We start from the raw sequence: 144,179 nt of genomic DNA, 5'->3' as shown, positions 1-144,179 counted from the left end.
GTAATATGCCAGTGTGCATATGCACCAGAATTTCCTTATCTATTCATCTACTGATGGATATCTAGGTTGCTTCCATGTCCTGGCTATTGTAAACAGTGCTGCAATGAACATTAGGGTACATGTGTCTTTTTCAATTAGGGTTTCCTCAGGGTATATGCCTAGTAGTGTGATTTCTGGGTCATATGGTTTTATTCCTAGGTTTTTAAGGAATCTCCATACTATTCTCCACAGTGATTGTATCAGTTTGCATTCCAACTGTACTTTTCACAGAACTAGGACAAATCATTTTCACAATTTGTATGCAAACCCAAAAAAAAACAAAGAGCCAAAGCAATCTTGAGAAAGAAGAATGGAACTAGAGGAATCAACCTTCCTGATTTCAGATTATACTACAAAGCTATAGTCATCAAGACAGTATGGTGCTGGCACAAATACAGAAATATAGACCAATGGAACAAGATAGAAAGCCGGGAGATAAATCCACACACCTATGGACACCTTATTTTTGACAAAGGAAACAAAAACATATAACAGAGAAAAGGCAGTCTCTTAAACAAGTGGTGCTGGGAAAATTGGTCAACTACATGTAAAAGAATGAAATTGGAACACTTCCTAACACCATACACAAAAATAAAGTCAAGATGGATTAAAGACCTAAACGTAAGACCAGAAACTATAAAACTCTTAGAGAAAAACACACTCAGAACACTGTCTGACATAAATCACAGCAAGATCCTCTGTGATCCACCTCCCAGTATGATGTAAACAAAAACAAAAGTAAACAAATGGGACCTAATTAAACTTGAAATCTTTTGCGCAATGAAAGAAACTATTTGGAAGGTGAAAAGATAACCCTCAGGATGGGAGAAAATAATAACAAATGGAACAACTGACAAAGAATTAATCTCCAAACTATACAAGCAGTTCATGCAGCTCAATACCAGAAAAACAAACAACCCAATCAAATAGTAGGCAGAAGACCTAAGAGACATTTCTCCAGAGAAGACATACAGGTGGTTAGTAAACAGATGAAAAGATACTCAACAGCACTCATTATTAAAGAAATGCAAATCAAAACTACACTGAGGTATCAGCTTATAATGACTATCATCAAAAAGTCCACAAACAGTAAGTGCTGGAGAGGCTGTAGAGAAAAGGGAACCCTCATACACTGTTGGTGGGAATGCAAACCAAAAAACTTCTTGAACTACTATCACCATCTCAGCATCCACCTTGTGGAGGAAATAACTGATTTACCCTATAAAATATCCAGCCAAGATCTCACCAGTAAGGAAGAAGTATGAAAGATCAGTGGGCTTCCCTGGTAGCTCAGCTGGTAAAGAATCCACCTGCAATGCAGGAGACCCCAGTTCGATTCCTGGGTGGGGAAGCTCCCCTGGAGAAAGGATAAGCTACCCACTCCAATATTCTTGGGCTTCCCTGGTAGCTCAGATAGTAAAGAATTTGCCTGCAGTGTGAAAGACCTGGGTTCGATCCCTGAGTTGGGAAGATCCCCTGGAGGAGGGCCTGGCAACCCACTTCAGTATTCTTGCCTAGAGAATCCCCATGGACAGAGGAACCTGGCGGGCTACAGACAATGAGGTCTCAAAGAGTAGAACACAACTGAGCCACTAAGCACAGCACAGCACATGAAAGTTCAGTAACAAAAGTCTGCCAGGAAGATGCTGAGCACAAAACGTCCAGCTCACCGAGTGCGGAGGGGGATCAGGGCTGCAACATCTCACTGCAGCGCTAAAGCAGTGTCCTCACGTCCCTTCGCCTCCCAGATGACAAAGCTTTCCTCTTTGCTGGAGTACTGATTTTAACGTTATGCTAGTACACTTGCTTTCCTTTTGTCATTTCAACGCCAATAAGAGGAGGAAATCTGACAATTGCAGAATATGGACATTTTGGCAGATAGGAACCCTTCCTACTCCCCCAGCGTTACAACACTGGTGTCCCTTTACAACTCCACAACTGAGCTGACTTCTCCCCACTAAAAGGCAGGCATTCTGCCTTTTCAAAAGGTCCCTAATCTTTTATGTTCAGTCTAAATTAGATGTGAAAAGAAAAAAGTGAAAGTGTTAGTCGCTCAGTCCTATCTGACTCTTTGTGACCCCATGGACTGTGGCCTGCCAGGCTCCACTGTCCATAGAATTCTCCAGGCAAGAATAGTGGAGTGGATAGCCATTCCCTTCTCCAGGGATTCATCCTGACCCAGAGATCAAATCCAGGTCTCCTGCAGTACAGGCAGATTCTTTACCATCTGAACCACCAGGGAAGTCCAAATTAGATGTAATTTTAGTAAAAATTACAAAATAACACTGTGGGCTTCAACAGTATGTGAACCAAGGACTTGCAGATGTTCAAGCTGGATTAAGGCAGAGGAACCAGAGATCAAATTGCCAACCTCTGTAGGATCATTGAAAAAGCAAGAGAGTTCCAGAAAAACATATACTTCTGCTTCATTGACTATACTAAAGCCTTTGACTGTGTGGATCACAACAAACTGTGGAAAAAGCCTTAAAGAAATGGGAATGCCAGACTACCTTACCTGCCACCTGAGAAATCTGTATGCAAGTCAAGAAACAACGGCTAGAACCGGACATGGAGCAACGGACAGGTTCCAAATTGGAAAAGTGGTAGGTCAAAGTTGTATATCATCACCCTGCTTATTTAACTTCTATGCAAAGTACATCATGTAATATGAAGGGCTGGATGAAGCACAAGCTAGAATCATCGATAACCTCAATATGCAAATTACACCACCCTATGGGAGAAAGCAGAGGAACTAAAGAACCTCTTGATGAAAGTGAAAGAGAAGAGTGGAAAGCTAGCTTAAAACTCAACATTCAAAACATGAAGATCATAGCATCTGGTCCCATCACTTCATGGCAAACAGATGGGAAACAATGGAAACAGTGAGAGACTTTTTTTGGGGGCTTCAAAATCACTGCAGATGGTGACTGCAGCCATGAAATTAAAAGACACTTGCTCCTTGGAAGAAAACCTATGACCAACCTAGAGAGCATATTGAAAAGAAAAGACATTACTTTGCTGACAAAGGTTCATCTAGTCAAAGCTATTGTTTTCCCAGTGGCCATGTATGGATGTGAGACTTGGACCATAAAGAAAGGTGAGTGCCAAAGATGTTTTTAAACTGTGGTGTTGGAGAAGACTCTTGAGAGTCCCTTGAACTGCCAGGAGATCAAACCAGTCCATCCTAAAGGAAATCAGTCCTGAATATTCATTGGAAGGACTGATGCTGAAGCTGAAGCCCCAATACTTTGGCCACCTGATGCAAAGAACTGACTCATTGGAAAAGACCCTGATTTTTGAGCATGCTCCAGGAGCTGGTAATGGACAGCGAAGCCTGATGTGCTGCAGTCCATGGTGTCGCGAAGAATCAGACACGACTGAGAGACTGAACTGAAGTGAACTAAATGCCGTGGGAATGAGAGGAAGATGGAAACATGTTCAGATTTCTCTACCATGGATTCAGACTCCTGGAAATAAAGCTAGCACATTATGACAAAAATTTAAGGGCAAGGGATTACTTATAATATTTTTAAATTGTATGACTAAGGATTAAAGAAACCTTTAGGGAACGATGTTGTAGAAGTATTTGTACAGTAGATAGGCACATCACTATGTACAATGGTAATACTCATTCAGTTCAGTTCAGTCACTCAGTCATGTCCGACTCTTTGTGACCCCATGAATTGTACCACGCCAGGCCTCCCTGTCCATCACCAACTCCCAGAGTTCACTCTGACTCACGTCCATCGAGTCAGTGATGCCATCCAGCCATCTCATCCTCTGCCGTCCCCTTCTCCTCCTGCCCCGAATCCCTTCCAGCATCAGAGTCTTTTCCAATGAGTCAACTCTTGGCATGAGGTGGCCAAAGTACTGGCCTTTCAGCTTTAGCATCATTCCTTCCAAAGAAATCCTAGGGCCGATCTCCTTCAGAATGGACTGGTTGGATCTCCTTGCAGTCCAAGGGACTCTCAAGAGTCTTCTCCAACACCACAGTTCAAAAGCATCAATTCTTCAGCGCTCAGCCTTCTTCACAGTCCAACTCTCACATCCATTCATGACCACTGGAAAAACCATAGCCTTGACTAGACGGACCTTTGTTGGCAAAGTAATGTCTCTGCTTTTGAATATGCTATCTAGGTCGGTCACAACTTTCCTTCCAAGGAGTAAGTGTCTTTTAATTTCATGGCTGCAGTCACCATCTGCAGTGATTTTGGAGCCCCCAAAAATGAAGTCTGACACTGTTTCCACTGTTTCCCCATCTATTTCTCATGAAGTGATGGGACCAGATGCCATGATCTTCGTTTTCTGAATGTTGAGCTTTAAGCCAACTTTTTCACTCTCCACTTTCACTTTCATCAAGAGGCTTTTTAGTTCCTCTTCACTTTCTGCCATAAGGGTGGTATCATCTGCATATCTGAGGTTATTGATATTTCTCCTGGCAATCTTGATTCCAGCTTGTACTTCTTCCAGCCCAGCGTTTCTCATGATGTACTCTGCATATAAATTAAATAAGCTGGGTGACAATATACAGCCTTGACGTACTCCTTTTCCTATTTGGAACCAGTCTGTTGTTCCATGTCCAGTTCTAACTGTTGCTTCCTGACCTGCATATAGGTTTCTCAAGAGGCAGGTCAGGTGGTCTGGTATGCCCATCTCTTTCAGAATTTTCCCCAGTTTATTGTGATCCACACAGTCAAAGGCTTTGGCAAAGTCAATAAAGCAGAAATAGATGTTTTTCTGGAACTCTCTTGCTTTTTCCATGATCCAGCAGATGCTGGCAATTTGATCTCTGGTTCCTCTTCCTTTTCTAAAACTAGCTTGAACATCAGGAAGTTCACGGTTCACATATTGCTGAAGCCTGGCTTGGAGAATTTTGAGCATTACTTTACTATTAGCGTCCTTTAATTGTAAGCAATAGATAGTGACTCTGCTAGCTTAAACCAAAGACAAGTACTAGGAGGTTTATAGAAAGAATGCTTCCTTGCTAAGTTTGCTAAGTTTGCTTTGCAGTCATGTCCAACTCTGTGCGACCCCATAGACAGCAGCCCACCAGGCTCCCCCATCCCTGGGATTCTCCAGGCAAGAACACTGGGGTGGGTTGCCATTTCCTTCTCCAATATCACTTTTAGGTGGGATCTAAAAAAATGGTACTAATGAACTTATTTACAAACAGAAACAGACTCACAGACACAGAAAACAAACTTATGGTTAACACAGGGGAAAGGGGAGGAGGGATAAATTAGGAGTTTGGGATGAACATGTCACTCAAATGTATGTTCCTCGGTTCTTTGTCTCATCACAACAAAGATTTGGAGCAACAGACATTAAAGCCCTCGGCGCGTCACAGCTCTCGGGTCTTGGCCAAACCGTATTATAGCTTTTAGGCAAATCAGTGTTACAGCTCTATTTTATTTAGAAGATAGCAGGAGAGAGAGAGAGAGAGTGAGAGAGAGAGAGAGAGCACACACACGCGGGAGAGAGAGAGTCCGTGAGAAAGCACTTTGGCTCCTCCTTTTATATGTTTTTTCCTCCACCTGGGCCTGCCCTATGCAAATTGGGCTTAGCCAAGAGTGGTGTTTGTTCTGCCTGAAGTCTTCACTCTGGTCCTCAGACCTTCCTTTGACCTTCCTTGTCTTTTAGCCACCGCCATTTTGGACTCCTTTTCCCTATTCTACCTACCTAACATTCCCCCCTCAAGAGATGGGAGGCCTAATTCTTTGGGAATAGGGGCGTTGAGGTCTTTCTGGCTACTTCCTGCTGAACTGGGATGGCGAGGGGTATTGGGCCTCCCCCTCTTGCTAGTCTCAATCCTCAGAGTCCTTATAGCGGTGTCCAAGGGTATGTGATATTTTCCGTGGTCAGCTGTAGTTTTATATCTTTGTTGAACTGGCACTGCATGTTGTAGCTGGTTGACAGGTGTATGGAGTGTCCTCTTCTGTTTTCTTCCACAGCTTGACTCGTGAGTAGTGAATCCAGGAGTCATGTCCTGGTACCTTGACTGCTTAACCGGAGGTCTTCTGGAATCTGAGACTGGGCCACGTGAGTTTTCTGCTGAGTTCATTTTTCGTTTTTTGCTGTCCCGGTTTCCAGCACAATGGGCCTTCCCCTGCGCTGGGTTTCTTCACCTTCCACTTCTAGCGTGGGAGCTTCGCTGAGTTGGGCTCCTGCTGTGCTTGGCCTCTTCCAAAAGAATGGAAAGCTAGAAAGCAGGAATTACAATGAAACCACATATGAAGAATAGTATGATCAAGGAACTTGGCTACGTGAGATGGAAATCCAACTATTCATACTTTGAGAATCATTGTCCTCCTGTTTAAAATTCAATTTAAATTCAAAATTCCATGGAGAGGACCTCAGATTGGCCTAGCTTGCATCAGTATCCAGTCCTTGGGAAGAAGTAAAGAGGACTCCTGATTACAATTTCAAAAGACAACATCCATTGCTTTTTGTTTAGTGGCTGAGTCATGTCTGACACTTTGCAATCCCATGGACTACAGGATGCCAGACTGTCCTTCACTGTCTCCCAGAGTTTGCTCAGATTCATGTCCACTGAGTTGGTGATGCTATTTAACCATCTCATTCTCTGTCACCCTTTCTCCTTTTGCCTTCCATCTTTCCCAAGAGATAATTTGTAAAAAGGAAATCAGGTGGGAAAGAAAGAAATGGAGGGAGGAAAAAAGGAAGAGGAAGAGAAAGAGAGAGGGAGAGAGGGAGGGAGGGAGAGAATGTTGAATAGCCAAATAACTTCAACTGTTTAATAGATTATGTCAAACTTCCAAATTAGTACTGGTGAACAAATTCAGTAAGATGAAGATGATTTCTGTCTGCCCCTCTTAAAGCTAAACAGCCTTCAGTGGAAGACATAAAACATGAACAAGGATAAGTTCTCTGAGAGAGATATAGATAAATCAGAGTATCTTTTACAGGGGGATAGGATGGTGAAAGAGCTATCCTAATAAAACCAGGTAACAAAACTCATGTGAAGAAATGTTGAAGGAACTAGGAATATTAGTCAGGAGGAAAAGGTCTCAGGAAGGGTAGGTTAGCTGCCATCACATATTTGTCATGTGTTGATGATTTTAGAGTCACTATCTTCCCAAGGATTAGATTTAGAACAAATGTTGTTGTTGTAAATGTTGTTCAGTCCCTCAGTCGTGTCCAGCTCTTTGCAAACCCATAGACTGCAGCACGCCAGACTTCCCCGTCCTTTACCATTTCCTGGAGTCTGCTCCAGCTCCACTGAGTTTGAGCAAATGTCCATTGAGTCGCTGATATCATCCAACTATCTCATCTTCTGTCGTCCCCTTCTCCTCCTGCCCTCAATCCCTCCCAAGATCAGGGTCTATTCCAGTGAGTCGATTCTTCGCATAAGATGGTCAAAGTATTAGAGCTTCAGCTTCAGCATTAGTTCTTCCAGTGAATATTCAGGGTTGATTTCCTTTAGGATTGACTGGTTGGATCTCCTTGCAGTCCAAGGGACTCTTAAGAGTCTTCTCCAGCACCATAGTTCAAAGGTGTCTTCAGCGCCCAGCCTTTTTTATCACCCGGCTCTCACATTCGTACATGACTACTGGAGTAACCATAACTTTGACTATATGGACCTTTGTAGCAAAATAATGAATCTGCTTTTTAATACTCTATCTAGGTTTGTCATAGCTTTTCTTCCAAGGAGCAAGCGTCTTTTAATTTCATGGCTGCAGACACCATCCACAGTGATAATGAAGTCCAAGAAAATAAAGTCTGTCACTGTTTGCATTGTTTCCCCATCTATTTGCCATGAAGTGATGGAACCAAAATGTTGAGTTTTAAGCCAACTTTTTCACTCTCCCCTTTCATGTTCATCAAGAGACTCTAGTTTCTCTTTGCTTTCTGCCATACAGGTGGTGTTATCTGCATATCTGAAGTTATTGATATGTCTCCCAGCAGTCTTGATTCCAGCTTGTGCTTCATTCAGTCTGGCATTTTGCATGATGTACTCTGTATACAAGTAAAAGTGAAAATAAGATGTACTCTGCATATAAGTAAAAGTAAAAATAGGCAAGATGAAAATATACAGCCTTGAAATACTCCTTTCCCAATTTTCAACCAATGCATTGTTCCATGTCCACTTCTAACTGTTGCTTCTTGACCTGCATACCGATTTCTGAGGAGGCAGATAAGGTCATCTGGTATTCCCATCTCTTTAAGAATTTTACAGTTTGTTATGATCCACAGAGTCAAAGGATTTAGCATGGTCAATGAAGCAGAAGTAGATGTTTTTCTGGAATTCTCTTGCTTTCTCTATGATCCAACAAATGTTGGCAATTTGATCTCTGGTTCCTCTGCCTTTTCTAAATTCAGCTTGAACATTTGGAAGTTCTCAGTTCACATACTGTTGAAACCTGACTTGAAAGATTTGAGCATTACCTTGCTAGCATGTGAAATGAGTGCAAATGTGTGGTAGTTTGAGCATTCTTTGACATTGCCCTTCTTTGGGATTGAAATGTAAACTGACCTTTTCCAGTCCTGAAGCCACTGCTGAGTTTTCCAAATTTGTTGGCATATGGAGTGCAGCACTTTCACAGCATCATTTTTTAGGATTTGAAACAGCTCAGCTGGAATTCCATCACCTCCACTAGTTTTGCTTGTAGTGATGCTTCCTAAGACCCACTTGACTTCGAATTCCAGGATGTCTGGATCTAGGTGAGTGATCATACCATCGTGGTTATCTGGGTCATTAAGATATTTTTTGTGTGGTTATTCTGTGTATTCTTGCCACCTCTTCTCTGTATCTTCTGCTTCAGTTAGGTCCATACCATTTTTGTCCTTTATTGTGCCTATTTTTCCATGAAATGTTCCCTTAATATTTCTGATTTTCTTGAAGAGATCTCTAGTCTTTCCAATTCTATTGTTTTCCTCTATTTCTTTGCATTGTTCACTTAAAAAGGCTTTCTTATCTCTCCTTTGAACCAGTAGGGTTTGGAATCAAGGGATGGATTCAGAATAAGTGAAAGTAAGTTGGGTCTGCTTTCACTGGGAGTGAAATCCTGAAGCAATTCCCGTTATAAAGAAATGAAACAATAAGGAAAAAGTTGGAGCTGGGATTAGAAAATTACATTAAAGAGAATTGAGCTTGATATAATATTAACAAAAATGGCTATTTTTTGGCATACACTGTATACAAGGATATACCCCTTAAATATCACTGCATCTCAAAACTTTGAACCCCTTTTATGACAGGGAAAAAAAAGCGAATGCTTACCTCCAGACCACAGGGGGCAAAGCAAAAGGATTCATAATTGTTAGGGGTTCTCAGCTTTTCCTTAAATTCTTGGGATTCATGTTGTATGTTAAAAATAAGACATAAGTGTTAAAAACAATTTTTTCTGAATACCAACAATTTAATTTGAAACACTGTCCTCTATTTTATGGCTTGTTTCGGGGCCTCTTGGTACATTAATGCCTAACTTTGTGGGTATGCATGCTCCAGTTTCTGAAGAATGAATATTTTAAAGTAAGGTGTTTTAAAAAATATTTAGAACTGTCTGAGAATGTAATGTACTATCTAAGGAAACTTGTACCTAAGTAATCTAATCTCTAAGCTACCAAGTCAAAGTTAGTCAGTCATGTCAACTCTTTGCGATCCCATGAATTCTCCAGGTCAGACTACTGGAGTAGGTAGCCTTTTTCATCTCTAGGGGATCTTCCCAACCCAGGGATCAAATCCAGGTCTCCTGCATTGCAAGTGGATTCTTTACCAGCTGAGCCACCAAGCTACCAAGGATGAATTCAAAACCAACCTCAGAAACAAAAGTAGTCCTTCAATTCACCTCTTCAGTTCATCCATCAGAGACACTCTAATCAAATCCTTCTGACTTATCCTAACACCTGAAGCTCCAAGCCCAGTGACTAGTATAGGGAAAAGCAGTCAAAAGTCAAAGATCCACAGATGTTTTCAAGAGGTTAAGTTATAGACAACCCAATATTTAGGGGGCAAAATCACTATTTTGCTACAGAATAAAATCTTCTGTAAGTCCTATCTCTCCCATTCTTATGGTGAACAACATGTTTGATATATTTTTGCCAGTGAACCGGCAAAAATATTACACATTAAATAATTCAGAGAGTTTTCAAACTGGAAGATATCTTCAGATTAATTTTGTCTAGGCTTCCTACCATTAGAAAGCTGAATTTCTATGAACTGAAGTGGCTTGCCCACATAGTGTTAGAGGCAGTACTGGGCCTTTTTATTCTCAAATGAATATTCTTTTTAGAAAAACAAGGTGTGCTCTAAAAATTTTAAAATGGAACACTCGGGCACAGCCAGTTACCTAGCCTATGGCAACCTGGGCAAGTTGCTTATCTTTTCTGAGCCCATTTCCTCTCTGTAAGGTGGGAATAAAACCCACCTCAGAGGCTCTTCCAAGGATTTAAAGTGGGAATGATCTCAAAGCAATTAGCATAGTTGTCAGCACATGGAGGTTGCCTCCCAAAATACTTTTGTCCTCCAATTCCTAGCCTTTCTTATTTTGTTGTTTCCCAAGTCTTCCTGTTGGTTGTACCCCTATAAATTTAACAAGAAGAATGGAGTTTCCCCTTCTTTTTTCAAATCACATGGCTGAGAGACAAACACAGAGAGACAGAGATGGGGCCAGTGCAGCAAAATATTACTGATGGTAGAGGTGAGAGGGAATCTCTGAGTTCTTTGTACTTGACTTGCAAGTTTTATGTTTAAGTTTGAAATCATTTCAAAATACACTTTAATGGAAAGTTAAAACCTGTACCACCACACATTATTTTTCTTCCATTCCAAAGCTCATTTGCACAGCAACCGAACTAAGGTTAACTTCACGCATGTCTCAAACTCCACTAATGTAGGTGCTCCTTCCCAGCCCCTCTCCAGAGAAAGTTGTCTGTGATTCCCCTTTTACTTGTTGAACTTACAACACAAAGAGGAACTGTGTCAGGCCTGGGGCACAGTTTGAAACTCAAAACTACCTAGGTTGAATGATAAATGTATGATCACCCTATGTTAACCACTGATTAAGACAAGGTCATGTGCTAAACTGAAAAGTCCCAGCAGAGGGGAAAGTGATCAAGAGTTTTTTGTATCCAAAATAGCAAAAATAGTTTCCAGCTGAGAAGAAACCCAAGTTTGTTTCCCTTTCACAGTGATGCTGTAGGTTTTTTGGTTTTGTTTTTTTTTTAATGATTTAGAAGACATCTCCACCACTACCTGAACAGATATACATTCTTCTTCATCTGATAAAACATCAAGATCCTGGTCAACTATAGGTTTGATAATCAGAGATGGTCTGTGCATGAATTATTTTATAACTTTATGAAAAGCCTTCCAGTATTTTGGCATTTAAATAATCTGTGGACAATTTCTACAAGGGAAAGTGGGAACAATAATGACATTATGCTAACAAGGATCTTTTCAGATGAGCATTAACATATAAAGTAGAAATGCCAGGATAAATCCAAAGCAACTTCTCCTCCCCCTTCAAACTTCAGCATATAATTCATTCATCCACTCACTTATTTAATAAGTATTTTTTGTGTTCCTCAACTACCAGTCATCATGCTAGAAGCTAGGCGTGCTGTGGCGAATAAACTAGGTGAGCTCCCGCTGTCACTGAATTCAAACCTGGTGGAAAGACAAGCATCATCGAATGATTATAATAAATGCAGTAACTTCTCTGGCAGAGTACTGTGTGAAAACACAGCACTCAGCTCAGCCTAAAGGGGACAGGGGCTTCCCAAGGGAAGTTACATCTAGGCTGAGACCTGACATTCAGACCAGAATTAACAAAGCCAGTCGACTGGGATGTTTTCCAGGCAGAAGAAACAGCAACACATGAAATTATCTGCAAGTTAGGAATTCCAAATACCAGCAGCGTAGAGCCAGGAAGGTTGGGATGAGGAAGAACCAATGAAGCTACAAGGCACACTCAAATGCCAGAGGCCACACAAGCAGAACAACACAAGCTCACCATCCTCCAAGGGCTCAGGTGAAGGGGAGAAAGCCTTTTGCAACATGGTTCACAGGACTGCTTTCCTTGGCTTTTTTCTGATGCACAGTATTTCTTCTCAGGATAAGACTGCCTGGATAAAACTGGCTTTGGGCAAAGCTCTTTTGTAGGCCTGATTTTTCTTTGGGGCCTTCTTTGTCCACTAGTCAAGCCATTTTGTTGATTCTGATATAATGCCAGAAATAAATAATATTTATGAAATACTGCACATATGCCTGGCACTCTCACAAGTGCCTTACAGATATTGTTTAACCCATTCTGAAATATAACCCTAAGAGGTATTATTGTTATTATTATCCCTATTCTATAAATAAGGAAAGTTGGACTTCTATACATTAGTTGGCTAACTTTCAAGGTCAGTACAAATAAATGCAGAGTTGGCTTTAGAACCTAGTTCTAGCTAAGTCCAAAGCTAGTCATCCTGGTAGCACTCCTCCTCAAGGTGCCTGGTTGTATCCCATTTCTTGTAGAACCTTTCTTTCAGCTATCACTCAGCCAGTGCAGTGAAAGAGGACATTATGGGGGACTTCCCTGGTGGTCCAGTGGCCAGGACTCTGCACTCCTAATGCAGGTGGCCCAGTTTCGATCCCTGGTCAGGGAACTAGATCCCACATGCCATGACTAAAGATCCCGCATGCCACAAGGACCTGCGCAGCCAAAATAAATAAATATTTTTAAAAAGAAAAAAGAGGACATTATGGGCCTAGCACATAGGAGATATTCAAAGTGCTAATGGCTAACTAAAGTATTAGCTGATAAAGTTAGGTACATTAACTGTGATTTTATATAGAGAACCCTTTGACTACAAACGCCTTCAAGGCCTAATGAAGCTGTTCCTATAGAAAGATCACTGGCATTGATATATGAAGTGGTAACCACAGGACCCCCTGGAATCACACCATGGAAACAATTAACTACCTTCCTGCTTGTTGCTACACTACTTCCTCTTGGATGATGCTTCTGAGGTCTTAACAGAAACCCACAGCACCACCACCACTTTCTTCCCTTACGTCTCATGAGTCAGGGTGTTTTACAGAGGGGCAAAACTAGACCCTTTGCCAAACTGCAGCTATAATAGCAATCAAAGAGGTAGGAATTTCCAAACCCAGTCAGAAGGGAAATTTAGAATCCTCTCATGACTTAAGTGCTCTGCCCACTCTGTAATCTGTGCAGCTTGTCTATTTTTGTTTTTAAACAAACATAACTAGAGATGTGATCTTGGGGCAGTGGAGGCAGAGGAAATTCTTCACTTGTTGGGACCTAATTTTCTTCTTCTATTAGAAAAAAAAAAATAGGCTCAACAAAAATTGTCTCTAAAGATCACTCCAGGTCAATAACTCTAAGAAATGTGCCACATTTAAGACTTTTCTTAAAAATCTGAGCATTTGTATCTAGATATAGTTTCAGATTGAAAGGAACCTGGAGGATCTTCCAATTTAACCCTTACTTGTGCTGTTCTTGCCCCTAGTATTAAAAAAAAATACATAAATGTTCACTGCTATTGAGCCAACTTAATCTTGATTTATGAATCCTCTCTGATTTATCTCCGGCACATGGCCTTTGGCAAAGCCAAGAAGCTCCCTACTTCTGGTACCTATAACTGTTATTGGCCTGCCTTTCTACTGCACCAAAATCCACTCCACATAATTGCACGCACCAGAGAAAACACTTTAGATCACAGGAGAGGTGTTAGGCAAAAGACAAGGCAACGTGGATTTAACAAGCCATAGAATGACGGGCCACTTAAAAGTCTTCTTTGAGCTTCCTTTCTATCAGATATGTAGAAATATTCTATGTGGGGAGAGAAGACAAAAATACTGACCTAGTGAACAAAAGGAAATAGAGTGCCAGGGAAGCTGGCCTCCCTGTGAAAAGGGAGAATGTTCATGCTTCTTTATAAATAAAGGACAACAGGGGCCAAGGTCCAAACCATAAATGACCCAAGGGCTCTTTCAGTAATGAAAGAGAGAATGTGAAAAACTCCAATGAATCTCTGCCTTGACTTAGGCTACAAGGCAGCCATGACAGTGAAAAATGTGTCCCAGGAGGAAAGGTCATGCCTGTTAAGACAAGTGTAAAGTCATTCCAAACACAGCGCCCCTGTGCTCTGATGAAAGGCTTTGCTGGTCATTCACTGCCTGCTGCCCTGGCAGAAGGCGCAGAGGCCATGTCTGAAAAGACAGGCTGTAAGGAAAGCACAGTATAGCATGGCCACCTGCCAAGGGTCGAGGGGTGGACTTAGGGGCTTTATCTTATTGGCCTCTTTTTGCCCTGTGAGACCATAAAATAGCTTTCATCACACATAAGAAATACAGGTTTGTGGAAGGAAGAGAGAGCTGCTGCTTCTTCAGCTGGTTGCAAAATCAAGCAAGTCTCTAAACTTTTTAGTTTAACGTGTCTGTCTCTGACAAAAAGTGGGAGAATGCAATACAAGCATACTGCTGGGGGCTTGCGTTTATTCATATCATTTTCTCTATCATGGATGTTCTGCTCATAAAATTCTGAGAAGCAAATATGTAACCTTCCCTTTCCAAATTATTTCCCTTAGCAAATGGCCTTGGTAATGGGCAACACTAAGGATCATATGGGAATTCCACATTTCTGCAGTTCCCCACTTAAGGTCTTTTATGGTCCTGAGCTAAAATCTGATCCAGAGCTACCAAGTTAGCAAGCTGGTTCCAGAGATTGTGAGTCACCCAGGAGACCTATTACCTGCTAGCTCTTCCAGGACGCTTGAGGCTTCTTAAACAAGTCTGAAGCCATGGCCAATTTTTCCATATCTTGGGGTGAACTTACCCAAGGTCTACACTGAACCTGACATGACCACCTAAAATGAGTCTCCAGGGTCCCTGAAACCAAAGAATAGATCAGTGTAGCATGGGGTATAAAAACAACCACCAAACAAGTCACTTAGGTCATTGGTGTCAGAGAATGGCAGATACTTGTTTAGCTAACTATCTTAAATCTCAGATCTATTATATTTTTTGCACTTCATAAGTAAATTTTTGTCTTTATTTCTAAAATATATTTGGACTTCTTGATTTAAAAAAAAGAGTGGTAATTAAAAATTTTCAGCAATACACTAATCTTCATCTTTGATTTGAGTTGACTGCGGTAAATACAGTTAACATATGATATCCTCATGCATGTGTGCTAAGTCCCGTAGACATGTCTGACTCTGTGACCCCATGGACTGTATAGCCCGCCAGGCTCCTCTGTCCGCGGAATTCTCCAGGCAGGAATACTGGAGGGGGCTGCCATTCTCTTCTCCAGGGGATCTTCCTGACCCAGGGATCAAACCTGCGTCTCCTGTGGCTCCTGAATTGCAGGTTCTTTACCACTGAGCCACGGGGGAAGCTGTATCTCCTTCACAAATAAGTGTACATTAGTGTTATTGACTGCAGATACAATGCTGCACATCACATCTCTGGAACTTGACATCCTGCTTAACTGAAACTAAGTCACATTCACTAATTAGCAAGTCCCCATTTCCCCCTCCCCTCAGCCTCTGGCAAGCACCACTCCACTCTTTCCTTTTAAGAATTTCACTGTTTGGAGCCTCATATAAGTGGGATCATGCTTATTTCACTTAGTATAATGTCCTCAACTTTTATCCACTTTGTTACGTATTACAGACTTTTCTTCATTTTATGGCCAAATAGTATTCCATCGCTTGCATGTGCCTCATTTTCTTTATCCGTTAATCTGTCAATGGACATTTAGGTTGTTGTCACACCTTGGTTATTGTGAACAGTGCTTCAATGAACAAGGGAGTGCTAGTATTTCCTGAAGATCCTGACTTCAATGTTTGGTTTTTTGTTTTGTTGGTTTGCTTTTTTTTTTTTTTTTTGCATAAATACCTAGCTGTGGGATTGCTGGACATATGACAGAATGGATACATGGGTGTTCCTCTGTCACTAAAAATTGACTGAGTTCTTAAGTAAAGATTTTAGCTTTTATAGATCCATTTTGAGCGTCATCAAATCTTACCAACTATTTTAGTTCTTATGATTTGCATTTAGAACCAGAGGAAGTGGACAAATTGTACTCATAAGATAATTTCCAACTTTTTATTCTATAATTTTGTGAATGTGACTATATAGTAAGTGAAAATAATAGTCTCCCTGCAATGCGACAACCTAGAAAAAAAAAAAAACAACTCCATTGCTTTCTGCATTTTGTTATTCACATTTAGTTTCAGAATATTATACGGTCCATAGTTTGTATATTATTGCATATATACAATATATTATTGTATATTATTTCATTATTAGTATAAACATGAAAACTCACTGATTACCCTGAGTGCACACATGTTAGTAAGCTATTAATTGAAGAAAAAAGTCTTCCTTGTGACTTCCAAGAATAAAACAAATTATGTATTATATAATTATTCTGATTTTCCAAATAAATTCAACCATGTGCTATACCACCAAAGTTAATTAGTAATATATTAAGTTAATTCCATCAAAGGCATTGCTATTCATCATTCCCAACCAAGTATTGCAAAGGCCATAAATTATTTCAAGGTATACCCAAAAAAGAGATATTACTTTTTCCAGTTTAGCATTTAATTTTTCCACTTATCTACACTTCACCTACTTTTTTCTAGCTACATTTACACTCATTCTCTCTTCTCTGGTAGATGTTCTGTATTGTGTTTTCTGTCCCTTTCCAACAATCTTTTCTTTGTTTCTGATGGTTTCAACTCCCCTCCATTCACCAACTCCAATCCATTCATCAATATTTCTTATTCTTCCTTGCTTCTGCCACCATGGTTTCCTTTGTGTTCTCTGACTTCAATGCACCACTTTCTCTCCATTTTCCTCCCTCCCTCACTATCCTCTCTTCCTGCAAGCTTCTTGAGTTTCTTTATCTTTTGTACTGTTGATCAGAGCTGCATGGGCTGTGAGGAGCTGGCATTCCGGGTGGCTGCAAATGAACTAACAGCTCTTTAAGCTGCAGGCAGCTTGCAACATTCAAGCAAGAAAGAGAAGCACAGAGAAAATATCCTGCCACAAGCTTTTGGGTAATGTCAGTGTCCTAGAAACATAAAAGTCTTAGTGTTCAAATTGGCTTGATTCATCAACAAATAGCTCTTGTGGTCAGGCTGCCAGAGAGGATGCCAAAGCCCTTTTCCCTTCTAATGGAGTTTGGTTTGGGATTTATTTATATTGTGGTGTTTTGTTTCTATCTGTTTTCCAAGAAAGCAATTTTACTTCTTTGTGCTTTGTTTTGCCCACCTGCCTTGCTGGGATATTTTCTGATGCTTATTTAACTTGTCATAGTGGAGGCAATGGTTTATCCCTGCCTGGGGGCATCATTCTGGAAGGAAGATGCCAGGAGACGTGGGGATCACAAACACAGCAGTGCAAACAGGCCTGATGGGGCCTTTCTCCACAACCTCCTCTCAGCATGGACTTCTGAGCAATTAAGAGTTCTCTGCTGGATTTTGAAGATGGTACAGGGATTTGCTAGGCATGTTTACTGCCCTCCAGGAGGCAGCAATGTAGGTGTGACAACAAGACTAAAGCAAACAAAAAATAAAGTAACCAAGCAAGGCCACGCTGTAAGAGCAGCTGGAGATGAGATAAAACCAAGCTAGGGTTGACTGGGAAAAACAGAGCCTCTGGCTTTGAGCTGGACTAAGAAGAAGGTAGCTTTAGATAAGGTCAGGAGAATTCTAGGCCACAGTTTGGACCTTATCCCACTACATGTTGAAATATCTGTCCTTGGACTTTTTTTCTCCTTCATCTTCATTCTTTACCCTGGCTTTAATTACCATCTGCTGCTAAGTCGCTTCAGTCGTGTCCGACTCGGTGCGACCCCATAGACAGCAGCCCACCAGGCTCCCCCGTCCCTGGGATTCTCCAGGCAAGAACGCTGGAGTGGGTTGCCATTTCCTTCTCCAATGCATGAAAGTGAAAAGTGAAAATGAAGTCGCTCAGTCGTGTCTGACTCTTTGCGACCCCATGGACTGCAGCCTACCAGGCTCCTCCGTCCATGGGATTTTCCAGGCAAGAGTGCTGGAGTGGGGTGCCATTGCTTTCTCCAAATCACCATCTAATGACTCTCAAATTTATGACTGAGATCTTCCTGTCCCAGACTTGTATTTCTGTTATTTATATGCTATCTCCAATTGGTTGTCTAATAAGCATTTCCAATTTAACACGACCACAGCAGAAATTTGTTTTTTGTTTTCCAAAATCCACTCTCCCGCTGTCTTTCCTATCTAATTACATGGCACCACCAGTCACCAGTTGTTTAAGCCAAGAATCTGGGTCACTCTTAGTTCTTCTCCTTCGCTTGCACTCATATCCAGGTAGTAAGTTCTGATATTCATCTATAAAGCCTATCACCTGTCCTTCCAGTCCCCACTATCTTTGTTGTGGAACTCTAGTCAAAACGCCTTCACCTCTCCTAAGGTAATAATTGGGACATGCGTTCTCTGGTGGAAAGTCTTCAAACGACTTTCCGTTTCAATAGAATAAAATCCATCTCCTCGCTGAAACCATGTAACTCAGATAGGGACTTGAACCCACACAGCTGGGACTCGAACCCAGCCAAAACCCTGACTGGGACTCGAACTCATCGTCTTTTAATTATTATCACTCACCTGGTGTCTGGACTTGCTGAGGTTCAGGTTTTTTGTGTCTTGGTGCAGAAAGAATTCAGTGAGAGACAAAGTGGTAGGTAAGAAATGGATTTATTTAGAGAAAAACACATTCCACAAACAAAGTGTCCTCAAAATACGGCCTGGTGTCCAGAATTAGAAGATGGACATCTTCTGATGGACTGTTTTTCAACCTGCCAGAGCCTCAGGAGAAGATAGCCCTTTGGGGAGTCAGTCAAAGTGTGGTTATCCCATTCTTCATTCTTTTCCTCTCTCTTCTTAAATCTTATTAACACTCGCTCTTCTTCTATATCCAACTGGAAATGAGTCTCTCTCTCTTTTTCTCTCTATATGTAGACTCAAAGGTGTATGCTGGTCCTTAGTTCTGCTCTGTCCATCCAGGAGTCACCTATAAAACAATGTTCAGAATACCCATCTCCCTACAGATATTAGCAACTCAGTTTCCTCAGTCTTTTTCCTTTTACCTCTCTGCCACTTTGTTTCTCTTTGTGTTTCACAATACCTAAAAAGGATCTTTGTTCCCACTGATTCTTCCTGTCCACAAACTTCTCTCTTTTTGACTATACATATGCTATCTTCATGCTTCAACTTTATTATACTTAAGCCCTTTCCTTTTCTTTTCTACCTGGGAAATATTTGCTCTGAAGTAAATCTCAGACTGTGTCTTCTTCATAGCTGACAGTCCTCCTTGATAAAGACAGGCAATACTAGACTTCAACAGAAACAAGAATGTGATTCCCAGAAAAGATCCCATTTCATTCTAGACCTGTGCTGTTTTCTGCAGGACAGTTTAACCTTGCCTTTCTGAAACTTGCAGGGTTCATCAGATCGCAATGGATTCCACAGTCTTTTCTTCTACTTGAGATCGCAAAAGACCCTATTTAACAGCAATATTTCTTTCTGTGTTCATGGCAGGTGGTAATTCATCTGTAAATGTTCATTTGGCCTTGACCGTCTTTCACAGTATTCTTGCTATGATCAAAGGAAATAGAGTGCAGTGCAGAGACACCTACCAGCAAGCCAGAAAACAATTACATCCTTATTCTGGGCATCCTTTCCAAGAAATTTCACACCAGGTGTTTTTTAAAAATCCTTTGCTTTCCAATTTCCCAGAGAAGTAGCTGAGTGTCCTCACATTTTACCGGGGAACAAGATGGAACTTGATATTAACTATAACAATCAAGGCACTAAATTACAGGAAATTTTTTTTTAGTTCTATTCATTTATATTAACTGAAATCCTCCCTGTCATGTCAAATAAACCCTATTTTTTTATTAACTCCTTATCAAGCCAATATCAGTCCTGTGTGATTCTCTGCTGTAGACTTAAGTTATTTAGAAACTTGAAAAATAGAATAGGTAGATAATTAAATTTCCTAGCCCAGCAAAAGAAAATAATTTTTATTTCTAATATTTATTATTAAACTTCTTTTGGAAATATGAGTCTACTTGGCAGTCTTGATAAGCATGGAACAGTGGTCAGGATTTAGTTTATTTCTACATGACTAAGGACCTTACAATATTGTGGGGTAAATGTTCTGAAGAGTAGTTATAACTATTAGCAAAGGTTCTTAATCTGGGTTTCATAATTGAGCATCACAGTTTATGAGCTGTCAGAAATTAAATACAAAACATTGCACAACTTTCCTGTCATAAAATTGGCCGTCACTTTCATTACATTTTCAAAGCAGCTGAAAATAAAGTGATGAAAATAGACCAGTCTTTAGAATGTGCAGTGTATGTGGAGCATGATGCTATCTACACAAAATTTTTTTAACTAATAAAGAGATATGTAGTTATTGTTCACATAAATGTAGTAAAAGTATAAATCCTGCCTGGAATTGCTAAACACCAACTTCAGAACAGTGTTTAACCTCTCTGTTATTCTGCTCAGCTGCTATAACAAAATGCCATAAACTAGGCAGCTTGCTGCTACTGCTGCTGCTAAGTCACTTCAGTCGTGTCCAACTCTGTGCAACCCCATAGACAGCAGCCCACCAGGCTCCTCTGTCCCTGGGATTCTCCAGGCAAGAACACTGGAGTGGGTTGCCATTTCCTTCTCCAATGCATGAAAGTGAAAAATGAAAGTGAAGTCATTCATTCGTGTCCGACTCTTGGAGACCCCATGGACTGTAGCCTACCAGGCTCCTCTGTCGATGGGATTTTCCAGGCGACAGTATTGGGGTAGGTTGCCATTACCTTCTCCACTAGGCAGCTTAAATAACAGAAATTTCTCTTCTCATAGTTCTGGGTGCTGGGAAGTCCAAGATCAAAGTTCTGGTTGGTGAAGACCCTGTTCCTGGTTTTTAGACAGTCATCTCCTCTCTGTGTCTTCATATGGTAGAGACAGAGAGAGCTCTGTGCTTCTTTCTCTTTACTTAAGGCACCTAGTGCATCAGGACCCCACCCTTATGACTTTGACCTTATAGGTTCCTTCTCCAAACACAATCACATTGGGAGTTAGGGTTTCAATATATGAATTTTGAGGAGACACAATTCAGTCCATAGCACTCTGGGAAGGAGAGGCTACATGGAGAGTTTTAACTAGTATGCAATATTTTTCCTTAAAAAAAAAGAAAAGCTAAACAAGTGTGGCAAACTGTTCAGATCTGACTAAACAGCAGGGAATATATGAGTTTTGTTAATAATTCTTTATGCTTAAAGATTTTTGAAAAGAAGAAACAAGCAAACAAAAACTTATATAGATTTCTCTAGAATGTTATCTCCATATGGGAAGGGATTTTGTTCACCTTGCTCTATGCTATATCTCCAATACTTAAGATAGTGTCTGGTCTAGAGTTGGCATTCAATAAATATCTGTTGAATTGAGTAAAAGGAAATGGATAGGTAATTAATTCATATCTTTCCTGAATCTGAAGTATTCAACAACCTTAAAAATTGTTAATAATGTGTTCGTTTTCTGGAATTACTTTGCATTAGATGAATATTATAAATCACATGCATATCTGTAAATAAAGTCAAAAATGTCAAAGTAAGCCTGGGTGTGAGATGAGGTATCTTACTTATAAAATTGATGAGTCAAGAGGTTTGGGGGCTAAATCTGGCTTTTGAAAACAACTCCTGCCAATTGCGTTCCTGTAGTCCTGCTAAGGGACAGCAGCCATGTTTTCTAACGCAGAACCTTATCACTCACTGACTCTGATTGTATCAGCATGAGAGTTCATCTTGGGGTACCTTGTCTATGGGCTGGCCAAAATCTGTAGCTGGGTGAATTGTTTCAGAACCATGAGTGGAGCCAGTCAGGTTCCTTTCAGATACAAGGAATCAAGTGGAAGCCAACAGTCTGAAAAGCTGACAATGAAGGCACAAACTGAAAATTAAGAGCTGTCATAAAGTAATGGATACATGTATGTGTATGGCTGAAACTAACACAACATTGTTAATTGGCTATACTCCAATACAAAATAAAAAGTTTTTAAAAAAAAGAACTGTCATAAAGTAGAGAGAGGTGGGATCTTCATAGTAGACCAGGTAGAGGACAAGAAGGTAAATGGTAGAGAGATGAGCATAGAACAGATCTACAGAAAAAAGAGATACTGAGAGAGAAGGAAAGAGACAGGATCCCTGAGGGCATTTCTAAAGCCAAAAGCAACCCAACGAAAAGCATCTAGTCAATCTTGTTTTATTTATAACTGGAAAACCAATGAGTTTAGTAATTTGCCCAAAGTTAACAGTGAAGAGGAAAGGGCACTTGGCTGTTTTTGCCTTCCTTCAGTGCTCTTAGAATGTAGTAATCCCATGGAGGAGGGGAATAAACAACTCACAGGGTCCAAAGGCAAACATGAGGCAGCTAATCCTCAGTGCAAAACTTCTCTATTTTCGATTTACTTCAGAATTGTGGCCAACGTTGCAGCTGATTTCATAGTGTCTCCGTTTTAATACACAATGGTATTTAAATTGACAATATAGGAAAGTGTGTCCGATTGGCTCCCGCACTTGTGTGCTTGCACAGCTTGTCCTCCCAATTTGAGAACTCTTCACCTTAGTCCAGGATTTTCTTCATTCCCAGAGCACATCCAGCATTCTCAGATGGACTCTTTGGAATGGTGAACTCCTCCCTCTGACCATTTAAAAGATACTTGTTTGGACCAGATCAGAGGAAGGGGCTTTGGGAGGACTGTTACATTTGTATGTATCACCTGCACCTTGGAGTCCCTGAAGCTTCCAGACTTCTGGGATCAACCTCCCCTTTTACAGTGTGTTTCAGCAGCATGGCCTGTCATCCCATATATTGTGAAAAGGCCAGTGACCCTCACCCCAGCCATATTTTCTGGGGTTGCATGTGACACCTTTCTCCTTAGTGGGTTGTTTCCATTGCATTTTCTAACTGCCTGAGCTAGGCAAACACTAATTGCACCCTCAAACAGGATAGCTGCATCACTGCAAGTTGCAAAACACAACTTCCACTTGAGTGTGAAACATCTTCTTAAATGGTCCTGGATCACCTCTCGACCTTATTCACATCTTATCTCTGCTGCTCACCTTTGCTCCCAGAGCCCTCATCCCTCTGCTGGGGAGCCGCCTGTGCAAACTTTGGAGGCAGAGCAACTCAGATCTCTTTTGGTTCTGCCCTTCCTCTCAGGCCCACGTCCTATGGGGATCAGCTTGCATCACTGAATGTCCATTTATGCACATTTCCAAAGGAAAAAAAACAGATGGTCAACGTCAGCAAAGATCAGAGTGGGCCTCACTAAAGATGTGAGATCTCAGCAGAGACTCTAAGGGTGTGGGGCAGCTGGCCAAGAGGTTCTGTGGAGGAAGGGCATTGCTGGGAGGAAGCACAGGAGCCCTCCAGTAGGAGGGGCCTGGTGTGCACACAGAGTTGGGTGGGCAAGAAGACAGCGGAAGGAGAGGGGTGGGCGAGGCCAGGGCCTGTCCCTGACTGTGTCACAGCTCAGAACTTGTGGCAAATTTTGACTTTTACTCTGAGTGAACTAGAGTTCTTTTAGGGCTTTGAGTCAAATAAGTGATATGATCTGACTTTGGTTTTCAAAAGACTCTGTCCAAACAGGCTAGTAAAGTGTCTGTGGCAGGGGCAGCCAAGCACAGGGATGGCAGAGCCCAAGCAAGGAAATGAGAGTAATTCTAGGCAGAGCAGCCTGGGGACCAGTATCAGAGGAGGACGACTGTGGGGGTAAGGAGTTTCCACAAAAAAGAACCAGCATTCCTTGGGAAAATGCCTGATTCCAAGGCTCAAGCAAGGAAGATATGAGTCTGGAGTGTCTGATGCCAAAAAAATAAGAAAATGTTCAAAGAATGATAAGAACATGGCGAAAGAATAGAGAAGCCAGTGTGAAAGAGCTCCTGCTAACCTAATTAAGGACAAGATGAGCATCAGAATAAAAAATGATAGTAATATGTAAAATAAAATAGTAAAGTGATTTAAATTATACAAAATTAAAGTAAGTCAAAAATTTTTTAAAAATAGGAAACTATGAGTCTATAAAGATTAAAAAATTCATAGATAAATTGTTTGATGTGGCATGGGATATATACAAGGAATTTGTTGCAAATTACTTATCATTTACAAAGGAAGAAATGTTAAGAAAGTGGAGAAAACTGGCAGACACTAAATGGGCTAATTGAACCTCATCAGTAATAGAAAAATTGAAACTCTGTACCACCACCAAGTGATACGTTACCCCAAGGAAAACGCAACTCGCTCTGTGGCGTTCCTGTCAGAGCAGCATAATTCAAATCTATTTATGAGGAAACATGAGACAACCTCATATGGGAAAACATGTTACAAAATAACTTGGCCAGTTATCTTCAAAAATATAAACATCTTGAAAGTCAGGGGAAGCTTGAGGAACTGTTTTAAACTGAAGTTATTTAAAGAGACATGATAACTAAGTACAACATGGGAAGTAGAGTCAGATCCCTTTATTAGATAAGTTATTAAATTCTGGGACCATACACTAATGATCCTACAGTCAGGGCAGCAAAGGAGACACAAAGATAAAGAACAGACTTCTGGAATTAGCTTTGAAATATATATATACATTATCATATGTAAAATAGATAGTCAGTGGAGTTTCATATATGATGCAGGGCACCCAAAGCCCACACTCTGTGACACCTGGAGGGTTGGAATAGGGAGGGAGGTTGGGAAGGGAGTTTCAGGATGGAGGGGACACATGTATGCCTATGGCCAATTTATACTAATGTATGGCAAAAAAAAAAAAAATCACAATATTGTAATTATCCTCCCATTAAAATATATAAATTTTTAAAAATATATTGGGACCATATTGGTGAAACTTGAATGTGGTCTGAGGATTCAGTAATAGATTAAAATGTATCATTGTTACTTTGCTGATTTTCAGTGCAATTGTGTTGTTCTGTGGAACAAAGTCCTCATTATAGGTAATACACGCTAAGGTATTCAGGGGGAAGGGAGTAATGTATCAGGTCAGCAGTTATGTTCACATGGCTCAGCAAATAGAAGTCCTTTGTACTGAATTTGCAACTTTTCTGTAATTCTGTGGCTCTTAGAGAGTTTTCACGGCAGTGAAACTACTCTGTATGATACTTGATTGGTAGATGCATCATGATTTACCTATTCGAGTTTACAGAATGCAGAACACCAAGAGTGAACCTAATATCAACTATGGACTCTGGGTGATGGTGCTGTGTCAGTGCAGATTCGCCAGTTGCAACAAATGTACCCTTCCGGTGAGAGAGGTTGATAATGGGGAAGGCCCTTAGTGTGTGGGCTGAGGGAGTAAATGGGAACTCTCTGCACTTTCTGCTCAATTTTGTTGTGAACCTGAAACTGCTCTTAAAAAAGAGAAAGAGTGACTATTATTAATGTAAGAGAAATATTCTGTCTCATTTACCACATCAAAATTTTAGTTCTGATAAAATGGACATTATTCTGCAGAGAATATCTGTCTCCTAAAGATATACAGAGAAAAAGAGTTTGATTATGCTGAATATAAAATTTGCTTTAAAATTATTTGGCAAAACTAATACAATATTGTAAAGTTTAAAAATAAAATAAAATTTTAAAAATAAATAAATAAATAAAATTAAATGCCTCATCTTTTAAAAATGTCCCTTATTTATATAAAACTTGTGTCTTGTATTGGCCTAAACTCTCCTGGATTTTACCTGATTGTCCCAGGTGGCTTTCTGTCTTGGATTCTAACCCGGATCATGTTTCATGGACCCTGCCAAAAGCTACCTAATTCTAGGACATAAATGTCAATCTTATGATTGGGAATCTGAAGTCAAAAATTGAGGAAAAGGAAGTGAATATTTTGATAGATTTTCACAGTGTAGACAATAGTAGGCATAACAGAAAATAGTAAACATGTCAACAATATTTCTTAAGAGAGCATAGATTGAAAGAACAAATGGGTATTAATTTGTAAAGACATTGAGATGCTCAGTTTATAGTCAGTGCTTCTATTATTAAATTTTGGTCTTGGAGATTGTACCCTTCTTGGTTCATTTAATTTCCTGTCTAAGATGACATTTTGCCTCCAATATTAATACAACATGTAAATATCTTAAACATTTTAAACCTATCTTTCCCATGTCCCCATTATTGTAAAGAACATTATTGTTCCATTCATATGTCATGGTATACGTACAGCGCCACATTTCCTGACAGTGTAGCAAAGAGTTTAACTTTGAGTTGAACTCCAGAGACTCTTGAGCCAAGGAGGACAAAGTCACAGCCTTAGCCAATAAAGTCCTTATTCCCAAAGCAGTTCAGTCTGTGATTTGAGTCCCAAGACATTAGTTAGACTGTAGGATTCTAGAACCTTTGAGGGAGAGGATGCTTGCTTTCAGAAAGAAGTCTTTTCATGTTGATGTATGGCAGAAACTAACACAACATTGTTAAGCAATTATCCTTCAATTAAAAGTTATATATTTTTTTAAGAAAAAGCTAAAGAAAAGAAATCTTAGGGCAGAGACAAGATGGTAGGGTAGAAGGATGTGAACTCACCTCTTCTTATGAAAATACCAAAATCACAGCTGGGCATTCATTGACAAAAGAATAACGGAATCTGCCAGAAAAGATATCCTACATCCAAAGAAAGAAGAAACCTACAACCAAGAAAACTCTGTCCAGTAAGGCTCTCATTCGGATCTGACAGAGAAACAAACTTTTACAGACAAACAAAAGCTAAGAGAATTTAGCACCACCAAACCAGCTTTACAACAAATCCTAAAGGAATTTCTTGAGGCCGGAAAGAAAAGGCCACAACTAGAATCAAGAAAATTATGAAAGGGAAAGCTCACCAGTGGCAGCAAACATAGAGTAAAGGTAGGAAATCACCCACACAAAAATATGCCATCAAAACCAGCAATCCTGAGAAGAGGAAAGTACAAACGCAGGATATTGGAAATGTATTTGAAATTAAAAGAACAGCAACGTCAAAAACCTCTTGGTAAGTACAAACAGAAAATCTACAAGAGATACACAGTAAAAAAGAAAAAAGAATCTAAACACAACACTTAAATTCATCAGCAAATCACAAGAGAACAAAACAGGAATGGAAGTAAAAAGACCCACAAAAGCAAATTCAAGACAATGAAAATGGCAATAAGAACACACATATGGAAAATTATCTTAAACATGAATGCTCCAACCAAAAACCATAGGCTGGCTGACTGTATACAAAACAAGGATTAAATCCAAGAAGAAGATATAACAGTTGTGAATATATTCACACCCAACATAGGAGCATCTCAAATGCTAACATCCATAAATAGAGAAATCAACAGTAACACAGAAGTGTGTTTTAACACCCCATTTACACCCATGGACGAATCATCCAGACAGAAAATCAGTAAAGAAACACAGACCTTAAATGATACATTAGACCAAAAGAAGTTCTAAGAGGGGAGTTTATAGCAATAATATCTTACCTCAAAAAACAAGAAAAATCTTAATAAATAATCTAACCTTACACCTACAGCAACTAGAGAAAGAAAAACAAACAAAACCCCAAGTTAGTAGAAGGAAAGAAATAATAAAGAATAGAGTAGAAATAAAAGAAATAGAAATGAAGAAAACAATAGAAAATATTAAGGAAATTAAAAGCTGGTTCCTTGTAAAGATAAACAAAAGTGGTAAACCTTTAGCCAAACTCATCAAGAAAAAAAGGAAGACAGCTCAAATAAATAAAACGAAAAAGGAGAAGTTAGAACTGACACCATAAAAATACAAAGGTCATAAGAGACTATTACAAGCAACTACATGCCACTAAAATGGACACCTAGAAGAAATGGACAAATTCTTAGAAAGATTCTTAGATTCTTAAAAATCTCTGAAGACTGAACCAGGAAGAAAAAAAAAAATATGAACAGACAAATCACAAGTACTAAAGTTGAAATTGTGCTGTAAAAATTCCCAGCAAGCAAAAGTCCAGGATTATTGTCTTCATAGATGAATTTATCAAACATTTAGAGAAGAGTTAACATCTATCCTTCTGAAACTATACACAAAAAAAAAAAAATGCAGAGGAAAGAACACTCCTAAACCCATTCTATGAAGCCACCATCACTCTGATACCAAAACCAAACAAAGATATCACAAAAAAAAAAAAATTACAGGCTAATATCACTGATGAACATTGGTTCAGTCACTCAGTCGTGTCCAACTATTTGTGACCCCATGGACCACAGCACACCAGGCCTCCCTGTCCATCACCAACTCCCAGAGTTTGCTCAAACTCATGTCCATTGAATCAGTGATGTCATCCAACCATCTCATCCTCTGTCATCCCCTTCTCCTGCCTTCTCTCTTTTCCGGCATCAAGGTTTTTTGCAATGAGTCAATTCTTTGAATCAGGTGGCCAAAGTATTGGAGCTTCAGCTTCAGCTTCAGCATCAGTCCTTCCAATGGATATTCAGGATTGATTTCCTTTAGGATTTACTGGTTTGATCTCCTTGCTGTCCAAGGGACATAGGTACAAAAATTTTGAACATAGGTACAAAAACTCTCAACAAATATTAGCAAAACAAATCCAATAATACATTAAAAGGATCATCCACCATGATCCAGTGGGATTAACCCCCAGATGGAAGGATTTTTCAATATACACGGGTCAATGAATGTGATACACCACATCAACAAATTGAAGAATAAAAACCATATGATCATTTCAATACTTGCAGGAAAAGCTTTTGAAAAAATTCAACACCCATTTGTGATTAAAAAAAACTCTCCAGAAAGTGAGTATAGAAGGCCCCTATCTCAACATAATGAAGGCCATATATGACAAACATACAGCTAACATTATACTCAAGACTTAAAAGCTGAAAGCATTTCCTCTAAGATCAGAAAGAACACAAGGATGTCCATTTTAGCCACTATTATTCAACATAGTCACAGAAGTCCTAACCATAGCAGAGAAGAAAAAGAAATAAAAGGAATCCAAAATGGAAAAGAAGTAAAATTGTCACTGTTTGCAGACAACATAACATTATACATAGACAACACTAAAGTAGAAAAACTACTGAAGTTCATAAAGATTTCAGTAAAGTTGCAGGGTACAAAATTAATACACAGAAATCTCTTGCATTCCTATACACTAACAATGAAAGAACAGAAAGAAAAATTAAGGAAACAATCCCATTTACCATTGCAAAAGAATAAAATGTCTAGGAATAAACTTACTTAAGGAGGCAAAAGAAAACTATATACTCAGAAAACTATAAGAAACTGATGAAAGAAATCAAAGATGACACAAAAAGATGGAGAAATATACCATGTTATTGGATTGGAAGAATCAATATTGTGAAAATGACTATACTACTAGAAGCAATATACAAATTCAGTGTAATTCCTATCAAATTACTGATAGTATTCTTCACAGAATTAGAATAAAAAATTTCGCAATTTAATAGAAACACAAAAAACTCTGAATAGCCAAAGTAATCTTGAGAAAGAAAAAAATGGAGCTGGAGGAATCAGCTCCCTGACTTCAAACTATACTATAAAGCTACAGTATTCAAGATAGTATGGGATTGGCAAAAAAACAGATATAGACCAAGGGGACAGGATAGAAAACTCAGACATAAATCCACAAACCTATGATCACCTATGACAAAGAAGCAAGAATATGCACTGGAGAAAAGACCGCCTTTTCAATAAGTGGTTCGGGGAAATCTGAACAGTTACATGTAAAAGAATGAAATTAGAACACTCCCTAACACCATGCACAAAATAAACTCAAAATGGATTAAATCTACATGTAAGACTGGACACTATAAAACTCAGAGGAAAACATATTTAAAAACACTCTCTGACATAAGTTACAGCAAAATCTTTTCTGAGCTACCTTCTGTAACAATGAAAATAGAAGCAAAAGTAAACAAATGAGACCTAATTAAACTTAAAATTCTTTGTACCACAAAGGAAACCACTCAGTTCATATCAGTTCAGTTCAGTTGGTCAGTCATGTCTGACTCTGTGCGACTCCATAGACTGCAGCTCGCCAGGCTTCCCTGTCCATCACCAACTCCCCAAATGTACCATCCAACCATCTCATCCTCTATCATCCCCTTCTCTTCCCACCTTCAATCTTTCCCAGCATCAAGGTCATTTCAAACGAGTCAGTTCTTCACATCAGGTGGCCAAAGTTCTGGAGTTCCAGTTTCAACATCAGTCCTTCCGATGAATATTCAGGACTGATTTCCTTTAGAATGGACTGGTTGGATCTCCTTGCAGTCCAAGGGACTCTCAAGAGTTTTCTCTAACACCACAGTTCAAAAGCATCAGTTCTTTGGTGCTCAGCTTTCTTTATAGTCCAACTCTCATATCCACACATGACTACTGGAAAAACCATAACTTTGACTAGATGGACTTTTGTTAGCAAAGTAATGTCTCTGCTTTTTAATAAGCTGTCTAGGCTGGTCATAGCTTTTCTTCCAAGGAGCAAGCATCTTTTAATTTCATGGTTGCAGTCACCATCGGCAGTGATTTTGGAGTCTGAAAAAATAAAGTCTCTCACGGTTTCTGTCATTTCCCCATCTATTTGCCATGAAGGGATGGGACTGGATACCATGGTCTTAGTTTTCTGAATGTTGAGTTTTAATCCAGCTTTTTCACTGTCTTCTTTCACTTTCATCAAGAGGCTCTTTAGTTCTTCTTCACTTTCTACCATAAGAGTGGTATCATATGCATATCTGAGGTTATTGATATTTCTCCTGGCAATCTTGATTCCAGGTTGTGCTTCCTCCAGCCCAGCATTTCTCATGATGTACTCTGCATATAAGTTAAATAAGCAGGGTGACAATAAACAGCCTTGACGTACTCCTTTTCCTATTTGGAACCAGTCTGTTGTTCCAAGTCCAGTTCTAACTGTTGTTTCCTGACCTGCATCCAGATTTCTCAGGAGGCAGGTAAGGTGGTCTGATATTCCCATCTCTTTTATGAATTTTCCACAGTTTCTTGTGATCCACAAACTCTTTGGTGCAGTCAATAAAACAGAAGTAGATGTTTTTCTGGAACTCTCTTGCTTTTTTAATGATCCAATGGATGTTGGCAATTTGATCTCTGGTTCCTCTGCCTTCTAAATATTCATCCTGAACATCTAGAAGTTCATGGTTCACGTATTGTTGAAGCCTGGCTTGGAGAATTTTGAGCATTACTTTCCCAGCATGTGAGATGTGTGCAATTGTGCGGTAGTTTGAACATACTTTCGCATTGCCTTTCTTTGGAATTGGAATGAAAACTGATCTTTTCCAGTCCCGTGGCCCCTGCTGAGTTTTTCAAATTTGCTGGCATATTGAGTGCAGCACTTTCACAGCATCATCTTTTAGGATTTGAAATAGTGCAACTGGAATCCATCACCTCCACTAGTTTTGTGAGTAGTGGTGCTAAGGCCCACCTGACTTTGCATTCCAGGATGTCTGGCTCTAGGTGAGTGATCACACCATGGTGATTATTTGGGTCATGAAGACCTTTTTGGTATAGTTCTGTGTTTTCTTGCCACCTCTTCTTAATATCTTCTGTTTCTATTAGGTCCATACCACTTCTGTCCTTTATTATGCCCATTTTTGCATGAACTGTTCCCTTGGTATCTCTGATTTTCTTGAAGAGATCTCTAGTCTTTCCTATTCTATCATTTTGCTCTATTTCTTTGCATTGATCACTGAGGCAGGCTTTCTTCTCTCTCCTTGCTGTTCTTTGGAACTCTGCATTCATATGGGTATATCTCTCCTTTTCTCCTTTGCCTTTACCTTCTCTTATTTTCTCAGCTATCTGTAAGGCTTCCTCAGACAACCATTTTGCCTTTTTGCATTTCTTTTTCTTGGGAGTGGTCTTGATCATTGCCTCCTGTACAATGTCATGAACCTCCATCCATAGTTCTTCAGGCATTCTGTCTATCAGATGTAACCCCTTGACTCTATTTGTTACTTACACTGTATAATCATAAGGAATTTGATTTAGGTCATACCTGAATGGTCCAGTAGTTTTCCCTACTTTCTTCAATTTAAGTCTGAATTTGGCAATAAGAAGTTCATAGTCTGAGCCACAAGCTCCCAGTCTTGGTTTTGCTGACTTCTCCATCTTTGGCTGCAAAGAATATAATCAATCTGATTTTGGTATTGACCATCTGGTGATGTCCATGTGTACAGTCTTCTCTTGTGTTGTTGGAAGAAGGTGTTTGCTATGACCAGTGCGTTCTCTTGGCAAAACTGTTAGTCTTTGCCCTGCTTCATTTTGTACTCCAAACCCAAACTTTCCTCTTACTCCAGTATCTCTTGACTTTCTGCTTTTGCATTCCAGTCCCCTATAGTGAAAAGGACATCTTTTTTGGGTGTTAGTTCTATAAGGTATTGAAGGTCTTCATAGAATCGTTCAATTTCAGTTTCTTCAGCATTACTGCTTGGGGCATAGATTTGTTTTACTCTGATATTGAATGGTTTGCCTTGGAAACGAACTGAGATCATTCTGACATTTTTGAGATTGCATTCAAGTACTGCATTTCAGGCTTTTTTGCTGACTATGAAGGCTACTCCATTTCTTCTAAAGGATTCTTGCCTACAGTAGTAGATATAACCGTCATCTGAGTTAAATTCACCCATTCTGGTCCCTTTTAGTTCACTGATTTCTAAAATGGGAAACAATATTTGCAAATGAAGCAACAGACAAGGATTACTCTCCAAAATATACAAATAGCTCATGTAGCTCAATATCAAGAAGACAAGCAATCCAATCTAAAAATGTGTGGAAGACGTAAATAGACATCTCTCCAAAGAAGATATACAAGTGTTCAAGAAGCACATGAAAAGATGCTCAACATTGCTAATTATTAGAGAAATGCAAACCGAAGCTTCAATGAGGTATCACTTCACATTGGTCAGAATAGCCATCATCAAAATATCTGCAAACAATAAATGCTGAAGAGGGTGTGGAGAGAAGGAAACCCTCTTGTACTGTTAGTGGGAATGTAAATTGAAACAGTCACTCTCAAGAACAATAGTGGAAATTCCTTAAAAATCTAAACATAGAGTTACTATATGACCTGGCAATCCCACTACAGGACAAATACCTGAGAAAATTATAATTCAGAAGGACACATGTACCCTACTGTTCATTGCAGCACTATTTACAATAGCCAGGATGTGTAAACAATCTAAATGTCCATCAACAGATGAATGGATAAAGAAGATGTGGTACATTACTCAGTCGTGAAAAGGAATGAAAAAGTCCATTTGTAGAGACATGGATGGACCTAGAGTCTGTCATACAGAGTGAAGTAAGTCATAAAGAAAAACAAATATCATATGTTGACACATATATGTGGAACCTAGAAAAATGGTACAGATGAACTTATTTCCAAGGTAGGAATAGAACAGACGTGGTGGACACAGGCAGAAAGAGGGAACAGGATGGTGGGATGAACTGGGAGACTGGGATTGACATATATACACCACCATGTGTGAAATAGATAACTAGCAGGAAGCTGCTATAAAGCACAGGAAGCTCAGCTCCATGTTCTGTGTTGACCCAAAGGGGTGGCTTAGGGGTGTGGTGAGAGGAAGGTCCATGAGAGAGGGGATAAAAGGGATACATGCACCCCAAGTTTCACTGCAGTGCTGCTTACATCATCAACAGATGAATGGATAAAGAAGATGTGGTACATATACACAATGGAATGATACTCAGCCATTAAAAAGAATGAAATAATGCCATTTGCAACATCACGGATGGACCTGAAGATTATCGTGCTAAGTGGAAAATATCATATAATATTGCTTATATGTGGAATCTTAAAAAAAAATGATAAAACAGAAACAGACTCACAGAGTAAGAAAACAAAGGGGAAGGGCTACCAAAGGGGAAAGGTGGTGGACAGTGACAAATTGGGAGTTTGGGTTTGACATGCACATACTATTTAAAATAAATAACCAATAAGGACCTACTATATAGCACGGGAAACTTTGCTCAGTATTGTCTAACAACCTAAATGGGAAAAGAATTTAAAAAAGAATAGATAAATGTATATGTATAACTGAATCACTTTGCTGTACATGTAAAATTAGCACAATATTGTTAATCAACTATACTCCAAAATAAAATAATTTTAAGAAAAGAAAAAAAAAAAAGAAATCTTGGTAATTCTTCCTGACTTCAGTCTGTCCTCTGTTCCTTTATTTCTTCAGCATCTCCACTCTGGCCAGCCCCAACACCTCCCTGCTCCTTTGCGGCTGCTACAGTCTCTGTACCATACTTTGCCCGCTCATTCTTCTCCATTGGTTTGGAAGCAAATAAAGTGGAATCCAACGTAAAATGCACTGACCCAACGTAACGAGACATTTCATACTAATAAAGAGAATCTCCAAATTTTAAAATTCTTAGAAGAAAACATAGGCAAAAAGCATTGGAGATTACTTCATGTATGTGACACCAAAAGCACTGGAAACAAAAGAAAAAGATTGAACTTTATCAAAATTAAAAATTTGCATGCATCAAAAGACATTATTGACTGTGAGAAGGTAATTCTTACTCTAGAATGGTAGAATAATATTTATAAATCATATCTAATAAAGGATTAATATCCAAAATATACAAAAAACTTCTACAACTAAACAATAGAAACAAAAATAAATCTGATTTTTAAATGGGCAAACGACTTGAATAGACTTTTCTCCAAATGTTATACAAATGACAATAACTTCATGAAAAGATGTTTGGCATTTTTAGTCTTCAGGGAACTGAAGTCAAAGTCACAATGAAATACCACTTCATACCCACTAGGATGCCTGTTATTTAAAAAAAAAAAAATAGAAAAGAAAGTGTATTGGCAAGTCTATGTAGAACTTTCTTTATCATGTACACACACTAATTTAAGATGCACAAATCTTGTGTTCAGTTCACAGTTTTGACAATTGTGTTTACCCATTTAAGCACAATCCAAAGTAAAAATGTGCCTGCAATGAACTGCAGGAGACAAGGGTTCGATCCCTAGATTGGAAAGATCCCCTGGGGAAGGGAATGGCTCAGTTCAGTTCAATTCAGTCGCTCAGTTGTATCCGACTCTTTGCAGCCCCATGAACCGCAGCACGCCAGGCCTCCCTGTCCATCACCAACTCCCGAAGTCCACCCAAACCCGTGTCCATCGAGTCGGTGATGCCATCCAGCCATCTCATCCTCTGTTGTCCCCTTCTCCTCCTGCCCTCAATCTTTCCCAGCATCAGGGTCTTTTCCAATGAGTCAGCTTTTCGCATCAGGTAGCCAAAGTGTTGGAGTTTCAGCTTCCACATCAGTCCTTCCAAAGAACACCCAGGACTGATCTCCTTTAGAATGGATTCGTTGGATCTCCTTGCAGTCCAAAGGACTCTCAAGAGTCTTCTCCAACACCACTAAACGCTCTAGTATATTCTTGCCTAGAGAATTCCATGGACAGAGAAGCCTGGCGGGCTACAGTCCATGGGGTCACAAAGAGTAGGACACGACTGAGTGCGACTAACAAAGTAAAATCTAAGACTGTGGCCTCATACCCCTTTCCAGTCAATTCCTCTCCTCAGAGGCAATTGCTTTCTGACTGTATCACTGTTGGTTAGCTTTGCCTGTTCTTGGACTCCATTTAAATGGAAACACCCTGTATATATTCTGTTGTGTCTGGGTTTTGTCACTCAATATCATTTCATATCTGTGAGACTTACATACGTTGTTGATTGTGATGGTGGCTGTTCCTTTTTATTTCTGGGTAATATTCCACTATGTAAATAAACCACAATTTGATTATCTGGTCTTTTGTAAATGGACATTCAAGATGATTTCCAGTATTTGGCCACTATAAAAAGAGTTTCCTTAAGTATTCTTACAAAGGGATTATTTATTTATTTGGTGAAAATATGTTTTACTTCCCTTCGGCAAATGCCCAGGAGTGGAATTACTAGTTCATAGGTAAACATCTGATTACCTTTATACCTAACTTCTGAAGTATTCTCCAAAGTGGTTGTACCACTGCATATACCCACCAACAATGTATGAAGGTTCTGGTTGCTCCTGATCCTAGCCAATATTTGGTGTAGTCAGTCTTTTATTAATCCATTCTAATGTGGATGAGATGCCATCCCATTGGGGTTTAGCATACCCCTGATGACACTGGGCACTTTTTCATGGACTTATTCCTCACCCTTATTTTCTTTCATTAAGTTATTGTTTAAATCTTTAACCTCTTTTAATTTTTTAATTGATTTAAGGGGATTTTTTATATTTTGTGTACAAATATATTCTATCATATATTGATACTGTAAATATATTTCCCTCTCATCTATGGCTTACCTATTTTTTGTATTGCTATCTTTGGGAGAATAAAAATTTTAAATTTTGATGAAATCCAATTTATTTATATTTTATTAATGCTTTTTCTGTCCCTTTCAAGAAATGTTGGCTTACTCTTAAGGTCACAAAGATATTTTCCTATGTTTTCTTCAAGAACTTTTGTATTAATTTTTGCACACAGAGTGAGATGAAATTAAGATTCAGTTTTTCCCATAAAAATATTCTATTGTTCCAGAAGCATTTGTTTAAAAGTCTTTTTTTAACCCATTGAATTGACTTTGTGCCTTGGTCAAAAATCAATTGAGCGCAGAAATAAGGATCTATCTCTGAACTTTCTATTCTGTTCTTTCAATTTATTTGTCTTTTATTACCCTCATACCACACTATCTTGATAATTGTGGCTTTATAGTAAATTTTAAAATAAGGAATAATTTTTCAATTTGGCTATTTAAGTTCCTTTGCATTTAGCTATAAATATTAGAATGACATTGTTAGTTTCTATAAAAATCTGATGTACATTTTAATAGAGATGGTATCAGATCTATTGCTTCCCACGTGAGTTGGTGATAAGGCATCTGCCTCTTAATGCAAGAGACTCAACATGGGGGTTCAATCCCTGGATCAGGAAGTTCCACTGGTATATGAAATGACAACCCATGCCTGTATTCTATTCTATTCAGTCACTAAGTCATGTACTACTCTTTGCAACTCCAGGGACAGGAAGTTCCACTGTGCATGAAATGACAACCCATGCCTGTATTCTATTCTATTCAGTCACTAAGTCATGTACTACTCTTTGCAACTCCATGGACTGCAGCATGCCAGGCTTCCCTGTCCTTCACTATCTCCCAGAGTTTGCTCAAACTCTTGTCCATTGAGTTGGTGATGCCATCCAACCATCTCATCCTCTGTCGCCCCCTTCTCCTCTTGCCCTCAATCTTTCCCAGCATCAGGATCTTTTCCAATGAGTCAGCTCTTCTCATCAGGTGTCATGTTAAAAAATTGCTTTATGAAGTACACACACTAATCCTAAGATGTTCAAATTTTGTGTTCATTTCATTGAGTTTTGACAATTGCATTTACCCATTCAACCAACACAAAGTAAGGTCTGAGACAGTGACCTCAGAAAATTCCTTCATATCTCTTTCCAACCAATTCCTCTCCTCAATTAATCCATATTCAATTTAATTCTGGATAAAACTTCAACAAGAATATTATGAATCCTTAGCTGATTCTAAGTTTCATATGACAAAGAAAATATGAGTTAATAGCAAAGATTTTTTAAAAAAATATTATGAGGAAAGCACTCTCCCAGATGTTCTTTAAAATATTTTGAAGCTATAGTAGTTAGATTAATATGACATAGATGTAGAAACACAGAGATAAATGAAACAGAATACAAAGTCCAGAAACACACTTATAAGTAAATAGGACTTCAGTACATTCCATGAAGGTGACATCACAGTCAGTTAGGAAATTACATTCATTGAACAAATAATATTAGAATATATGACTATTTGGAAAAAATAAAACCAGACCTTTACTTCAACTTACATATATACAAAACAATAATGGCAAATGTAATAGAGAGTTCAGTTCAGTTCAGTCGCTCATTCGTGTCTGACTCTTTGCGACCCTATGAATTGCAGCACGCCAGGCCTCCCTGTCCATCACCAACTCCCGGAGTTCACTCAGACTCACGTCCATCGAGTCAGTGATGCCATCCAGCCATCTCATCCTCTGTCATTCCCTTCTCCTCCTGCCCCCAATCCCTCCCAGCATCAGAGTCTTTTCCAATGAATCAACTCTTTGCATGTGGTGGCCAAAGTACTAGAGTTTCAGCTTTAGCATCATTCCTTCCAAAGAACACCCAGGACTGATCTCCTTTAGAATGGATTCGTTGGATCTCCTTGCAGTCCAAGGGACTCTCAAGAGTCTTCTCCAACACCACAGTTCAAAAGCATCAATTCTTCGGCACTCAGCTTTCTTCACAGTCCAACTCTCACATCCATACATGACCACTGGAAAAACCATAGCTTTGACTAGACGGACCTTTGTTGGCAAAGTAATGTGTCTGCTTTTGAATATGCTATCTAGGTTGGTCATAACTTTCCTTCCAAGGAGTAAGCATCTTTTAATTTCATGGCTGCAATGAAAAATATATAAAAATTATAATAAAATACAAAAGATAATTTTGAAATCTTAAAATTGATCTTTCTTGAACTCTGTGTGTGCGTGTGTGTGTTAGTTGCTTAGTCATGTCTGACTCTTTGCAACCCCATTGACTGTAGCCCACCTGGCCCCTCCATCCATGGGATTCTCCAGGCAAGAACACTGGAGTGGGTTGCCATTTCCTTCTCCAAAAGGAACTATAGAAAGAAAGAAAGTGAAGTCACTCAGTCCTGTCGGACTCTTTGTGACCCCATGGACTGTAGTCTACCAGGCTCCTCCATCCATGGAATTTTCCAGGCATGAGTACTGGAGCAGGTTGCCATTTCCTTCTCCTCTTGAACTGTAAAGCTCCAGAATTCAAAATGGGAAACATTGGTGGATTTAATTAAATAAAACTAAAAATTTCTTAATGATGAGATTTGCCATAAAGGTAAAAGACAATACCAATAAGAAATAGTAGAACAAATAGAGAATCAATATTCAATCCATACTTTACTGTATGAGCCACCAGGGAAGCCCAAGAATACTGGAGTGGATAGCCTACCTCTTCTCCAGAGGATCTTCCCGACCCAGGAATCAAACCAGGGTCTCCTACATTACAGGAGCTACCAGCTGAGTTACCATGGAAGCAATATTCAATCCACATATAAATCAAAGGTTGTAAAAGATAATCGGTAGAAGAAATACAAATGGCCAATAAAAACCTATCAAAAAGTGTCTGACCTCACTAGTAATCAAGGAAATACATTTCAATATAATATTTTTAAAGATAATATTATATTTCCCCCATCAGATTAATTAGAATTTAAAAGATTTATAATACCTAGTAAACGCAAGGATATGGGAAAATAGTTACTGCTAGTAGATAAACTGGCAAACTCTTTTGGGAAGTGAATTTGGCAGGACTTAATGAAACTTTAGATGCATATGCCTCTGATTCATCTCTTTCATTTCTAGAAATTTAATGTATAAAAATTTTATTTAAAAATATGCATTAGGATCTCCATTTAGTATCATTCAAGACATTTAAAAATATAGCTACATGTTAAAAAAGAAATTAATAGCAAATACTGAGGTTAAATAAACCATGAAACAGTCATACGGAATGTATTACTATTACTAGGATGAGGCAATCTGGATTTTCTGACATGCAAAAATTTCACATGCATAGTGCAATTTGTAAAGCAATGCATATATAACAAACCCCCTTATGCATTTTAAATTATATATATCTATATCATGTAAATATTCAGAAAAAGACTTGAAGGGTACACTTCCAGAAGTTATAGAGGTTACTTCTGGGAAGAGAATTGTAAAAATTAAGAATAGACAGTTTCTTACATTTTATTCTGTGTATTTTCTATTGTTTGAATCTTTTACTAAGTTATACTTCTTTTATTAGATTGCCTATTTGAAATTTTGACCTACAAAAAAATAAACTTCATAAGTGAAGTGAAGTCACTCAGGCGTGTCTGACTGTTTGCAACCCTGTGGACGGGAACCTAACAAGCTCCTCCATCCATAGGATTTTCCAGGCAAGAGCACTGGAGTGGGTTGCCATTTTCCTTCTCCAGGGGATCTTCCCAATCCAGGGATCAAACCCGGGTCTCTCACATTATAGGCAGACGCTTTACCATCTGAGCCACCAGGGAAGTCTAAACTTCATAAGACCCAGTTTAATAGAATAAGAATATTTTGTGTATTGCCTTTGTAACTTAAACAAATGCATAAGAAAAGAAAAGAGAAACTAGAATATGTATACACTCCCTCCCAGACAGAGTTAAATGAGGAGCATCAACCAAGACCCTAAGGATTTACAAGAAGCTGAGCAAGAGGAGGACTACCTCAGTCATTTTTCACATAAAATAGGTGCTTATTCATCATGTTGTTCTTCCTGCTGTTTGTCCAGGAGTTGTATAACTTTTTCAGCTTTGGAGAGATAGGACCTCTTGTCTTCTCCCTGACCCTGGGGCCCTGCCTATGGAGTGTGAGAGTGGTTCCAGAACAACGTGTTCCTCTTTGAACACATCTTGACATTTTTATGTGCTAGAAATGAAAATTCCACATTTTACAAAGCATTGAGAAATGTGATAGCCACTATTTCTACATCTCCATTAGTAATTTTCTAGAGTAATCCTGAGTTCAGTGGTGTGTTACTGTAAAAACAATGACCCAGACATCTTTTTCTTTTTTTCACATTACCGAAAACCCTGTTAGCAATCTTATTCAAATAGACTGAGCCTTTTTCTGTAACCACTACAAGCAATTTTAAATCAATCCATCTTTTTTCTTAGCTGAACATAGAGTTGTTAACAGTTTCATTTGTTTTTTTAAACCTTGCTTTCTGAATGATCGCTGCGCTGATTTACAGAGAATATATCATCTTAGTTAAGAAAAGAATCTCTCCTAGTCTGTTGAAAGATGACAGGTATAATAACCCACTTTTAAAATTTTTACCAAAGTCAATTTGAATAAGGTCTGTAGGTTAGATAATAATACTAGATTGATGTTAATTTTCTGATTTTAAAAATTGCTCTGTGGTTATATAAGAGCATGCTCTTGTTTTTAAGAAATACACAGTGAAGTATTTAGAGGTAAAGGAGTCAGTGTATTTCAACTTATTCTAAAACATATGAGAAAAAATTATATACACACTGACAGAGAGTACTACAAAATAAATAATAAAGCACACGTGGTAGATGTAAAAATCCAGGTAACTATGGGTGAAAGGTAAACAGGAATTTTTGCACTATTTTGCATATCTTTAAAGTCTGAAATGATTTTAGAATAAAGATTTTTTAATCTATATTTTCTCCCAAAGTGACCCATGGACTCACTAGTAATAACAATTTCTAATGCCCCTCAGTATCTCTTTGTGCCAGATATTGGTTCAGGCTTTTACAATTCCAATCCCTGGGAAGTAACACTGCTATCCTCACGCTCCTGAGCTTGTGAGGGCCTTGGCCAGGATTTCAGCAGTATTCTCCAGGGCCTGTGGCTGGAGGCCCTGACCTATGGCTTTAGGGGCTGTTCTAAGCCTGCACCGCTCTGTTGAAGCCCTCTTCCCCTATCACTCCCCTAACATCCTCCACCGCCCTAAGCCCACTAATTCATTTCTTTGTTCTTTATGCAATTATTTCTTTTCTCTTCTGTGTGTTCTGAACCTCCTCCTCTCAGCTGAGCCCCTCAGGCCATACAAACACAGTAAAGTTACTCTCATCCTATTTAAAAAGTCCACCCTTAACTCGATGTGCTTCTCTGGCTTCCAGCCTCTGTCTTCATTCGCAACCAGGCTTTTGAAAAGAATAACCCATATCTCCAATTGAAAGAGGATTCAATTGAATCCTCATCCAATCCACTTCATTCAAGACAGTAGAGAGAGAATCTATATCCTACACTGTGATTGATTTTTGTCACTTTTTTGGTATGGGTGTCTAATAAACAGGGAAATTTTTAATTTAGAAAAAGATAGTGATGGTGCCTTCAGGAAGGAAAAGGCAGACTTTCTCCTTGGTATGCAAAATACACAATGAAGGGAACAAATAGTTCCTGGGTATCTCTTTACAAAGCACTCTGTGAGGGATTCGTTGCTGGATGTTTAAGAATCTTGTTCACAATTTATTTCTGGTTGTAAACATAAATCTCATGACCAGAAACAAAACAAAAGCTAAAGACAAAGATTCTTAAAGTAGTGGGAGGCTATCAAACAAATCCCAGCTTTTTAGGTCAAATGTGATACTGGCAACCAAGGACAAGAACAAAATCTACACTCAGTTGAATCTGAATCTTCTATTACCAGAAGACAGTCAAGTAACATTCTCACTTAAAGAAGGCTTAAAATCCAGGACAGTTTGGGGCTTTGCCTGTTCCTTTTGGTTCACACTATCCAGTAGATACCAATCTTGAGTTAAATGAGCCCCTCCCAGTTGCCTTCTTCCTCCAGTAGGGGGTTGTAGGACATTTCCTCACCATTCCCTGAAGACAAGGCTCCATTGTCTGCATCTGGACATTTAGCACTAAGCAAAGACAACTTTGGAGAAGGCGGTGGCACCCCACTCCAGTACTCTTGCCTGGAAAACCCCACAGAAAGAGGAGCCTGGTAGGCTGCAGTCCATGGGGTCGCGAAGAGTCGGAAAGGACTGAGCGACTTCACTTTCACTTTTCACTTTCACTTTTCACTTTCATGCATTGGAGAAGGAAGTGGCAACCCACTCCAGTGTTCTTGCCTGGAGAATCCCATGGACGGCGGAGCCTGGTGGGCTGCCGTCTATGGGGTTACACAGAGTTGGAAACAACTGAAGCGACTTAGCAGCAAAGACAACTTGGAACAGGGAACAGGGGGCATCATGCAGCATTGTTAACTGAAAGGATGAATGAGTGAACTGTATCTCTAGTACCCAGCACAGAGATGAAATTTTAGGAATATTTCTTGAATGAGTAAGTAAACTCAGCCCAGTAGATGAAAGTCAGGGCAGAATTTCTAGCCTTGTGGTTATAATTCCAGTTTCCTCACTGCCCTCCCCCATCCCCAAGCTCACCCCTCTCCTGGAAATATCTGAGGAATTAGATGAGGCGGAAGACCATCAACTGATTATGTTTTACCGAGGATCTTTTCTGAGCTTACAGCAGGTAAAAGCAAATAACTTGCAGAGCCAGCTCAGTGGTGTGGATGGATGGGTAGCTCAGTGCCATGAGTCAGCACTGCACAATTTTTCTTAGTTTCTTTGTTTCATTTATCCATTCATTCAACAACTAGCTATTTAAAGTTTTTTGTAGGGCTACCCAGGTGGTCCGGTGGTTAAGAATCTGCCTGCTAAAGCAGGAGACATGGGTTGGATCCCTAGTCCAGGAAGATCTCACATGCTTCTAAGCAACTAAGCCCGTGCACCCCAACTACTGAAATCCAGGTGCCTGGAGCCTGTGCTCCACACGAGAGAAGCCATGGCAATGAGGAGCCCTTGCATCGCAACTACAGAGTAGCCCCCACTCACCGCAACTAGAGAAAGCCAGCGCAAACCAACAAAAGACCCAGCACAGCCAAAAATAAATAATCTTTAAAAAAAAATAAGATAATAAAAATTATTGTGAGCCAGTTTTCTAGACCCTTGAGGCAAAGCAATGGACAAGCCAACAGTGTTCTCTCATGGAGTTTACCAGTGGATATACATTCCTTGCCTCCATGAAGTTTACATACCAATAGATGAAAACCAGAAAAGAACAAATACTGACATATTGGAAAGTAATAAATCCCAGGGGTTTACAGGTACTGAAACAGGAAAGGAGATGGAATGTGGATAGAATGTGCAATAAGGTGGTCAAAATAGGACTCACTGAGAAAGTGATACTGGAGCAAAGTCTTACAGGAGGATAGGGAGCCAGATGTCCAGGGAAAAGCATCCTAGGAAGAAGAAAGCAAATGTAAAGAGTTGGGAACACTCTTGGCTTGTTCAAGAAACAGCAAAGAGCCCAATTTGATTGAAGTAAAGTAAATAAGGAAGAAAAATGAGATGAAGCTGGGGCAGAAGGAATTGTGTTGAGCCTTGTTGGCCACTTTATAGATATTTCCCTTTCCTCTGAGATAGGAAGCCATCAGATGATTCCTAGTAGAGGAATAATGTAGTGTGACTCAGGTTTCAGCAGGATTACTCTGGCTGCTGAGCTAAGAACAGGCTGTAGTGTGGCAGGGACACGCTGTGATACCTGCAGGGTTTTGTAAGCTGATGGGTGTTGTTCTAGTGAAAAGACAAGAAACGATGCTCCAAGGACAAGAAGGGATAACTGCTGGGAAATGTACTTGAGTGGGCAAGAGAGCGGGGGTCTGGTATGCCAGCAGAGGAGCACACAACACAGAGGTTCCATCAATAGTCATGGGGGAAGGCAGAGTTTATGGGCATAGATGAATGTAAGTGGGTAAATGTGATGGGGGAGTGTGTGTTACTTGTTTTACATTTCCCTCGATCTTTCACTGAAGTAGGAAGCAAGACCATCAACAGAGAATGAAGATGGAGTAAGCAGTATTACAAGTTTGAGGAGAAAAGAATCACCCATATATGAATGCATTTTTAAATAATCCCCCCAAAATCAAAAGATAATACACATAATACTAAAATTTTGGCTATAGATGTAGTTTCAGAAAAAAAAAGATCAGAAAATATTTTTACACACACAGCATATGTAAAGCCATCTGAGTACAACAACATGTACAAACCAAGTGACATGATTTGGCACAATTACATGAAGCAATGAAAACTGTAAACCAATTCTGTAAATTCTATTGAGATTTGAATCGGGTAAACATCTCTTTAGGGCTTCCCTGGTGGTGCAGTGGTAAAGAATCTGCCTGCCAATCCAGGAGAGGCGAGAGACACAAGTTTGATCCCTGGGTCAGGAAGATCCCCTGGAGTAGGAAATGGCAACCCACTCCAATATTGTTGCCTGTAAACTTCCATGGTCAGAGGAGTCTGGCAGGCTACAGTCTATGGGGTTGCAAAGAGTCAGACACGACTGAGTGACTGAGCATGCAAACACCTCTTTATTACTGGAGGCTATTTGAATTTAGGTCACTGCATGAACAGTGAAATACTGAAGTGTAAAACATGTGTCCAGTGTTGAGCAAGTGAGAAACACTGGTTAAGGAGCCCGACTGAGGATCTGTCTCACACTCTACACCGAATTCTAACCACCAACTGACTTTCTAACTTATTTCCATATTGTACCTCCCCCCAGAGGTGGGGATTGGAGAAGGAAATGGCAACCCACTCCAGTATTCTTGCCTGGAGAATCCCGTGCACAGAGGAACCTGGTGGGCTGCCGCCTATGGGGTCACACAGAGTCGGACACGACTGAAGCGACTTAGCAGCAGCAGCAGCAGCCAGAGGTTCTGAAATTCCCAGGAGTTTTTTTACCCTTCTCTCCTCAGCCCACAGGACCACCTCCAAGAAATATACTTAGAGCACACTCAGTGCCACTACTACTGGATTTACCAGCTAGATAAGACAACCTCATGGCACATCATGCACAAAATTAAGGTGAAGTACAAACCCAAACACATCTGTGTATTAAATTTGTTTTTTAACCTGGAACATTTCAAAGTATTAGGCATTTTCTTGCTCTCTTGGGAGACTGTCCTCCAGCTGAAACCTTAGCAACATTGTCCAGCAACCAAGGCTGCTTGTTGGTACACCAAGCTGGGCCATGTACAGCTATTTCCTAAGGCAGGGACCCAGGTCCCACAGCACACAGAGCATTTAACCAAGAGGACCTGTGGGCATGGTGGGAACCAGCAGTGCAAGGGGCAGGCAGAGGCCACAGATCCCTGCTCGGGGCCATCAGCAACCTGGGGACTTACCTTGGAAATAAGCGGCCTCATTCTGGAAGCTTTGAAGATTTGTGCTCGTGTGGAGAGCTTAGACTTAGAATTTTTATCTGTTTTGCATTTTTCGCTTTCATTTTTAACTTTTTAAATTTCTCAACCTCTTGGCTTAATTGCATTATTTTAACATATTGTGTGCGTTGCTTGAATTTTTTAAGAAGAGTGTGTGCTTCTCTTATTTTATATAAATGTATTTATATATAATATCTGTGGACATAAACAAAGACCAACCAATGAGAAAAGCAAAGCCAATTTATTCAGAGCTTGCTATAGCAAAAGAGTGAACTGCATCACTTGGGTTGGGCTCAGGGAGACTTAAAAGCAGACAGAGGAGTAGGAAATGTTCTATTAGCAAAAAGAGAAGGCTTCAGGTGTGCTCTGACTGGAGGCTGTTGGCATAGGGATGCCGTGGCTGGGCCAGCTAGGACTGGGGCATGCTGTGTGATTGGTTAGGGATACACATTTGGCTTTTTCCTGCTGGCCCTCAGCTGGAAGCAGGGACAAAGATCAGGGAAGCTGTTAGTTATTAATCACATTCTGGTCATTTTGGAGTGATTATTATAGAAGCCATTGTTTAGCTTCCTGGATTATCACTAGAGATAGCAAGCTGACCTCCTGCAAGATTGATTTACAGTGGACCGGCTTCCTGGGCTCAAGGTAAGGGGGTTGGTTTCCTAGCACGTTGCTACAGGTTGTGAGTTAGAATTCTATTTGTGTATGTGGTCTAGCCATTGTCTGTATATTCAGTCTGTCATACTTCACTGTTGTTTAGTCGCTAAGTTGTGTCTGACTCTTCTGCGAACCCATGGACTGTAGCCCTCCAGGCTCCTCTGTCCATGGGATTTCCCAGGCAGGAATGCTGGAGTGGGTTGCCATTTCCTCCCATCTTCCCAAACCAGGATCAAACCCAAGTCTCCTGCATTAACAGGTGGATTCTTCACTGCTGAGCCACTGTGGAAGCCCATACTTTACTATCAGTTCAGTCGCTCAGTCGTGTCCAACTATTTGTGACCCCATGAACCACAGCACGCCAGGCCTCCCTGTCCATTACCAACTCCCGGAGTTTACTCAAACTCATGTCCATTGAGTCGGTGATGCCATCCAACCATCTCATCCTCTGTTGTCCCCTTCTCCTCCTGCCTTCAATCTTTCCCAGCATCAGGGTCTTTTCAAATGAGTCAGTTCTTTGCATCAGGTGGCCAAAGTATTGTAGTTTCAGCTTCAACATCAGTCTTTCCAATGAACACTCAGGACTGATTTCCTTTCGAATGGACTGGTTGGATCTCCTTGCAGTCCAAGGGACTCTCAAGAGTCTTCTCCAACACCACATTTCAAAAGCTTCAATTCTTAAGCACTCAGCTTTCTTTATAGTCCAACTCTCACATCCATATGTAACTACTGGAAAAACCATAGCCTTGACTAGACGGACCTTTGTTGGCAAAGTAATGTCTCTGCTTTTTAATATGCTGTCTAAGTTGGTCATAACTTTTCTTCCAAGGAGTAAGCGTCTTTTAATTTCACAGCTGCTGTCACCATCTGCAATGATTTTGGAGCCCAAAAAATAAAGTCAGCCACTGTTTCCCCATCTATTTGCCATGAAGTGATGGGACTGGATGACATGATCTTAGTTTTCTGAATGTTGAGCTTTAAGCCAACTTTTTCACTCTCCTCTTTCATTTTCAGCAAGAGGCTCTTTAGTTCTTCTTCACTTTCTACCATAAGGTTGGTGTCATCTGCATATCTGAGGTTACTGATATTTCTCCCAGAAACCTTGATTTCAGCTTGTGCATCTTCCAGCCAAGCATTTCTCATGAGGTACTCTGCATAGAAGTTAAATAAGCAGGGTGACAATATACAGCCTTGACATACTCCTTTTCCTATTTGGATCCAGTCTGTTGTTCCATGTCCAGTTCTAACTGTTGCTTCCTGACCTGCATACAGATTTCTCAAGAAGTAGGTCAGGTGGTCTGGTATTCCCATCTCTTTCAGAATTTTCCACAGTTTATTGTGATTAATACTAATTAACAAGCATATTTTATATAATATACTTAAATTGTATATAAAATGATCAATTTAAACTTTATATAAAAATAAAGATATTTAATTGTGGAAAAGATAATAAAAAATCTTTAAATAAAGTAGGCAAATGAATGACATAAAGGAGAAAAATGCCTCCTCTTCTTAGCACTTACATTAATATGGTAGTGGTTCTCAAATCTATTTTTACACATAATCACACTATTAAAAAGAATAGAAGTTTATTAACCTAAAATGGGAAGGATGATCCTATTTGTATGGGAATCTTTTTTAACTGAAAGAACTCCTAAATCCCGTTTTCAGTTGCCCTACCTATATCCTACTGATAGACTGACAACCCCATCTGCCTGCTACAGGTGTTTGCTGAGGACTGTTGGGCAGCAAGAATGAACCTGGCTTGGTTAGCTAGGCAAAAGGGCAAGTGATTGCCGAACTGCCCCAGAAACACCATAATCAACCATGCTAGGCACTTGCCCCAAGTCCTCTCATTGAGGAAGTTAAAACTGAAAAATACCCAACATGAGGAGAGTTGGGGCAAAGGAATTAACAAACAAGTGAGCCAAACACTACAGCAGAGGAGCTGCTGGCTCCTTAAGTAAGCCTAGAGTCACTAGAACTTGCCTTTTTTTGCAACTGGAAAGAGTCAAGCTAACACATAACCACTCAAGAAATAAATATTTCAAAATTTTGAAAATATTGTATTAAAAAGTGTAAAATATCAAGATGGGAGGTCCTATGCTTAGTTTGTAAAGATGTGTTTATCAACAGTTTTTCACTGTGTGTGATGCTAAGATGCTTCAGTTGTGTCCAACTCTGTGCAAGCCTATGGACTGTAGCCCGCCAGGCTCCTCTGTCCATGAGATTCTCCAGGCAAGAATACTGGAGTGGGTTCCCATGCTCTTCTCCAGGGGATCTTCTGAACCCAGGGATTGAATCTGTGTCTCTTACATCTCCTGCATTGGCAGATGGGTTCTTTACCAGTAGTGCCACATGGAAAGTGTTTTCAGAAACGATACTGGAAGCACAGACAAAAATTAAAATCTGAACGGCCTATTTCTTCTAGCTTTATAATTCTAAAGGGACCTTGTGTGTCTCTGGCTCCTCAAGTTTCAAACACTCCAAGCTATTCTCAAACTGAACCCACTCACTACTTTTACAATTCATCTGAACATATCTCTTAAATTGAAGTTTACGGGGACTAAGCTTTGTCACAGAGCCATTTAGTATCTACTCCCAACACTGACTGGAAAAGGAAATGGCAACCCACTCCAGCATTCTTGCCTGGAGAATCCCATGGACAGAGGAGCCTGGCGGGCTACAGTCCATGGGGTCTCAAGAGTCAATTATGGCTTAGCGACTAGATCATCACCCAACACTGACTATGTAACACTTTCGTCTCACAGAGAAATCAGAAAAGAAAAATTTAACACTGGAGTGAATGCTTACTAGAGGATAAGTTGGCACTGTTTTCCTTCTGTTTTCCCTGAAGTGAAAGTTGCTCAGTTGTGTCCAACTCTTTGCGACCCCATGGACTATAAAGTCCATGGAATTCTCCAGGCCAGAATACTAGAGTGGGTAGCCATTCCTTTCTCCAGGGGATCTTCCCAACCCAGGGGATTGAACCCAGGTCTTCCTCATTGCAAGTGGATTATTTACCAGCTGAGCCACAAGGGAAGCCAAGGGGATGCTTACTCACCTCCTGCTACAGAAACAGGAAACTTGAAGATTCATCCCTAAAGAGGGGTGGGTAGACATTTAGTGCCTCCACCCTTAGGCCAGAGTGGGATTGTAGGGATTAAAGTTAGGCAGCCTGGTAAGGAGGATGCTACTTTAGCGCAGCTACCTTTCCAAGGGGTGCATGGGTAGGTAGATAGAGTGGCAACCTATAAAAAGGAGAACAGAGCCCCATTGGCTGGAAAAGAGGGTGAGAGGGCCAAAAGGTGAGGTCACTGGGGATTAGGAGAAGGACGGGATGAAAGAGTTGTATCACAGAGAAGAGCAGGCACCTCCATTACTACTGCTTGCAACTCTCAATTGCCCTTTCTTTCAGGCAGCTTGCCTCTAAGCCAAGCTGCATGAACTTAATATAGACTCCGGCTATTTATGTTCACGCAAAACGAGGGTAGGCACAAGTGACCTCCTAAGAAGTCAGATGATATCCTCCAGTGGTTTGTGTTCTGGCCCCACTTCTTTTTAATTTTTACATTCATAGCTTAAAATTGCTTTAGATGGCCCAGAGGCTATCCCCTCCCATACATAATAAGAAGACAAGTATCTCACTACATGCTATTAATAAGGTTTTATTATGAATAGGGGATGGATTCATAAACAACTGGTTCTTGACTCTATTGTCAGAGAGTCTTGGTATTAATTATGCAAAAACTAAAGCATATTGTCTTTGATAGACTCCAAAATTAACTCCAAAGTTTAACATAAAATAACCACTTACCATAAATAAATCTGATTCATTGCCTAGAGACACATTTTGCTGTTAATTTATCTTAGAAAATATCCCAAGAAAGCAACTGAAAAGCTTTCAAATCCATCTCTTCCCTTTTTATCAACTTTGCCGCTCTTCAGTGTTTCTTCATTGGACAGTCACAACTGAGTTCTAACAAGTGTCTCATCCTGACTACATTCAATGAACCCACTCTGCCCATACATATGTGTGAAAATATAGAAGTCCTACTACCTGACAGTCCCAGTTTCCATCTTTGGAATTTACTCAGGCCACCTCCTGCTCCATGTATTCCAATCTGTTATCCTTCACTCTTTGCTCTTCTGGGTCTCTGACTCTAACCTTAACGGCTTCCTTTGGACAATTCTATTCCAACTCAACCCCAATATCTCTCTCAAACAGAATCCTGGTGTTCACCTCATACCACTCTCCACCTAGCCCTTGGGTAAGAGATACCTCTAACCCTCCCCACAACAGTCTTTCAGCAGCCTATGCCAAATGAAACTGGAAACTTTGTGGTTTTAATCACTTTATCTATCCTCTAAACTGAAGCCAGATTCATCTCTCTAAAATTAAAATTCACCCCTGCTTAAAATTTTGCAATGGCTCCTGCCGCCTGACTTCAGGAGAAAGTCGGAACTCCTCATGGCAAACATGGCGGACACGGGCGTTCGTGATGTTGCCCCAAACACCTTTTCCTGCCTCCTTACTCACAACCCCTCCCCAACCACTTCTCTTCTTAACTAGTATGATATATTTGCATTTCCCACAATGTACCATGATTTCCTTACCTCTCCTATCCCCTCTTTCTAGAATGCTTTTGTCTGGATTGTTTACCAAGTTAATTCTAACTCAGTCTTTAAATATATTGTCAGAAAACTTTGCTTCACTTCTCTGAGCAGAGTTTATCATATCATTATTGTATGTCCTACAGTGCTTTTTTACTAATCTCTTTATTACTGTAATCATTTGTTTTTAATATTTGTCTTCTCACTAATTTTTTTTAATCTCTAGTTCCTTGCATTGTATCTGATCCATAATTATTATTGAGTGAAGGGATAAATTAATTAACAAATGTTAAAGTAGATGCAAAACATGTAACTCTATCAGACTTTGGTAATATCATTGATTCCTTAAGGTGGATGAGGAGAAAAAGAAACATGTATTCTCTAGTTAGAACAATATTTTGTGAGAGTTTCTCTGGGACCCTGGTGATTCCTGCATGTTCTCCAGGAATTCTGAAATAGAAGAGGTTGTAAAGGGAAGGAAATGAAAGAAATTTAAAAAGATAGCAGCTGATGGCTTTGCTAGGTTAAAAAAAAGTAAAACTTTTCTTTGGTAACATTTTCAATTATATGAGTTACTGACAAAAAAAATATTAACCAACCAATATTGTACAAGCTAGGAGGTAAGGAAAATTTACACCCAGGGATGTAAGTCTGTAAGTGATGCTTTGAGCAAACATGGCAGGCAGGACATCAGCCAGGAAAAGATGACACTATAGAATTGCTATTATTAACTGAGTTATACAAGGTATTCATAATTTTGCTATTGTTGTTGTTCTCTATATTACTGAAGGAAAAAGAAGATATTTTTGTGTGAATAAATATCATAGAATATCAGAGAGAGAATAAATAGAACCCTGAGGTCTATTTTCAACATACATAGCTGATTGTATATATTTTTGATAAATTATAAATAAAACATAAAAATATGTTTTGAAATTATACAATATATATATATAACATATAATTATATAATACATAATATATAATTGAATTTTAATTTTTTTTTAATTCTGAAAAGTTGGATGGGGAGAAATAAGTTTATTCTTCCACCCTACATGTCTCAGATGTTTTTGATTTTCTGATCCATTTCCATGTGGAGGTAGAAATGATTATTCCAGAGTGCACTGGAAGAGCTTATATATTAATAATAGGATGACAATATGACCTCTATTGTTTTTATTTTCAAAGCACATATCGATCTCCACCAGCCACAGAGACCCCTGGACATATCGGGCACCAGACAGAGAAGGTGCCCTCAGCATCATCTGTCTCTGACTCAGCTCGGATCAAGAGCCTCTCTGAGAGCGGTATGATTTAGCAATTGTCTTTCAGGAAGTGCGGTCCCTCTGTTCCTCTAGGTACTATGTTACTCATCAAATCAAATCAAACTGTCAGATGAGATGCTTATCAAAACCTGCAAGAAATAGTCACGTTAAATCCTCTATTTGATTTCCTATAAAATTAATGACCATCCCTAACAAAAAATTTCATGTATAACATTTAAGATGAAAAGAAAAAAATAATAGGCCTAGGAAGGTCTTAGCTACTCTGAGAGAAATTGTATATGATTCCTCCTTTTAAGCAAGGGAAGTCAAAATTTCAGCCCAGTAGCTGATTTCTCCAGGTCCTCTGAGCCCAGTTCACAGCAGCAGCTCTGCTAGCCATTAGCAGGTGTTACAGCCACTCCAACACTTACTTGCTATCTCCTGAGTTCACAAGCTACCTTCTCCACTTATTCTTGCTTTTCCTCTCTTTTCTTTAGGCTTAAGGCATCACCAACTCAATGGATGTGAGTTTGAGTGAACTCTGGGAGTTGGTGATGGACGGGGAGGCCTGGCGTGCTGCAATTCATGGGGTCACAAAGAGTCGGACACGACTGAGCGACTGAACTGAACTGAACTGAACTGAAGCCTTTTTTAGTGGCAAATTCTCAGTTTTACTGTTTTATTCATTCATTCAACAAAATGTATTGTGGTGCATTAAGAGCCCTCTATGTGCCAAGTCTTGGAGATTGTGATTAAGACAGAAACAGTGGGAGTTGGGAGGGAGGTTCCAGAGGGAGGGGATACTTATGGCTGATTCACACTGTTGTATGGCAGAAACCAACACAACATTGTAAAGCAATTATCCTCTAATAAGGAAAAAAAAAAAAGACAGAAGCAGTCATGGAGTTTACAGTCTAAGCTAGGAATCAACTCATGTTATTTTTGGCTCTTTTACAAACTTACAATTTCTCCGTCAAAAATTCCAGTCTCTTTGCAATTCTCTGAGCCCTTATATTGGTCTCTCTGAACCAGAGGACTCTGTAGACAGTACCAGACCCATGCCCATTAAGGACCTGAGCGGCAGGGTAATACAAATTTTCATTCTACCCCTGTACAGCCCCTGACCCCAAGTTCAAAATGGCCCTCCAGTGAGACGTACTTTAATATAGGTGCAGATTCTACCAGAGGCTACTGACATGAGGATCTTCTAATTCCCATGACATGATCCTTGTCTAACTCTTCTGCCTACTCTGTTCCTTGCACCAAACTACCACGGTTCCCGTGAACACATGACGTCTTTCAGTTCTCAAATCGTTGCAAATCGTTCGCCGTCACTCTTCATTTGCCAACTCGTCCATCTGACGTACTGCTCTCTGTCATTCGGATCATTGCTTAAGGAACACCTCCTCACTGATGCCTACTAGCCTCCCTCTTCCCTTTCTCTTCTCCTTTCCCAACGCAATCACTCCCTCTTCTGTGCTGAAGAGTTACAGGGCATTGGTTTCTAGCTTAGTCTCTGAATTCAAATCAACCCGAGTTTCTCTCCTGGCTCTACCACCTAGCAACTACGTGATCTTGGATGATTTATTTAACCTAAAGAGCTTCAGTTTCCTCATCTGCAAAAAGGGACAATAATAGTATCTATCTTATAGGGTTGTTAGAATTAAACAATATAAAGAATTAAAAGTACTTAGGTTCTGACATATAGTAACCATTGATCATACCATACTGGGTTGTAATTATTTATTTCAGTTTCATTCTACCCAATGAGACTGGCAGCTTCTTAAGAGCAAGAATCTTGTCTCATTCATCACAGGACCTGGAATAAAGTAAACGCACAATAAGTGGGTTTTTTGTTGTTGTTTAGTTGCTAAGTCGTGTCTGACTCTTTTGTGAATGCATGGACTGTGAGCCTACCAGGCTCCTCTGTTCATGGGACTTCCCAGGCAAGAATACTGGAGTGGGTTGCCATTTCCTTCTCCAGGGGATCTTCCCAATCCAAGGACCAAACCTTCATCTCCTGCACTGGCAGGAGAATTCTTTACCACTGAGCCACCAGGGAAGCCCAAGTGGGTTTTTAAACACATATAAAATTCTTTGCAATTTAATGTAATTCAAAGGAAGGGCTTTTAATTAACTTCTACTGTACTAACTACAAATAGAACATCCTTCTCCCATGCCCTCTTTAAAATTTCCTACTCTTTTATGGCTTAACATCAGTTACTCAACAAAGTTGTCTATCTAGTGTCCACCATGTGCCACGCAATGTGCTCAGCTGTGAAACTTTCTTGGTAAATATAAAGCAGTCCCAAGACTCTAGAAAAGAGACAGACAAGTAAAGCAGTTTACGTAATCAAGTCCTGTGGGAGTCACAGTGGAGTAACACAAAATGTCATAGAAAAATTTAAGGAGAAGCAATTATGAAAATTTTGGATTTAGAGAAATGAAACCTGGCTGAAATTTAGAGCACAGGGTCTTTGCGAAGTTTATCCACTAAGTTAACAGTTGAACAACCAGCTGCCTAGGGGCACTCCTGGTCCAGAGGCACCCTTCTCTAACTATTAGTGACAGGTTCTAGGGTACTTTGGAGAGCAATACCCTAGGGTCTTGGGCATCCCTAGCTTTCTTGCATCATTACTCCTTGTCGTTGCTGTTGCTCAGTCACTAAGTTGTGTCCAACTCTTTGCGACCCCATGGACTGCAGCATGCCAGGTTTCCCTGTCCTTCACCATCTCCCAGAGTTTGCTCAAACTTGTGTCCATTGAATATTCAATCTTTAGATGATGATATATGCAAATGTGTTGTGAAAAACATGAGATGCTGGGCCAGTAGCATCTGGAGTCTCCGTGCCTCCTAGAAATCACAGCAATGTCTTTCTGTTTTAAACAACCACATCTCTTCTTGCAAGGATTCATGATTTTTTCAAAACACCTGTTAAAATTATACATGCAAAAATTATTTTACTATGGTCAGAAAGATTTTTAATTCTTTTTGCCTGTAACCTTTGCTCTACATACAAAACATTCTGAGACAATCTCTAAGTTCTTTCAGTAAATAAAACATTCTCTGGGATATTATGATTATCACCATTACCCCAAGGGTTAGCATAGCTTGACTTTTTAATTCTTTGTTTCCTGACTCAGTTATCATGCACAGTTTTCCTACACCTGTGGGTTTATTTATATAGTCAAGTAATTTGCAGGAAGTGTAAATACACTGAAGAACAATAAAAGTCAACAGAATCCTTCCTCAGAGATTAAAACAGCTTTTAGCTGTGGCTCTGAGGGACCTCATTCTGGAACTTCCAATCTGTTTAGCAAGGGTCCCTTCCTTTGTCTGAGCAGCCCACTGGGGCAGTTATCTTTAAGTCACATTTTCCTTTCCATGTGACATATAGCACTTTCCCCTCCTATTACCAACAGAATGTAACTCTAGATGTTGAATTTGAGTTAACTGGTAAAGGTTAAGAGTTCTGGATGTCAGGCAGACTGGACTTTAATTCTGTCTCCAAATCATTAATTAGCTATGTGACTTTGGAAAAGTTACTTAACATGTCTGAATCTAGTTTTCTCATTTGAATAGAATTATCATAAAGATTAAATAAAATAACACTTATAAGTTATTAAAGTGCAGTCAAAATTTAACTACACTTTGTTCTAAGTACTTTATATGTATTAACTATTTTACCCCATACAAGGTGTCCATCCCATATCAGATGCTTAGGGATGAATATCATGTGACTACCTTACAGTGAGTTCTACTAGCCCACATCGCCCCTACATGCCATATTTTGTACTTGCCAGTCACAAAATAAAAGCAGTTTTCTTGCCATGACCAGCCCTGACATGCTACTAACCCTAGGCATCCAGCCCTGACCCCTTCTGAACAGGGCCTTCCGTGTGCTCAGCATGGCTACTTGACTCAGATAGGCAGCCTGCAGCCCTTTGCACTAACTGCTAATGCATCACTGCATTTTAATCCAGCAGAGCTGGCTTTGCTGACAGTGAGGACGTGATGCAAAGCACAGCTCTTTAGTTTCCAAATGAATGAAAACAGCACACTGAAAGAGAGGCTGGCCACAGCTTCTAGCTAGAAAACAATAATGACTCACAGGAAAGACAAAGAACTGAGTAAGCACCAACGACAAGCCACTCATCCCTTCAGCATCACTTGGGAAAATGTGATCTCTGTATGGAACAACTAAAAACATATGGACAAAATCTCTCAGGCTTCTGAAGATGGTCTAATTCCCATCTGGCTTATAAATTTCATCACTTCTAAATTAGCTACACTAGGAGTTGGAGGAAGATGTACAGGGACCATGGATATTAGAAATATTTACATGTGGTATGCATCTGCATCATGACTGGCATTGCTAATCAATTGTGAAATGAATGTTAAATAGCTTTGATGAGAAACCTTGTTATTTACAGTCTGGTGACAATACAGAAAATATTTCACTGGTGACAAAAGGAGACTGAATCTTCTTTCTGTATGTATATACTGTCAGAGATCTGGACAGAAATCTAAAATAAATCTAAAAATATATAAAATATTTATATATTTTATAATATATAAAGTGTGATACTCCTTCCCTAATGATGATAATGATGATTTCCAACATATAATGCTACCTAATCATCGAATAGCTTAAGTAAGAAAGTGTCTTATTAATCCATAACTTTTTCTTTTAACCTATTCATTATTTTTATGGGTGATTATTCAATATATTCATAACTATTTTTGTGTAAAAACTAACACATCCTAATTTTTAATGCTAGTAAATGTTCAAAATTTTGAACTAATAATATCTCACGGTGGAAAAAATTACTTTGGTAAAAGGGTCTAATGAATTAGTCTTGCCTTCACTTTCTTTGGCATTTCTCAGAAATTGCCAAGAACTAGAAGCTAAAAGGAAATGTCTAGAAGTCAGCATGGTATGCTAAAATATCTTGTACTATCTAAATCAAGAGGTTGTAACCAAAATCAAGAATTCTTAGAAGACAAACCTTATATACACTTTTAATGTTTTTGGCTCCCCAGCATCTAAACCTCTTTGTTATACATGAGAAACCTTACGAGACAGAACCCACCTCGCACTACAGAAGCTCCAGATACTTGCCCAGCCTCCCTTACAACTAGGCTGCTGGCACATGGTCTAGACTCCTCTGACTGGATGCAGCCACCTCCAATTTTGAATCTGGACCAAAGAAGGAGGAAGCTCAGAGTCCATTCTGACAAGACGGACAATAATTATAAGAGTAATAATAGCAGGGACAGAAGCTGCATTTGTTTTCCAGAGCATCGTGACTCCAGACCACCTGCAGTGCCAGCATTAGGGCAAGTGTCTGAACCTGTGAACAGAGACAGTGATATCTTACCGGGAAACTTCTGCAATGTGATGGTAGACGTGATGACTGGTTCTATCACCTTCAAGCTTGGTTTTCAAGCCCTTCTAGAGATATCAAATCGTTGCTGTTTAGTCAATCAGGCATGCCCAACTCTTTGCAACTTCAAGGACTGTAGTATGCCAGGTTCCCTGTCCTTCAGCATCTCCTGGAGTTCGCTCAAGTCCATGTCCATTGAGTCAGTGATGCCATCCAATTATCTCACCCTCTGTTGTCCCCTTCTCCTCCTGCCTTCAGTCTTTCCCAGCATCAGGGTCTTTTCCAATGAGTCAGTTCTTTGTATCGTGTGGCCCAAGTATTGGAGCTTCAGCTTCCAGTCCAAGGGACTCTCAAGAGTCTTCTCCAGCACCACAGTTCAAAAGCATCAACTCTTTGGCACTCAGCCTTCTCTATGGTCCAACTCTTGAATTATGATATTGAATACCAAACATTTAAACATAAATTTTATTGTGTAAGACCAGAATCCTGATTATTTTATTTATTTTTAAATATTGAACTCATTACTCCAGCTATACGTGGTAGCTTGAGGTAGGTGGCAGTTTTCTTCTAGGTTAAAAGAGAAGGAAACATTGAAACCTAAGCACCACAAGGCAGCTGGCAGTCATTGCAAAAACATTTACTCTTGGCAGGGAGTTCTCACTTTGAATTCCAGTATGTGCTTTTCAGGTGGCAATGGCTGTGCACTAACATGTGATGTGAATTAGCATTTAACTGTTCTCTCTTTCCTGTCCTATAGTCTTCACACCACATTATGGCTTCCAAACTGCTCTTTCTCCACCTCAAATGACCCCCTCGGTGTGCCTGACTGGAAGTAATTCCCATTCACAGTCACTGAGAACAGCTTTGAAATCCTAGGTCAACCTTTTGTTCCATGGGACTTTCCTTCATTTTATTCATTCTCTTTACACTATTTTGTCAGAGTTCCTTAGTACAATATTCTGCTTCTTTGAAGAGGAACCTTAATTAGCTCTTCTACCCCATTTCCTCCTACTTCTTAGGAGATAAATTCATAGATGTCAGTTGTGCTTACTGGTGTTACCCTATTAACTCTCAATAGCATTTAGGAATGTCTTTTCCCTACACCTCTGAAAGATGAGAAAATCTTTTGTGGGAATTGTATCTTTGTTCTATTCCCAAAGAGTAGTGCTACTTTACATAGTATCTTAACAAAATTTTCAGTAAATAACTAGTTAAAACCATCCCTCTTCCTAAGCAAAAAGGTTATTTGGGACCTGCTGGTGAAGCTCACATAGAGCTTTCCAAAGCAAGCATCTATGAAATTATGAGCATATCCACTTGATGAAGGAGCAGTTGGGCATTAGAGAAACTTACTAACTTGCTCGAAGTTAGTTGAAAACATTCAGTATATGTTAGCTCTAATCACAGGCACAATGAACCAGACAGAGCTGGTTCAAAGTGGAACTGAATCGCTGGGACTCTAAAACCAGGCTTCAAACTGCCTACTTTTCCTCTGCATAACTGCGCTCTCAGCTGTAAGTGTCATTCATGGTACCTGCCACACCCAGAATCCAGAGCCACTTCTAAGGGAAACTATTCCCTCTTGAGCCCCTGCTGACAGGCAGCCCCTACCACGGTGGTTCGGTCACCCCCTCTCTCGGCTCCACTAATTGAACACGGCTGGGCAGCTGACCAAAAGGAAGCAAATTCACAGACTGGCCAGCCGTCTATGAAGTGGCCTGATACAAAAAGTTTTGACTCAACAGACCTAATTGACTCAACCTTACCATAGGTAATTGTTGTACACATTATTCTAATTAACACATGAAATGGAACAGTCTTGTTCAATTTTCTTTCCACCACTCTCGTGTAAACATGCCCTAATGGAACATCACATGTTGGAAGCTCCCAATCTTTTAACCTCTGATAATTACTTTTCTTCTAGGTTCTGTGGCCTCAAACAGCTTTGATCCTCTCCACTTTTCGGTTTGTCCTTCAGCATTCCGAGTGCCTTACAGAAATTATTAACAATCCCATAAGGTAAGCACTATCAGTATTTACATTTTACAGATGAAGAAAGCAAGACACAGAGAGATGGTGGTGGTTGGATCAGGGTGATGGGAGAGGAGAAAAGAGGGCAGATTAACAGATATATTTTGAAAGTGGAACCAACAAGAGCTGGCTTCTAGATTCGATGTGGAAGTGAGGGAAGGGGAGAATCCAGGATGATGCTAAAGCCACAGGGTGAATTATGCAGGCATTTGTTCAGCCCACTTGTCAGCTCTAACTGGACGTTCCAGAAGCCCTCCCAGAAGACAAAGTCAACGTGTCCAAAACTGAATTTTATCAATAATTTTTTCCATAAAAGACATGCTCCTCTTTTTAATATTTTCTTTTTCAGAGAGTGTCACCATCACTGTATTAAGTGGCAAGTACTTTATGGAAAGTACTAGGGCTTCCCTGGTGGCTCAGTGGTAAAGAATCTATTTGCCAACCCAGGAGATGCAAGAGATGTGGGTTTGATCCATGGGTTGGGAAGATCCCCTGGGGGAGGAAATGGCAACTCACTCCAGTATTCTTGCCTGGGAAATCCCATGGACAGAAGAGCCTGGTGGGCTACAGTTGATGGGGTTGCAAAAGAGTCAGATAAGACTTTGTGACTAAACAACAGCAACAACTTTACAGAAAGAGACAGGAATGAGAGAAGCAGTTTAAACTATAGTTTTAGATCCTACTATAGTGAAGATCTGTCATTGTTCAAATTGTTTTCTCCAACTTATTAATGTATTTACTAGACATTTAGCTCCCTCATTTGACCATACAGCTCTCAAGGGCAGAGACTGTGCCTGTAATGAGAGCTAACATATGCTGAGTGTTTTGAAAATGTCAAGGCTGTGTTATCCCATGGAGTGAGTGGGAATAGGGGTGGGCAGAAGAAGACAAGGGGTTGGCAGTGAACGGAGGAGACTGAAGGAATCAGTAACTGCCTTCATCTTAGGGGTTCTCTAAGTCTGCTTTAGGAAGTAGGGTGCAACCAAACAGTGTTCAGCATACGGTAAATGCCCAATAAGCATGTGTGGAATGAATGAATGATAAGGCAGACAGAATTATTTGAGATCTGTGTCCTGGTGATCACAGCTGATTGAATGAGCCTTTAACATGGGCAAGTTTGGCACTTGCTGCTGCTACTGCTAAGTCGCTTCAGTCGTCTCCGACTCTGTGCGACCCCATAGATGGCAGCCCACCAGGGTCCCCCGTCCCTGGGATTCTCCAGGCAAGAACACTGGAGTGGGTTGCCATTTCCTTCTCCAATAAGTTTGGCACTTAATCATATTTAAATTAGTGTTTTCTCTACATTTTTTTCAATTGTATGTCTTACCTTTCTGAGAAAATACTTGTTTTTTTTTTTAAGTTATGGATTGTGTCTTTTATGATTCCAACTTCAACGATAGAACTCAAAAAATAAATCAGGAGAGGCAGTGGAATATAGATATGTAATGGAAGAAAAAGTTAAATGGTGGTTGGTTATATCTGGGTGATGGGATGAAAGATGATTTGTATCTTTGAAACCTTATGTTTTTATATGTCTTAAAAAACTTTTGGTGGCTCAGTGGTAAAGAATCCACCTGCCAATGCAGGAGATGCATGTTCAATCTCTGGTCAGGAGGATCCCATGGAGGAGGAAATGGCAACTCACTCCAATATTCTTGCCCGGGTTATCCCACGGACAGAGGAGCCTGGAGGGCTACAGTCCCTGGGGTTGCAAAAGAGTTGGACACAACTTAGTGACTAACTAACAACAAAACAACAAAAACTTTCTACCATAAAATGTACTTTGTTTATAATTTAAAATGATACTATAAGGTACTAGATATTAAAACCAGTGAAATCCGCCTCCATTAACCCTTGTTCAAGATCCATACAGCTGAAATATTTGAATCTCAATTTCATTATTGGTCAGCTACATATATTAAAAAAAAAAAAAAGTCATGGAAAATGCCCGCTCCTGCTTCTGTACATAAATAATTGACCACCAAGACAATAAAAACAATTGTTTAGATCCAATCCTACCAACACTTTAAAATGTTCTTGCAAGCATACATTTTAGCAAAGTAAACACAGAAAGCAGCAGTAATCCATTTCATCAAGATAGGGTCTTCTAGTAAACACGTTGTCCTTGCCAAAACTTGTCAAGCATTTAGCTGCCTCTTACAGTTACAAGCAGCTCAAGAGGCTTCAAATCTAAGGACTGAATCATATATGAGCCAAGCCCTGCCAGCCTTTCTACTCTTCTTTTCTCTTTCTCTGTGTTCTAGGTATTTTGACAAAGTTGTGTTTACAGAACCATTGGTATCCCAAGGCACTCCTGATCAAAGAGCAATAAGATATTTCAAAATTGCTCCTGTGTTTGTGTTGCCATGTGAACTTTTCCCTGAGAGGAAGTATTAACGTGGAGACTCTGGCCCCAGATTGGTATCTTCTGTGAAAATGGATATGGATGAATGACGCTCAAAATGGCCTTCTCTTCAAATGTGAGTTAAATGTAGTTTGTTAGCCCCAGACTCGGGCTAGAGCAAAAGTCTTATGCCAGGGAGGTTACTGCTATGTATATTACATTAAATATAATTCTCATTAAATTAATTCTCAATTAATTTAATTCTCAATTAAATATTCTCATTTAAATATTTCTCATTAAAATATTTACTGAGAGAAAAAATGTATAAGTAAAAATTAAAAAATAAAGTGACAAGTTCCTGAATTTCTCTAAGCAAGACTGCAATTACTTCTCAGCCATTAAAAAGAATACATTTGAATCAGTTCTAATGAGGTGGATGAAACTGGAGCCTATTATACAGAGTGAAGTAAGCCAGAAAGAAAAACACCAATACAGTATACTAATGCATATATATGGAATTTAGAAAGATGGTAACAATAACCCTGTATACGAGACAGCAAAAGAGACACTGATGTATAGAACAGTCTTTTGGACTCTGTGGGAGAGGGAGAGGGTGGGATGATTTGGGAGAATGGCATTGAAACATGTATAATATCATATATGAAACGAGTTGCCAGTCAAGGTTCGATGCACGATACTGGATGCTTGGGGCCGGTGCACTGGGATGACCCAGAGGGATGGTATGGGGAGGGAAGAGGGAGGAGGGTTCAGGATGGGGAACACGTATATACCTGTGGTGGATTTATGTTGATATATCACAAAACCAATACAATATTGTAAAGTTTAAAAATAAAATAAAATTTAAAAAAAAGAAAAAAAAGTAGGAACTGCCAAAGACAGAAAATGCTCACTTTTTAAAATAGATGCTTGTAAAAATGACCCAGAAGGCCTAAACCTTCTCAGTAAACCTCAGGGGTCTACTGAGGACCAGAGGAAAAAAACCAGAGGAAGTCATGTGATAACTGAAGAGCTAGAGAAACATTTTGGGGGAATACTGACTTTGTTTCAAATTAGGTAAATGTTTGAATCAAAGGAGTGGTCGTGAGACACAGAAACAGATAAATGGCTGTACTGTATCCAAAACCATTAAAAGCCATCAGATAGCTCCAATCTTTAGTTCCTCTTTGCTTTTTGCCATTAGGGTAGTATCATCTGCATATCTGAGGTTGTTGATATTTCTCCTGTCATGCACAGATGTGAGAGGTGGGCCATAAAGAAGGTTGAGCACCAAAAAATTGTTGCTTTTGAACTGTGGTGCTCGAGAAGACTCTTGAGAGCCCCTTGGACAGAAGGAGATCAAACTAGTCAACCCTAAAGGAAATCAACCCTGAATATTCATTGGAAGGACTGATGCTGAAGCTGAAGCTCCAGTAATTTGGCCACCTGATGTGAAGAGTCGACTCATTAGAAAAGACTCTGATGCTGGGATAGATTGAGGGCAGGAGGAGAAGGTTGAAGAGGACAGAGGATGAGATGGTTGGATGGCATCATCGACTCAATGGACATGAGTTTGAGCAAACTCTGGGAGATGGTGAAGGACAGGGATGCCTGGCATGCTGCAGTCCATGGAGTCACAAAGAGTCAGACATGACTTATCAACTGAACAACAACAAGCTCCAATCTATTTATCTTTTCAGCTTAGACAATCTCCTGCCTCTGCCTGTGGCACTTGCTTATGAGAAGACTCGAGCCACCTGACTGGACTCCTTGTTTCTGGCTCCTGGATGCTCTGGCTCCAGGGGATATTTATCCCCTGGAATGTCTACATTCAAACAAAAAAAGTGGACACTGTAAATGTCTCATTGATTTCTACTCTAAGGTTTGTCGGGAGTACCTGGAACCTCCTTATTGTTGTAGTTGTTCAGTTATTTAGTCATGTCTGATTCTTTGTGACTCCATGGACCATGCCAGGCTTCCCTGGCCTTCACTCTTTCCTGGAGTTTGCTCAAACTCATGTCCACTGAGTTGATAATGCCATCCAACCATCTTATCCTCTGTCCTCATCCCCCTTCTCCTCCTGCCCTCAATGTTTCCCAGCATCAGCTATTTTCCAATGAGTCAGCTTTTCAATTCAGATGGCCAAAGCACTGGAGTTTCAGCTTCAGCATCAGTCCTTCCAATGAATATTTAGGGTTGATTTCCTTTAGGATTGACTGGTTTGATCTCCTTGCTGTCCAAGGGACTCTTAAGAGTTTTCGCCAACACCACAGTTCAAAAGCATCAATTTTTCATCACTCAGCCTTCTTTATGGTCCAACTCTCACATCTGTACATTACTACTGGAAAAACCATAGCTTTGACTATGCAAAACTTTGTCGGCACCTAGGGTAACTGTCTCTGTATCCCTCAGACCCCAGCATCTAGGCTCACTCACCAACCTAGATAGCATATGAAAAAGCAGAGACATTGCTTTGCCAACAAGGGTCTGTCTAGTCAAGGCTATGGTTTTTCCAGGGGTCATGTGTGGATGTGAGAGTTGGACTGTGAAGAAAGCTGAGTGCCGAAGAATTGCTGCTTTTGAACTGTGGTGTTGGAGAAGACTCTTGAGAGTCCCTTGGACAGCAAGGAGATCCACCCAGTCCATTCTAAAGGAGATCAGTCCTGGGCGTTCATTGGAAGGACTGATGCTAAAGCTGAAACTCCAATACTTTGGCCTCATGTGAAGAGTTGACTCATTGGAAAAAGACCCTGATGCTGGGAGGGATTGGAGGCAAGAAGAGAAGGGGATGACAGAGGATGAGATGGCTGGATGGCATCACCAACTAGATAGACATGAGTTTGAGTAGGCTCCGGGAGTTGGTGATGGTCAGGGAGGCCTGGCGTGCTGCAGTTCATGGGGTCACAAAGAGTCAGACACAACTGAGCAACTGAACTGAACTGAACCCCATCCTAGACTCTGAAGCCAATGTAGACTCTAAATCAAGGTGACCCCCACTTCAGCCACCCAACTCTCCAGTGGTACAGTGACTCGGCAGCAAGCTATTCTGTTTATAATCCTGTTCTTTCTGTAAACTGCAGCCCTTAATTATGCAGCCATCTCTTCTATTTTATTGTTGTGCTATTTGTTTGTTTAGCGAAATTTCTTTGTTTTCATTTGTTTGCTGGTTGGTTATGTTTTTTTTCCCTCTCCTTTTTTCAAGCCAAGCCCCTGCCTTGTTCCACTACTTCAGTAGTTGGTTCCTTGCCTTGTTCCTCCATGCTTAAGTATTTTTATAATTTCCCAATTGCTCTGAATTTGAATTCTGCTTTGCCCACTGTTTCAGATGTTGTTGTTGTTAATCTCTAAGTTGTATCCAACTCTTTTGCAACACTATGGACTACAGCCCAACAGGCTCTTCTGTCCATGGTATCCTCCAGGCAAGGATACTAGAGACTGTTGCCACTCTCTACTCCCTAGTAGGTAGAGATCTTTCCTACCCAGGGATTGAACCCACATAAACCCATGTCTCCCTGCATTGGAGAAGGCAATGGCACCCCACTCCAATACTTTTGCCTGGAAAATCCCGTGGACGGAGGAGCCTGGTAGGCTGCAGTCCATGGGGTCACTAGAGTCGGACACGACTGAGCGACTTCACTTTCACTTTTCACTTTGATGCATTGGAGAAGGAAATGGCAACCCACTCCAGTGTTCTTGCCTGGAGAATCCCAGGGACTGGGGAGCCTGGTGGGCTGCCATCTATGGGGTCGCACAGAGTCGGACACCACTGAAGCGACTTAGCAGTAGCAGCTCCCTGCATTGGCAGGCAAATTCTTTACTGCTGAGTCACCAGGGAAGCCCCACTCTTTCAAATACTGAAGCCCTAAAATTTGGTTCTCCTGGCTATATCTTTAGTGCTTTCTAAGAGATTAAGGCCTAAATAAGTAGTCACTAGCTAGAGAGTCACTGAGTGTATGGTCCCCAGTTCCACCAGTCTAGAACCAAGCCAGGTGCCTTCTACACACCAGGCATAGGACAACTGAAGACACTGCAGTGAACAGAATAGACAGAGTTCCTGCTTTTGTGGAGCTTACATTCTGATGTGGAGATACATAGTAAAATGAATAAGCAAATACAATGATGATGAGTGTCATGGGAAAAAAAAAAAAACCAAAATGTGCTTCATCTGCCCAGGCCTACTGTTGATTTACAATACCTATTGCTTATTATAGGAATTTTTCCTGCATCTGTTGATGAGAACTTCCCTTAGTTATTCAATTTCTATCAGAAATCTTCACAGAATCTGAGTTTGGAGCTTTTGACAACTACATTGTTTTAAAAAAAAAAGATCAGTGTTATTAATATTGTCTGGGAATCTTTTAGCAATTATGGGATCTCCCCTTCCACATGATCATAAGAATCTTCCCCTCTCCTGGGAAGCCCCAGACTCCACACGTGCAACTCACAGGACTCCCTCAACTTCCTCTTCTCTTTCTCTTCCTTTTCAACTATTTGAAAAAAATAATATCTGTTTATTTATAGAATCAAATAGAATGATGTGAATAGTAATGTGTGTGCTAAGTTGCTTCAGTCATGTCCAACTCTGTGAGATCCTATGGGCTGTAGCCCACCAGGCTCCTCTGTCCATGAGATTCTCCAGGAAAGAATACTGAAGTGGGTTGCCATGCCCTCCTCCAGTGGATCTTCCCTGGGGTAGTACACATCACCAATGAATGCAAACTTAAAATTTTTTTTCGGATAGCTAATTCAAGTACCCAATTCAAAATTCAAAAGCCATCATTGGGTGTAGAGTAAAAAGTGAGTCTCTCTTCCTCCCTTTCTTCCAAATCATCCAGTTTCCTTGTCCAAGATAATACTTACTAGTTTCTTATGTTTCCTCCCAGAGATTTTATATGCATATGTAAGCAAACATATATTCTTTGTCTTTCACACAAATAATAGCATTCTATATACACTGGTTTTCCCTTACTGTTCCAATAAACAAAGGGTCTTGAAGTTTATTCCACACACACAGGACCACTTCACTCTCTTTCATAGGTGAATGGCACCCTATTATATGGCAACATTACAACTTATTTGAATAGTTTCCTATTAATGTACATTTAAGTTGATCCTAATTTTTTTGACTTTGCAAGTAATGCTGCAATTAGTAGTCTTGTGATTTAGCCTTTTAACATAAAATGTACTCTAACCTAGGAATTCCATAATTCTGTTTCCAACTCTTTCACTTCTGTACATTTGTAATTCTACATGCCTGCTTCCTTCTAAAACAACAGATGCTTGCAGAGGTGATGAGGATGCTTTTAGTACATTTGAAAATCCATGTTGAAATAGCAATTTTAAAACTTTTGGGCCGGATGAACTGCAATGATAGGTGTGGTCCCTGTCAAGATGGCAAAATGTCACCTTAGAAGTATTTCTTAAATGTTTGTTTTTTCAAAATTCCTATGTTGGTCAAATACGGTGAAATGAGTACAATCACACTGTCCAGCTCAGGTAGAATAATCACACAACTGTATGACACAAGCATATTAAAAATCTTGCTGTCTGACTTCCCACATGCTGAAAACAAGAGTCATGCTGCTGATATTGAATCCAGTGGTTACTCATCAAAAGAAAGAAGTCGTGGGATTGGCCAACAGCTCATATCTCATACCCTCTAGTTTCCTTTCCCTAAGAACTCAGTATTAAAAAGCAACTCTAACCAGTCACTGTAGTATAAAGAAAAGAAGTGTTTTATCCTTCTGTGTCCATCTTACACAGATTATGTGCTGGGGAAGTGGCCATTTAGAGTAATAACACTAAGGAAGCATTACATATCATGGGTTGTTGGAATTAACCAGAACTTCTCTGAAAGACATAAAAGAAACTGTGAATGAAAAGTCACAGTAGTCATCTGGATAGATGAAGCTCTTCCATCAGAGGAAATCAAGTGCTGGACAAAATGCTGGAGAAGAAGATGCATCCAACGGTCTAGTAACATCACTTCAACTAAGGTAAGTGTTTTGGCATAACTGATAAAGCAGGAGATGTGAGAACAGAGAAAATAATTCTCATCCCCACGTGTAGCAGGGGATGAGAATATTCCTAAGGGCACCACTAGTAAAGCTCCAGATAGAACTAGAAGTAGTTTTCAGGGGTGTGTACCAGTTCTGAACCTGAAGGTGACCTATGGGCCATCACTTCTGAAGCTCCTAGAGGTCTTAGACAAGGTGACTGGGCATCTGGATGATGAGGCAGCCAAGTAAGGTGTGATGGGCTCCTGAAACTCGGTCTTTTTAGGTTCAAATATGAATCTCCGTGTGAGATCGTCTACCTGGGAGTACGTTTTAAAGAACTTCTGCTGTTGCCACCATTCTTCCTCCCACCTTCTGCCTCCAACCTGTTCTTTCCAAATATTTGCTTTTAATTGATGAGACTGTCCCAAGTCTTTGCCTATTATGGATCCATAGCCTCTCAAATTCTTTAATTATATGCAATTCAAACTCACAATTCAAGGTCCAGGCTGCTTTTATAAAATACAAATGTGCAATCCAGCATTGATAATTAGCAAATGTGCCATATTTGCCTAATGCCTATTTTTGAAGTTTTAATATCAGACATTCAAAATTTGATCCTCAGTTTCACCATTTGCAAACTGAAAATTGTGGTCAGGTTTAATGATCTCTTAAGTTTTCTTTCATCAATCTGACATTCTCTGGAGCCATGAAATTTCTTTCCTTATATATCTTTTTTTCCTTTCAAGTAAATAGAACTTGGAGTAAAGAGAAGAGGAATTCCCTAAAGTTTATTTATCTCAGAGCCACAGAAGGATTGAAATATTGTTTGAACTCTGGTTTACGTAAGATGAACACCGTGGTTGGTTATTGTTATAATTGTGACCATATAAAACGTTCATACTTATTCTCTCTCAGTAGCAAATAAAAGCCTCACTAACCCAACTTTTTGCCTTTTCTAGATAAAGCTATGAAACACTTCCCCAAGTATATCTCCACTATTACCACAAACGCATGCCTAAACCCAAACTCCTCTAAACATGTGCTCAAAACAGTAGTTCCTCTATCCCCAGACTTCCCTTTTTTCCAGTCAGAGATATTACAGGTTTCATATTCATACTCCTAAGTCATTTTCGACTTCTCCTTTTTCTTAGGTTAGTCTCCATTAAGTGTATCCAATCATTTACAAAGTCTCAGTGATTTTTGTCACAATGTCTCACTAATTGGTTCCTTCATTCCCTCCCTCATGATTTCTTCATTCCCCTCTGTTCTCCCATTCTGACCTTCAAACTTGTTTCCCTGCGTCAATCCTTCCCCTTTCCAAACCATCCAGTAACCAATACAATATTGATTTTACTAAATTAGAAATGTTCTCCATGTTACCTTCTGTTCAAAACCCTTCACAGATCCCTCTGTGTATAAAGGCAACATGAGCTCAAACTCTCTGTCTGTCTCTCTCCCCATCTCTCTCTCTCTCCCTCTCTCATTTGTAAATCTCTGTGTAATTTGGCCCTACTTTCCCTTTCCAGCTTTTTTTAATCCCTATTTTTCAGATTTCCCTGGCATTCTATTTTTGCTTACGCTGTTTCACTCATATGCCCTTCCTTATCCTCTCTGCTTATCAAAGTACTATCCATCTTCATTATCCAGTTTAAATCTCCCCCTTTTGAAACCCTATCTTTCATCCATTCCAGTCTAAAGTGATTCCTCTATTAGTCTTCTGAACTTTCATTGCCTTTATTACCCATGACACATATTTAAAACTTAAAAATTATTTTGTCTTCTTTTAACTTTCATGTTTTTATCTCCCAACTACATAGTAAGGTAACTAAGGCTGGTTACTGTATCATTCACATAATGAGCTCTGAACTGTAGAGTTAAACTGCCTGTGTTTTAATCTTTGTACTGTTATTTACTGACCTTAACCTTGGTCTCAGTTTTCTCATTTGTGAAATGGAAACAGTGATAGTTATTCCCTCATAGGGGTTTTGTGGGTGCTATGTGAAAGAATATATGCAAAGTGCTCAGAATAGTGCCTGGAACATAGTGAACATTCACTAAATGTCTATTTTAATACTTCTTGCTATCTCTCACCTCCAAAGTACCTAATATAGTACACAATCATGCTAAATCAATATTGAGCGGAATTCAGTTGAGTCAATTGAGGGAAGTAAGATAGACAATGTGGGTGGTATTATTGTGGAGTAGGGGAACTTCCTGGCATCACTAAAATCATGTCACAGATGCCATCACTTACTATTGTCAGCAAGCCAGCCTCTTTCTAAGTCCCTGCCACTCCCTAATACTGCTCAAGAGACTTCTGAGGGTTTGGCTCAGAGAGCATGGAATGCTTTCCCAAGCATCCCTCCCTCACTGCCAATTCAAACTGACCTGGCTGCAGAGAGCAGGTTGCCAAACTTCCTAAGGCGGTACTAAAAATGTAGACCACAGAATTCACATATGCCCCCAAAGAGGCCTGCTGGTCTACTATTTCAGTTACTAGGCCCCAAGACTTGGCCTCCTGTAGCGGAAAGCAGACTCAGTGAGATGCTCGCCTTTCCTCTTGCAGTGTCATTGTGCCATGAACACCAGCCAGCAGGACACTCTCAGCTGGGACCCCCGTATCCTCCATAGCTAGAGTAACAGATGCTGGTCAGAGAGGTGGAGGCATCTGTACTGCTCACCTGAGCCATAAAAACAGGGTTTTTTTTTAAATACAGAAACTGGAAAGTGTGAACCCCACTAAGCATCACAGATATCACTACCATTAAGCAGCCCAATCAGATTCAGCAGAACCCAGGCTTAAAGCGAGTATGCCCCTACTGAAAACAATTCAGAGAGGCAAGAAATAATTTTGTTAAAAGGTGAATAGTGTGATCAAAAGTGTGATTCAAGGTCCCCTGAAACAAATATGTGCTTTCGATGAAGACGGACCTGGATCCCTCCTATGCAAGGAGGGTCAGTCTTCTGTAGGAAAAAGGGGATTATAACACCTAGCTCAGGTGGCTGTGGTGACACTTAAATGAGATAAGGCACTTAAAGCAGCTGCCCGGTCTGTGACCCCTGGGAGGGGCACAATTCAGGGAGACAATTCCCTCTCCCTCTGAAAGTACAGGCATCCTGCCCAAGGCTAGGAGTGAGGCGTCAGGAGACAATTCCACAGGCAGGTGAGTGAGACGATTTGAACATTGCTGAAACGCTGGCCTAGGTTGTGCTGGATGTTGGACATTCTGCAGAAGTAGAAAGGCCCGATGCGCTCAGCGCTATCACACTCGGAACTCCCACCTCGGTGCTGTCTCCTCCCAACCTCCGGAAAGAGATCTGGATTCAACCTGGCTTTCGCCTCCATTTTGACATGTTGCCACTTCCAGCAGGGCCAGTTTCCTTACTGCAAGAAGTTCTTCCCCTGGGTGAAATCCCAACAGCTTCATTTGTTTATTAATAAATTCCCTTATTGGTCTTGCTAATGCCGGGTGTGGTTTTTTTCCCCCCCCTCATTACGGAATACCGATAATAAGCAAACAAGCACGGGAAAAGGAAGACAGCGATTCCCTTGGCCGCCCAGGGAATGATCTGTGTTATTGCTGGATGGAGGAGGTGTAACCGAGCCGAGGGGCGCCTGCACGGCCCGGGCAGGGGGGAGCGGGGCGGGGAGGTCGAGACCCCCGGGCTGGGCGCGAGGCGAGGCGGCGCGGGAACCTCGGGCGGCCGCAGTGGCCCGGTCGAGCCCGACAGGTTCCAGCAGCTCCCCTCACCCCTCTCCACGCCTCCCGGGTTTTCCCCTGGGCTTGGGGTTTCCTGTTTCAGTTCTCGGTGATCTCCAGCAGCAGGTGCTGGTTTGCCAAGCTCGGCTCCCGACGAAGCGAAGGAGAAGGAAAAAGAGGAAAGGGGAGGAGGAAGCGGCGGCGCAGCGGCTGCGGCTGCGGCTGCGGGCGGGTGGGCGAGGAGCGAACCGGCCGCGGGCAAGACTGGCTCGCCCTCCTCTCGGAGCGGCGGCGCGGGCGGCGGGCCGAGCCGGGGCCCCGGCGGGTGGCCGGCGGGCGGGCGGGCGGCAATGGGGGAGCCTCCCGCTCGCCCGGCGCCCTAGCGGCGGCCTGGGGCTGAAGGAGAGGCGGCCGCCCGCCAGCGGGTCCTGGGGCGGCCCCGGCTTCCCGGGCATGTGGTGATGGCCGATGAGGAGAGGCTGCAAGTAGGTTGAGCAACAGAGCTGGGCGCGCGCGTGGAGGGTGGGGTGCGCGTGGGGCCGGCCGGGGGAAGGGGCGCAGGGGCCGCGGGCGGGCGAGGCGCCGAGCCGGCAGGGCCGAGGTGGCTGCTGTCGCTGCGGGCCCCGCCGCCGCCGCCGCGCGCCTCTCCCTCGCCGGGTCGGCCCTGCCGGGTAGCGGCCCCCAGGTTTGTCCCTCGGGAATGGGGCGGAGGGGCGGACCGCGCCGACCGTGGCCCTCCTGGGGGAGCCGGGCGGCGGGAGGGCTGCGGGCCGGGAGGCCGCGCCCGAGCGTTGGGCGGAGGGGCCGGGACCCGGGGCGGCCGCGCCGGCTCAGCTCCAGGCCCAGGGAGGCCCTGGTCCCGGGAGGTCGAGTCCCTGCGCCCCGGCCGTTCCCGGGGCTCGGACGGGGTCGAGGGGAAAGCCCGGCGCATCCTCCCCCCGTGGGTAGAGCCGGCCCCACCGGGGATGTCGGGCGAGATGAGGCCGGTCTGCCCGACCCCCGAGGCCTAGGGCTCTGGTCCACTCCCAGCCGAATATGGAAGCGGGCCCGGGCGTCCCGGATGGACAGGGACCCACAGCCCGTCTCCTGGAGCTCGAACCCGGAGCGCCCGTGGGGTGAGGCGGCATCCGACCGCTCAGATCCAGCCCCAGCCATTCGATTTTTATTATCCGTCGGTCCAGCCAAACTGCCGCCCTCAGGCGGGCCGTGGCGAAATCCCCTCTGTCCTCCCATCCCGCCTGCACCCCTAACCCCTCAATCTCCAGACGAATTCTCATTTTCGCCCTGCGCTCATTCAGCTGGACCGGTTCCCACGTTAAACTCCCGACAAAGAGGTGTTAAAGATGTAACTCGGAGAAATGAATCCTGCTTTTCTTCCCTTAACTGCCTCGTCCTTACCCCCTTGAGGTCCTTAAAAACAGCCTAAAGCTTCCAAGGACTGATTACTCTAACTGGGTATCTTGCCGTTTGGGTAACCGTTAACAATTCTGGTTTGTGATAGATACAGGGATGAAATACTAATCCAGATTTAGGGAAAGTTTTCCTATTGGTTGCAAGATTGTGTTGGAATATCCCCATGCCCATGAGACGCTTATTGATTCAGGTTTATTTAATTTAATTTTTTTTAAATCATCTTAGAATAGTTGCAGAGATACTTGGGCCTCGGTATATTTAGAAATTTGAGAAAGTTCATCAGTTCTCTTATTTCCTCATTTAGTTTTTCTAATGCATATTGTAAACGGAAAACAGTGAAAAGACTCATGTAAGTTTTGGACTTTATTAAAATCACAAGGAATATAATGTGTTATATATTTTTTAAAGTCAATATATTTAGGGTATGAGGGTATGACTTTCATTTACTTAATCACATATTCAATATTAGTAGCGGTTTCTCAATTTTGGTGTTATCTGTTATTTGAATTTAAGTATAGCTTCACCAAGTATTTGTAAAATTGTGTTTCTGTTGATAACCCCAGGAAGATTATTTCAGACTTGCCTCTCTGTTCACCTGTTTTCCAGTTTGGCATTCTGATTTTAAATTACCTTAATCTGTCTACTTGAAGGTACCCTACAAATCAGAATGGACTAGTAACTGACTGTGTATCTATAATTTCAAATGTTTGAGTATTTTATTTAGTTTAAGAATTCATTTTACTTTCAAAGTAAGTTACATTTCTACCTCCAGCATCACACAAATACTTAAACACTACATGTAAAGTAAAATGAACTTTTAAACAAAACAACAAAAAAGAGGCCACTTTTTTTAACCTGCTTTTAAAAATGAAAGTCTAATGAAATTAGTTTATTATAATGGAAAATATTAAAAGATAGGAAACAGAAACTTGGAGTGTTTGTATGCTGATGGAAGTTTTTATTAGTCATTTCCTTTTACTACATTTTTGTTTTAATTACTGGACTAATAAAAGTATCCTATTTTATGTTACTGGCTTCTCTGAAGTTATGTTTTCATGGATTATATCTGCCAAATTGGACTCCAGGTGTTCAGTGGATATCACAACTGAGCAACTGTATTTTGGATCTGATGGCATAAAGATAATTTTCAGGTCTGTGATGAGATAGCAGTTCTCTAACTTTGCTTTGGTTTTTATAGCTAACATAATAATAGCTATTGAAGAGTCAGACATGACTGGGTGACTGAACAACAATTATGCACAGATATGCCAATGTCATGCTTATCCTTTGTTTTTATTATTTTCATTCTGCAGATGAGGAAACTGAGACTGAAAGTTTAAATAACTTGCCCAGCCTAGTAAATTGCAGAAGGGAGTTTGAACCCCTGAGTCTGACTTTGAAAGTCATCCCTTAACTACCGGGCAGCTCTGCCTTCCTGTGATACTGTTTTTTAGTTTGTCCTTTAAACTGTGTGTTATTGTGTGTTTGTATGTTGATAAATATAGTTTGAAAATGTAAAGATGCATGATAATTCTTATGCCCAGTGAACTAGCATCAAGTAAAACCCATAAGCAGATGTCTGAACATTCAAAGCATTCTGCCTTTAAGATAAATTATCAAATCTCTAAAGGTGGATAGGGAATAAAAATCCCAAGATCTTCCTGCTTGCCTGGAATATTCTTCCTCTAGTCCCTCTCACCTTTTGCCTGGTTCACAGCGCATTACTCAGGCCTCAGCTTAGATCTCACTTGGTTTACACCATTGTAGGTTAAGATTGATAGTAGGTGACATTGTGCCAAGCACTGTTCTAAGTGCTGTACATACATTAATGCATCTAATACTTACTGCACTCCTATGAAGAAGTATTTCAGTACTTTTTTTTTTTTCTTTTCTGATGAGGAAACCAAACTAACTTGTGTTTAAATAACTTACTAGAGGTCTCACAGTTAATAATGACAGAGCAAGTGTTCCAACCAGTTGGATTATTTGGTTCAAGTTGGCTGAGAACCAAATATTAAGGTCTCTTTAACTTAATACATGTTAATAAATATATCTATCATTGTGAGATTTAAACTACATAATGGCATCATCTCAGAGGTTTGGTTCTAAAAAGGTGTATCTTTTTCTTGTATAATTGGAATTAACACTGTTTATAGAGCTTGGTGCTCCATCTTTCCATCCCCATTTAACATGCACTAAGGATTTTCTCATGAGCGTAAAAATAGTTCAAACATTTTCTTCCCAAGAACCTATTTTATGTAATCATTCTCCTATTTCAGTATTTGTTACTCCCTAATATTTTAATGGCTTCCCAGGTAGCACAGTGGTAAGGAATCCACATGCCAGTCCAGGAGACACAAGAGACTCAGGTTCAATCCCTGGTTTGGGACGATTCCCTGGAGCAGGAAATGGCAACCCACTCTGGTATTCTTGCCTGGAAAATTCCATGGACAGAGGAGCCTGGCAGGCTACAATTCATAGGGTTGCAAAGAGTCGGACACTACTGAGCAACTGAGCACACACAATATTTTAATATCATACTTGAGTTGAATATCATAGTAAAATTTTTTCTACATCTGTGTTCTTAGGATGAATTTGTAGAAGTAATGATCAAAGAGAATAAACCTTAAGGTCTTTGATGATGAAAAAGTTTTCCAGGAAAGCTGATTGATATGTACACTCATTAGCAAAGAGAGAGCTGATTGCATTCCATGTATGAATGCACTATTAACTTAAAAATTTTGGCAGTTTGCTAGAAGAGCGTTAGCACAATTTTAAGCTGGTTTTTGTTCTACTTATATTTTAAGATATTAAAGTAGAGCAGGTTGATTAAGGAAAAAAGCAGAGAAAAGTAAAACCACCTGAAATTTTATCCATAAATAGCTTCTGCAAATATTTTGATAAACACTCTCCTATTTTTTGTATTGCTGTATTTACATGTTACAGAATTTTTACTTGGGTTTTAAATTGAAAACACAAGCATTTTCTAATCCCTCATCTTTAGGTGAAATGATTTATTTATTCTCCTGTGTTTTCAAAATACTGTGAATCCGTCTATCGCACTTACATAGTTGGTGATAGTTAGCTATTTCATTTTTATTCCTTTTTTGCTTTCTGTGCCTGTTATTTCCATCTATAAAACAACAGAAAAATACTAGCTCAAACCTAAATCTGTCATCAGGATGAACAGTCATACAAAATGTTTATAGCTGTACCCTATACTTTGTCTAGGATCTTCTTTATCTTATTTGGAGTCTTTAGGCTCCTCAAGGGCCAGGACTCTGGGCTGTTGTTTTATCCCAAGTCTTCTACTCACCTCATAGATACTTCATGAATGTTAAAGGCCACAGAGTATGCTCTTTAAATGGATCTTCTGAGATGTGGTAGGATGAACAAAAGCCAGGAAATGGTTAAGAGATGATCGTAATAATCAGTGCAGAGCAAATAACACAATTGGTATACCCAGCATTTTAAAATTAACTTAAAATGTATAATGTCATTTCTTGAGTGGCCGTATACATTTGCCCTATAAAAATATAATGAGCCTTATCTACCCCACTTAGCTGGGAAAGGTTATTATAAAAGTGAATTTCTAAAAGTTAGTCTTAAGATCTTCCAAGAGCAAAATGTTTTAACTTTTAAATAGAAAAATTTATACCCATAAATTATATTTTTCTGCCTTCAAGTCATATAGCCTTTAAGTTTACTTACTGTAAAACATAATAATAGCCAATATTTATTGGGCACTAATTTATGGCAGGTACAGTATTAAGCACTTTACTTCTATTATCTAATTTAGTTTTACATCAACTGTATAAAGTTTATACTGTTGTTTTGCCTATCTTCCAGGTGATGGAATAGAAGTTATCAAGATTTCTGATTTATCCTAACTAAACAGCAATGCTTGTTTAGCTTTATTATTATTATTATTATTAATGATGATCAGGACAGCAGAATTCAATGATTTCTGTTGATTTATAGCAGTGATTTTTGGTCGTTTTTCCTTGTTGACGTTGTCACTTCCTCTAATTTGAAGCAGATAACTGCTATGGACCGTGAAGCTGAATGACAACAGCTAATATTATGGCTAAAATAAAAGTATTTTAGGTAACAATTAAAGGCCTGTAGGACTCTCAGACTGCCTAGGTTGGCAAACTGAGAGACTTTACTTTGAAAGAGAGCAGTTGGACCCCTGATGGTAGCTAGTGCGTGCATGCTAACTGGCCTCAGCCGAGTTCAACTCTGAAACCCTATGGACTGTAGCCCGCCAGGCTCCTCTGTCCATGGGATTCTCCAGGCAAGAATACTGGAGTGGGTGGCCATGCCCTCTTCCAGGGGATCTTCCCCACCCAGGGTCAAACCCACTGTCTTCCTCCGGCTCCTGCATTGCAGGCAGATTCTTTACCCCTGAGCCACTGGGGAAGCCAACATCAGCTAGACCTGGGTTTAAATCCCAGCTCTGTCCTTTACTGGCTGTGACCCTAGACAGAACTCAGTTTCTCTTTGATTTCTTGTTCAGTACTTTGCAAGTTGTTTTTACTAATTCAAGCTAATGAGTGTAAAAGTGTCCAGAACATAGAAGACACTTAATGTTATTATAAAATGATATAGCAGTATTCACTGAATTGATTAGACAGAGATTTTGTTTTGTTGTTCTGTCTACTTATTCACTGACTCTTGTGTTCTGAGTAATTGAGATTACCAGATTAAAAAATATTTGTAAAATCAAATTTACTGCTTTTAATATGTCAGTTTACATTTTGGATTTGTCAAAGTGGAAGTCGCTCAGTCATGTCCAACTCTTTGGGACCCTGGAATTCTCTAGGCCAGAATACAGGACTGGGTAGCCTTTCCCTTCTCCAAGGGAGCTTCCTAACCCAGGGATCGAAGCCAGGTCTCCCGAATTGCAGGCAGATTCTTTACCAACTGAGCCACAGGGGAAATGCAAGAATACTAGAGTGGGTAACCTATCCTTTCTCCAGGGGATCTTCCCGACCCAGGAATTGAACTGGGATCGCCTGCATTGCAGGCAGATTCTTTACCAACTGAGCTCTTCGGGAAGCCCTACATTTTTCAAAGGACTCTCAAATTTGTTACCTCCTGTCTTTTAGGGTGAAGCTAAAATTAGTTTCTGTTCTTTGTTCTTAGTCATCTCTACTCATTTCCTATTCAAAATTATGTGGGCTTAATTTTATCCTTATTCTGTAACTTTGGTCATTTTTAAATCTTGGCTTTTACTTTATAATTTATTGTTTTGTATACTTACAGGGAGCAGGTTTCCCATGTAATTAAAGCTGCCTCCCCACTGTTGACTTAAATGTTTTTTATCTTTAAGTCATCATGTTCTTTGAATTGCTCCCACTGAGTTGGCAATTTTATGCATTAGATACTTCTTGGAATTTTGCTGTCATTTTAAATGATTAGTATAGATCTAAAATGCTGGAAATGTTTAATAAATTATCTGTTTTGATAAAGTAGGTATTTCTATTTTTGCTAAGATAGAAAAGTGCCTTAAGTAACATAAAAATTTTAAGTCATAAAGTGTGTTAAAATTAGCAGTGTCATGCATAGGAAAAAAAATGGTTTCAAATAGAGATGTTTTCTAAAGGCATATCTATCATTTTATCTTTTAAAACTAAATTTTGAGTTAAAGTTAAGTATTTTTTTTCTTTTTTCTTGCAAGATATTTGCTTTACAATATTGTGCTGGTTTTTGCCATACATCAACAGGAATCAACCACAGGTATATATATATTCCCTCCTTCCCGTCTCCCACCCCTCTCACCCTCTAGTTGTCACAGAGCACTGGGTTGAGCTCCCTGAGTCAGATAGCAACTTCTCACTTGAGTTAAATATTTTAACACATTTATTTTATCACGTTTTTAAAATAGAGAAAAAGTTAAAAAAAAAAAAAAGATACATAATTTTCCCCTAGAGATAACTTAAAGTTTTGGTAATTTTTTTTTTTAATTCTCCTACTAACTATAAACACATCCTTTAAAAAATTTGTATGCATAGGTAGTTTTGTTCCTTACTGTTCATTCAATATACTATGTTTTCCTATATCATTAAATATCCTTTTAAAGATCATTTTTGTATGTGAATATTGTGATTATTATTTTGAATGCCAAGTGGCATTCAGCATGTTCAAGTATGACTATAATTTAATCAAGCTTATATTGCTGAGTATTTAAAGTATGACTATTTTTTTATTGTTATAATGAACAATGATAAATGTCCATGTATGTAGATCTTTGTACACACTTATGAATGTATTTTATACAAATTCCTAGATGTGATCATGCAAATTGCCCTCTGGAAAATTTGCACCAATTTATATTCTTTTTAGAAATCCATGTGTGTTGCTCTCAGTACCCATCACTCTTTGTCTGTACAACCTGTCTTTGTTAATTTGATAGATAAGAATGACATAATAGTGTTAAGAAAGATTTTTCAGTAGAGTCAGAAAGATTGAATTTGAATTCCTGTTCTAACATTTGTATATTCTTGGGCAAATTTCTTATATTTTCCTAAGCCTCAGTTTTTTGTGTGAAATTGTGATGATAGTACCTATATATAATATCATGGTTGTGGATATTAACCAATAATGTATAAGCCCCTGAGAGATGTTAGCAATCATTATTATGAATGAGATTTTGCCTTACTATATTTTATACTTGATATGCTTATATATTATACCTTGTAGTGTGTGGTATAAAGGAAAGTTATTCAATTTTAAATAACCTAGTTACCCTGTGCTCAGTCATGTCCGACTCTGTGACCCCATGGACTGTAGCCTGCAAGGCTCCTCTGTTCATGGGATTTTCCAGGCAAGAATAGTGGAGTGTGTTGCCATTTCCTTCTCTGGGAGATCTGCCCGACTCAGGGATCAAACCTGCATCTCCTGCATTGGCAGGTGGATTCTTTACTACCCAGCCACCTGGGAATCCCCTACTGAACTTTTATGTACTGTTAGTTATATTGTAGGACTTACTTCTAGTACGTTTTCAGTTGAGTCTCTTGATTGTCAGGATCTTAGTGACTCCAAAATAATACCAATTTTTAAAAAACTTCAGCTTTTTTTCTTGTCTTGTTGCATTGGTTGAAATCATAGAACAGTATTGATTAATAATAGGTATTTGAGCTTATTTCTGATTTTAATGAGTCTTTTTCTGTTATTTCATATTTTAAATGCCAATGGCTGTTGTTTCCTGACATAGGTATCCCCTGCTTACATACATATATTCCTGTAAATACCTATACAAGTTAAACATAAGAAGCTTGAAAATAGATTTATATATTATGGGAAGATTCCCTTAAATTACTAAATTCCTAAGTATCTTTTAGGCACATCTTCAAAATGCATTTTCAGCATTTGACTCATGTTATTTTCTTTTTCAGTTAAGCATGCAGTCAGTCATTTTAAATAAGGCTTAAATGTCAGTAAGGCTGACTTTTACTGCTCTCAGTCCACTAAACGATTCCATCCTTATCTCAGACTTTGAGACCCACTCTACTTTTCACCACTGTCCACTGCTACATGATATTTATAAAATATGACTTAAAGTAAATGAAGCAGATTCGTCTCTTGGAATAAAACCCTTTCTTCAAATAAAGTCTTAGAGTCAGAGTCCCAGTGCCCTCATTACTCAGGCTCTGAGGCAGTTTGCAGAACACTTTAAAATCGACTGCCCCTCAAAAAAGATTCAGATAATTTACAGATCACAGAAATGACACTGCTACTGAAACTGAAGTATTCAGAGGCCAGCAGGAAATCAACCTTGTGATATAATAACGTTTATATTAAATAATTTTGTATCAAGGTCCTAATTTAGCTTGATTTCAAAAATAATTAAGTATAGCAACATATTCTATATGGTATTCACAAATCTAGCTAGTATCTAGTGTCATTGTTAAATTACTAAAATTTGGATCCTGAACACTCTTCTTTTTTCTACAGTTTTCCATCCATCCAATACTATATTTTTAAATACCATCTACATGCTGCTGCTGCTGCTGCTAAGTCACTTCAGTCGTGTCTGACTTTGTGTGACCCCATGGACTGCAGCCCACCAGGCTTCTCCGTCCATGGGATTTTCCAGGCAAGAGTACTGGAGTGGGTCGCCATTGCCTTCTCCATCTACATGCTAATGACTACCAAATATTTATCTCCAATCCCGACTTCTCTCTGTTACCCAGCTATCTTGGGACAGCTCTACTTGTATAGCAATTAGTATCTGAAACAAAATTATCTAAAACAGAATTTTTGTCCTTCCAAATCTGTCTCTTTCCAAGTCTTTCCCACTTTTGTAAGAGTTAATACCGACTTCTCAGCTGCTCAAACCAAAAATCTCAAGGTTCTTTGTTCTTCATGTCTCTTTCGTCTTCCACATCCATCCAAAACAGGTCTTTAATCATTACTTATGATTAAATTAATTGAATTAACAATGTTCAATATTAGAAAAATCTATTATAGAATAAAATCTACTGGCTAATGTGTATTATTATAATTTGAATATACTATATAACTTATCTGTCTTACATTTAGGACTTTTGGATAAAGTATAAGTAAGATTATACATATATTTGGTTAGTTTTGTCCATCTTTGTTAGGTTTGTCAACATAATTATGCTATTCTCATAAACCGGTTGGGATGTTTTTCATGTTCTTAGGTGCCCTAGAAAATCTCAGTAACAGGAGTTTGCTAGATACCCATAGAACCTATAGGTTTAGTATTCTTTGTGAGAAATGGAATGGAGGGTATAAATCTTAAAGTTTTTATTTCTTCCATGATTATTCACATTTAAAAGCCTTTTATTCCTTTGTCTGCCTTTATTTTTGGTTTGTTTGATCACTTTGACCTTTGTAATTTAAATGTTTAATTGCTTTCTTTTTTTTATAATACATTTACACCATTAATTTTTCCATTGAGTATCTGTTTGACCACATCGCAGGTTATAATCCTGTTGTCATCCATTTTTAATGTCCAGAATTTTATTTTTCTTTAACCACCAGGTTATCTGGAAGAGAGATTTAATGTATATGAAACCATTTACCTCAGATTGGGACTTGAACCCATATGCCAGGACTTGAACCTAGCAAAACCCAGTTTGGGACCTGAAGCCAGCCAAAATCCTGCCTGGGACTCTAACCCATGTGGCTAGGACTCAAACCCAGCCAAAGTCCACACTCTCCCACCTGAGATCTCAGACCTGGTTTTAGGACCTAATGAAGCTCAGTTTCTTGATGTCTCATTGCAGAAAGAATTCAGTGAGAGACAAAGTAACAGATAAGAGAAGTGGCTTTATTCAGAGAGAAACACATTCCACAGAGTGTGGACCTTCACAGAGGGCGAGCGCAACTTTGAAGTGTGGTGTGGTTTGCTTTATGGGCTGGGTAATTTCATAGGCTAATGAGTGGGAGGATTATGACAACCATTTTGGGGAAGGAGCTGAGATTTCCAGGATTGGGCCGTTGCCCATGTTTTGGTTTTTGATGTTTGGCCTTGGAACTGTCTGGCGCCTCTGGGTATATTATTTAGCTTGCTGATGTGTTACAATGAGTGTGTACTGAGGATTAAGGTCTAGTCAAGTTGACTTGTCTGCCATCTTGATCCATTTGATTCTAATCAGTTCATGTTGTGTCCTCGGGCTATGTCATTCTTTTAAAGGTTGTGCCCTGCCACCCTCCCTTCTGTTTCATATAGCTACTGAGTTTTTATGGTTTTTATCATTTAAGGCCTATGGATAAACTAAGTAAATCTAATACTTTGGATTGTCAGGGCTTTGTGTCATCATTGTGTAAGGATAGGATGGTGTAACTTTCAAAATAAGCTAAGTTCCCAGTTTATTTTAAAAATATTTGTGTTCTATAAACGGGGCATATCTGCCTGCAAATCTCTGCACCTCTTGATCCTCATGTGCTCCCTTCTGTGTGTGTGCTAGGATTTCCTGAGGTTGAAGGTTGAACCAGCAGCTCTGTTTTTCTATGCTCTTTCCTAGTTTAAAGTATTTCAGGGCGTACCTTCCAGGTACTCCCCACTCTTACCCCCCAAATTGTAAAGCTTTGGAAATAAAAACTAGTTCCTTCCTGACCGGTTTCTGGATGGGATGAATATATTGGCCAAGAGAAACTGCAGAATTATAGAAAGTACTCCACATTCTTTAAAATGGACGGTGGAGACCATTCTAGTTATCCCTATAAGTAAGAAAAACAAAATGCCTTAAATTGCTGCCCTTTTATTTCCCATTAACTTCTTTATTTTTCAGTGTTCTTTCAGGCCTTTTGATTACATTAAAGAGACCTCTTTAGAGGTCCTAAGGTCTTTAATCTCTCCCTTTGAATAAGAACGTCTGCAGGGAATCAGAGGCTTCTAATGTTTGAAGTCAATCCTGATCCACAAATTAAAAAGATTTTCTGTACTAAGAGAGTAGGTTCAGAATATAGTTACTATAAATGTGATTCTGAAAAAAAAAAAATCAGGAATTGGCTTATAAGAAAAAAAACTTCACAAAATTAATTTTGTGAATTTGGTTGATGTAGAAAATTTTACTACTGGCCTAGGTGGCTGGGAAGCACATGCCAGGTTGGCAGCTGCAACTTAGCTTCTAGACCATCGCATGCTGGGATAGCACCTGAGTGACGATCTGGCAGGTAGAGAAAGCACTTTGGAATTCCTGAGTGACAGCCAGAAAGCAGAATGTGAATTTGGCAAGAGCTCTGCCAGGTGCTGAGTCTTGGGCCTAAGCATTCCTCAAAATAACATGTAGATCATAAATGTTTATTCCCCACATTGATAGCAAATGAGTACTTAAGTTTTATGTGCATTTTTATAGGCTGAGTACTTATTTGATGATAAGCACCTAGTATAAGCTAATTCAGTTCAACATGGATTTATATTTTATCAAAATCCTGAAATAATTTCCTGTCAGTGTGTACTTAGCCTCTTCTGCAATTTTTTGTGTTAGCTCTTAAAAAATAGTCAGAATTAGAAGATAAAATAATCAGTTATTTATTTTAGAAATACTAGGTCTAGGGACTTCCCTGGCAGTCCAGTGGTTAAGAATCTGTACTTCCACTATAGCGGGTATGGGTTTGATTCCTGGTCTGGGAACTAAGATCTTGCATGGTGTGTAGCATGGCCAAAAAAAAAGAAAAAGTACTGAATCTAGAGACTGATAGTTTAATTGCTAAATCTTTGCTTCCTAATAAAGTAGTCTTTTGCTTACCAAACCCAATGGCTTAAGAATCTCTTCCAAGAGTGAGAACTGTGGTGAACGCGTTCTATGCTCCCTGCATCCCCTTCTCCCCAAGCATGTGTGTGTGCTCGCACACACAACGCACAGAACACACTCAGGCACAGTGGAGGAAAGGTGAACCGACAAGGAAGAAGGTCCAGAGACTGTGCTAAGTTTTTATATTTAACAATCTTTCATCAGTCTTTTCAAATAGTCGCTTTGTTTAACAAGCTGTCCGTAGAGTATCCATTGTACCCCTTCCTCAAGAATCTTTCACACTTAGATGCTTAATAATTTCTCTGATCATATAAGCATCACATTACCCTCACTGATCTTTCTTTTCAAGTTTTGATTTTTTGTGGGGAGACTGGCTGGAGGAGCTAGGACAGGAGTATTTAGACTGCCAAATGGCAGCATTAAGTCTCTAGGTATCTTGAAGGCTGAGAAAGAAGATTGAAGATGCATTAAAAAGAGGAGGCAGAAGAGCAACTAGAGCGCACCTCCTGCCCTGAACACTGGCAGTGCCCTGGCGGCGCCCGTCCTCACCTTGCACTCTTCTTTCCCAGTCGGTCCTGGCCCTCTGGGGCTTGTAGAGGCTGGGAAAGGACTGCAGGGTTGAGAGTGGTAGTCTGGTTAATTTTGACCGAGAATTACAGGGTAAAGGAGAGCCAAGGTTTGCTTCATTGAACCACCTCTGTTTTCTCGTATGTGTATATGTGCTCAGTTGCTCAGTCATGTCCAACTCTTTGCACTCCCATAGCCTGTCAGGCTCCTCTGTCCGTGGGATTTTCATGCAAGAACACTGGAGTGAGTTGTCATTTCCTCCTCCAGGGGATCTTCCCAACCCAGGGATTGAACCTGCGTCAATTGCATCTCCCATATTGGTAAGCAGATTCTTTACCACTAATACTACCTGTTTTCCCAATTCACTGCTATTCCTTCTTTTTTTTCCTCTTAAGTTATTGTCCTTTTATTTATTACTAGTCTTTAATTCATACATAAGTGGGCATGCCTTTTTTCTCTCCTGCCCCATTGAATCCATTCTCCTGGTTTAAAGTTCTTAAACAAACAAAAAAAACTTATATCTCTCTCCCCACCAAAATATCTTTCTATATCTTACTCTTTTTCCTGCCAAACTTTTTAAAAGAATAAGATGCTGTCATCTCTTCTTCAGATCACACTTACTCCTTAACTGGGAGTTTTTAGCCTGTGTTCTGTGGTTCCCTGAAGTGTCCATTGATAGAAATTGGGCATTCTCTGATTTGAATGGGGAAAAAATTAGTATTTATATTTATATCCTCTAATTGAAATTTACTGTTTCAATTGTTAATGTAAGCAACAAGTCCAATTTTAGTAAGAGCAAATGTTTCCCTATTGTGTTACAGTTGAAATAAATATTCTTAACTATCACTTTTAACTACTTTTGAATCATTAAGAGTTATTAGATCTGCTACGTCTTATTATTTTAATATATTAATAAAAGGCATATATTTTACTGTATCACATTTTTACATATTTTGATGACTATTTTAATATAATTGATTTTTTGTAATGCAGTCTGTATTTTACCCATTTAAAAACATTACTTTGAAAAGTGGTGTATAGTCTTCACTAGACTGAGAAAGGATCTATGATATAAAAACTTGGTTAGGAGCAGCTGCCTCTTAACCCCATCTGTCTTCATATCTCCAAAACAGCTCCCTCAATGCCACTCATCACCTTTACCCGATGTCCTCAGTCATTCTGCAGTGTATTTGTATCATTTGATGCCATCAATTATTTTTTGTTACTCTCTCCTGTTTTGTCTTTAATATCAAATCCTTACTGGACCCATTGGCTCATCTTAGAAAATATCTCATAATACCTTCCTAACTTATCTGCTTTGAGTTTCTTGCCCCTCAAAACTAATTAGAGCTGAAATTACCATCCTAAAATGTAGTTAGAAACACATCATTCACATTCTCAGAAACTTTCAGTGGTTCCCCATTCTTTCTGTTTTTATTTCAAGTTTTATTTTATATTAGTGTATAGTTGATTTAATTACCTTTCTAAAATGTGGGTAGAACTACACCATTCCCTTTTTCAAAAACCTTCAGTAATTTCCAGGTAACAAAGTTGAGACATTAGTATGGCATTCAAGACTTTGCATGGACTATCTACATCTTGACTTTCTAGCCTCTTCTACAGCAGAATTAAGCTCACATTTATTCTGTATATTTTCTCACCTTTCATGTCTCTGGGCCTTTGATCCTGTTTTCTCTAGGGAAAAGTCATTCTTTCCATTCCTTACTCCAGTCCACATCTTGCCCTACCACAGACACATACACAATAGTATATACAGGAATGTGTGTCATCATTGTCATTCTCTTCTTAGCTTATACATCCACCTCTCACAACTTTCTCAAATCTGAGCAAATGTCTTTGTCTCTTGCATTCCATGATTTCAGGCTTCCTTGGTGCTTCAGTGGTAAAGAATCCTCCTGCCAGTGCAGGAGACACAGGTTCAATCCCTGGGTCAGGAAGATACCCTGGAGAAGGAAATGGCAACCCACTCCACTGTTCTTGCCTGGAAAATCCCGTGGACAGAGGAGCCTGGTGAGCTTCAGTGTATGGGTCGCAAAAGAGTCGGACATGACTTAGCAACTAAACAACAACAACTCCATGATATATCACTATTACTAGCATTAATTTTGACATGCCCTATATTGTATAGGTATTCATCTGTTTGGTTTCTTTAGTATATTTATATTCCTTAGTGTAGCAGCTGTATTCATGTTTATACCCTCTCTCATCTTCATTCAGTATCTCTCATAGTAGGCATTCAAATAAACAAACATTTCTTGAGTGAATACATGAATTCATTGAATACTGACTTAACCTGGTTGATTTAGTTTGATTAGGTGAGCATGGACCAGGCTGCTATTGTTCTGCCTTTCACCAGAGTGTTATAAAAAGTATTAGTTGTGCACATTTAAAAATGGAATTTGGTCACCTAGCTAACATCTGCAAAAATGCCATAAGAACTAAGTTACTTCATATCTAATGATAATACTATCAAAACAGAGTCCTAAGTCATAGGATTTTTTTCATAAAAGATTTGTTAAATAACAATTATTTAAGGGAGAAAATTATTATGGCTTTAATTTTTTATAGTAACTTACAGATCTTAAGAGAAAGCTAATTCTGAAGAGTATACTAATTTATTACTTTATTAAATGTTAATGAAATTATGAGAGAGGTGGAGGCAATGGCTGATCATTGTCTACAGCCATTTATTTTAAAATAATTTTCCACAATCCACCATCTATATTGCTAAGCTGAAAGAAATGTTTTCTCATTTTCTGTAAGAAAACCTTTGTTTCCTTTCAGGTGCTTATTATACTTTCTTCTAATTTTACTTCCATTTTCTTCCATGTCCCTTCACTTCTACCCACCATCAAAATCAATGTATTTCTTGTAAATTACTGATTGCCATTCCTTTTTTAAAAACAAACAGGAAACAGACCTCTGTATTTCTGCCTTGTTTTCCCTCATCCCAGCCATTTTTTAAATGTTGTTATTGATTTTTGGCTGCGCTGGGTCTTTGTTGCTGCACACGGGCTTTCTCTGGTTGTGGCGAATGGGGGCTGCTCTCTAGTTGCAGTGAGTGAGCCTCTCATTGCAGTGGCTTCTCTTGTTGCAGAGCACGGGCTCTAGGTGTGTGGACTTCAGTAGTTCTGGCACTTGGGTTTAGTTGCCCCAAGGCATGTGGAATCTTCCCAGACCAGGGATTGAACCCATGTTCCCTGCATTGGCAGGTGGATTCTTTACCACTGGTCCACCAGGGAGGTCCCCCAGCCATGTTTATACTCATATTCCTTAGTAAGCTTTTTACCATTACCTTCTTTTTTTGGAATATTTTTTTCTTCCAGTTTTATCAAGATATAATTGCTGTAGCACTGTATACATTTAAGGTTTACAGCAGAGATTTGACTGACATACATTATGAGATGATTATTGTAATAAGTAAACATCTATCATCTCATATAGATACAAAATTAAAGAAATAGAAAAAGTATTCTTCCTTGTGATGAGAACTCTTAGGATTTACTCTAAACTTTCATATATAATGTACAGCAGTGTTATTTATATTTATCATGTACATTGCATCCCTGAGTGAAGTTGCTCAGTCGTGTCCGACTCTTTGCCACCCATGGACTGCAGCCTACAAGGCTTCTCCATCCATCGGATTTTCCAGGCAAGGGTACTAGAGTGGGTTGCCATTTCCTTCTCCAGGAGATCTTTCCGACCCAGAGATTGAACCAGGGTCTCCCACATTGTAGGCAGATGCTTTAACGTCTGAGCCACCAAGGAAGATTGCATCCCTGGTACTTTTTAATCTTATAACTGGAAGTTTGTACCTTTTGACTGCCTTCCCCTATCCCTGCCCCTAGTAACCACAAATCTGATCTGTCTTTTTCTATTTTTTTGTTTGCTTTGAAGTATAATTGATCTACAACACAATGTTAGTTCCTGTTACACATCATTGTGATTTGGTATTTCTATACTTCTCAAAATAATCACCAAGGTAAGTCTAGTTATGATGTGTCACCATATGTATTCATATTTATTGATACCATTGTCTTCTGCTGCTAAGTCACTTCAGTCGTGTCCGACTCTGTGCAACCCCATAGACGGCAGCCCACCAGGCTCCCCCGTCCCTGGGATTCTCCAGGCAAGAGCACTGGAGTGGGTTGCTATTTCCTCCTCCAATGCATGAAAGGGAAAAGTGAAAGGGAAATCGCTCAGTCGTGTCCGACCCTCAGCAACCGCATGGACTGCAGCCTTCCAGGCTCCTCCATCCATGGGATTTTCCAAGCAAGAGTCTGGAGTGGGGTGCCATTGCCTTCTAATTATCCTTATTAGCCAAAGTATTCCATGACACTTAAATCTTGAATTGCTTTTCTTCTAAAAAAAAACTTTTTTCCAAAAAATTTTGGGCTTTTCCAAACTAAGTGTTCTTCCCCTTTCTCTCTGAGAAACATTGTTCTAAATTATTTTATTAATTTAACAAAATTCATATTGTGAGATCATGAACAAAGGCAGAACTTTAGAATTATATTAATGAAGACATAAAATAATGAAAATCAGGGTTTCTATCATTTGTATTGAAGTTTCACTTTCAGGATAAACTTTTAAGATAAGAATTAATATTTACTATGTGCCAAGCACTTTTTTCCGATCCCTGGATCAGGAAGATCCCCTGGAGAAGGGCATGGCAACCCATTCCAGTTGTTGTCATTCTTGCCAGGAGAATCCCATGGACAGAAGAGCCTGGTAGAGCCATGCACACAGTTGGACATGACTGAAGTGACTTAGCACGCATGCACGCATGCACTATTATTATATATTTATTACAACTCTGTGCTCTTGGTGGTGTTTTTATCCCCATTTTATGGTTGAGGAAACTGAGACATGAAGCAATTGTGTCATTTGTCCAGGATATTTGGATACTTTCTGAGAGAGTGTGTGTTACGGTGTCAGTTCTTATGGCCATTACATTATGAGATCTCTCTCTTGCTCATCCTGTTTTCTGTGAACACCATGCTGGAATATGCTCTGTCCTAGAACTTCTAGTAAGGGGTCCAGTACAGGTTTCAGAATACCAGTAAATTAGATATTAGAAATAGTGGTGCATATATAGGAACACATGGCCCAGTCTAATCTAGTTCCCTTTGGTACATGGGGCAATTACTTTGTCACTGAGAAGTTTGGGTAGAATACCATATCCCTTTTCTAACATTAGCAAAATCATGGTACCCAAATGTGGCAAAGCAAGTAAATTAAAAAAAAAAAAAACTAACAAGTTAGTCTTATGATTATTGATGTAAAAATTCATAGGGCAGTATCAGCATATATACTATAATCCTCCAAAATGTTTTGATATTGGTAAATCTGTTAATTTAGTTCACAATATTAGTAACTCAAAGATGATTATGATCATCTTCAGTTCAGTTCAGTCGCTCATTCATGTCCGACTCTTTGCAACTCAATGAATTGCAGCACACCAGGCCTCCCTGTCTATCACCAATTCCCAGAGTTCACTCAAACTCACATCCATCAAATCGGTGATGCCATCCAGCCATCTCATCCTCTGTTATCCCGTTTTCCTCCTGCCCCGAATCCCTCCCAGCATCAGAGTCTTTTCCAATGAGTCAACTCTTTGCATGAGGTGGCCAAAGTACTGGAGTTTCAGCTTTAGCATCATTCCTTCCAAAGAACACCCAGGACTGATCTCTTTCAGAATGGACTGGTTGGATCTCCTTGCAGTCCAAGGGACTCTCAAAAGTCTTCTCCAACACCACAGTTCAAAAGCATCAATTCTTTGGCACTCAGCTTTCTTCACAGTCCAACTCTCACATCCATACATGACTACTGGAAAAACCATAGCCTTGACTAGACGGACCTTTGTTGGCAAAGTAATGTCTCTGCTTTTGAATATGCTATCTAGGTTAGTCATAACTTTCCTTCCAAGGAATTCCAAGGTCTTTTAATTTCATGGCTGCAGTCACCATCTGCAGTGATTTTGGAGCCCAAAAAATAAAGTCTGACACTGTTTCCACTGTTTCCCCATGATCATCTTAATGTATCATATTAATTCAATCCATATTTTAAATTTTTTTCCCTAAATCTTTCATGTAGAAGGAAAGCATACTTCTATAAGGAACTTTCTAAAGGCTGCATATTGTGTGGTATGTAAATGTATAGCTCTATATACATATAATTACATATAGGTACAGAGGATGAGATGGCTGGATGGCATCAGCGACTCGATGGACATGAGTTTGAGTGAACTCCAGGAGTTGGTGATGGACAGGGAGGCCTGGCGTGCTGCGATTCATGGGGTCTCAGAGTCGGACACGACTGAGCAACTGAACTGAACTGAACTGAGCACTTATTGAGTGCTTACTTTGTGCCTGGCACTGTTCCAGTGTTAAGTGTTTTGTATATGTTAACTCATAAATCTCAAAACAACTATTTATTTACAGCTGAAGCATGAAGAGGTAAATTTGCCCAACATGATAGAAAAGTATGTTTTGTGTGTATGAGTATGTACAACCTAACGAGCCATCAGTGTGATGTGCTGTATGCTAAGTATAATGCTTGAGAGTAAAACACCAAAGACATTCCCATTAATATCAGGAACATCACAAAATAATCACTGTTAACACTGCAATGTAATTAGACAAAAGTATGGGGCAACAGATATAAAAATTGGTAAGAAAGAGGCAATCTGATGATTTTACATTCTTATATATGCCTGGAAAACCCAAGAGCCTCAGTGAAGCACTAATAAAAACACTGAGTTCCCTGAGATACCTCAGTCACTAAAGTTTCATATATGTGAATAAAATAAGTATTTTTTTAGACACCAACAATAACTAGTTAGAAAATATAAGGGAAGGAAAAAACCACCATTCATAGCAAGAACAAAAGCAAACTATTTTAAGACAAGTTTAAAAAGAAACTTATAAGCCCACTACAAAGAAATCTAGGGAACTATATTGACAGAGGAAATTTCAATAAATTATTCCTGATTAAACAATATAATCTTTCATGCTTTTTAAGCAAGTATTACTGCAACACACTCTCCATCAAACTCCCATTAGCTTTTTGGTTGAAACTTGTCAAAACAGTTCTTAAGTATCTGGAAGCACATACATGCAAAAGATTCTCCTATGATTCAAATGGTGTGAAAAGTTTTGAGAAGCGTTGCCCTGCAAAGGTCTTCATGATGTGGCTTCCTGGACCTCGCCTTTCTGACTTCACTTTCTGACTCCTCCCCTTGCTCGCCTGCCACCAGTCATACAGGCCACCTTGCTGTCCTGCGCTCATCTCAGAGCTTTGTACTTAGCCCTGCGTCCTCCTTTTACACCTTCCTTCCACTTCATTTTGGTATCTGCACAGACACCACCTTATCAGAGAAGGCCTCCCTGATTAAAAGTTTCTCTGTAGTATCTATTGTCACCTGACATGTGTTTATTGTTTGCATCCTCTCCCTCTGTGAACTTGCTGAGAGAAAGGACTGGCTTTGTTCCTGCTGTATCCCCAGGACCTGGCACCTAAGAGGTGCCCATTTGCCAAATGAAACTGGCATTAAAAATTACAGGTTCGGTCACTAAGAATTCTGAGGAGAGAGTGAAATTACAGTCAATCTTGTTTTTCCTTGAACAGTTTGCCCTTGAATATCACAGGCAGTAGGGATACCACCCACCCTCTGTGCAGTCAGAAATTCTTCTATAACGTCAGTCGGCCCTCAGGATCCAGGATTCCGCACCCCCGGATCAGCCATCCCAGAATCACACAGTCTCGTGGATGCATGCATTTCAAACCCAGTGTTGTTCCAGGGTCAACTGTAGCTATGTTCTGTGAAGTTACGACAAATACTGAACCACTGCTCCTGAGGAAATACAAGATTAGGGTCCTGCAAGCCTCCTGTCAGAACATTTTCATGAACCAGTCTATCCATAACCTTATTGTACATGTGGTACTGTTTGAAAAAGTGAAAGCAAAGTCGCTCAGTCGTGTCCGATTCTTTGCAGCCCATGGACTGTAGCCCGCCAGGCTTCTCCATCCATGAGATTTTCCAGGCAAGAATACTGGAGTGGATTGCCATTTCCTTTTCCAGGGGATCTTCCTGACCCAGGCATTGAACCCGGGTCTCCCGCATTGCAGGCAGACACTTTGCTGTCTGAGCCACCAGGGAAGCTAAACAGTACTGTGGTACTGTTTAGAGACACTTTATTAAGTATACACTGTCGATTCATTAACACTGAACCTATAACAGCTCTGTAACTTGTACCTGAACAAAGCTTACCTAACACGCATATTTCTTCATAAGACACATCACGTCTTTCTTGCACTTAGCACTTCAGCACTAGACTTGGGGCCCATTTAAACAGCAAATTCACCAACAGAAAGCACAAAAATGTGAAAATCATAGAGCTAACCAGTCCTTTTTAGGACACTTGTTTCAACATGAGGGATTTGTTCAGCCTCAGCTGGAATGTGTGCTTCTGGCAACTCAGATTTTTCGCCTCTCTGCACAAGCACATGGCTGTGGAATGGCTGTAAAGCACTGAAAGCACTGCACAGCCCGATTTGGGGGTAAATAGATGTCAGTGAATAGGCAAGTTTGCAAGTACAGAATCTGCAAATAATGAGGACCAACTATACATCATTCTTCCAATAAGTATGTACTGTGTCTCTACTATGTACCATGCCCCAGACATTTATCAAGTCCCAACCATATGCCAGGCCCTGTGCAATACTCAGATAATCCAAAAATGAGTTTAACGGTATTCTGGGAAAGGTTTCAAGGCAGAGTTGGGAACCTTCCATACTAATAGGTGAGATTTTATCCTGTGAAGCTATGGAGAAAGGTATTTTAGGAGAAAGAATCTTTAAGTCAGTGTTTTTAAACTTAGCTGTACATTAGAATCACCTGGCCTATGGCCATGCTTCACCCAGACCAAAAAAAATAAACATCTCTCAGGATGAAATTCATATGCCAGTATATTTCAAATCTCCCCAGATGATTCCAATGTGCAACCAAATTGAAGGAACTGCCTTAAATCCTCGTGTTTGGCTGGAGTGCAGGTTATGTGAAGGGAAGTAAAGAACAAATAAATCTGGTAAAGAGATTTTTGGCCCAGTTATTGAAATGCTGTAATTTAGCACATATTTATTAAGCACCTGTAGGCACTCTGCTAGTGCTGGAAATACAGCAGAAAATGAAATACAAGAATCTTTGGTCTGTTAGAGTTTATGGTTGAATTGTTTTGGCAGCTGTTTAGGATGATTCATAGTCTAGATTTAACTTATAGTATTTGGTGATTTTCATTTAGAAGGAATCTTGTCAGAATTCTAAATTTAATTGCAAATTACTATATCATCCTCTGATATGAATAGAACTCTATAAAGAAAAAATTGTGTTGTGAACTTCTGTGCTAGTCTTAGCATTTTCTAACACAACCATTAATTTTGTTAGCCTCTCAAAGAGTTTTTCAGTTTCTTGCACACTAGGACAATTATCTAAAACCAGTAGTACCATTGGAAGTACTAACTCAAGCATTTCATTTCTCATCTTACAGGAATTGGTGTATAAGAAACAACTGTCTTGATTATTAGTAAGAATTTATATTTAGATCAAACTTAACAATTAACAAAGAACTTTAATTGGGTCATAGTTGGTTTGCAACTCCTTTTATATTATTTGCTGTAAGCTACATTTTATTTTTTCCTGAGTTCCTTTATGTTCAATGTCCTATTATACTATCTTCTAGATCATTAGCAAAAACAGAGACCCCTAGAGTCCTCTTATAATTCTGTCTGATACAGTTATTCCTTATGGTCTGAGTCTGTCAATTTCACTTTTAAACTTTTGGTCAAGCAGTTTTGAATTAGCTTGCTAAATAGTTATTTAACACCTAAAAAAGAAAAGACCTGTACCAACCTCAGCTTGTATACATACTCTGAGCTGAAATGAAGGTGCATGAGTGAGCATGTGTGGGTGGGAAGTGGGAGGTACCATGCTATGGGGTCAGAAGGAGAGACTAGGCTTTGAGAGGAAAGTTGTAAATGTTATTATCATTCCTGTCAGAGATAAGGTGCCACATATACCATCCAGTTGTCTTATAATGCGGAGAATATGTCTTGCATATATTTCATATAAAATTATACAGTTTGGGTCAGCTTTTCCTCAGTTTCAGGGGTGCTTAATACAACTGTGTGTTTTAACATGGATGATATCATGTGCTTCATACTTCTTTTAAATCATACAGATCCTTTTTCCCTCATGAATTTTCTCTCTCCTGCTCCCCACACAGCTGCCTTCGCAACCTAGTACATCATTTTGGGTTCATTTATATTCCCTGAGCTCTACTAAAATCTCTCATTCCTTGAATATTTGCAAGTTGTATAGGAATTGAAGATCACCTTTTTAAAAAACTTGCTTGTTTATTCAATTTTTAAAAATGTGAAATGGAGCTTGCGGGGCCTTAGGGGAGAGAATTGCCTGGCCATCCAGTGGTTAGGACACGGTGCTGTCACTGCATGGGCCCAGGTTTGATCTCTGGTCCGTGAACTTCAATCCCACAAGTCAAGCCACACAGCCAAAAAAAAAAAAAAAGAAAAGAAAAACTAAATGGAAAGCTAGTCATTAGGAAATATTTGAAGTCTTAGGATATGGGTTATATTGTCACTTAAAGTGACTAGAAAAGTTTCTTTGTTTTTAGATCACTGAGAAAAAATTCTACTTTGTGGATATACTATTTGTCTCTGAACCATAAAGAGAATCAAGATTTGTCTTCTCTTAGTCATATGGTGCTGAAGTATTCTTATAGTGAAACCCTAAGAATTTTGACTTGGGGAAGCATTATCTTTCTTTGTTATAGAATTGTTTCTTTTATTTTTTTAACTTTATCCCTTCATAGTATTTTTAAAGTGGTCTGTTCAGAGTTAATTTATGTAAGTCTTTTAATCACCTTTTTTTTTTCCTTAGTAGCTCTTTATAACAAAACGTTATTGAATATTGTTTTTTCCTGTCTTAGTTCTGAACCAACTGAGAAACAGACAAAGGAGCCAGGCAGATGGACATAAAAACAGCAACTCTTGTTAATGAAGCTAATGCAGAGCATGACTTAAGAGCACAGCACAAAGGGGCTTAGTAACACTGAACCCCCAAATTAGAAAGATTTAATCACTCAGTCTCAGGCAGCGCTGGAGAGCAAAGCAACTCTGTGCTGTCTGCACCAGGGTGGACCCCAAGAGAAATGTGCAGAGACAGGGCCACTGGCTCACACAGACCCCTTCCCCAAGAGGAGTAGGAGGCCGTAGGGTAACTCCAAGGGATGCCTCTCTAGTCAGGAAGTTGGGGCAGAGAAGGGGAGACCAAGAAGAGACCTCTCATGCCTGCCAGGCCTGAGCTTATTACTCAGTTGCACAGCTGCCCTGAATATTGAAAGCAGCCCCCATGGCAGAGCCAGGGCTGTGGAAACACTGCAGATCACTGCGGGCTCTTTGATAAGCTCACCCTGTTCACCAGGAGAAATAAAAGCTAGCAGGGAGCATTTTGTTCATGTGAATGCCTGCATTCAAATTTGCAGGAGCCCATTTCTTTACTGGTCCTGTTTTTCAGATGTCTTCTAGATAGCAACACACTGCTAGGTACCATATAGGTTTTTTTCTGAATGGATTAGGAAGATTAAATGGATCTGCCCTCAAGGAGCTTACAGCCTGGTTCATAAGTAAATGCTATATTGTGCAGTACAGACTATTCATGTTATAGAAATTCAGTAAAAACCGGACTGGTCCAAGAAGATTTTATGGAAGAGTAAGCCTTGAGCTGGAATTAGAACAAATATGATGTGGGTAGGTGAGGCTGTGCAAGAGAACATGAGTGAAGGGACCGTTGTTTCAGCATCTGTGACTTCACCTTAATTGAAGTGGGAAATAAGATGACAGAGCTTAGGGGAGCCCCCACTGTAAGGGGAGTCTTGAGAACAACCCAGAGGACAAGAGATGTGGTCTACTAGTGGTGTCAGTGAAAATTTCTTTGGCAGGGATGTACTTAGGGAGTATTGAAGGAAGGAGATAAATTAAGAAACAAAAGTAATCTAAGTCTAAGGAAATGAAATATAGTAAGGGTCTCTCATGCCCATCTGACTTACTACATATATAATAACTGTCATAGGTTAGAGAGTAGTCCCTGATTGATTTTGCTCCATTCTTTTACACTGGGTGCATAAGTTAGGTTTTTGGTTAGTTGGTTGTTGTTGTTGTTTAATCAAATTAATAAGAGTTTTTTGTTTAAATTTAATCTTTCAAACTTCTAGAGACAGTTGGGAAGATTTGAATTAATAATCTTATTTCAGTGGTGGTGTTGTGAGGATCAAAAGAGATTGTAGATTGAAGGAGAAAAAAATGCATACTAGGAGAAAGGTTCCAGGAAGCCAGGTTGGATCACCCCTGACAAAGAAAATTGATGCCAACACCAGCATGACAGCCCACGTGTTTCCCACTCATACCTCAGCCAACAGTTGAATTCTCAAATGTTAGGAAAGCCTTTGACACTGACAGATTTTAGTATTACAGCCTAATACAGCTGTTTGCATTTTCTCTGCAACTGGGAGTGGAGCAGGACCATTGGACTCAAAAAGGCCAGGGAGGGCCTCTGTTCACCTACAGGTGTTTTAATGTGCTTATCAAGTTATCCAATACTAGCAACCAACATAGTCTAAATACCACAGCAGGATCTGATTAGCTTTTTCAGATCACTGCCTTTATTTGCTGTTTGCAAAAAAGCTTAATCCAGTCCTAGGGATCAGGCTTCCCACTGAGCCTGTGGGTAGTTTTCTCTCATTCTTTGTGTTCACAGTGGCAGGAGTTAGTGAGAGGATTCCTCCTCCTCCTGAATTAAAGCTATAAAGTAGTAACTATAGTAGCAATGGGGAAAAAGAGAAGAAAGAAAGTCCAAGGGAAAGAGGGACTGTCTGTTCATACTAAAGAGTATCTTTTTTATATACAAAAGGGAAAAGGGTTCAATGTAAATTCATAAATATTGACCTCACTATCTCTAGTCAGTACATAGCTTATGTTTTATTTGGTTTTAGTTAACAACTTTGCATGAATATATATTATATTTTTTATCTTGATCTTATTTAATCAAATTCAGTTTTACCAAAAGTCTATTTATTAACTATACTAGTGGCCTTGATTTATCTTTCTTACCTTTTACTCTTGAGATTTTTTTTTAAGTACCAGCACACCACCAAAAAAAAAAAAAATAAAATTCTAACTTTTTTGATTCCTGTAGTGTTCATATGCATAAAATTTGAACTCTATGAAATTCACTTTATAATTTTCAATAAACTCTAATATTAGAAATGCTTTATATTGATCTCTAGTGGCTGTATGAAATTAGGCCACGGGTGTAACTGTTGCAAAAACATTGCTGTAATCCTTGGTAGAAAAAGAATAATTCTTCCTTTAGAAATTAGTTTGATACTTAGAATCTAATCATTACATTTAGTTTAAAAGTATTTCCACAAATTTTAAAATTTTCTAACATTTTTAGAATGACATACTTCCATGGAATATTAAGTTCTTTTTGAGGAAAAATATCTGTAGACAAACAATGACCTACAAACACCATACTTCATATTTTAGTTTTCTTTCTGGAAATACCACTAATTTTTAGGCTTTTAGTAGGCATACGGAATGTTTTCAGTGAGGTAGCTGAAAAATTTTAACCGTATAGAGTATATTTTCCTCTTATTTTGTAAACAGAAAGCATCTATCTGACTTAAATTTGACTGAGTACAATAAAGACACGCCCAAGAGTCCCAACCAATATTAACTTTTTCCAAGTTTTCTCAAATGGTCCTGTGAGTAGTGTCTATATATTTGTATGTGAGAAGAGAGATTGATTTAGATTGATTGAGATTGTTTGGGGTGCCTTAGCCAAATTTTATACCTGTACAGTGCTTGATTATGTAACGGGAAAGCCTAACCTCAGCTTCAATGAGCTTATATCAGAAAATTGTATTTTAAGAGGAGCTTTTTGCCTTCAGTCTTCTAATTTGCACTGGAATAAAAGAGGATGTGTGTGTGTGTGTGTGTGTGTGTGTGTGTGTGTGTGTGTGTTCTACATCACATAAGCAAGTAGTAGAACAGCTCTAGATATTGTTTAGTAAGGAAATATTCTCACAACACCTGATGGTGTTTAAATTTTGATTGAATTTTCATAATCAGAGACCACTCAAGATATAATTTATGCAGCTCTCAAAAGCAGATAGTCCATAACATTATAAATACTCTAGTCTGGCAATCTTTGAAATAAATCAGGATAACAAGCTTCCTCACTGACAGGGATGATTTCTGTATACTTGGTGCCCTTGTAAAATATTTCAATGTTTCTTCTTTGTAAATAACTTTGTTACTTGTTCCTGAACTGAAATTTATACATCTTACAAATTTTATGGAATACAAATACAACACATAACATCATGTTGTATATTAAAGCATAATGAAAGATCTTTCTTTCTTTACATGATTAGTTTCGATAATAAAATAATTTTACACTATTTGACACAAAGTGGGTCATTTTGGTGGTTTTAGATTGAAATTAAATAGTTTTGTCTAAATATTCAGTTTGGATGACTCACTTGGCATAAAGTTGGACCAGACTTGCTTTATTTTACTACATTGTACTTCTAATGAACTTTTAAAAATCATTTCTGTTTATAAGCTCTTAAACCTTTTTCTTTTGCAATCTTACTTTCATCATCTCTGTTTTATTGTCTTGCAACAAATCAACCAATACTTAACAAATATTTTATATTTCCTAGTATTTCCAGGGAAGTAGTTCTACTCTAACCTCTGTCTCATTTCCCCTGTAAATCATTTATTAAAGAAAAGGGGTTACTGCAGTAGTTAATTACTACTTTGACACACCTCATTTTCTTTTTTTCCTCAGAAACAAAAAAACTCAAAGACTAGAGGATAGCCTAAACTTTTAGGGAAACATGCAACTTTTACTACTTTAAAATATAATTGGTTTCTTTGTTTTGTTTAAAAACAAGGAGGAAAAGCTGAAGTCTGCCCAAGCCAGGTGTTTCTTGTTGGCAGCCTGCTCCCTAATGACTCTGCTCTCAAAGAGCAGCTGCCTACTAGCCAGCTTTGTATGGCCTATTGTTGCTGCACACCCCCTCGTTAATACACAGGCTGCCCGGGGCAGCCCCAAGAATGACATCAACTTGCTTATCTTAGAAACCTGCGAACCTGACGCAGGGTGCTGAGGTTGGCTTGCATCTGCCTGGTCGACTAATTGTGAGCTTTCTGGCCTGTGATTGGCTGTTATTCCACTCGGTAATAGGTTAAGCAAAGACATTGCCATTCCATCTGTTCACTCATTCATTGTTCTTCTTGCCTGCCTGGAAGTCTGCAGCTAAAATTGTGTTAAGGAGTTACTCCTGAAGCTGCTACAGAAACCAATGTCTTTGTATTTTCCTGTGAACGTGAGTATATGTGCTACTTAATGCCTTGGAAGTTAAACTTTGCTAAATATTCAGAATATTACTTTGAACTCTGTTAAGGATAGAATGCACACATTTGAAAGGCTACCAATTGTTACATAGTGCCAAAATACCAGAAAATGTAATTCTTTCTGTAAAACATGTCTGTGAAGCAGACTTTTTACATTTTTATATTCTGCAGTTATATAAATGATTACTTACAGTTTCATAAACATTTGCAAGACAGTAGGCATGTAAGTAACCATTTGTACTTAAAGATAAGTTAAAATATTATGATATTTTGATAAACAGTGAATTTAGATTTTATCTTCTTGTCGCATTCCTAGTTTCCTTAAGGTGTCACTGTCAGACCTAGATGCTGCAAAATGATAGTAAGATTTGATAGCTTTTTCAACTGTCTTAAAAATCTAGCTTGGGGAGATGGATTGCTGTTTGATGTTTCATCTTGTTGTAATTATGATGATTAAGCATTCATTTGCTTTGTCAGCAGTTTCAGTACTCCTGTATAGTTTCATGAGTTTCTTCCCACTTTTTTTTTTTTTGCTTGCATTAGTTTTAGATATGAGATTGAAGATGTCTCTTAGAGAACTGTTGCTTTCAAGAGATCTGTAATGGGGAAGGGAGGAGACAAAGACTTTCATCTATCAGTTGGGAGGAAAAGAAAGAGCATAAAGGGTTAAAAAAGAGGTTTTCCTTTCTACCACATGCCCTATTGTGTGAGCATATGCGTAAGTCTATTGAAAGTTTTCAGAAGATGGGCAGGCCACCAGTTGCTGGTCTCCTGCAGTTCCAGTAGACATCTGTTGCCCCAGAGCATTAACCAATCTGTTCAAAGGGACATCCTTCTTTTGTTAGCTGGAGAGATGCAGACAACAGCACTCACTGAAATACAATGGTAATTAAATACACAGAGACTACAGCAATAGGTATTTATTACATATTCATTATTTTATTTTCATTGTTCTCCTACTATTACCATTTGGATAACAATCAGAACCCACTTTATGGCATTGTAACTCGATGTTACAAACAAACAACTTGATTTAACAAGTTTATGGTCTAATATTCCTGATTAATATGATGCTCTTTAGAATATAAAAATATTTTTGTACTGGATTTGAGATAAAGGATTATCTAAGTTATCTAATGAGAACTTTAAGAAAAGCTCACTAAATGGGGGAATCTTTGTGTATGCAGCAGATTTTTAATAAATAGCCATTGTATCATAAATCTGCTTTCAGCTAGTATAAAACTTCTTTTTGGCAATTAAATAATTGTTTATACTTTATCATCAACAAAATTAGCATGACATTTTAGTTCTTTTTCAACATATAATATTATTTTTTAACTTACTAGGCCTTCAGCAAGAAAAATTGTTCATTTCCAATACAATATTTGAAGGAAATCTAAAGCTCTGTGAGTGCAGAAATCTGTTCTTAGACTATTAGATGTTTCCCTAGTACCTTTTGTGTTCATGAATATAGTATATATAAGGACCAGTCATAACGGGTCTCTGATAGAGAGCCTAAATGTTAAGCTGTATTCTTGGAGTTTTTTGATAACTGTGGGAATATAAACACTGACCTACTTTGTGTATGAGACTATCTAGGCTGCTCCTTCATGAAATGAGGAAAATTACTCTTGTTAATAGATGATTAAAGATGATTTATATGTGTTTGCATTTCAAATGGCAAAACTTAAAAGTTCATGGTTTAAAAACTGAGGAGAAAAATATTTTCTTCCTTGCATGTAATAGTAAATTTTGTGATGTTTTTGGAATCTTTGCTAAATATTTTCAAAATTATATTGGTCATTTTTAAGGCACTGAACAAAAATTAAGATCATATACCATTCTTTGTTCTAAGATGTCTTATAATAAAAATTCCTTGTAAAGTTTTGCACATTACATTAAGTAATACTGCAGTCTATGAAACTATTTTTGTTGGCTTTTAAATTTTAAGAATAGCATTTAATTTTTTCTTGACTGGATTTCAAAATATTGCCAATTTTTCTTAGTGCCATATTTGTTCAGGGCAATCTTTTACTAATTACAAGTAAATAAGAAAGCATTTTAGAGATTAAAGTTTTAAAAACCAAATCTTTACCATTTGGGTCAGTAAAAATAAGTTATTTCAAATTTATATTATGTAATGGAGAAAATATATGCATCTTACAGGTCTGGTAATTAAACTTATTTGTTGTTATATGTACTATTTCATATTTAGTCTGTTGATTTATAGGAACTAAAAATTATTTAATTGCTTGCTTGGTACAAGATGACATTGGATAACATTCTTTGAGGTAACCAGTGAAATCTGGAAGATGAAGAGAGGCCTGTCAGTGTGAAAAAAAAGTTCAACCAGAATATTTTAAAAGAAAAGTTGTTTTGCCTAACAAAATTAGGTATAAATTTTTTGAAGTAGTGTAAATCAAGCTTACACTTATACCTAATATTAAAAATCATGTTAGCTTACTTGGAAACATTTTAGTTTCATAGTACTTATATGAATTATCACAAGCTAAAGGTGTGGTATTCACTCAGTACAAATGAGTTTTATCTAGCTTAATATTATAAAAAGGAAACAACTGATAATACCATTTTATCCCTATCTAATCATTGTAGTCCTATAATAAAATTACACAGAGCAGATTTACATAGTGTTAACAACACTTTTAGTATGAGACTGAAAGTGATAACAGAAAAGATTTAAATACGTTTTTAGGCTGGTTAATTTTCAGTTTAAAAACTTTAGAATATCTGGTTTTACTTCAACAAATGTGAAAATTCTTTAAACATAATATTTCATTCTAATGTTCCCCACTGGCTGTATTTTTCATAAAGTGTTCATTTTGTTTAAAACAGTCCAAAATAAAAACATTACAGCTCAATATTAAAATAATATTTCCTAGTTCAATTCAGGGATTTGGTCGGTGAATCATTATCTTGACGAATTATCTCACAACAGCACTTATGCAAAATCCAAACTTTTTAGGGGAGATCAAAAATGTTGCCCATTAAATACACTTCCTGCAGTCAGAGCAGATTGTGAGGTTTACAGAACAATGATGTCGGAGCTTCCAGATTGGTTTGGCAGCTGCATTGTTCTCAGAGGGTAAACCAGACGCACTTAAGTCCCAGTCTCTTTTATAGGCTTTTGTTCATACCAAATTATTCTTTCACTGTGCTAGCATTCATGATGGCACGTTGAAAGAGTGCCGCTTAGCAACCAGCTCTGGTTGCCAGGCAGCCCAGCTTCCAATAGGTTTTCCTTGTTTAAGATACTTTTGGTGGAAGCTCTACCAAGGCCACAATACAGATTTTTTTTTAAACTGTATCCCTTTATTAGAATGCTGTTGTGATTTGTTGCTTGCATTATGGTGTCAGTATATTACAGTAGTTAATAAATCACTGAGTATAAAAATTTGCTTTCAAAATCCCTTCCTTTAATTCTAGTAATTGGGCTCATGCACATCCATATTAATAGAAAGAAATTGAAATGGATACAGCTTCATAATAGAGCAGATGTATATAGAGGTCTCCCGAGGAAAATTTCTTTTTTTATCATTTGTGCAATCAGAAGCAAAGAGAGGGTGATGTTTCTTTAAAAACTAATGAATGCCATATTAGAACAATGATATTAAAGTTATCTGTCTTCTCAAGGGATAAAACCTGAAGAAACTCCTGTGGAAATGTGTAGGAGTTCTACACTGGAGGGATTTTAAGTGTACTGTTATCAAGCTAAAGATTCCATGGTCTCTTCTCTAGTATTTAACCATAGTTAATATAATTTATTTCATTATGTAGAAATATTTCACTCTGTAATAATTTAATCAAATGCATTCAAATGTGCAGCTTCTTAGAAAATCACTTAGCATTTTCTCTTAGCATTTATATAATATCTTCTTTCTACTGTAAATAAGATGTTGAGGAACTGTAGAATAAAATGTTTTTCCAATTTCCTTTTTTAGATTATTTAAATAGGTGTTTTATGACAGTCTCAAATTCAGCTGCCACTGGCTTACTAATGTTAATCATGGATAGAACACTGAAATTGCCTTAATAAGTAAACTACTGATGTGCATATTGTCCCTCCAGTGAAGCACAAGAGAAAATAATTTTATTTTGCTAACCTGTTCCTGGTAGAGAAATAATGATGAATCTCAATAGACTCTAAAGAAACTAGTAAAATGACAAAAGTGTTTTAAACGTAAAAGCATTCCTGCATGCGGAAAGTAGAAGAAAAGATGACTTTAGCCAAATGCAGATGCAGTTAAGTAATTATCTAATGTGATACACAAGTATTTTCTGCCATAAAATTCAAGAAATTAGAATAACATTTATTCACTTATTCAATGTACTTAATTATCTGCCGCTAATGAAATATATTCCTATACTTTCTATAATTGTGCTAGAATAAGAGCTTTTCCCTCTGGAATGAAAGAGACCACTCTTTGGCACTTAATAAGGGTAGCACAGTGTTGAGAGTTGTATTCTGTTACTATGTTCAGGATTCACAAAATAAAGATTATTAGGGCAAAAATATTCACTTCTTAAGTGGAATATAATTCACTTTGTAATTATTTCATTCCTTGTTGGCTCTTGTAGAATCTGTGGTCTTTTATTACCATACCTAAATTATTTTTGAAAGTCTTTAGATTAATCCAAATTAACAGCTTTTAAATTATAGTAAGTTAATGTTTTCCTTTTCACATGGCTTTCTCTTTAAAAGAATTTTTGCAAATTTTTGTGAATTCTTTTAGAGAAAATGCATATAACCTGTCATAGCACATCTAAAATATGCTTTTTTTTATTATAATATTCTGTGTGTCACTGTAGAAACAGGCCTTTCTAACTCTGGGAAAATCTCTTCTATCTAGATTGAGAAGCAGCATGATACTGTGGAGAAAGCAAGGGTTTGGAAACCAGACAAAACTGGGTAAAAAAAAATCAGTTCCTCCACTTATTTACTTTTCTGCCTTGTAGGGAATACTTAGCCTTTCTAATTCCTAACTTCATTGTCTGAAAAAGACACGATACTATCTTGGAAGTTTGTTACGAGTAATGAGAGGACGTAGATGAAACAAAGTTGATATTCAGTAGTTTGATAACTCCCAACTTTTTTGAACCAGAAATGAACCAGTAAATATGAAATTCTAAATATTCTACATTTTTCTCTAGGAATACGGGGTGCTTTGCATTCAAGAATACAGAAAAAACAGCAAAGTGGAGTCAAGTACACATAACAGCTTCATGGGCTTGAAGGATCATCTGGGGCATGACCCAGGCCACCTTTATGTGGAGAGCGCTGACCCACATTTAAGTACATCTGTACCTTGGTCAATGGTAGAAAAACCAACAATGGATAAAGTTAATTCTGGCAAGGAAGAAAAAGAGGTGTCTGAAGAGAATGCAAGCTCTGGTGACTCTGAAGAAAGCACAAATTCTGATAATGAGTCAGAACAATTGAGTAGCATTTCAGTAGAGCCATGCTTATTAACCAAGACTCACAGACAGCTATGTAGGTCTCCATGTTTAGAGCCTCACATACTCAAATGCAGTGAAATATTGCAAGACTTTAAACCTGAAGAGTCCCAGCCATCCAAGGAAATGAAAAAACCCCCTGATGTGGTGCGAGAATACCAAACAAAACTGGAGTTTGCACTGAAGTTAGGTTATTCTGAAGAACAGGTTCAACTTGTGCTAAACAAACTTGGTACTGATGCTTTAATCAACGATATTCTGGGAGAGCTTGTCAAACTTGGAAATAAAAGTGAGGCTGAACAAACAGTTAGTACACTTAACATTATAATGCGGGAAACGTCTTCCCTGGAATCTCAGCGTTCTGAATCTCCAATGCAAGAGATTATAACAGATGATGGGGAAAATCTGAGACCAATAGTTATCGATGGCAGCAACGTGGCAATGAGGTAAGTGGGGAAATCTTCATTCATTATTACTAAACAATCTTTAAAACATATTTCTAATTTTGTGACCATTTCTCTTAATGTCAAAGTTGTTCTTCATCCCAGCATTAGCTTCCATATTTCTAATTGTGTCTTTCTTAGTTCTCGCTCTTACTTCCAGAGTGGTCAGCCATTCTCACCTCATTTGTCCCTAAATAAAAGACTTCCTTTTCCCCAGAAATGTTTCCCCCCACTCATCTGGCTAACTTTGCTATGGTATAAAAATGAGCACATATCCCAGTATAAAGTTAAATATTAGTTTTAATTGAAGAACTTGAGTATGATCATATTGAACAGTTTTGGAGTCTAGAGGGATAGATGGCCTATTTCTCTACAAAGTCAAATAACCAAAATCCCAGTTCTTTGAGAAGATTTTTTTTTTTAATTTGGGAACAAAGCCATAATTTCAGGTGTTTGTTTTTTTTTGTTATTGTTGTTGTTGTTCCACTTAAGAAACATAATTCAAAAATAATTTTTTAGGATTTTGATGGCTTAAAATGTAAAGTGAGTCTAAATTCAATTTGTATATAGTTAACTGTCCACAATGTTCAGAATACTATGGGGATATAAAAAGGTACGGTTCTTCTTTCAGAAAGCTTAACATTTCATATATCGTTTCTCAAAGTGATCTGAGAATAACTACCAAAGAATCATTGGGGAAACTTGTGCTAACTTGTGTGCATTCTAGAGCAGTGCTTGTTCAATGGCACAATAAAAAACAAGTAAAATTAATATGAAAAACATTTTAGCTAGGCTAATAGAGACAAAATATTATTTCAATATATGTCCAATAAAAAAATTGTTAGAGATATTTTGGCATTATTTCTTTCATATTAAGTGTTAAAATTGGGTATCTTACACTTACAGCACATCTCAGTTCAGACTGACCATACTACAGATGCTTAATTTGTAGCCTGTGTCTACATATTAGACAGTGTAGTTCTAGAAACTGCCAAGTCCACACATAGACCTACCAAGTCTAGATCAAGGTATAGCCCAGCCATCTCCTTTTCTAACAAATACCCCCACTGATAATGGTGCCTCCTAAAATTTGAGAACCACTGTTTTATAGGAGTTAGCAAGCATTTCTGCATAGGGTATGAGAAGGATTAACTTGTAATCCTCAAAATAATACTGCTTCCACTTGATGTAAAGGGAAAGGGGATCTTTCATTTATAAGCAAACTTGCCCAAGGTAAAATGTAATTCACATCCAGGTGTCTGACTTCAGAGTCTATACATTTTTCACCATCTAATGAAAGGTGTAAAGCAAGTTAAAAATGTTCAAGTCAGATTTTCCAAAACCTCAAATACCAAGCTAGAGAATTTAAACTTGGCTCTGAGCCACAGGTAACTGACAATCTTTGAGGAGGGAAATGTCGAGAGTAGAGCTGTGCCTTAAACTGATAATCTGGCCATGATATTTATAGTGGATTATAGGAGGCACAGAGAAGGCAATGGCACCCCACTCCAGTGCTCTTGCCTGGAAAATCCCACGGACGGAGGAGCCTGGTGGGCTGCAGTCCATGGGGTCGCTAAGGGTCGCACACGACTGAGCAACTTCACTTTCACTTTTCACTTTCCTGCATTGGAGAAGGCAGTGGCAACCCACTCCAGTGTTCTTGCCTGGAGAATCCCAGGGGCGGGGGAGCCTGGTGGGCTGCCGTCTATGGGGTCGCACAGAGTTGGACACGACTGAAGCAACTTAGCAGCAGCATAGGAGGCAGGCGATCAAGTTGGATGCAAACAACACTTTCTAATGGAGTAAACAGGGCCATAAGTATAAAGGTATGAAGTGTACATACAACTTTGAGAAGTCCTTCAGCAAAATAATCTCTCTGTTGTTTAATCTTTCCCACACTTGGCCATGAAATGATTTTTTTTCTTACAAATAATCCAGAACTATTGAACAAGTACCTTAGCAGAGTGATAATGTGTAAAGCCAAAACACCATGGAGTCGCCAAACAAGTGAGTAATGAAGGAAGGCAGCCTAGAGAAACACCTGCCACCATAGCCATATGCAGCTAAAAGCAGCAGAGGGGTTTTTAACAAAATACATTTTCCAGGGCTCAACTCTGACTCAGAAGTGTATGATAGAGCTCAAATAACTCTACAGTATTTTTAAAGTGCCCAGGTATTTCTGATGCATAGTCAGTGTTGAGAACCATTCATCATGAAAAGTATGGATAGCAATAGGTCGGGAGGTGGAAAAAACTAATGATCCAGGAAAAGAGTAGTTTAGAAAATACCAGTTTTAGTAGTGCTAGTAAAACCAGAGACACACAAATGCCATCAAAGAAGAGGCTTTAAGGAGAGAATATCCTGTGGGTAGAACTGAAAAAAGATCAAGGACATGACAGCCAGGAAGTCATTGTCTTCAAGAGCCATATGGTATTAAAGATAGAAAGCTGGTTACAATATGTCAAGAAATGAAGGAATAGAGCTACACTGTTATTCTAGAAAGTTGACAGAGGAAGGGAAGGAAGAGGAGGAGCTGGGAAAGGACTTTTTAGTTTTACATAAAATGAAACTATATCAGCTGAGGGGCTTGGGAGAAAGTCTTCACAACAGCAATAATATGAGTGTTCAATTTTTGAAGCAGGGTTCTCTGAAGGAGGAGACAAAAAAGACGAAAGTGGAGAATTTGGCATTGGAGGTAAAGAAACTTGGGGGTTGTCAGAAGAACAACCTAGAGGGGAGAAACCGCATCAAAGTCCATAGAAGTGAATTCTTTTAAGTGGATGTCCTTTAGATAAATGATGTCACAGTTGAATCAACTCACATGATTGAAATCTAGTTCCCAGTGGCAATTGAAAAGTACTTTGATAACTAAAAATCTACATAAAACTCTAAACTTTTTGTATCCCAGATGATGAGATACAAAAATAAATGGCATAATGGAGGCATTTCAAACAGTCTGTTATATATAATTATCGAAAAGATACTTGTGCTGCTGCTGCTGTTAAGTTGCTTCAGTTGTGTCCGACTCCATGCGACCCCATAAATGGCAGCCCACCAGCCTCCCCTGTCCCTGCGATTTTCCAGGCAAGAACACGAGTGGGTTGCCATTTCCTTCTCCAATGCATGAAAGGGAAAAGTGAAAATGAAGTCGCTCAGTCGTGTCCGACTCTTAGTGACCCCATGGACTGCAGCCTACCAGGCTCCTCCATCCATGGGATTTTCCAGGCAAGAGTACTGGAGTGGAGTGCCATGGCCTTCAACATAATTATTGAAAACACACTTGTACCCCCACACTATTTGGGCCCCATTCTGTTCCTTTTACTATGAAGATGGAACAATGTAGATTCGGTTCTCACCTCCATCATATATTTTATTCCATCATGTAAACTGAGATGCTTCAGGCATTTCAGGAGAGAACGTGACAGCACATTTGTATTATAGCAGGATTATACTGTAAGTCACAGTGAAATGTAATACCACGTCACAACTTGGAAAGTGCCAGAACTTATGGAAATTTACAGTAAACTTCTACATTCTGCCACTTATGAGATCTACATAAAGTAAAAAAGTCATTTAGAAATGCGTATCTACTTCAGATTCAAAATCTTAATTTTAACAAAAATGCAGAGAGATTTTACCCATTTTCTGTTGTATAAAATATAACAAACATGCTTTTACTTTTTAACCTAACATCCTACTCATGGTACTTTACCAAACCTGTTGTATAATAAATTTATATACATAATAAATTATAATAGGTAAATGTGAGAGTAAATTAAGAATAGAATATTTTATTTCCTTTCTGATTTCTCAAGCAGATATATTCCATACGTAAGATGAATATATTTTAATTTCATTTAAATGCTAGTAATAGTACTGATATAAATGACTCTTTAGATGTAAATTAAAAGTAGGAAAGAAAGGCACTTTATTAAAATTACCAAAATGGGCTTTTAAAAAAGTTAGTTCTCTACACACTATGTTTGTGATTCTGAGTAACTTGTTTAAACTGTCCAACCTCAGTTTTCAGGATTCTAAAAAGGGGGGAACTCTTATCTTGCAGGCTTGTTATTAGAATTAAAGATGATCAGTACCAAGGGCCTGGCATGTAATAGGTGCTCAGTAAATTACAATTATTATTACATTATAAAGCTAGATTCTACATTTTAATCCAGAATATAGTAACTAATGTAATGAAAACTTAGTTGTTTCAGTTTTTTTATTCAACATTTCAGTTCAGTTCAGTCGCTCAGTCGTGTCTGACTCTTTGCGACCCCATGGACTGCAGCACGCCAGGCCTCCCTGTCCATCACCAACTCCCGGAGCTTGCTCAAACTCAGGTCCATCAAGTCTCAGTGACTCCATCCAACCATCTCATCTTCTGTCGTCCCCTTCTCCTCCCTCCTTCAGTCTTTCCCAGCATCAGCATCTTTTCTAATGAGTCAGTTCTTCACATCAGATGGCCAAAGTATTGGAGCTTCAGCTTCAGCATCAGTCCTTCCAGTGAATATTCAGGATTGATTTCCTTTAGGGTTGACTAATTGAATCTCCTTGCAGTCCAAGGGACTCTCAAGAGTCTTCTCCAACACCATAGAATTATGTTGAATTATAGTTAATTCAGCATTTAACCCATAGGAATTTAGCAGTTCATTTTGTTCTTATGAACCTATAGGTGTATTTTAATTCTTCATATTTATATCATCAATTGTTTTCAATGATTTCTATTTGTTTCATAAAGGAGACTTGGGCTCTTAGATCTGGGTGAACCCAAAATTGCCCAAGGATAAGCCCTATAACTGTAATATACAGCATAGTTCCCAAAATGGCAGGGATCCTGTGTTGCTTTGCAGGAAGCATACTTCTTTCAGCTTATTAATATCCCCTTACAAATGTGCCACACTGATAGAAGTTATGGGTAAGTTTCTTAAATAACCAATTCACCCAAAATTGACAAATATTCAAAAATAGAGTAAACTAATAAATTTAGCAAAAGCCCTAAATTTTTGTACCAAAGTTCTTGGTTGCTGAAATATAAAATAGAATGAAATTAATATTTAGTGAAGCTGGACTAACTAGCAATTACTGACAAAAAGGTGCAGTTAATTCTTCAAAAAGCTAAAAAAAAAAAAAAAAAAACTTCTCAATAATTTTGCAAATTGGTCATTCAGCAAATAGGCCTCTTTCCATAGTAGGGCAGATACTTTGATAAGTATACCATGAAGTGTATCAGTTCAGTTCAGTTGCTCAGTCGTGGCCAACTCTTTGCGACCCCATGGGCTGCAGCACGCCAGGCCTCCCTGTCCATCATCAACTCCTGGAGTTTACTCAAACTCAGGTCCATCGAGTCGGTGGTGCCATCCAACCTCTCATCCGCTGTCGTCCCCTTCTCCTCCTGCCTTCAATCTTTCCCAACATAAGGGTCTTTTCCAATGAGTGAAGTGTATACTCCACATTTAGACATGGAAATGAAGCATAAACAATATTTATCATATTTCTAAAATGAAATTCTAAATGATACTGTGATTTTTATTTCCTCCACATAGCTTTACCATTCTTCAAATTCTGATTCTGTTAAAGCTGCAGTAGTTCAGCAGTGGGGTATGGAATTATTCTCTATCCACATGTATCCGATAGTTTAGTTTTTCCTTAAATGAGTCCAGTGTTTTCAATTGCCTGTGGTTTTAGGTTCAGATGACATTTGCTACCGTTAACAAAGTACCATGTTGTGAGCCGTCAGGGAAGGGAGTGTAAGTTGGATGTCAGTGCTCTTGATTTCTTCAGTAGGCTTTCATGACCTAGTCACTAGACTTCATTAAAATTGTTTCTCTACATTCTCCTTTACCTTCTACCAAATATATGAAATAAAAGTGGTGAACAAGAAAAAAACCCAGAGCCTTATTACTTCCTCTATGCCATGTGCAGCACAGATTCTCCTGTTTCATGGAATAGAAGCTAGGCGCAGCAGCCTTCTCTATTTGATATGAACAAACTGTTGACACTCCTCCTTACCACTACTCCCTATCATTGCAATTCCTCTCTCTTGGTCAGTAAATCCAGCCTTTTGGTTTTAGAGCGAATCTCCTAACTGGTGGGTAGGCCTTATTGCTGGATGTTTGTGTAGAATATTAGGAAGATATTTTCTTTGCTAAAAATCTTAGGTGGGCCATTTTTGACCAATAGGATCCCTTCCTGTATTGCCTTACGTTTATATTTACCTTTAAGAAAGTCCACTCTGTAGAGAAATTAAGAGAAGGATTTGAGCACTAAGACTGCAGACAAAGACACCTATTTATATTTGAAAATATATGCAGAAGTTAAATTGTGGACAACTTCTGGCAAAAGAACTAAGAATATTGCTTTTGTATACCAATCTAATGGCAGAGAATACAGATATAAAACAACCATCTGCTTGATCCCTACCCATCAAAAAGACTTGTCTTAGAAACCAGCTGGTGTGGCATATATCTGAACCTTACCTGGGGTGAAGAAAAACACTCCAGGTGAGTCATTGAAGTCATTTTCTTAAAGTCTAGACAGATACAGAGTCAGAATATGAACAGAAAAATGTCCAAGTTGTATTAACTTTTCTTTATATCAAGAATAGTGGACTAAGCCTACATATTTATAAAATACAAGCAGAATTTAGCAGTGTTTATAAATAGGATTTATTTATATAGATTAATCTTTCTAAAGGCACAAAAGCTTTTATGTATCTAATCTGATTTGTGAAAGTTAAATGGACTCGAGAACTCTTTTCAGTGTGAATTTGAATATTGAAGTCTATCTTGTCTAGGCTCCATAATTTGCCTTCAGCTGTTGGGTGGGTTTGCCATCCTGTTGCCTGTTTACCATTTTAGTATACAGGGCTATACTAAATCCTCCTAGACACCTAATCCAAGTTTTTGGCTTAGATTACAGATATGAGACTACAACTTGCCAGGGTTCAATCAAAGTTGATTTTGGTTCTGAACAAAATGTCTCAAAATTATGTGCAGTGGACCTGCATAGTCCAGTATGGTGACTACTGGCTACATGTTGAGCTATTGAAATGTGCCTAATCCAAATTGAGATAGTCTGTAAATGTAAAATACATACCAGATTTTGAAAACCTAGTACAAAAATATGTGAAATATATCAACAATTTTCATGCTGAATATGTATAAAAATGATAATTTGTGATACATTGATTTAAATGAAATATATTACTAAAATTAATTTCACCTACTTTTTACTTTTTAAAAGGTAATTTTAAATTATATTTGTGGTTCACATCATACTTCTATTGGACAGCTTCTCAGTGAAATGTTTTTTAAGTCCCAACTTAGTAAGGGCTTAATCAATTAAAGGACAGCTTAATTTCCCTCTAGATGACTGTCAGCATCATAGCTTCTACTTAAGGTTAGTTGGCAGTGTCCCATTTCTTATTGTTTTAAAGAAAATCCTAGATACTACAAAAAGAATCAGAGAATCAGAACTAGTTTTTTCTGTTGTTTGATTATATCAGGGTGGAATCTGACAAAGACAGATACTAGTTCTATTCCACCGCATCTCTTTATAACCCTAAGTGTGTCTTCTACATGTCATCAGTCATGAATTTTAATACGTGGTCAGTAAATGGTCAGTAAACTTTCCTGTTATCTCATATGTGCCTATTTAAACCTTAACCTATGAAATAGCAATGTTAATAATCCCATTACATATGAATAAAGTTATTGATAATTATAAATCACCTAACTAGTGATTATAAGAAATGGGAAAAGTCACCCAGTTATAATAGGAAAAAGTGATTCAGGTTTTACATTTCTGCATCTACTTAACAGACACGTTCTCTTCAGCATCTTTAAGCTAATTGACCCACTTGGATCTAGATTAGCTAGATGTGCTTCCTATTGTTAATTCTGGCTTCAAATTGTGGGCCTTATAAAGTGAGGAAATCTTTCTACTTCCCTTTTTCCTAATCCTTTCCGATTCTCAAAACTTTGGCCACACTGCTCCGTGTCTGTATCAACAGGAAGGTAAGAGTAAACTATTTCATGTTAAGACTTCCATTGTAATTTTAGGGTTGAAATTTTCATTGTCCTAAATCAGTGATTTTTCACACTTTTATTTTCCTTTAAAGCAGTACAATCCTGCAAATCTTAAAAGGAAGCCCACTGTTTAAAACAAACAAAGGTAGAAACGGAAATTAAAAATTCCCTTCATTGCCCCCTACAAAGGCCTCTGAGCCACACTGGGATTTCTATTTAGGACACAACTTGGTAAACTTGATCAAGTTACCTGCAACAAGGGAGCATTTTCTGGGTGTATTGCCTCCTGACCAGTAGGTTTCGGTTCAAAGTGATCTTGATGTAGTGGGAGAGAGATCAGAGAATAAAAGCTGAGTAGCTGTAAGAGTGACAAAATCAGCATAAATTGCTCCTTATGAGCCTTGAGTATAAAAAGTTCTAGATGCCCAAGGGTCAGCATATGCAATTATAGATATTTAAATACAATATGAAATTTAATTAGACTACAGTGATAGGAAGGAAAATATTCTCTTATTTGCATATTGAAGATGATATCCAGCTGCACACCTTTCTCCCTATTTAAGGGAAATGGGATAAATGTTGGAGAATTTCTTAACAATCATTTAACAATGATAATGCATTAGTATTTGAAAGCGTTGCTTAAAATTAAAATCTATTTTCACATATTCAACATGATTTATGTGCAATGAGGCCAAAAAACTGAAAAATTAAAGTCATCAAATATTTGAAGAGCACCTAGGTATGTTAATAATTTAGTATTCAATAAATATTTTTTATTATTACTATTATATTAATATAATTAAGCTAACTATATCTAAACTTGAAGGACTTAGGACTTTCAGTACTAAAGATTCAAATATGGTTTTCTAGTTTAAAAGGATACATTTTACTCATATTTTTCATTCTAAGTACTTCACTGACAAACTTGTATCCTTATCATTATATGTAGCTGATTCCCTGGTGGCTCAGATGGTAAAGCATCTGCCCGCGATGTGGGAGACCTGGGTTTGATCCCTGGGTTGGGAAGATCCCCTGGAGAAGGAAATGGCAACCCACTCCAGTACGCTTGCCTAGAAAATTCCATGGATGGAGGAGCCTGGTGGGCTACAGTCTCTGGGGTCACAAAGAGTCGGATACGACTGAGCAACTTCACTCACTCACTCATAATGACCCAATAAAGTCACAAAAGTTTTATGATCATATTTGAATATTCCAGTGGAGAGTGTAGCAAACTTATAGGTCAAGGTTTTGATTTAAATAAAAAATGATATATAGAAGCTTATAAAAAACTGATGGATTATCTTTTAGGGTTTTTTTTTTAATTTTTTTTTTTTAGTCCCCTGATTAGCTTGATCTCATTTTTGTTTATTTCCCTTGTGGCTCAGCTGGTAAAGAATCCGCCTGCAAAGCAGGAGACCTGGGTTTGATCCCTGGGTTGGGAAGATCCCCTGGAGAAGGGAAAGGCTACCTACTCCAGTATTCTGGCCTGGAGAATTCCATGGACTGTGTAGTCCATGGGGTCACAGAGAGTCGGATACGACTAAGCGACTTTCACTTAGTGATCTCCACATATCAAACACATTGATCTAAAAAAAAAAATCACAATTTACTTTCAGCAGTGAGATTAAAGCTATTACAAATTTACTGGTTTCATTTTCATTCCAAAGTAGGCTTTTTTACCATTTTCTAAAAATTAGGACCAAAAGGATATGAGGAAGTAAGGAGCTAGTATTTGTTGAAACCTTCTGTGTGCAGGCACTCTGTTTCCTGCTCTGTGGCTGTCACCGTGTTCAGTTCTCACTATCCTGTAATGTAGGTGGGATTACCTCCATTTTAAACATGAGAAAAGTGAGGTTCAGAATAAGTAACTTGCCAAGGTCACACAGACATGTACTAAAGAAAATACTTAAATTCATGTCTAATTCCATACGTTGTTATTTTCACTGTGTTGACCTATTCATGAAAAGCCATCTATTTAATAGTAATGCTAGTTAGTCGTAGTATTAGTAGTACTAATACTATCATGGTAATTAGTAGTCCTAATTTACTATTGCTTTCCTAGTGGCTCAGATGGTAAAGAATCTGCTTGCAATGCAGGGGACCCAGTTTCAAACCCTGGGTCAGGAAGATCCCCTAGAGGAGGAAATGGCAACCCACTCCAGTATTCTTGTATGGAAAATCCCATGGACAGAGGAGCCTGGTGTGCTACAGTCCATGGGATCGCAAAGTCAGACACGACTGACCAACACTTTCTTTTCTAATACTTTGAATTTACTATTAGCAGTAGTACTAAACATGCCCTTCTAGGTATGATTTTTACAATTAGATTTTAGATGAGTTAAGGAAAACCTTTTAAGAATGGCTTTCCTGTGTACACCCATGGCGGATGCATGTTGATGTATGGCAAAACCAATACAATATTGTAAAGTAAAATAAATAAGTAAATAGCTGAGCAAAAAATAAAATAAGTAGTATTGGATTATAATCCAAAATGTAAAAAAAAAAAAGAATGGCTTTCCTTTGATCATATACAAGTATATAAGGGATACACTTATTACATAAATTTTAGAAAATAAGAAAATAAAAACCACCTATGATTTCCAAGGTTCTTTACAAGCATTATAAGTAACAAGTTATGTGTATGTGCTTAGATGCTGAGTCATGTCTGACTCTTTGCAACCCTATGGACTGTAGCCAGCCAGGCTCCTCTGTCCATGGGATTCTCCTAGCAAGGATACTGGAGTGGGTTGCCATTTCCTCCTCCAGGGTATCTTCCCAACCCAGAGATGGAAACCATGTCTCTTACCATGTCCTGCATTGGCAGGCAGATTGTTTACCACTAGCGCCACCTGGGAAGCTAATAAGTAATAAGTTAATTCAAAGCAAATACTCAAACTAAATCAAAATCAGATTTGAAGAAATAACAGATAATTGGATAAAAGGTTGCTTATTTTTCTTTTTAATGCCTTGAAGAGAATTATAAAGAAGCTGTCCCTTCTAATAGTTGCTTTCATTCCCTTATTAGGTTTCTCCGTGTTTCTCAGTTGCTCCTCATGTCTGCCATGGGAAGATAACAGTTATAATTCTAAAATTACCCTTCCTTATCCTGTGGTTAACCTAGTAATGATATGTGTATATATAACTTATCAGTGTAATACATGAAACTATGTTTCCTAAATACAGCAGACGGAATGGTTCACCCATTTTCCCTCTCTTCTAGGTCCTGTATTGAGGCAGGCTACATTAAAATGTGTGGTTCCCTGAATTTTTCTCTGCATCACAAAATATACCTTTGTAATCTATTAATCATCACAGGTGACTAATTTAATGCCACATAATAAGCAAGTGTACTTCAGTTCTCTAGTGGAAAGTATATATGATATTTTTATGATATAACAAATATCATATTAATTTGAGTGTTTATGAAATTGCCCTTCTGTTGAAGACAGAAAAGTAGAACTGATGGGCTTTTCAAATTTGTTACAGTACTATATGTGAATAAATTAAAGATAATCCCATTATATATGAGATAAAGTGAACCTACAAAATAATGAAAAGTTATGATAGTGGAAATCGTATAAAGAATATGTTTGTCAAGATGATTTTGTTCATTTCAGCTTCCCTTGGTTTCCAGTTTCTAGTTCACGAGTAGGTACATACGTCTGAAACTCTGAGTGGGAGTCCCTGGATACACGCAATGAGGCTTCAATTAGCCAAGTGCCAGACCTTCCTGGCACTTTTCACAGCCTGGTCTACAAATTAATTTCATCTTATTGTCTGGAATAAGCTCTACAATGAATTACAGAAATCTTCTGGGGAAGCTGCAATGACTAATAAATGAGCAGTTCATTTTCCATGTGGAATATTAGTTGCCCATGTCCTAGAAAACCTCTCATTCAAAATTTGGGCCCATAGCCTGGCACACCCCTAGCACATATTTACTCTCAGTATCATTAAGCACATACTCACCATCTCCTAGGAGTTTCAAAAGTCTTCTACTTGGAGTACAGAATATGATAGCCTTTTGTTTATCCAGGAGATATCTTCCCAACAGTTGAACAGCATTTAGAGACAAGAGAGGCATGTTCCTCCAACAGAAGACCTATTTGCTCAGGAACCTTAGGGAAAAAGAAGGGGTAGAAGGTTGTCTGGGATACCCACAACTTGGATGTTTTTCTCTGTACAGGTGGGATGAGAGGGGTCAGTAGAAATTGCAGAATATGTGCATAGTTCCAGTTCTGTAAGAAAGGATAGGAAAAGTCTAAGGCAGGAAAAAGAAACATATATAATGTGTTTCCATGAGGCTCCTCTATTAGGTCGGTTTTGCTCATTAATAGTTGGCACCACTTGCCAATTGTCTCCTGTCTGCTTTCAGCAGAGCAGTCCCCACTGGAGATGGGAGAGCTTCAGAGTGAGGCAGCATTCCTTATGTCTCCCTCAGTTTCTGGCAGCGTTCCTTTTCCTGATGTCCGGCCTTCCTGTGATGGTAACATATTGACTTTTCATTGTCAAGTCTACCTTATTTGTTGGTAGGCCCAGAAACCTGTTTGCTCCCTGTGTGCATAACTCTCACTAGGCAGGTAGCACTGCATTCTTGAGTTTCTTTTTGTCTTCACCTTTCTCCACTCCCCCTCCCCCCCGCAACTAGATAACTGTTGCCAGTACCTGAGTAACTGTCCCTGATGTACAGATGTACATCCCCTGATGTACAGATACCTTTTCTCTTATTTGTGCTTGAATTCCAGCAACAAAGCTACCATGGAAGTGGAGAGGATTAGTGTCTATTCTGATTCACCCCTGAATCCATCCCCTTTAATTTAGAAAATGCCTCCGTGAACCACTGATGGAATCACTGGGACTCACATAGCAGCAGCTCTGCAGCTTCTCCCACATCCCCTTTTGCAGAAAGACTTAAAAGTCTGCCATCAGCAGTGGGTGTCCGAGGCTTGAGGATCCTCCTGAGTCACTGGAGAAAAGACCCGCGGCCATGGCACTCCATTCGCCAGTCATGCCTGTTCCATCAGTCAGGTGTCCATCCTCACACACATGGCTGTAAACTGAAACCACACCGCAAAAAACCTTGGCACATTATTGCAGATCTTTCTAGGGCTCTGGAAGATAACTTTTAAGGTAGACATCAGCTAGAGAAAAGGGTTGTGGTGTCCTCACCACATCTGATCCACCCAGCAGTACTAAATTCTAAAAAGCATTAGAGTCCCTGGAGCTCCAAAGGGAGAAGGCTGATTCTCTCCACATTTGATGAAAACCAAGTTGGCTTATACGGCCCTGTAGTTTCAGGCTCATGCTGCTGTTTTGCAGCCTGACTCCTTTTGTTTCCCCTTCCTTCCAAGTTATCAGGGCAACTATTTGCCAACCTGATGCCTTAATTCGCCAACCTGATGCCTCAATTCTAGGATAGTTTCTTATCCACATTCTCAGACTCCTTGTTACTTTCTCTTGATCATTTCTGCCTCCCTAGCTATGTTTTGCATGTTGAATGTAGGGGGAGTCTTGGAGGTGAAATCCATACCAGAACATTCAAGGAAGTTATCCCCAAATCCTAAAGCCCTTGGGAACCATCTGTCCAAGAAGCCATCATCTCCTCTTCCCAGGTCCCAGATGAGCAAAGAAGACTGAGGGTGGGAGCTTCTACTGAGGTGGAAGGGAGCAACCGCAGAGAAGGGTTGAGAACCTAGAGAAAGACAAAGGTGCTTTCCATTTCTTAATCTCTTCTTTCTGTTTTTAAATTCATTCTTACTGGCTGTCCAGTTCATTCTTTCATTTATTTCCTGAGATCCAGAGATGCTAATAATCCTTTTAAGTAGGGTTTTTCTAAAATTTGGTATAAATATACCAATTTGTCTGCTTCAGATGAGCCTTCCTCTGGCCACTGCAAAGCAAGATTTTTCTAAACATGCCTACTCCAAACATGACAGAGTAAAATAAGCCCTTTCAGAAAGAGACCCACTGGCCGGCTCCTTATATTTTTCTGCATTAAAGGCCAGGTTTAATCACACACAGCCTTCAAGGTGTATTATCCATTTTGCTCAACAGGAACTTAGAATTAGCAGTGACTTTGGTATTTTCCCTGGGAAACCAATCCCACTGAGCAAAAGTAGTCGAAAGGATACTTTATAGCAAACATCCAGGGTCTTTTCCTAATCAAAAGTGGCCATAAATCTTCTGAGTCACCAACATGACTTGCTTGCGGTATACCATCCTATTGCCAAATTGTTGAAATAACAAATAGAGGCCCATAGGATCATGCCAATTCATAAATAGAGAATTAGCTATTTTTACTACTAAGCAAAAAACCCCAAATGCATACACATATAGCCTGTAAGTGACTACAGAACCGTGATGAATTTCCTTCTCTATTTATATGGCACTAGAACTACAGTTTGTAAACATCATCCTACTTCTTTAGTAAACACTCAACAGACAGTTAATTTGCACTGATAGCTACACTGTGTTCACTCTGACATCCTGTTTTTCATAACTTTTTTATCAAGATCACTCTGTTTTTATAATAATTTATCAGAGCCTCCCTCAGTTGCTCCTTATATTATAACCAGCACATCCTTCAACACACCTCATGAGGGTAGGTCCAGTTCAGTCTCCCCCAGCCTCTCCCGGTCTGTGGAAGTCCCATCTGCAGTTTGGAGTCACCCAGTAGCTGCTCACTTTCCTGTTACTAGGAATGATTCTGGGCCTTGGCAGCTGGCAGGGACTTCCAAGACAACAGCAGCCATTCCAGGGGTTTCCTAGTTAGCATTCATTTCTTTGGCCTGTTCAGGAAAGGACTGGCTGGGGAAGTATTGGACACCCAGGGACCAACCCTACACGTCCCCAGGTGCCTGTCCCTTTCCCCACCCTAGCCATAAAAGAGAAAGAAGACGGTAGCCTGCCCCCATGGGAGATCTCAGGCTGGCCAACTGCTGAGTACTTTCAATCCGATTTCAAGGCACCACTGGATGTGGAATTACTATGTTGAGAGAAAACACGGCTTTCAACTTGATAATAAAGTATTCCCAAATTGCCCTCCTGAATAGTCATACCAATTTATACTCCCACCTGTAATGTATGAGTTACTTCTGTCACACATCCGTGGCAACATCTGGTGTTTGCAGACTTTATTTCTTCCCATATGATGGGTGTGAAGTGGTGTCTCACTTTGGCTTTAATTTGCATTTCTTCACCGTTGAGCTTTTTTCATTTGTTTGTTGGTCATATGGGTTTCCTCTCTTGTAAATTCACTGTTTATATCTATTGCCTTAAAAAAAAATAAAAGGGGAGGATTACCCTTCTCAATGTACAGGAATACTTTATGTATTCTAAGTACTAGTCTTTTTATCAGTCCTGTGTATTGCAAGTACCTTCTCAGTCTATGGCATTTTTATTTTGTTTATGGAATCTTTTTCACAAAGAAGTTTTATGTACTCAAATGTATCATTCTTTTCCTTGGTAGTAAAAAGAATTTCTCTATCTTGATATGAATGTGTCCTGTAATTTCTTCTAAAAGTGTTACAGTATTTTCATATTTAAATCTTTGATCTGTATACAATTTATTTTTATGTGTGGTATGAGGTAAAAGTACAATTTTATTTTTTCCACCTAAATAATTGACTGCCCTAGTACCATTTGGTAAATGATCCATATTTTTCTTCATCTATCTGTAATGTCACTTTTATCATTTATACACATGTATAGCTGAAAGTCCAATACTTTGGCCACCTGATGTGAAGAGCTGACTCATTGGAAAAGACTCTCATGCTGGTAGAGATTGGGGGCAGGAGGAGAAGGGGACCGCAGAGAATGAGATGGCTGGATGGCATCACCGACTCGATGGACATGAGTTTGAATGAACTCTGGGAGTTAGTGATGGACAGGGAGGCCTGGCGTGCTGCGATTCATGGGGTCACAAAGAGTCGGACACAACTGAGCGACTGAACTGAACTGAACTGATATATGTGTGCGAGAGAGATCGATCTTAGGTTCACTTTTCTGTTGTTTATTTTCTGTTTTTTAATCTTAACTAATATAACACTGATTGGATTTCTGTAGTTTTATGCAGAAGTACTGATAGCTAGGGGGGAAGTTCCTCCTTTTTCGTTCTTCAGGATTACTTAACTGTCCTTGGCCTCTTGTTTTTTCAAATGAACTTCAGGATCAACTTCTCAAGTTTCACAAAAAACCCTTTGATATTGGGATTTCAGTGTACTAACATTAATTTGAGAATTACTATCTTCATACATTGAGTCTTACCATCCATGAAAATGGGATATTGTTCCTTTCATTTAGGTCTTCTCTTATGCTCTTTAATACAGGTTTTCAATGTTCATTTTCTCTATAAAGCTCTGATAATATTTTCTTTAGATTTGTTTAGTTTTTGTTACTGTTATAAATAGGGTCATTTTTTAAATTAAAATTTTAAATTGGTTTATGGTATATAGCAATATTAATCTTTAATAACATTGTCAACATTGTATGATAGATTCATGTCTGTTGAAATCTATTCTGTGGCCTAGTGCACAGCCAATTTTATAACTCTTCGTGTGTTCTTGAAAAGATTTTCTCTTTAACTCTGTGCAAGGTTTTGCATTTGTCTAGTAGGTCAAGCTGGAGAAGGCAATGGCACCCCACTCCAGTACTCTTGCCTGGAAAATCCCATGGATGGAGGAGCCTGGTAGGCTGCAGTCCATGGGGTTGCTAAGAGTCGGACACGACTGAGTGACTTCCCTTTTACTTTTCACTTTAATGCATTGGAGAAGGAAATGGCAACCCACTCCAGTGTTCTTGCCTACCCACTCCAGTGTTCTTGCCTGGATATCCCAGGGACGGGGGAGCCTGATGGGCTGCCATCTCTGGGGTTGCACAGAGTCGGACACGACTGAAGTGACTTAGCAGTAGCAGTAACTTTTTTATTCCTAGTAATGTTTTGCCTTAAAGTATATTTTTTTCTGATGTTAATAGAGTTTTGCCAGTTTCCTGTTGGTTTATGGTATGAATAACATAGCAGTTAAGGATGTGTTTAGCAGCAACTAGTTTCTTAAGCAAATGTTAGGGAGTTGTTTGTTCTCAAATAACAAAATCAGAGGGAGATGTGGGTCCAGCAACAGCTGGTCCTTCCTTTTGCCTTTCACAGTGTGGCAACAGAAGTCATCATCTTGCTTGCTTCCCCCTGTAAGGGTTTGCAGGATGGGAGGCAGGGCGTGGGTGCAGGGGAGGGAGCAGATAATGGGAACAAGCTTTGTGGTAAGTGTTGCGTACGGTATAATACCTGGGTTAGAATCTATAAAATCTGTGTCCTGTGTTTGTAAGTGGTTTGCTATTTATACAGATTTTATGAAAGTTCTTTACTTACAAGACAGAATCTTTCTACAGTGCGAGTGACGGTTGCCTTTACCAACTGAAGTCACCTTCACAAAATGCTTACGGTCCTCCCTTTAGAGCCAGAGGCAGTGAAACGCTCAAGTCTCAGCATACCAAATGTCACAGTGACTAGTAAAGCACAATACACTCAAATCTCAAAGCATTAATGCAGACTGTATTTATCCTTGGCTCTCAGCATGTTGAGTTTTGTCTTGAGGAATAATTAGTATGTATATCTTCACAAGAAAATGCCATCATTTTTTTATAGTTTTCAGAAAACTGCTTAAATTTCAGTATTTTCTAGGAAATTTAACATCACTCTGTACCATTTGCTGGGGCATTGTCGAAGCCATCAGGTATCCCTTCTTACCTAGCAAATGTACTTCAGACTCCCCCTTCCTTTAACCCTTCCTCTGGAACTTTCAGTGCATCTGATTTCACCTCTAATCTTGTCCCAAACCATTAGGACAGGTCTATGGAACACAAACAGTCCTGTGGTTTTGCATTATAGCCTCCAACACCTACAAAGCAAGTTATTCTATTTCTGTTTTGTCCTTCAAATATGGTTAACCATATTTAGACAGTTTTACTGCTTCCCAGAGAACCACCAGAACAATATATTTATATACCTAATGTTTGATTTGTGTTAAAGGTTAACAGAGCATTTACTTACCTTATTCCATTCAGCCCTCCTTAGCCCAAGAATTAAAGAATTTCTGCCCCATAGATAAGAATGGAGCCTTCAGGGCTCAAACTATAATAAGAATGTAATTATGTCAGTGAAAGCAGGAGACTCTTTTAAAACATTAGAATAGTGTTATTTTGAATTATTAGGTTAAAGTGCAGTGCTAAGATAAATATTTATTGAATGACCACACTGTTAGTTGGGCATTTTCATTTAGACACTAAAACTGCTAATCCAATTTTGAATGCCCTTTTGTCATTAATCCTTGTCCTACACAATATTGTTAAACAGAAACCAGGTGTCTTTTCACTGCAGGACATAGAAAGTGTTTCTTGTATGAGATTAAGCATTGACTTTTTCATTTAAGTGCATGTGTGAATGTGTTTTACATTAGTCACCTAATAAATTTCGTGCATTGCTTAATCATTGGATTCAAATATATGCATAAGAACTCTTGAGAAGGAAAAGTGTTTAGAAACTCTTATTAAGTATTCTGTTTCCACTGTTTTTACAGATTTTTTTCTATGTGATTTCTTTTTACATTTGACTGAAATTATTCTCACTGTGCTCAGGCCCAATTTTCCCTCTCCTATCAAAAAGAGCCTTCTCTAACTAGTTTACCTTTACAACTTCTCATTTGAAGACCCACTTTTCTTTATTCTCCACACAATAATCCTAATTTTCTTTTTGTTCCTTACATTTTTCCATTCCTTAGTTATTTCGTTGGTCCTCTGAGCCATAAAACTCCATCTTAAACTTGAATTTCTTTAAACTATTTTAATTATGTTATCATGTCTGTTTATAAATTTGAATTAATGAAGTCAAATTTAGGTTTCATTGTGTTTTAAGTGTTCTAAAATAATATTTCAGCCATGGAAACAAAGAAGTCTTTTCCTGCCGAGGAATAAAATTAGCAGTGGATTGGTTTTTGGAAAGAGGCCACAAGGACATCACCGTCTTTGTTCCTGCTTGGAGGAAAGAGCAGTCCCGGCCTGATGCGCTTATTACAGGTGAGCCCGTGAGCTTCCGAGCACACCTGAGCCAGCGTCTCACTGAATAATCCGTGCGTCTGCCACAGTTTACTCAGTCCCTTGGTGGGACATTATTTTCTAGTTTAAAAATTATCTGGTTATGTAAACTAAACAGTAATTCTTGCTACTTAAGCCATTTTTTTTTTTTTACTTTGCAACTTTTTACTTCAAATTTTGTAAAAATTCTGACCTTTAGAGACGTGCTAGGAGTCAGGAGGCCTAGATTCAAATTCATGGCACTTTGAGCAGCACACTGACCCTTCTGGGCTCCAGTTTTCTCATCTGCTGTATGAAACTAGGCAATAATCAAAAGACCCTGATGCTGGGAAAGATTGAAGGCAGGAAGAGAAGGGGACAACGGAGGATGAGATGGTTGGATGGCATCACCGACTCAATGGACATGAGCTTGAACTCCAGGAGATAGTGAAGGATAGGGAAATCCAGCATGCTGCAGTCCATGGGGTCACAAAGAGTCGGACATAACTTAGCGACTAAATAACAACAGTGACTACAGATCAAAAAAGACCCTAGGGTCATCCTGTCTGGTGTCAAGTAGAGGAAATGATTCAATCCCAATAAAATATCCATGTTTTGCATTATCTTGTAATTTTTAAATGTATGAGTTTCAGGCAGAGGTGTCCCCTGTAACTGTTAATTATTGCTGCTCAACATTTTGCTCCAGTCAGTGGTTCTCAAATAGCATTCAACCCTTCCTGCCCCTTTCTGCACCTAACATTAACAAAACTGAGGAACCCGTGTGAAGGAAGCTACGCTCTTCAAATAAAAAACCAATGGAGTGACCACCCACCGTGTACTCCAAGGGAAGTTTAAGACTTTATTTTTCTCTATAATTATTAAATTAGAATAAGAACCCGTAGACAAGTTATGATGGAGCCCATAGTCATGGAATCGGACCCTAGCGTATATAAACTGTGAGTTCCCTGGTGGCTCAGAGGATAACGCATCTGCCTGCCATGTGGGAGACCCGGGTTCAATCCCTAGGTTGGGAAGATCCTCTGGAGAAGGAAATGGCAACCCACTCCAGTATTCTTGCCTGGAGAATCCCATGGACAGAGGAGCCTGGCGGGCTACAATTCACGGGGTCGCAAAGAGTCGGACACGACTGAGCAAGTTCACTTTCACTTTCACTATATAAACTGTAAAGTGGGAAGGGTGGGCATAATTCAGTCAGCAGTCCCAAGACACTGGATAACTCTTTGGAAAAAATATGCATATTTAGATCTTTATCTTACACCATATAACAATAAATTGCAGATGGTTGAAGAATTAATTGTCAAAAATCTCCATCAGAGATGATAAATAGTCTTTGAATGGCTAGGTAAGACCTTTCTAAATTTAAAAGTTTTAGAAGAAATTATGACAGGAAAGATAGATTTAATTGGATCAAACTTCTGTATTTCAGAAAATTTTCTGGAAAATAAGCAAGAAAAATACAACAAATAAACAAAGAATCCACATCCATAACATAAAAAGAACTCTTACACATTGATGCAAACAGTGCACATTGATAAAAACAGTATATTTGGAAGAATGCAAATGCCAAATAAGAGGGGAAAATTGTTCAACCTCATTAGTAAATAAAGAAAAGCAAATTTAAGTGACTTTTTTTTTAAACCCATCAAATTAGCAGAGATTAAAAACTTGATAATACTCAGTGCCTGGAGGGAGTTACTTGTACACTGCTATGGAAACATAGATGTTACAACCTTTCTGGAAAAGTTTGGTCTTAAAACGTTAATACTTGAATCTACTAGTCCCCCTTCTAGGAATAATGCCCCAGAAAATAAACAAAGGTACAGGGAAAAATTTTTGACCACAAAGACATCCAGTGCAATATTACTTATAATAGAAAAAAAAAATGGAAATAAACCATACATTAATTATAAAAATGGCTTAGTAAATAAATATATATCTATATGATAGAATATGTAGTATTAGAATATCTGGGCAGAATTTTTAATGATCTCAGGGAATGCTCTTTTACTTTAAGGCAGGTTTTGTTATTTTATGGGTGTGTGACATATATTTACATACATAATACACACATATAGAAGGAAAAAATACATAGAAAATGATTAGAAGGAAATATGCCAAAATATTAACAGTATTTGCCTCTGGGTCATTTCTTATGAAGTCTTGTTTTCTCCCTGCTTCTTAGTACTTTTTCTTTCCCAATTTTTGACAGGAAACTATAATGCATTAATAATCAGGGGGAAGATAAACTGAAAAAGAAAAAGCAGTATTTAAACATATAAATGAAAGCTTCTTGAGTGTGAAAGGAATATGAGATCCAAAAGAAGGGAAAGTGGTAATACTCAGTGTGAGATGTGGCTGAGTTTAATCTTTCAGATACTAGCACATCAGGTCTCTGGAGCTCATCAGTATGCAATTTACTTTGTGAAATGTGTACCACTATTGTCAGAGGCTCTTAGGTGTTTTCTCCTCCAGGTAATAATTCTCTTGACTAAAACCATCAACAAGGTAATAACTAGTAAGTTGAATTGTCCAGTCTTTTTTCACGATACCAAAAAAAGAAACTTGATAAGAAATATTTATGCCAGGTTGAATGACTCACAAGCTGGAATAAAGATTTCCAGGGGAAATATCAACAACTTCAGATATGCACATGATACCACTCTAATGACAGAAAGCAAAGAGGAACTGAAGAGCCTCTTGATGAAGGTGAAAGAGAAGAGTGGAAAAACCTGGCTTAAAACTCAGCATTCAGAAAACGAAGATCATGGCATCCAGTCCTATCACTTCATGGCAAATAGATGGGGAAAAAGTGGAAACAGTGACAGACTTTATTTTCTTGGGCTCCAAAATCACTACAGTGGTAACTGCAGCCATGACATTAAAAGATGCTTGCTCCTTAGAAGAAAAGCTATGACAAACCTGGACAGCGTATTAAAAAGCAGAGACATCACTTGGCCAACAAAGGTCCATGTAGTCAAAGCTATAGTTTTTCCAGTAGTCATGTACAGGTGTGAGAGTTGGAACATAAAGAAGGCTGAGTGCTGAGGAACTGATGCTTTCAAATTGTGGTGCTAGAGAAGATGACTGAGAGTCCCTTAGACAGCAAGGAGATCAAATTAGTCAATCCTAAAGGAAATCAACCCTGAATGTGCATTGGAATGATTGATGCTGCAGCTCCAATACTTTGGCCACCTATTGCAAAGAGCCAACTCATTGGAAAAGACCCTGATGGTGGGAAAGATTGAGGGGAGGGGGAGAAGAGGGGGACAGAGGATGAGATAGTTGAATGGCATCACTGACTCAATGGACATGATTTTGAGCAAACTCTGGGAGAAAGTGAAGGAGAGGGAAGCCTGGCATGCTGCAGTCCATGTGGTCACAAAGAATCGGACAGGACTTAGTGGCTGAAACAACAGCAAGAAATATTGTAAAGTTTTCAGATACAGATTCAAGCTTGCTCTTTAGCTGGGCTTCCACTGATTGAACAGATATTAAACAAATGAGCACAAGACTGTTATCAAGTACTGTGCTAGGAACTAGAGATTCAATTAACTTACCAGCTAGACTGAATTCATATTTATTTAAGTAAGGACTATTTATCCTAATTAATTATCACTAATTATCTTCCTAATTAGTGTCCTTTTAACCTTCTTTGGCTGGTAAAGAAATTCAAATTAAGCAAGATGGTGATGACTTTTAGGCAACCATCCTACTCCTCCAGTCACTTCCAGGATCCAGGCACATCGTACATGAGTAAACCCTCCCACAGATAAAGGGCCATGGATTATGCATGAACAGGGCATAAACTGGACAGTGAATAAACTGGAAGACCTCAGAATACACTTCTTTAACTAGCTTCTGTATTCCTTTCACAGTCATTTATTGAGTATTCTTATCTGAGTCCTGATGATGGGTACACTGATAAATGAGATGTCAAGGGGCATCTCAAAATGTTTGTAGGGGGCACACACAATAACTATAACATGGCAAATCCTGTGGCTGAGACTGGGCTTTTTATTTTGTTTTGGTTTTCTATCATTTTCAAAAGAGATCAAAAATTACATGCATCTATTAAGGATTAGATCTGATAGACAAGAGTGCCTGATGAACTATGGATGGAGATTCATGACATTGTATAGGAGACAGGGAGCAAGACCATCCCCGAGAAAAAGAAATGCAGAAAAGCAAAATGGCTGTCTGAGGAGGGCTTACAAATAGTTGTGAAAAGAAGAGAAGCAAAAAGCAAAGGAGAAAAGGAAAGATACACCCACCTGAATGCAGAGTTCCAAAGAATAGCAAGGAGAGATAAGAAAGCCTTCTTCAGTGATCAGTGCTAAGAAATAGAGGAAAAGTATAGAATGGGAAAGACTAGATATCTCTTCAAGAAAATTAGAGATACCAAGGGGACATTTCATGCAAAGATGGGCTCGATAAAGGACAGAAATGGTAGGAACCTAAGAGAAGCAGAAGATATTAAGAAGAGGTGGCAAGAATACACAGAAGAACTGCACAAGAAAGATCTTCACAATCCAGATCATCACAATGGTATGATCACTGACCTAGAGCCAGACATCCTGGAATGTGAAGTCAAGTAGGGCTTGGGAAGCATAACTATGAACAAAGCTAGTGGAGGTGATGGCATTCCAGTTGAGCTATTTCAAATCCTGAAAGATGATCCTGTGAAAGTGCTGCACTCAATATGCCAGCAAATTTGGAAAACTCAGTAGTGGCCACAGGACTGGAAAAGGTCAATTTTCATTCCAATCCCAAAGAAAGGCAATGCCAAAGAATGCTCAAACTACCACACAATTGCACTCATCTCGCAGGCTAGTAATGCTTAAAATTCTCCAAGCCAGGCTTCAATAATACGTGAACCGTGAACTTCCAGATGTTCAAGCTGAATATTTAGAAAGCAGAGGAAACAGAGATCAAATTGCCAACATCTGCTGGATCATCGAAAAAGCAAGAGAGTTCCAGAAAAACATCTATTTCTGCTTTATTGACTTTGCCAAAGCCTTTGACTGTGTGGATCACAATAAACTGTGGAAAATTCTGAAACAAATGCGAATACCAGACCACCTGACCTGCCTCTTGAGAAACCTATATGCAAGTCAAGAAGCCACAGTTAGAACAGGACATGGAACAACAGACTGGTTCCAAATAGGAAAAGGAGTATGTCAAGGCTGTATATTGTCACCCTGCTTATTTAATTTACATGCAGAGTACATCATGAGAAACGCTCGGCTAGAAGAAGCACAAGCTGGAATCAAGATTGCCAGGAGAAACATCAATAACCTCAGATATTCAGATGACACCACCCTTATGGCAAAAATGAAGAAGAACTAAAGAGCCTCTTGATGAAAGTGAAACAGGAGAGTGAAAAACCTGGCTTAAAACCCAACATTCAGAAAACTAAGATCATGGCATCTGGTCCCATCACTTCAGGCAAATAGATGGTGGAAACAGTGCCCAAAATCACCGCAGATGGTGATTGCAGCCATGAAATTAAAAGACGCTTACTCCTTGGAAGGAAAGTTATGACCAACCTAGCTAGATAGCATATTAAAAAAGAGAGACATTATTTTACTAACAAAGGTCCATCTAATCAAAGCTCTGGTTTTTCCAGTAGTCATGTGTGGATGTGAGAGTTGGACTATAAAGAAAGCTGAGTGCTGAAGAATTGAAGCTTTTGAACGGTGGTGTTGAAGAAGACTCTTGAGAGTCCCTTGGACTGCAAGGAGATCCAACCAGTCCATCCATCCTAAAGGAGATCAGTCCTGAATGTTCATTGGAAAGACTGATGTTGAAGCTGAAACTCCAATACTTTAGTCACCTGATGCAAAGAACTGACTCACTGGAAAAGACCCTGATGCTGGGAAAGACTGAAGGCAGGAGGAGAAGGGGACGACAGAGGATGAGATGGTAGGATAGCATCACTGACTCAATGGACATGAGTTTGAGTAGGCTCCAAGAGTTGGTGATGGACAGGGAGGCCTGGCGTGCTGCATTCCATAGGGTGGCAAAGAGTCAGATACTACTGAGTGACTGAACTGAACTGAACTGATTAGTTGAAAGACACAGTGTTTAGTGAGAGCTTTCTGAACACTGTGCTAGGTGCTTTCACACCTGATAACTCATTGATTCCTCACAGCCTATAAACAGCATTTGAGAACATAAAGAAGCAGGCTCAGTAAGACTACAGTTGCTAGATAGAGTGGCAGAACCTGAGATTTATCCATGAGTTCTGAACTCTGAACACTCATACTTCTACTTCTCTGCTACTTTTCTAAACCAAAGTTCTGGTCCTGAAGTCATTTTGTCTCATGACAAAACTCATTTTGACATCATGAAATCTACATGCCAAGTTGACCCATGTCACCTCTCCATCCCCTATACTCTGCTCATACTTCCGTTGTGGCAGTTACAAACCCAGCTTGCCCAGTCTACATGCTTGCCCAGCCCAATAACTGAGGCCTCCTTGAGGAGAGAATGTTCATTTTGGACATTATTGACAGCACAGCACATACCATAGAGTAGGCATGTAGTGATTATCCACTTAAAAGAGAAATTTTTCAGAAATCAGTAACTCCAGTTAGTAAGCACTGAGGAGAAGTGGGCCTTTTTTAAAAAAATATTATGACGTCTGTCAGCTCCTACCCAGCACTTTGTGCTAGAACTTAACAATGGTGGGAAGTCTGGGATTGAAAGAGCTAAAGTATGAAGAAGGCATGGTGAGGAGACAGTTTTATCATTAGTCAAAATATGAGCTCTGCTACCTTTAAAAAAACAAAAACAAAAAAACCCAAAACACTAACAAGTCAGTAGAGTTAGAAAGTGCTGAAAGTGTGTGCCAACCAAAGAGAAAATGAGCATTCCCCTACCTGTCCATTTTTAATCAATGGCTGTTTTCCCCACGTAATCACTTCTAATTTCTTGCTCAGTCCAGCCCCACAAGACAGCTGGTCTTTGTTAGTACCTGTCTCAACAGGAAAGGACACAGAACACAGAATGGCCTTGTCCAGAACAGCACTTGTGACTTCACCGCCTCCTTGCTCTTTGAAACTTTTGAAGACCCTTCCCTTTGCTAGCTCGACGTCTTTACTTCTCAAACTCTGCCACCATCATCACATCCACTAGTTAGAAAAACAGCACCACAAAATAAACATGGGGGAAAGAATCTGTTGCTCAGACGTAAACCCACCACAACTGCTTTGTTAGGACAGTGTCGTGCTAGGGGCGTGTGAGAAGCTAGTTCACTGTGTAGAGCTGGTGGCTCCAGCTGTCAAAGAAAAGCTTTATGTGATGAAAATCAGACTTTGTTCAGTCATGTTTCAGTTTTATGCTTTTTTTTTTTTAAGATTTAAACTTTTCATGTTTTTTAGGTTTGCTTTGTTTGGCTTTTTTTAAACCTTTTTTTAATTGAAAATCCTGAAGGAAAACTGTTACTGGGAGCTACAAATTTGCTCCATCTACAAACTATAAATCATAATCCCTAATTAAATGGGTGCATGCATCCAGTTCATGTTATAAAAACTGACTTTGTATGAAAGTTGTGAGATGTGTTTTGCATGTTTTTATTACTGAAAATCCTACCCTGATTATTCTTGCAGATCAAGAAATCCTACGTAAATTAGAGAAGGAAAAAATCCTGGTGTTCACGCCTTCGCGACGAGTGCAGGGGAGGCGAGTGGTATGCTATGATGACAGGTTCATCGTGAAACTGGCCTTTGAGTCGGATGGTATAATTGTGTCCAATGATAACTACAGGGATTTGGCAAATGAGAAACCAGAATGGAAAAAGTTCATAGATGAGCGATTATTAATGTACTCATTTGTCAATGACAAGTAAGTAAAACCACTTACAGTAACACTGCTTCCCTGCAAATCTAAGTATCCCTGGCAGCAGGCTATAGGCTTGTCTTTTTGCCACTGACCAGACGTAAGACAGTTTCTTGCAACTATTGATGTCCCCACTCATCCTCAGTGGGAGTCAGAAAATGGCAGAGTCCTGCCTCAGGAGGCCCTGTGTGAGATGCAGGCTGCCCTGAGTGACTGACATGTGGAGGCTGGCCACCTTCAGAGGATGCAAATGTGGAACACACTGACCACCAGAACACTGCCTTTCAAAATCTACTTTAGAGCATTGAGAGCTTATTTAAATATATGATTTTTAAAAAATATTGTAGCAATGTAAAACTATTCATGATTAAATTGATAATGGACATGTGATATGCACAAAGATGTCAGGTCAACTGTATTTACCAATATGTGGGAAAAGCTCACCTGTTGATAATCAAAAATGAAAATTAAATCTACAAAGTATATTTTTCACCCATTTAATTCACAAAATTAAAAAACATATTTTTGTATATGCCTTATGCTGTTATCACTGGAGAAGGAAATGGCACCCCACTCCAGTACTCTTGCCTGGAAAATCCCATGGATGGAAGAGCCTGGTAGGCTGCAGTCCATAGGGTCGCAAAGAGTCGGACGTGACTGAGCAACTTCACTTCACTTCACTATGCTATCTATTAAAGACATAATGAAACTGATAAATTTGGGTATAGTTTAGCAGAAGTCTTAAAAATACCCTCTCAAAGCAATGGTCTCATTTCTTGGAATATATAATGAGGGAAAAAGGAAGATCAAAAATGTTCACTTCTGTATATTTATAATTGCAAAAATTCAAAGACAACTAAAGATACAATACAGAAATCAGTTAATTGCGGTACATCTCCTAGTGGAATATTATTCAGCTATTCAGAAACATGGGGAAATATTTGTTAAAAAGCAAAGTATAAAATTGCATTTGTGCTTGTAAAGTGCTGTGTACATAGAGGAAAATAACTAAAATGCAACACATAATGGAAAATAATTGTATTAAGATTGTAGGATTGAGTGTCTTCCATTTTTAATCTTTTAATATTACCATATTATGTGTATAATAGTAAACATCATAGTTGCTCAATGGTATTACTCAGGCATGTTAACAACCCCTTAGGAGTTGACACATTATTCACATTTTACAGGTAAACATGTGGTTTATTTCATGTTCAGTAACATAACTAGTAATAGAAATCCTCAGTCACCTCTTGACAGTATTCATGCCATGAATTCTTGCTTAGATTGGACAGTCGATCTAAGATAATAAGTTTATTTCCTTAAGATCTTTTCTATGTCAGCTAAGAAGTAACCTTGTTATAGTGGGAAGAGAATGAATGTGGAGTTAGACAAATTGAATCTTGGTTATACCATGTGAACTGAGATAAAAATACTTAGTTCATCTAAGCCTAAGTTAGAAAAGTGTAATCACCTGTGAAATGGAACTAATTCTTCAAGGGATTATTGCTGGGATGAGATGCAGCGATGTGTGCAGGGCATCTGACACATGCTAGGGGTCTGGGTCGTTTCAGTCTGCCTGATCCTCTCTCCCACCTCTCCCTTCTGTCCTTCAGCAGCTTCTCCTGGCTCCCACCTGCCTCATATTGCTTCGCGAGATTAATGTTCTTAAAGCCTGTTGTAAAATGCCATTGTGATCGTTTTCTTAAGTCCTTACAAAATCCCGTGAGAAAAGGAAGAATTAATTAGAACATACTAGGCCCAAAACTTGTTTGAATTAAATGCAAGTTCAGCTTGAAACATTTTAATTTTGTTTTCATTAAGAAAACTTTTTGTACTGATTTTTTTTATCCTATAAATGTTGAATCAAAATATTTGGATTAAAATCTCAAAATAAATACCTTAGGGTGAATATTCTTTACACTCTGTCTTTAGAACTAAATTGTCAACCTTCTACTTTAGATATAATTTTGTATTATGTCCATGACAGGTTCATGCCTCCAGATGACCCTCTTGGCAGACATGGCCCAAGCCTGGATAATTTTCTAAGGAAGAAACCTATTGTTCCTGAACACAAAAAGCAGCCTTGTCCATATGGTAACTTTCTTTATAGTATCTAATAAATGCCTTTAAGTAGCTCAAATGGTAAAGAATCTGCCTGCAATGCAGGAGACCGGGTTCAATCCCCACGTCAGAAAGATCTCCCAGAGAAGGGAATGGCCACCCACTCCAGTATTCTTGCCTGGAGAATGCCATGGACAAAGGAGCCTAGTGGGCTACAGTCTGTGGGGTCACAAAGAGTCGGACACACTGAGCGACTACACTTTCAGTTTTTTTCACTTTAAAGCACAATATTAAACATTTGTTATTAAAAATAAACAAAATTTTTGGATGGCATATAGTATGCGGTTCTTTTGAATGTAATTAAATTAAAAAAATAATAATTGTTTTTACCTAGTTGGGTTCAGTGTATATTCATTTCCCCTGAATTAAAGCACTGTTCTAAAAACTCAGATAAATTCTACATGAAGTTAGTTTCCAGGTAGATAAAAACTTGGAGTTCTTCCATCTAGCTGCATATCAGATTAGAGTGGCTTTATCACATCACAGCAGCACATTTTGCTCTGCAAAACAAAATGTCCTACCTGACTGCAGAGTTGTACTGGAAGAGGAGAGGCGGGTAGGAGTTGAGGACGTGAAAGGAATTATTACTCAGTCAGCTGACTTTCTTATTGCTCTTGATAGCACTGACATGGGAAGACTGAAAGGTGGCATTTCTCAGAAGCAGGGAGCAGAGTGGCCTTGAGCACAGCTCCCATTCCTGCGCTTGCTTCTTTCTTAAAAGTGCCACACTGAGTGTTTAGGATCTGGCGGAATGCTCCTTTGCCTAATTGATTTTACTCTTCATAGGAAAGAAGTGTACCTATGGACACAAGTGCAAATATTATCATCCGGAAAGGGGCAGTCAGCCTCAGCGGTCAGTGGCTGATGAGCTGCGTGCCATGTCCAGAAACACAGCGGTCAAAACTGCGAATGAAGGAGGACTGGTGAAGAGCAACAGCGTCCCCTGCAACACTAAGGGCGACAGCACTTCTGATGTCAAGCGAGGTGCTCCAAAGAGGCAATCAGACCCAAGCATAAGGACTCAAGTCTACCAGGACTTAGAGGAAAAGCTTCCCACCAAAAACAAACTGGAAACCAGGTCTGTACCTTCCTTAGTTAGTATACCGGCTACTTCTACCGCCAAACCCCAAAGCACTACATCTTTAAGCAATGGCCTTCCATCTGGAGTTCACTTCCCACCTCAGGATCAAAGACCACAGGGGCAATATCCTCCGATGATGATGGCAACCAAAAATCATGGAACGCCAATGCCTTATGAACAGTATCCAAAATGTGACTCGCCCGTCGACATTGGATATTACTCCATGTTGAATGCGTATTCAAATCTGAGCATCTCAGGCCCACGGAGCCCTGAAAGGCGTTTCTCGTTAGACACAGATTACAGGATCAGCTCTGTCGCCTCTGACTGCAGCAGTGAAGGGAGCCTGAGCTGCGGGAGCAGTGACTCGTACGTGGGGTACAACGACCGCCCCTACGTCAGCTCCCCCGACCCGCAGCTGGAAGAGAACCTCAAGTGTCCGCACATGCACCCTCACGGCCGCCTTAACTCCCAGCCCTTCCTGCAGAGTTTCCACGACCCCTTAACCAGAGTGCAGAGTTACAGTCACGAAGAACCAAAGTACCATCACAAGCCTCCGCTCCCGCACCTAGCCGTGCGCCTGCAGCACCCGGCCGTGGGCGCGCGGTCCAGCTGTCCCGGCGACTACCCGTCCCCGCCCGGCTCGGCACACGCCAAGGCGCCGCACCTCGGGCGCTCCCTGGTGGCCACAAGGATAGACAGCATCTCCGACTCGCGGCTCTACGACGGCTCTCCGTCCAGGCCGCGGAAGCCCCACGCCCGCCAGGAAGGGCTGGGCGGCTGGGACCGGCAGAGCTACGGGCTGGACGCGTACGGCTATCGGCAGACATACTCCCTGCCCGATAACCCCACGCAGCCGTGCTACGAGCAGTTCACCTTCCAGAGCCTCCCCGAGCAGCCCGAGCCCACCTGGCGTGTCCCATACTGCGGCGCGCCGCCTCCGGACCCCCCCAGGTACCAGGACAGCCGAGAAAAGGTCTTCGTCAACCTGTGCAACATCTTCCCGCCGGACCTGGTGAGACTTGTCATGAAGAGGAACCCTCACATGACAGACGCCCAGCAGCTGGCTGCAGCCATTCTAGTGGAGAAATCACAGCTGGGCTATTGAAAGATGATGCATCTTTGTGGTGTTTAGTAGTTTTTTTTTGTTCAGCTTAAACGCTGAGGGAGGTTTGCTACAATAGCACATGTGATCTCCTTCTCAGCAAGGAGGTTATATAGTATCCATTTTTGTGAAATACTGTATCATGGAATCTGTATGTATAGCCCCACATAGTGGAAGTATCACGGATTGCTTTACATTCAAACATTTTTTTTTTAAACATTTCCTTTTTAAAGCTATATATCCTTGGCTGGAAATTTTTCCAGTTTATTAGATGTATCTGTGATCTTTGATATTAATCTTTGGTGCATCAGGGGTTTATATGCAGCACTTTTTATCTTTGTTTCATGTTTTATTAACTTGGTGTTTGTCTATCACTTGCAAGCAATTACAATACCTTCAGAATGTTGAACATTGGACTAGACCTAGCAGACTGTTTTTTCAAGCCAAGCTTAATTGGGATCTTTTACAGCTTTTTAAGTTATTTTTATTTGGGGAAAGTGGGCTTCTTTGTGCTATAATCATTATTTATAGAAACAAAGATATACTACAGCACTGACTTTATATTTTAAACAAAATGTAAGTTACAAGTTTATGTTGAAATGGGTAACAGTATATATTAGAATGATTTACAATATGGCACTTTTCATTGTTCTATTTTCGTTTGGATTTTTTGTGTTAAGTAATTAGTTAATTTAATATGGTTGACTTAAAGGAAAGCAGATGCAATCAATGGAAAAACTCGTTTCCATTTTTTATATATAAAAAAGGCAAAAGCCGTTAACTGTTACAGTATAGAGCTTTGTTATCCAGCTATGATGTGCTTCTAGACAGTAGAAATGGAATTGAATTCCTAGACTTCCATTAACTTGTATTTTTTAATGTGTTTGTTTGTCTTTTTGTTTGGGGGCACAACAATACTGGATAAAATAACCCTTTTGCAGTACTTGCCTGTTTTTAATGAATCTAATTATTCTCAATGCAACTTTTATATTTAATATACTCTTTAGCTGTCCTGCTATTTATCAAGGCTGGCCTGAGGTGGTTTTATGTGTTGAGGATATGCAACATTTGTTGATACTGCACTATAGAAATGGTGATGGAGGAGTTGTAAATGGTAACTTAAAATTTTTGTAAGATACTGTATATTTTCCATTTTCCTGAAGGTAATTTTTTTGGGGGGCCTGTCATATTATTAAGGCCAGATTCTTGCCACAAATAGTGTAGTTTTAGATACAGACTGAAGTCTGTTCTTGTATTAGTAAGGGATATTTCTGGTTTCAAAGTCATGGGTTTTGCTGAGTGTGGATTCGTTTCTGTTGTTGGTTAGAAGAGAGATGTTGCAATCCGTGGCAGATAGTTGTGTGACTGACATGAGGACTTCACTGTTGCCTCCAGTTTTTGAATTTTGCTTAGTTTAACAGACTCATTCTGAGCTGTTTCTGGAGTCTGCCTAGATGCCATGGTTATCCTGATTATTCTACATGCTACAGTTTGAAGTAAAGCCCTGAAAAACCAGAAAGTACCTTTTACTGTTGATACAAATTGTATCTTTTTAACTATAAGAACTATTTTGATTTGTAGATCTAGTTAAAACACAAATGTGTAACTCCGATTAGACTTTTGGGCAACATTTTATCCCTTATTTAAATACAAATTTTTAAAGTAAAATCGAAGTCTAGAATAGGGTAGAAAATAAAAGTAACAATTTAGGTAAATAAAAGTGTCTGTCTTATAGTTTTATATATTAAAATATATTAAATGAATTTATTGGCATTTTCTTTCTCCTAAAACTTACCTAGCGTGAACTTAAAATAAAGGTAAAATGCTGCCTGAAAATAACGTCCAAGCACCTTTGACTAGTACAACATTTTCACTACTCGTGTGACACTGTGTGTCACATGAAGTAGGATTTGGGTTACAGTAAATGCTTCTAAAAGGCATTGTGCATATTGACATATCCAATAATCTGAACCGTGTTCAGCAAACCTAATTCAGGAAAGTGGGGTTCAAGTCGCTGCTGCCGCCTGCGAGGTGAGGTGCCCCTCGCTGCGCCTGCAGAGGATATGGGCGCTGCCGCACACCCCTGCCGCAGCGCCCTCTGAGCGACCTGCTCACTTGTGAAATCGTTCTCCTGATTTTCTCGGTCACTCTCTGTAAACAAGTTTAATGTAGACGTTAACCCAGTGCCAAAAGTAGGGTTACAAATGTGGAGTACCTTTCATTTCAGTCTTCTAAGCTTGCTTTTTTTTTTTTAAAGTATGAAATCATTTTTAAATTGTACATGTAGGTTTTGCTTCCATTTTCTTAAGTTTTAGCATTTGAATTGTTTGAAGATTTTGCCAAACTTTATTACTTTTCTTAAATGAGCTCTTAGATGAAATGTATAGCACACCCTTTAATTTGACCTCCTAATGTCTGTAGCTAACCATCTGTCATTGCTTCCTGGATTTTAGACTATGGCAAAACAGTGGAGCTTGCCCCTGCCTGTCCTGACGTGACTAGCTCTGAGTAGCCACACTGAAATCCTTCAGTGTAATTGACTGCAAGTTAAGAAGTAGCAGTTTTCTTATGTCGAGGCAATCTGTACTCCTCTCCATTTTTTGGAAGCACTGATGTTGCTTTTGGAGCTTAAGAATGAGATACAGCAATTTGGCTGACTTGAGATACAGCAATTTCTTAATTATCTAAAGCAATAAGTAAAAGGATCCATCATTAAATTCAGAGCTCATCTCAGAACTTCATTTTAGCCAAAACTTTCACTTTAATCATATCTTCAGACTCACTAACAAATAACCGGAGAGAGGTATATTAGTAAGTAATGAAACTGCCAGTGGTGGTCAGCTGACAGAAGAGGAGGGATTCAGACTGGAATATTCTGCCCTGAGTAATTGACAGTTGACTGGACTTTACACAGTAACTAGCCGGTTTGTTGTCTCTGTGTCTTACTACAGAGGGAATTGTACTCAACTGGCCAAATTCTGGCCCTTAGTATTTCCTCCTTTCTTGCATGCGATACCTAAGTTTTCAGTCTCCTTTATATGATCCCTGTATCCTGATAGAGTGTGTCACTGACCTAAACATTTGAAAGAAATGTACACCAGTATAAAATATTTGATACTGGTAGAAACTTGAACTTTGTGTTTTTATGAAAATTCATTTATGAGAATATGTAATATAACTAAAAAGAGTGTTTTATATATATATATATATATATACATACACGCATACACATTTGTTAAGAAGTATTAAAAATGTAAGAATGTTACTCTTTTGATGGCTAACTTTTCCTTAATTGAACCGTTTCTTTGAGTTGTGGACGACCAAGTCTGGAGTCTGGATGACCAATGATAAGATTTAGAACCACTTGAATGGAAAGCAACTCTTTACTGGCTTTATTCCTGATATTTTTAAAGAATTATTTTAATAATTTTAATAGAATGTGTAATTTTAAAACACACAAAAAACTTAAAGTAGTATTGCTTATACAGATAATTATTTAACATGTCTTTTATGGATGTATCTATATGTATATAGACAGTAATATATTTATAAAATAAATATACTTTATGTTGTAGTTGTTGTAATAGATGGGAGGATGGATGGCTCTGGATATGTCTGTGTGTGTTTTGAAAACTCGAGCTGTTTTTCCCCTGACTTAATGGCAGTTACCCTAAGGGATATTTGCTTTTCATTATTCTTCTTGCTACTCAGCTTCCTTATTCAAGATAAATAGGATGTACAGTTTCCTGGCCATTCTTTTAGATGTGGCTCATCCATTTTATTATCATCCAGCTCCTGGAGAATTTCTGAGTGACCTAAAATCAAACAGATTATGGCTGGAGAGATCAGTTGTGTTCCAAATATGTTAAACACAGAAATTCAGCTAGTATGTTGAGTTTCCTTGTTACACACCGAGAAAGCAGAGTGTCAATAACAGTAGAGAAGTAAATGCATTATTTTATATTGGTCTGGGAAACCCTGCAGGGCAAGGGTTGACAAACTTTTTCTGTAAAGGATAGGATAGTAAATAATCCAGGCTTTGAGGATCATATGGTCTCTGTAAACCATTCCCCTCATCCCTTAAAGTGAAAGAAGCAGCCGCAGAAAATACATACATGAATGGGCATGGCTGTATGTCAGTTATATGCTCACAGAAAGGGGCTGCAGGCCAGATTTGGCCCAGGGGCCAGAGTTTGCTGATTCCTACCCTAGAGGGAGAAAAACAGGCATATTAAGCAGCAAATACTGATACACATTAAGAAATCATACTTATATTTCAGTTGGCATTCAAAGAAAATCCACTATTGATGACCTTAAAAAGATTTCTCAGATAGTCACATATTAAAAGCATCTTAATTCACTTATGTTTTCTGCCTGGTCACACCCATTATTTAGTAGAGATAATTTCTTGTTAACCATCCAAAAAAAGAATTCTGTAAAAAGATGTTTTAATAAATATTGGAATTTTTTCATGAACTTTATACTGATAAATGGGAATCCTTACCTACCTTTTGGTTTTTTAAGGGCCTCATGGACCAAAAATTCTGTTGTATTTTGAAAATTAGCATATAATTAGCCATAAAATATTTTAAAGACTGCATTTATCAGTTACATTTTTCTGCTGGTTTTTGATTTCTAAAAAATGACAGATTGGCCCTTCTTTAAAAATGGTTTTAAAGAAGATCAATATATTTTAAGTTTACATGCTGTAAACTTTATTCTGTAAAATTAAAAATTGTGACTAGTATAATTGTGAGTGCACTTGTTGTATTGTGAATCTCTTTATAAGAAACAAAATGTATACCTGCTTTCTCTATCCAAACCTCTAGTATAGATTTAAGACACCTTAGGACTGTCCTCAGTGAAATACTCTTAACAGGATCATGTATGGTTTTAAATTCATTGGAGTACACCACTGAGCGTGTTCATTCACAGCGCTTTGTAAATGATGTTAACATCATAAAATCACATCTGTTGGAACCGTAGTTTTGAATATTGTCATCCACTTAAGTTGCTATAGTTTCTTTTAAGATTGGAATATAACTCTAGTTTTAACGGGTGTTTACGGTTTTAAATGTTTGGTTTTTTTTTTTTTTTTCCTTAATGCCCTCTGTTAACCTGCTTTTTGCTTCTGTTACAATAACACTTTGTTATGTTGGGAGTGGCTTTTTCCCTAAAGCTCTTAGTCTTTCAGATTGAAAAACAGTTTAAGGTTTTGATCACTTGACAATTGGGCAGTAAAAAAAGAAATTCTGTGCGTGTTTCAGTTCAGTTTTATAGATAGTGTAAAATTTCATTTTTTAAACCATATACCGAATTTGCCAATTTTCTGTCTAGATATTTCAGATGAATAACAAATTGTTCATTTAAAGCTTTTGACCCCATTCTTGAAGCAACTTGTGCCTCAAGGGAAGATAACATTGAAGAACAATGGTTTGTTTTTATAAAGAATGTGTTTTAAATATGAAGACTTTCTTCATTTGGGGGAAATTATAAACATCTCATCTAATACAGAACACCCGTCAACGTGCACACTTCCACAAACATGCGGACATGGCATTGCCAGTGAACCCAGTTACGGACTTTATCTTTTCCTTCTAGGTTTTATCCTCCCAAATCAGAGTCGTTTGCTGAGAGTAGAAATTCCAATTTGATCCTTCAAACTTATAAGAAAACAAGGCGAAGAATATGTTTAGAATAACCATCTGATGAATTCATGTGATTCTGTTTATTCTATGTCTGTTCTGTGTGTTTGTGTAATAGGATTTTTACAGCTCCAAAAAAGCAGTATTTTAGACCTACCGGAAATCCATATCAAAACAGCTATGTGATTCTGCCTCTGAGAAAAAAATATATATATATTAAAAAACTCAGTTTTCTTATGGTGGTCTGTTTTTGTTTCTTGAAGAAACTGACATGCAGCAGCACGGAAGCCCTCTAATGACAAGCATCCTCCCCTCGCCCCATGGCCCGCCCGCCTGCCTGCAGCACCTAGGACAGACACGTCCTCTGTAGCGTCAGCACACATTCAGTGTCAGTGTGTGTTAGAGCTGTGATTAATTCCTGTGACGATCAGAATTAAATGCCAAAGACAACTAGTCCTACCTTATGGTTCTAATAATGTCCCATCATTGATTAACTCAGGCTGTTTGTGGCTTTGCCTTGAGGCTTCTTTATCACCTCTTGTAAATCTTTGTTGTAAAGGTCTTTCTGCATCTCTCCTTGCATGAATCAAGTTTAGTATCTTACTA

General features: G+C 39.1%; 1 protein-coding gene and 1 non-coding gene across 6 annotated transcripts; both read left to right on the top strand.

Annotated features, from left to right (window-relative positions):
* Positions 1 to 12,581: 12,581 nt before the first annotated feature.
* TRNAR-CCU (transfer RNA arginine (anticodon CCU)) lies at positions 12,582 to 12,654 on the top strand. The gene has a single exon. It is a non-coding gene; the product is annotated as a tRNA-Arg (tRNA).
* Positions 12,655 to 71,880: 59,226 nt separating this feature from the next.
* ZC3H12C (zinc finger CCCH-type containing 12C) lies at positions 71,881 to 143,801 on the top strand. Of its 5 annotated transcripts, XM_070384252.1 has the most exons (7): positions 71,882 to 72,504; positions 74,478 to 74,583; positions 105,925 to 106,673; positions 125,625 to 125,764; positions 133,393 to 133,627; positions 135,612 to 135,718; positions 136,532 to 143,801. In XM_070384252.1, the coding sequence occupies exons 3-7, from the start codon at positions 105,997 to 105,999 to the stop codon at positions 137,929 to 137,931; spliced, it is 2,559 nt and encodes an 852-aa protein (XP_070240353.1). In that variant the 5' UTR covers positions 71,882 to 72,504; positions 74,478 to 74,583; positions 105,925 to 105,996; the 3' UTR covers positions 137,932 to 143,801. The 5 variants fall into 5 exon arrangements, with proteins under 5 accessions (XP_070240351.1, XP_070240353.1, XP_070240355.1 ...); XM_070384250.1 differs by lacking the exon at positions 74,478 to 74,583 and having other exon boundaries at positions 71,881 to 72,504; XM_070384254.1 differs by lacking the exons at positions 71,882 to 72,504; positions 74,478 to 74,583 and adding an exon at positions 72,621 to 72,704.
* Positions 143,802 to 144,179: the final 378 nt, after the last annotated feature.

The sequence above is a fragment of the Bos mutus genome, chromosome 15 (genome assembly GCF_027580195.1).
Source record: "Bos mutus isolate GX-2022 chromosome 15, NWIPB_WYAK_1.1, whole genome shotgun sequence".
NCBI classification, from domain to species: domain Eukaryota; kingdom Metazoa; phylum Chordata; class Mammalia; order Artiodactyla; family Bovidae; genus Bos; species Bos mutus.
The sequence above is the reverse complement of the archived record's forward strand: the minus strand, read 5'-3'. Positions and strand labels throughout refer to the sequence as shown.

Excerpts from the sequence above, each read along its gene's own strand:
- ZC3H12C (XM_070384250.1), top strand. The coding sequence starts at position 72,481 with ATGGCCGATGAGGAGAGGCTGCAA. Across the intron at positions 72,505-105,924 it reads CCGATGAGGAGAGGCTGCAA|GAATACGGGGTGCTTTGCAT; the intron begins GTAGGTTGAGCA and ends ATTTTTCTCTAG. Across the intron at positions 125,765-133,392 it reads GCCTGATGCGCTTATTACAG|ATCAAGAAATCCTACGTAAA; the intron begins GTGAGCCCGTGA and ends TTATTCTTGCAG.